General features: G+C 37.0%; 1 protein-coding gene across 1 annotated transcript; it reads left to right on the forward strand.

Annotated features, from left to right (window-relative positions):
- Positions 1–106,649: 106,649 nt before the first annotated feature.
- Positions 106,650–107,943, forward strand: LOC118902323 (zinc finger CCCH domain-containing protein 15-like). The gene is given in 2 exon segments (XM_036866507.1): positions 106,650–107,431; positions 107,434–107,943. Coding segments are annotated over 2 exon segments (1,281 nt in total). The 5' UTR covers positions 106,650–106,660.
- Positions 107,944–144,179: the final 36,236 nt, after the last annotated feature.

Below are 144,179 nucleotides of genomic sequence, written 5' to 3' on the forward strand. Positions count from 1 at the left end.
GATAGTATGCTTAGCAATTTGGTGGTTTGAATTGACCAGTACATTTAGCCAAATTAACCAAATATCCCCAATGGAGACACAGCAAAAGTGTAAGTGAAGACAGTTGTGAGGCCAAGTTCCAAGGTGGCCCTCTATGATCCTCGCCTCTTGGATGCCCTTATGGAGTACCACACTCAATAGGGCCAACCTGTATAACGAATAGAATAGTGAGGAAATGATGATGTGTGTAGGTCATTAAATGCATTCTGCCTTGCCTTGCTATCCTGGAGTGATCATCCTGGAGGAAGTCAGCCACCATACTGTGATAACATACAAGCAGTCTGTGGAGAGGACAATGTAGGGAGAAACTGAAGCCTTCTGCCAACTTCCAGGAGCATATGAGTGAGCCTTCGTGAAAACAGATCCTCCGGGCCCACGCAATCTTCAGATGATGCAGCCCCTTCACATGCTTTGTCTGCAATCTCGAGAGACCCTGAGGCAGCTAAGCCATGCTGGAATCTTGGCCCAAAGAAACTTTGAAAAAATAAATGCTATTGTCTTAAGCCACTAAGCTATGGGGTAATTGTCATGTGGCAGTAGAAGGAGGTTAGAATCAATGCCATTTAAATACACCAAGAACAACTTTGACAGGACATGCCTGGAGCAGGAAAGATTAGCGATAAGGGTGGACTTCTCTCTGCTGGTGATCTTTTGGTTGCTGCTATTTTGTCTCTTTGTTCTTTGTAGTCATCAAAATATCAGTTGTCCCTTCCTGGGAAAATTTTTCAGGAGTCACAAACTTGAAGTTTCTCCACTGAGAATTTGAGCAGAAAGAGTATAGATTTGAAATTAAAGATTCTGGCTTCTGCTTTGCCACTTCCAGACATATGGTTTGAGAGAATTTGAAATTCTTCTAAGTGTTTTCACTTGTAAAATGAAAGGGTAATGCAGATGCTGTTTCAACTTCCTGGAGCTTCCTAAGGTCTTGGAACTTTTTTTTTTTTTTTAACAAGGTAGAATCATTCTTTTATTTTTTAAATATTTAACATACATGTATATTAAAAGCATAATAATGCAATGAACACCCATGAATTTACCACCCAACTAAAAAATGTAGGAGATTATTAACACTGGTGAATTTCTTCTGAGATGGATTGTTTCCCGAATCAGTAGATTCATGCTTTTCATTAACATTTGTTCAATGACATTTGCATTTCCTCTGCTCTCTCTATTTTCTTTTTCTTTTTTTTCTCACTTTGGTTTCCACTTTTTTTTTTGTTAGTTTCTGCTTTATAACAAAGTGATCAGCTATACATATACATATGTCCCCATATCTCCTCCCTCTTGCCTCTCCCTCCCACACTCACTATCCCACCCCTCTAGGTGGTCACAAAGCACTGAGCTGATCTCCCTGTGCTATGTAGCTGCTTCCAACTAGCTATCTATTTTACATTTGGTAGTGTATGTATGTCCATGCCACTCTCACTTTGTCCCAGCTTACCCTTCCCCTCCCCGAGTCCTCAAGTCAATTTTCTCTGTCTGCGTCTTTATTCCTGTCCTACCCTAGATTCTTCAGAACCATTTTTTTTTTTTTAGATTCCTTATATATGTTAGCATATGGTATTTCTTTTTCTCTTTCTGACTTACTTCATTCTGTATGATAGACTCTAGGTCCATCACCTCACTACAAATAACTCAACTTCGTTTCTTTTTATGGCTGAGTAATATTCCATTGAAAATATGTGCCACATCTTCTCTATACATTCGTCTGTCGATGAACACTTAGGTTGCTTCCATGTCCCGGCTATGGTAAATAGAGCTGCAGTGAACATTGTGGTACATGACTCTTTTTGAATTATGGTTTTCTCAGGGTATATGCCCAGTAGTGGGATTGCTGGGTCGTATGGTAGTTCTATTTTTAGTTTTTTAAGGAACCTCCATACTGTTCTCCATAGTGGCTGTATCAGTTTGCATTCCCACTAACAGTGCAAGAGGTTCCCTTTTCTCCACACTCTCTCCAGCATTTATTGTTTGTAGATTTTTTGATGGTGACCATTCTGACCGGTGTGAGGTGATACCTCATTGTAGTTTTGATTTGCATTTCTCCAGTGATTAATGATGTTGAGCATCCTTTCATGTGTTTATTGGCAATCTATATCTTCTTTGGAGGAATGTCTCTTTAGGGCTTCTGCCCATTTTTGGATTGGGTTCTTTGTTATTTTGATATTGAGCTGCATGAGCTGCTTGTAAATTTTGGAGATTAATCCTTTGTCAGTTTCATTTGCAAATATTTTCTCCCATTCTGAGGGTTGTCTTTTCATCTGGTTTATGTTTTCCTTTGCTATGCATAAGCTTTTAAGTTTCATTAGGTCCCATTTGTTTATTTTTGTTTTTACTTCCATTTCTCTAGGAGGTGGGTCAAAGAGGATCTTGCTGTGGTTTATGTCATAGAGTGTTCTGCCTATGTTTTCCTCTAAAAGTGTTATAGTGTCTGGCCTTACATTTAGGTCTTTAATCCATTTTGAGTTTATTTTTGTGTATGGTGTTAAGGGGTGTTCTAATTTCATTCTTCTACTCGTAACTGTCCAGTTTTCCCAGCACCACTTACTGAAGAGGCTGTCTTTTCTCCATTGTATATTCTTGCCTCCTTTATCAGAAATAAGGTGACCATATGTGCGTGGGTTTATCTCTGGGCTTTCTATCCTGTTCCATTGATCTATATTTATGTTTTTGTGTCAGTACCATACTGTCTTGATTACTGTAGCTTTGTAGTATAGTCTGAAGTCTGGGAGACTGGTTCGTCAAGCTCCGTTTTTCTTTCTCAAATTGCTTTGGCTATTCAGGGTCTTTTGTGTTTCCATACACATTGTGAAGTTTTTTTGCTCTAGTTCTGTGAAAAATGCATTGGTAGTTTAATAGGGATTGCATTGAATCTGTAGATTGCTTTGGGTAGTATAGTCATTTTCACAATGTTAATTCTTCCAATCCAAGTACATGGTATATCTTTCCATCTGTTTGTATCATCTTTAATTTCTTTCATCAGTGTCTTACAGGTCTTTTATCTCTGTATTTAGGTTTATTCCTGGGTATTTTATTCTTTTTGTTGCAATGGTAAATGGGAGTGTTTCCTTAATTTCTCTTTCAGATTTTTCATCATTAGTGTATAGGAATGCAAGAGATATCTGTGCATTAATTTTGTATCCTTCTACTTTACCAAATTCATTGAGTAGCTCCAGTAGATTTCTGGTGGCATTTTTAGGATTCTCTATGTGTAGTATCATGTCATCTGCAAACAGTGACAGCTTTACTTCTTTTCCGATTTGGATTCCTTTTATTTCTTTTTCTTTCTGATTGCTGTGGCTAAAACTTCCAAAACTATGTTGAATAATAGTGGTGAGAGAGGACAACTGTGTCTTGTTCCTGATCTTAGTGGAAATAGTTTCAGTTTTTCACCATTGAGAATGATGCTGGCTGTGGGTTTGTCATATATGGCCTTTATTAGGTTTAGTTAAGTTCCCTCTATGCCTACTTTCTGGAGGGCTTTTATCATAAATAGGTGTTGAATTTTGTTGAAAGCTTTTTCTGCTTCTATTGAGATGATCATATGGTTTTTATTCTTCAGTTTGTTAATATGGTGCATCACATTGATTGATTTGCATATATTGAAGAATCCTTGCATTCCTGAGATAAACCACACTTGATCATGGTGTATGATCCTTTTAATGTGCTGTTGGATTCTGTTTGCTAGTGTTTTCTTGAGGATTTTTGCATCTATGTTCATCAGTGATATTAGCCTTTAGTTTTCTTTTTTTGTGACAGCTTTGTCTGGTTTTAGTATCAGGGTGATGGTGCTCTCATAGAATTAGTTTGCGAGTGTTCCTCCCTCTGCTATATTTTGGAAGAGTTTGAGACGGATAGTTGTTAGCTCTTCTGTAAATGTTTGATAGAATTCGCCTGTGAAGCCATCTGGTCCTGGGCTTTTGTTTGTTGGAAGATTTTTAATCACAGTCTGAATTTCAGTGCTTGTGATTGGTCTGTGTATATTTTCTATTTCTTCCTGGTTCAGCGTCAGAAGTTTTTGCTTTTCTAAGAATTTGTCCGTTTCTTCCAGGTTGTCCATTTTATTGGCATATAGTTGCTTGTAGTAATCTCTCATGATCCTTTGTATTTCTGCAGTGTCAAGTTGTTACTTCTCCTTTTTCATTTCTAAGTGTATTGACTTGAGTCTTCTCCCTTTTATTCTTGATGAGTCTGGCTAATGGTTTATAAATTTTGATTATCTTCTCAAAGAACCAGCTTTTAGTTTTATTGATCTTTGCTATTGTTTCCTTTATTTCTTTTTCATTTATTTCTGATCTGATCTTTATGATTTCTTTCCTTCTGCTAACTTTGGGGTTTTTTTGTTCTTCTGTCTCTAATTGCTTTAGGTGTAAGTTTAGGTTGTTTATTTGAGAAGTTTCTTGTTTCTTGAGGTAGGATTCCTCAGGGTAGACTTCCCTCTTAGAACTGCTTTTGCTGCATCCCATAGGCTTTGGGTTTTCGTGTTTTCATTGTCATTTTTTTCTAGGTATTTTTTAATTTCCTTTTGATTTCTTCAGTGATCTCTTAGTCATTTAGTAGTGTATTGTTTAGCCTCCATGTGTTTGTATTTTTTACAGACTTTTTCCTGTAATGGCTATCTAGTCTCATAGCGTTGTGGTTGGAAAAGATGCTTGATACAATTTTAATTTTCTTAAATTTACCAAGGATTGATTTGGTAAATTTCATAGATTGATCATACTCAATATATGATCTCTCCTGGAGAATGTTCCATGAGCACTTGAGAAGAAAGTGTATTCTGTTTTTTTGGGGTGGAATGTCCTATAAATGTCAGTTAAGTCCATCTTGTATAATGTGTCATTTAAAGCTTGTGTTTCCTTATTTATTTTCATTTTGGATGATCTGTTCATTGGTGAAGTGGGGTGTTAAAGTCCCCTACTATGATTGTGTTACTGTCGATTTCCCCTTTTATGGCTGTTAGCATTTGCCTTGTGTATTGAGGTGTTCCTATGTTGGGTGCATAAATATTTACAATTGTTATTTCTTCTTCTTGGATTGATCCCTTTATCATTATGTAATGTCCTTTTTTGTCTCTTGTTATAGTCTTTATTTTAAAGTCTATTTTGTCTGATATGAGAATTGCTACTCCAGCTTTCTTTTGATTTCCATTTGCTTGGAATATCTTTTTCCATCCCCTCACTTTCAGTCTGTATGTGTCCCTAGGTCTGAAGTAGGTCTCTTGTAGACAGCATATATACAGGTCTTGTTTTTGTATCCATTCAGCCAGTCTATATCTTTTGGTTGGAGTATTTAATCTGTTTACATTTAAGGTAGTTATCAATATGTATGTTCCTATTACCATTTTCTTAACTGTTTTGGGTTTGTTATTGCAGGTCTTTTCCTTCTCTTTTGTTTCCTGCCTAGAGAAGTTCCTTTAGCATTTGTTGTAAATCTGGTTTGGTGGTGCTGAATTCTCTTAGCTTTTGCTTGTCTGTAAAGGTTTTAATTTCTCTGTTGAATCTGAATGAGATCCTTGCTGGGTAGAATAATCTTGGTTGTAGGTTTTTCCCTTTCATCACTTTAAATATGTCCTGCCACTCCCTTCTGGCTTGCAGAGTTTCTGCTGAAAGATCAGGTGTTAGCCTTATGGGCATTCCCTTGTATGTTACTTGTTGTTTTCTCCTTGCTGCTCTCAATATTTTTTCTTTGTATTTAGTTTTTGATAGTTTGATTAATATGTATCTTGATGTGTTTCTCCTTGGATTTATCCTGTATGGGACTCTCTGTGCTTCCTGGATTTGATTAACTATTTCCTTTCCCATATTAGGGAAGTTTTCACTATAATCTCTTCAAATATTTTCTCAATCCCTTTCTTTTTCTCTTCTTCTTCTGGGACCCCTATAATTCGAATGTTGGTGCATTTAATGTTGTCCCAGAGGTCTCTGAGACTGTCCTCAATTCTTTTCATTCTTTTTTCTTTATTCTGCTCTGCAGTAGTTATTTCCACTATTTTATCTTCCAAGTCACTTATCAGTTCTTCTGCCTCAGTTATTCTGCTATTGATTCCTTCTAGAGAATTTTTAATTTCATGTATAGTGTTGTTCATCATTGTTTGTTTGCTCTTTCGTTCTTCTAGGTCCTTGTTAAATGTTGCTTGTATTTTCTCCATTCTATTTCCAAGATTTTGGATCATCTTTACTATCATTACCCTGAATCCTTTTTCAGGTAGACTGCCTATTTCCTCTTCATTTGTTTGTTCTGCTTGGTTTTTACCTTGCTACTTCATCTGCTGTGTGTTTCTCTGTCTTCTCATTTTGCTTAACTTACTGTGTTTGGGGTCTCTGTTTCGCAGGCTGCAGGTTCATAGTTCCCATTGTTTTGGGGGTCTGCCCCCAGTGGCTAAGGTTGGTTCAGTGGGTTGTGTAGGCTTCCTGGTGGAGCGGACTGGTGCCTGTGTTCTGGTGGATGAGGCAGGATCTTGTCTTTCTGGTGGGCATGACCGCGTCCAGTGGTGTGTTTTGGGGTGTCTGTGACCTTATTATGATTTTAGGCAGCCTCTCTGCTAATGGGTGGGATTGTGTTCCTCTCTTGCTGGTTTGGCATAGGGTGTCCAGCACTGTAGCTTGTTGGTCATTGAGTGGAGCTGGGTCTTAGCATTCAGACGGAGATCTCTGGGACAGCTTTCGCTGTTTGATATTACATGGAGCCGGGAGGTCTCTGGTGGACCAGTGTCCTGAACTCGGCCCTCCCACCTCAGAGGCACAGGCCTGACACCCAGCTGGAGCACGAAGACCGTGTCAGCCACATGACTCAGAAGAAAAGGGAGAAAAAGAAAGAAAGAAAGAGAGAGAGAGAGAGAGAGAGAAGGAGGGAGGGAGGGAGGAAGGAAAGAAATGAAAGTTATTAAAATAAAAAATTTAAAAAATTATTAAAAGTAAAAAAATTAAAAAGTAAAAAAAAAAGAAAATCGAAAAAAGAAAGAAAGGAGAGAGCATCCAAACCAAAAAACAAATCCACCAATGATAACAAGCACTAAAAACTATACAAAAAAAAAAAAAAAAAATGGACAGACAGAATCCTAGGACAAATGGTAAAAGCAAAGCTATACAGACAAAATCACACAGAGAAGCATACACATACACACTCACAAAAAGAGAAAAAGGAAAAAAATATATATATCTATATATATTTTTAAAAAAAGGGAGAGAGCAACCAAGTCAATACACAAATCTACCAATGATAATAAACTCTAAATACTAAATACTAAACTAAGGTAAATGTAAAACCAGAAACCAGTCAGTCGCATACAGCAAACTCCAAGTGTACAGTTGCTCCCAAAGTCCACCTCCTCAATTTGGTATGATTCGTTGTCTATTCATGTATTCCACAGATGCAGGTACATCAAGTTGATTGTGGAGATATAATCCACTGCTCCTGAGGCTGCTGGGAGTGATTTTCCTTTCTCTTCTTTGTTCGCACAGTTCCTGGGGTTCAGCTTTGGATTTGGCCCCGCCTCTGTGTGTAGGTCACCTGAGGGCGTCTGTTCTTTGCTCAGACAGGATGGGGTTAAAGGAGCAGCTGATTCAGGGGCTCTGGCTCACTCACGCCAGGGGGAGGGAGGGGTATAGAATGTGGGGTGAGCCTGCAGCGGCAGAGGCTGGCGTGACATTGCAGCAGCCTGAGGCGTGCCGTGCGTTCTCCCGGGGAAGTTGTCCCTGGACCACGGGACTCTGGCAGTGGCGGGCTGCACAGGCTCCTGGGAGGGGAGGTGTGGATAGTGACCTGTGCTCGCACACAGGCTTCTTGGTGACGGCAGCAGCAGCCTTAGCGTCTCATGCCCGTCTCTGGGGTCCGTGCTGATAGCAGCGGCTCGCGCCCGTCTCTGGAGCTCGTTTAGGCGGTGCTCTGAATCCCCTCTCCTTGAGCACCCCGAAACAATGGTCTCTTGCGTCTTTGGCAGCTCCAGAGTTTTTCCCGGACTCCCTCCCGGCTAGCTGTGGTGCACTAGCCCCCTTCAGGCTGTGTTCACGCCGCCAACCCCAGTCCTCTCCCTGCGATCCGACCGAAGCCCGAGCCTCAGCTCCCAGCCCCTGCCCGCCCCGGCGGGTGAGCAGAGGAGCCTCTCGGGCTGGTGAGTGCTGCTCGGCACCGCTTCTCTGTGCGGGAATCTCTCCGCTTTGCCCTCTGCACCCCTGTGGCTGCGCTCTCCTCCGTGGCTCCGAAGCTTCCCCCCTCCACCACCCGTAGTCTCCGCCCGCGAAGGGGCTTCCTAGTGTGTGGAAACCTTTCCTCCTTCACAGCTCCCTCCCACTGGTGCAGGTCCCGTCCCTATTCTTTTGTCTCTGTTTTTTCTTTTTTCTTTTGCCCTACCCAGGTACGTGGGGGGTTTCTTGCCTTTTGGGAGGTCTGAGGTCTTCTGCCAGCGTTCAGTAGGTGTTCTGTAGGAGTTGTTCCACATGTAGATGTGTTTCTGATGTATTTGTGGGGAGGAAGGTGATCTCCACGTCCTAGTCCTCCGCCATCTTGAAGGTCTCCTCAGAACTATTTTAGAAAATTAAAAGTGTCATGTATGTTGCTTCTTTCAAATGAGATATTAGGCTCACTAAATTCAGATAAAAAATGTGATTGTCCCAGAATATTCATTTATCAAACACAATTCTCAGGAAACAGGCGTAACCACAGAGCTACCAAATATGTAAATAGCATAAACCTATCTGTGGTGGCTGCAAAACCAAACCTTTGTCTCACTGAACTGCCTCCGTTTTGTGACACTGAGGTTCCATATTTTATCCTATGTAATTCTTCCTAGAATTGATATTTTAAAATTGGGAAGCAATTTAGCATGTTGCATTGTCCTGCTCTATTAGCCCAGGCCAACATTAATGACACATCTTAATAGCATAATGGGCAGTTGGGCATCTAAACTTTACCCTGCCACGGATCATTTTTGGCAGCTGTGCTTTTTATTCATCAGTCTGATTGAAACCGCTTTCCTGACAGAAGCAAAGATCGTCTTCTTTGTTCAGAATTCCCATAAAAGGCAAAATGGAAGTCTTTGCAGACAGACTGGCGTGCCTGAATAAATTTATTTTCCTAGGCTTCTAGCCACAACAGTAAGCAAACAAATGCCTTTACCTACATCTTTAAGTATAGCATAGGCTAGCACATTTATAGGATTAAATAATGCTCTTTGCTTTGACTTCTTCCTTGTCTGTTTTAAATCATTGCCCAAACTTGCATTTTTAAATCTTAACCTTATAATTCTTAACCTTTAGCCCTGGGCTGTTTGAGCAATCTGTGGCTGTGTGTGTGTTTGTCTGTGTCTATGTGTGTACACATACACTGTCTGTGATGTTGGGGGAGGAGGAGGACTGGACTTTCTTTTTAATCCTCTTTCTTTATAGGGAGCAGACCTCAAAGGGTTTCCTTTCCTAGCTTCTTAACTTCTCTTCCAAGCATAATGATTCTAGACAGACCAAACGAGTGACCAGTGATCCATCGTGTTTTTAATCATTTACAGTCTGATTCCTACACGGTGGTGCCTGATATTTGGTTTTGAAGAATGCTTTCCTGAAGAATACATTCAACCCAGAATTTCTGAGCAATAAATTACCTGTGCTGGGGGCTCTTGACAGCTTGTATTATTTTGCCCTCGTTGAAAATAATGGATGATTTGGAACAATGCTCCCTTTTGAATTCAAATATAAAAGGATAGAGTTTTAGAGCTCAAGATAATAAGTAGACCCTCAACAAACAGACTGGACCCAAATTTCCCCCAGAGAGCAAAGATTTGAGGGGTGAAAACATCGGGGAGAGGAGATATAAACATAAGCATTTGTACATGACTTGTTTTTTTGTCAGGGCTGGGAAAATCTTTTTGTATCCTGCACTGTCCCAGATGCTCAGTCAACTATATAGTTATAGTTATACTAACATGAGGCAGAGCAGAGCTTTGTGCAAATATTATGATCATCCCAGATTACCCAGGAGAAATCCGGTCTCCAGTTTGGCTAGTGAGCCAACCTCTTTCTATCCCCAGCTGGGAGGTGGGGGAGTGGAGGGCAGGGGTCTTGCAATTGTTGGCACTGTGGATAGATCACAAGGGAAACTGAATTTTAGCTGAATATGCATCTGTTTACACATTGGTGCCAATTAATCATCATATATTAAATTATAACACTATTGTTTAAATGCTTGTAGGAGAAAGGAACAAATGTTTTCATATGTAAGTGCATCTGTACCTCCTATAGGTAGTCCCCAGAGCAGAGAATAATCCCAAAGTAATGATGTGACTTAGAAATGGAACTATCTTTCTATATATATAAAATGTTGTAAGCAGTGGTCAGGTTTCCAGGCTAAACAAAAGTGATCTGAATTTCTAGTTTATTTAAACTAGAGTTTTAAAATTTAAGATAAGAGTTAAGATCACTGTCCAAGAGGCAATATACCACATGAGTTAAGAATCAGAGATACCCACTTTTGAGTCTGGGCTCGCCCACTCACTGGTAGTGTCACTTTGGGGGGTTTTTGTGACCTCTCTGAATGCAGTTTCCTAGTCTGTACATGACAGGGATCAGCAAGCTAGGACCTCTGGGACAAATGTAGCTTGCCATCTGTTTTGGCTCAACTTGCAAGCTAATTTTTTAAATCTTTAAGTATTAAAATCAAAGGAAGAAGAATGTTTCGTGACATACAAACATAGTATGAAATTTAAATTTCATGATCCATAGATAAAGCTTTATTGGAAGATAGCCACGCTCATTTGTTTACGTATGGTTTGCTTTCTATGCTGCTTTCTTGTGACCAGACAGAAAGTTACAGTAGGGACTGCATGGCCCACAGAGCCTAAGATAATTAATCTGTGGCCCTTTACAGAAAATATTTATCTAACCCTGCTGTAATATCTACCTTGTGGTGTTACCATTAGGATTGAATGTTATATAAAGTGTTTAGTGCAGGGAATTAGAGTGAGGAAGCCCTGGGCTTATGCTGCTTCTGAAAATGAATATGGGGCTGTGTGTGAAGACCTCTCAAGTACAGAAAAAAAGACAAACTGGGAAATAATCCCAACATACTATCACTTCCCTTCAATTTACAAGAATGCATGTTGGTGTCAGAAGATATTTGTAGAAAAATGGAAATGTCCCCATTTTGTCAATCTGGTCTAACCTAATAGCAACTGGATTATAAATTGCCAGTAACAATTCAGCATCCATTTTAATAAGAGGTAAAATTTTGCCATAGACAATACTTTATTAGTTATTATTTTTATTGTTACTCTATTATTGACTATTTCATGATGGGATGGGAATCTCTATTTAATATATAGAAGCAACTATATTCAATATCCTGTGATAAACCATAGTGGAAAAGAATATGAAAAGGAATGTATACATATGTATAACTGAATCACTTTGCTGTACAGTAGAAATTAACACAACATTGTAAATCAACTATACTTCAATAAAATAATTTTTTTAGAAAAAGGAAAGATGCAGATAACCCTCAAAAAATATATAGAAGCATGTCAAAGTGTCTAATAATGAAAAAATAGTTATTAAAACATATTTCATGATCAAATAATTTGTTACTGAAGTAAGGATGATGAATGAAATGTAAAGATTCACTCCAGGATGGAAATTCTTTCCCTCTCTTAACAATAATAAAAGCTACACTACATCGAGTGCTTCTTCTGTCAAGTGCTATGTAGGAATTTATTTTTAATTCTTCCAACAGCCCTGTGAGATAAGTAGGAAACTGGGAATAAGGATAGTTAATTCCATTGATGTGGAAATCTAATACAGATGTAGGCCAAGGGAGAGCGTGATGGCATCCTTTGGGGTGTATCCCCACTTTTGGTATAGCCACAAGGGCCCGATAATTAAGCCAAGATTCATTTTTAATGGAAACATGTGGCTTTCTCTCTAAATGCATTTCAACTGTAACTGTTATTATTAAATCAATAACCATAACAATAGTAGTACCAATACCACTATTATCAGTAATGCTTACTTATTGTTTCAGTCACAAATATTTATGACCCACTATGTAACAGACACTGGATTTGGCCCTGGGTACACTATGGAAAACAAAATGAAATTGTTTATCCCATGGATCCTACATTTTAATCAGCAGCGGCAGATAACAATCAAATGAAAAAATTTTTAAATAAACTAGAAAATATCAAGAAATATTAAGTTCTATGGTTGACTACACAGTAGGGGAAAGGGGAAGAACACTTTTGATTAGGTGGTCATATTAGAGTAGGCTACAAGACTCCTAGTTGTAACCTCAGAGAGATTTTGTAACCTCAGAGAGATTTAAGGTTATATCTCAGAGACCCTCTTAGCTAGATAAAGGCTTTAAGAATCTTAAAGGCCTTGTCCAAAAGACCCTTACGCTTGGCCCAAAGTAGAATGAAGTCCGTCTCAAAGAGACTTGTGGGAGTGGCTTTGTCTAATGGAGTCGACTACAATAAGATTTATAAGAAACTATAACTATGGAAGCACCTACAGCTTTGAATGAATTGAACAGAAATCATTTACACTTCTGGGAAGAGGCTTCTGGGCCCCCAAACTTTAATGAACAGGAAGCAGACTGAGAAATCTACTCAGCTACAAACACAGGCCATTTCTAAAGAAAAGGAAGATGACTCACTAAGAGATAGGAAGAGCCTCTTGCAGAAAGGAGAACTGAGCCCTAATCAAGGACTGGAAGCAGGTGCCCATTGGATTTCATAGTTGTTGTTGACTAGTGACTACTCCGGGCCTCCCTTTACCTTTTTGTTTTTTTTTTTTTACAATTATGTAATCAAAGGGTGTATGTATACAAAGGATGAAGGGAAGGGAAGGGCAGGTGTCAAATAACTCGTCTCTCAGTTCACTCGCCTTCAAATCAATATAAATTATTCTTTAAAAGCTGTGACTGAGGAACTTCCCCTGAGAAGCCTCCTCTTACCCCATTCTACTTCAAACTAATTTAAATGATGAAATATTCTGAACTTGAGCCTGAATAGTGGGATAAGACTTTTGGAGGTCTTGGGAAGGGGCAAGTTCATTCTCTATGTGGGATAATTGTCAGTCATTAGGGTCCAGAACTTTTTTTTTAATTCATCCATCCTCCCTTTCCCCAAACTTCTGGCAACCACTGATCTTTTACTGTCTCTATAAGTTTTGCCTTTTCCAGAATGTTATATAGTTGGAATCATACAGCGTGCAGCCTTTTCAGACTGACTTTTTCCACTAACAATATGTACTTAAGCTTCCTCCATGTCTTTCAATGGCTTGGCAGCTCATTTCTCTTTACTGTTGAATAATATTCTGTTGTATGAATGTATCACTTTATCCATTCATCTTTTGAAGAACATTTCGGTTGCTTCCAGTATTTTGGCAATTATGAATAAAGTCTCTTTAAGCATTCATATGCAGGTTTTTGTAAGGACAAAAGTTTTCAACTCATTTGGGTAAATACCTGGAAGCACAATTGCTGGATCATATAGTAAAACCAAATTTAGCTTTGTAAGGAACTGCTGTACTGTCTTCCAATGTGGCTGTAGCATGCTGCATTCCCACCAACAATGAATAAATAAGAGTTCCTATTTTTCTACATCCTCACCAGCATTTGGTAGTTTAATTTTGTTGTTTTCTTTGTTGTTAATTCTTTGGGAAATTTTTTAGGCAATCATCTCATCTGTGAACAAAGACAGTTTTGTTTTGTTTTGTTTTCCTTCCCTATTTGTATACCTTTTGTTTCCTTTTCTTATTGCAAAAGCTAGGACTTCTACTATGATGTTGAGTAGGAATGGTAAGAGGGACATCCTTGCCTTGTTCTTGATCTTAGGGGGGAAAAAATCTCATTTCTCACCATTAAGTATAATGTTAGCTGTAGGTTTTTTGTAAATGTTCTATATCAAGTTGAGAAATTTCTCTTCTATTCTTAGATTACTGAGTGTTTTGTTTTGGGTTTTTGGTTTTTTGTTTGTTTTTGTTTTTACTCATGAATGAGTGTTAGATATTGCCAAATGCTTTTTCTGCATCTATTGATAAGATCATATGATTTTCTTCTTTATCCTGTTGTTGTGATTTAGTGCATTACTTGATTTTCAAGTGTCGAACTAGCCTTGTATATCCAGAAAAAATATCCCACATAGTTATGTTGTATAATTTTTTAATATATTTTTGGATTTGAATTGCTAATATTTGATTGAGGATGTTGCATCTATACTCATGAACAATATTGGTCTCTAGTTTTTATTTCTTGTAATGGCCTCTTCTGGTTTTGGAGAATCCAGAAGTTTGTCCCCATTTTTTCCTTGATTCCTTGCCTTGAATATTTCTCTTGAGGAGTCCAATTTGATCCTAAATTTGTTTTCTTTCAAATGTGAACTTTTTAATTTTGCTGCTTGAATATTTTTGCATCTTCTCAGTATTGCCAGTACTTTGAAGTCTCACAGTGATGGGCCTTAGTGTGATCATTTTCTTAATAATTCTGCTAGACATTTTTTAGGCTCTGTTTATTTGGAAACTTCGTTGCTTTAGTTTTGGAACATTTTATTGTATTCTTCATTTACTAATTTCCTCCCTTCTGTTATCTTGTTTGGGGAACTCTTTTTGGTCAGCCTTTGGACTTCCTGGACTGATCTACTAATAATCTTATCTTTTTATGTCTATCATATTTTTCATTTAATTTTGTTCTGCTTTCTGTGATACCTTGGTTTTATTATCTAGCTCTTTGGATGAGTTTTTTATTTCTATATTCATATTTCTAGTCTTTAAGAGCTCTATCTAGCTAACTGACAGTTCCACTTTTATAGTGCCCTATTGGATGCAATGACTTATTTATCTGAGAACATAAATTATAGTTTTAACTATAGTCTTCATCTGTTCTCTGCATTCCTGTTTTCTATGAGTTCTTTTTTTCTCTTTGATGTCTTTATTTTTGGGTGGGGCTTTCCTCTATAGCCTGGGATTTTTGTTATCTGTTCATTTTTAAGATTGGGGCTTCAGAAGCTTGAATTGAAGGTCTGTGTGAGAACATGAAATCTTCCAGCTGAGAGACTTCTCCTTGAGAGTGATTTATTTGGAACTTTTTCATTTCATATTGGGAATCCCACCCCACAGTCCATCCCATTTTCCCCAAAACATAACCCTCCAACCTCCTGGTAGCAGTGTATGGTAAGCATTATGGGGGGCATCAGTTGCATAGTTCAGTGTCTAAACATTTATTTAATTTATCTGTTTTTAATTATCTGTTTGGCTCCTCTCTTCTGCCTTCTGCTCTACCTCCTGTCCCTGAGCTCAGTGCATCTTATTCTCTTTTTTTTTTTAATAGAGTATCTCTCCATTTACTTAAATTTTCTTTGATTTCTTTCATCAACATGTGGTAGTTTTTACCTCACAAGTCTTATAGATGTTTTGCTAGAATTATACCTAGGTAATTCATTTGCCTTGTTTTCCATGTGCCCACTGCTAGTATATAGAAATGCAATTGATTTTTTATTTAAAATTTTCCAGCTGACATATAATTGACAAATAACATTGTGTAAGTTTAAGGTGTATGATGTGATGATTTGATACCTGTGTGTATTGTGAAATTATTACCACAATAAAGTTAGTTAATACATCTGTCACCTCATATAATTACCTTTTTGTGTGTCGGTATGGCGAGAACATTTAAGATCTACTCTTTTAAAGGACTTTCAAGTATATAATATAATATTGTTAACTATAGTCACTATGCTGTACATTAGATTCCCAGAACGTATTCATCTTATAATTGGAAGTTTGTACCCTTTGACCAACATCTCATTTTTCCCACCCTCCAGTCCATTCTACTCTTCTTTCTATGATTTTTTTTTTTTTTTTTTTAGATTCCACATGTAAGTGATATCTTACAGTATTTGTTTTTCTCTGTCTGGCTATTTTACTTAGCATGATGCCCTCAAGGTCCATTCATGTCACAGAGGAGGGCCTCTTATTCCGATTCAGGATAAACCTGCAGTCTCCTGCCAGACTCAAGATGGGTGAATCTGTTGACTGCACACACCAGGGAAGAAGATTTTACCTGTCTCTAGGGAGACTTCCCACCACCTTCCTGATGGCAGCACCATACCTTCCCTGCTTTGTGTAATGCCCTTTCCCAGAGCCTGTGCAGAGATCTGGAGAAAGAACTAAGTGTCTTTCTCTCCAGCCAGTACTTTTATCCAGCTTTCTCAGCAATACTGACTCCTCCATTCACTTTCCATTTACTGCAAATAGTTGCCGTTTCAATCTATTATTGTCTCTTCTTGCATTCTTTTTCTTTTTGTGTTTTTACCATTTTTAATTCCTTTACTTTCACTTTAACGAGGTTTGGGGAGAGAACTAAAATGAAAACCATGTGTTTAATCTTTGTATAATCAGAAAGCTACTGGAATCATTACAAACATACAAAATAAAAATTTAAGGAATAGCGTACTACTTTATTCCAGATATACCAAGGGCATATGATCACTAACCGAGACATGCACTTAATTTAAGCAAAACCAAAATTTGGTCTAAGCATTCATGTTATTAAAGACCACATTTCCTAAACTGTATAATTTGTTTAATTCTCTCTCCCTAAAAATGCTATACTAAATAAGGGAAGAATGATTTCCTAGTTGTCTAACATTGACTATGTATCCTTTTCTTATAATATCACTTACATGTGATCTTGTAAAGTCTAAGGAGGCTGCATTTAGGGGTGTCGAAGCCCATACAAATCATAAAGAGGGGAAGTCCTTTCATCCTTGGCACTCCTCAGAGCCTATAAGTACTTTCATTCAAGGGGAAATGAAAATGAAATGATGTAACAAATGATGTCTTTAGATCCCTGGGCATGCAATGGGTCTTTCTCAATATTTTTCCAATATTTAAACTTCTTTTTATCTCTCCTCCTCCATTTTCCCTTTTGGTGGATTCTCCACCATATACAGTGCCCACCTCCCACTAAGAATATCAGGTGAATCAGATCCTTCTCTCCTTCCCTTCCTGTTTCAGTCAGGCACAGCCCAACGTCAGAGTCCTGGGAAAGATTATGCAGGTTGTGTCCTATTCATAAGAACACCCTTTCAAGATGGTCAATGGGGACTGAAAATCAGCTGGGGTCTGCTTGCCAAGCCTGGCATCTATGGGGCTGCGTCTCCCCAGATGGGATGCCATATTCTACAATAATTCATACAAAAATTCAGTTTGGACTAACAGTAGCTGTGGTCATTCAGATCTTCCTCCGAGGGCTTTGCATTCTAAAGACACCCTCATATGCACCTCAGCTGTAGCAGCTTGTGGATCAGACCGATTCTGCAGCATTACTTTTGATGTGATTTCTATTGTCCATCCCTCAGTTATTCTTGGGTCTTATCAGTTCTCTCCACTTACCTCCCATTAATATTGTGAGGCCCCATAACAGTTCAGTAAATTTCACTTTAGGTAAAGAAGGCCGAGTTGGTGATGATCGTTTAAAACCAAAACTGATACAGAGAATGTGTAAATACATGGATGGAATAGTATTGCCTGTTTCTTTTGGGAATGGGGGGCTTGATGGTGCAGTGTGAGAGAAAAGGAGGAGGGTAGGGATATGAAGCAGAAAGGGAGGTTGATAAATTATTGAAAAATGTGAGCTCTGGTTCTTTGTAGTATTCTCTATCAAGGACTTTCCTCCCACCATTTCCCTACCTTGCCTGCCCCCCACCGCAGCTCTCTGACTTGCAGCCTAGTGACAAAAGTGTGAGCTACCTAGTGTTTGGGGCATAAAGCCATTGCTCTGGTGGGCTTTATCCTGGGGATGGCTCTGTCCACACTAATAAGAGCTGACAATAGTAATAAGAGCATACAAAATGGTGGAGATGTGAGCATCAAAGCAAAGAACAATATTCGTCTTGAAACAAGGTCACTTGCTTTAGTGTGGGGCTGAGTAGGAAGGAGGATCTCAGACCACAGGTTTTTTAAATAATCGAGAAACCAGATAGCAGTGCTTTTTCAAAAAATTGCTTTATGGCAGAACTAGGTAAGATGAGAGTTTGAAAAGTGAAATAGAAGAAAATAATCAAAAGTCAAAGTTTTTTCCTTAAGTCTGAGACACCACAGGAACAGAAGAACCTGATTAAAATGAGCCATTTTACCAGATACATATGTTAGATTATTAATTCCAGTGCACAGTGTTCAAAAACGGAGAGAAAAAGATTTCAAAAGAACACTCTCAAAAGTAGTGTGAGCTTGGTGTCCTAGGTAGTGTTACCCATAAAGGGAAGAGCAGATAAGCAAATTCAATTTGGAAAATAATGACCCATACTATGAACTGGAACCTATGTGACAAGCTGTTGATACAAAATATAGCAGAAGCCTGTGTCATAAAGGCTTATGCAATTGGAACCTTTCAAAATGATAGAGTTCCTGCTGTTTTGTTTTGTTGGCTTGTTTCTTCTAGTCTGTAAGCCTCACTGGACAATAACATAAAACAAGGAATTTGTTAAGGAAAAAAATATTTTAAAGTAGATGTAACAGCTGTCTAGGCTAGATGTGAGAAGATGAAAGCATAATGACTGTGGAAGTAGTGAAGGGTGAGGTGTGTACAGAAATTGAGTATATACGGAGTCTCCCTGATTGGCACTTCATTAATTGCAGTAGGAAGATCCTCTGGTAATTCACACAGAGGCTAGACTAAAGGTTTCTTGACATTATTCAGTTCACTGTAAGCCATTTGTGGTCCTGATGATGAATACATATGAAGTTAGCTAAGTAAATCAATTCAGAAGATGCTTGGAAAATGCACAGGTGGACCAAGTGAGAATGAAACTGATGACCTATAATATACTGTGATGTGTTTTGCTGAGGCACAAATTTGAATCTTGGGATCTATAAAGCTGGAGAGCCCAGAGAGTTATTTGGCACATTTTTGTTGTTGTTTATATATCTTTAAATAAATAGTACCTCTTGCCTTTACATAAAATCAAGATTTTCTTTCACCCCAGGAAAACATCTGGATGGTAATTGCCTGCGTTTAGAGAAAAAATTTAGAATGATGGAATGTCACTTTGGGATCCTTTGGGGATAGTTCAAAGGGATAAGTTGTTATCCTCCAGATTAGTTAAAACTGAGGACAGATTTTGCACCAAATTATAAGAGTATGCTTGTGTTTGTCTGACTTAAAATGTTGGCTCTCTAGTCAACACGAAATGAATTTCATGGAACAAGAAGCACTAAAACATAGGTATCTGTCCTCCAGAGGAGCTGCAGTAGGAGCCCAACTGAAGGCATGGCGTATCTGCTGTGAGTCTCACGTTGAGAGTCACAAAGGCAGATGCAGGTTTAATTTGCTTGTTGCTTCTCACATGAGCAGGTTCTAGTAAGCGTGCTCCAATGTTGAGCAGCTGCAAGTGGTTCATTACCAAACAGGGATTAATAATTTGTGAAAGCAGTTGTAGGTAGGTTATCTTTGAGAGCTGGTAAAAATGCTTGGTCCTTTGTTAGAAATGGTTCAGAAAATAAAAGACAACATTTAGTTTTGCTGGTGGTTGTGAAAGAAGGTAAGATAAAGAGTGTACTATTGAATGCAGTAGTAGCTCACCTCAGGGATGTGATGAGTTGCATTAACAGTGATATTAGAAATAAGAAAATAAGAAAAAAAGGGTGTTATTTGTTAACTGAGAGAATTTTCTGTAGTCTTAAACTGTGATCATTTAGCACATCAAGGGGAATTCATAGTGTAAACAAGACTTGAAAGGGAAATTTTCAGCTACTTTTGGGATCTAATGGGTTTCAGGTACCCTGAGGCATCAGAGTTCACAGATTCGATCTTTGCCAGTTAGTCCCTCACCTGGCATTCCAGTCTGGAACCCTGAGCTAGCTATTTCATATCTCTGAGCCTCAATGCTTCATCAGAAATATAGGGTTCAAAACACATACACCTTATAAGGGTGCTCACAGTATTAAAAGGAAAATAATATCCAAGAAACTTTTTTGTGATCTCTATATTACCATAAAAAATAACAAACTATGATTATTTCATGATGAATCCATATGCTAATTTCTAACTCTTCCTATCTGTTCCCCCAAACAAATTTCTTAACAATGTCTACTAGGTCATTTTCAATTAGCTCAGTCCTAGTTATTCTTTGTTAGTCAATGCCAATGTACTGCTTTGATGAACAAAACTATATAATTCACACCACCATTTGGCTTTTCCCTCAATTAGTCCTAACAGAATTGATTATGTCCATTGAAAGAGAGTGTCACATTTCTTCATCACCTGTTCTTTGTCTATTTTCTGCCATCTCAGCTAATTCCTGAAAAATAAAATATGTTTTAGATTTCTTTTCATCTTCTTATACTTTGTGGTAGGTAAAAATAATAGCTTCCCAAACATGCCCCTGGCTTAATCCCTGGAAGCTGTGAATATGTTACTTTTCATGGCAAAAGGAGCTTTGTGGATGTGATTAAGAAACTTGAGGTGTGAGAATATCTTGGGTTATGCCAGTGAGTTCATTGTAACTACAGGGGCTTTGTAATAGGGGGCAGTAGAGTCAGAATCAGAGAAGCAAGGTGACAGCAGAAGCAGAGGTTTGAGTGATGTGGAGCCATGAGCCAAGGAATGTGGGCAGCCTCTAGAAGCTAGAAAAGGCAAGGAAATGGATTTGCCCCGGAGCCTCCAGAAGGAATGCATCTCTGCTGATACATTTTAGACTTGCGTCCTCCAGAACTCTAAGTGAATCAATTGGTGTACTTTAAGCCACTAAATTTGTGGTAGTTTATCACAGCAGCAATAGGAAACCAACACAGCTATTTTTATGAGTTATTTTTTATTTGTTGGTGGAGGGGTGTTAGTGTTGGTGATACAGGTTTTATAACTGAGTCAGGAAACCAAAAACAAAGAAAATGTCAGTCAGCCAAACCAAGAGCTGCTCTCAGGGCTTCTCTATGTCTCACATAGGTTATAACAATAACCAGGAACTTGGCAATTTAGAGACTCAAAGAACCTCAAAACTAATCAAAGCAATACTGAAATAGTTGCTAGAATATTTATCAGCTGAGAAATTTAGGGAAGGACATAAATGGTGTGTAAATATTGTGAACTCTAAGTTATTCAAATCTTCATTGTTTTTTTTTCCCACTCTATACAGCTTCCATTTATACCAGGCCAGCCATATCCCATTTAACTCTTCCAGCAACTCTGGAAGCCTATATGGTTAATATCCTCCATCCTAATGGGGAAATTGGGGCTGAGACAGAACAATTTACGTAACTCAGCCACTCAGCTCATAAGTATTAAGTCCCCACGGAGCCCTAATTACAACAAGTTGCAAATGTACTTTTTAAATGTCAGTCATTTCCTTGTCTTCACAAAAAAAAGATACTCTTTTTTATCTTTTGTATCCCCAGCACCTATCCCAGTGACTGCTACATATGATACACTTAATTTGCTGATGGTATAAATAGATGACACAGCTGTTCCGTGGCTAACTCTTAGGTTGAAGAGTGCACAGTTCATCAGGTTTGGACCCCCGCTACAGTATCTCATCTAGTAAGTTCAAACAACACTTTGCCCTGTGCTCCATGATACCTATGGCAATATAAAAAGACCTTTGTTGAGATTATTTTTTAAATAAATCACTTAATATATAGTAAAATGTGTAGCTATTTAGCTTAAAATGGGTTTCTGGATTAGTCAGAAGTCACTATTAGGTTAAATAATACAATAACAATGACTCCAAGAAGAAAACAAGGTAATAGAGTTTCTTTAACAATGTGGTAAGAAATTCACTGGAGTTAAATGTTTAATCAAAAACATTCAATAAAAGTAGAATTGCTCCTGAAAGCCAGGCTGCATTTTTGGTGAATTAACTAGACAGATTCTACAAACATTTGTCTAAGCCATTATCTGGAAAATCACTTTCAACTCTAATATGATGAAAATATATTATCCATGCTAATAACAACGTCCCATCTGTTTAAACACTTTACAACCTACTGAAAGCCATACCTGCAGAAGGCCTTATGGCTCTGAATTTAAAAACAGTTGCAAGTTGAATGCATGTGGCAGAATTACCTGGTAAACAGGCCCTGTGAGCTTTCTGTTAAAGGGCTTCTTTGGTACTGTGAACTAACCTTTCAAAATAAACTACCAGAACCAGCCATGGGCACATTTTACAGGGCCATGGATTCTCTCTAACCAGTGATAAGTGACTGCTCAGTTCTAAGATATTTTATTTTATTTTATTTCTGGCTGCACCATGTGGCGTGTGGGATCTTAGTCCCTAACCAGGGATCAAACCCATGCCCCCTGCAGTGGAAGCATGAACCCCTAACCAGTGGACTGCCAGGGAATTCCCTCTAAGATATTTTATTGTAATGGCTTCTTCTTCAAGACCAAAAGGTATCTGATATGAAAACCCAAAAGATAAGCAAAGAGTACAACCCCAAATAAAGTCTGTTTATAAGCCATGAGTGTTTAATGCTCAACAAATTTAGAACATTTATTACCCATCCGGTTATCAAGGAATATAAAAAATTTGAAGGTATAAAGGCCATTATTTCAGATTTAAATCACTTTAAGCAAGCAGGTAAGCATTTCTTCCCTCAATGAGTACAGAGTACAGTACAGTAATATTTTAGTTTGGTAGCAAACTGGGAGTAAACCAACCCAGAAATATCCAAGGGATACATTAACCAAATGATTAAGAACATTAATACAATTCAAAATAGTGAAATAGTCCTACAATACGAAAAACATTCCCTTTCATAGGGAAAATGTGGGTCAATGTGAATACTGGATACTAACATATGTAGTTGGATTTTCAAAATAAAGCTTTCAATTTACAAAGCATGTTGAATATGTTAATGATTTTTTATAACAACTCTGTGTGGTAGGTAAGTTTAGAACCAGCTTCATTTTCCAGATGAGAAAGCAAAGACTTATAGTGACTTAGTTATTGTCTGAAGTCACAAAAATTTTAAGAGCTAAAGTAGAAAATTTTGGTCTAAGGCTAGTGTACATTTCTCAGTCTTTGCCCCTTCTTCAACATCTCAACCAATCCTGCTATATTTATCAGTAGAGATTTTAAAGGGGTTACCTACATATGATATTCCAACAAAGAATAAAGGTCTTAATAGGCTGCAAATTCTAGAAACATTAAATATATCAAATTCAAAAATATTGTAGTACCCTTTGGATATACTAAAATGGTACTATGTTAGATGGCAGTGTTCCTCATTGTAGACTCAAACTGAGGCCTGAGTAATTCTTCAAAGCCAGCTGAAAGAAAGCAGTAGAAGGGTGATACACCAGACTGTTTAATCAGTGTCCAGTTCACTAAATACATTTATATAAATGCAATAACTTTTGATGATATGAATGTACAATCAAACACACCTGAGCAAAAATTCTGGTAAAATATTATCTCTCCAAAATACTGAAAAACAGGAAAAGTGAAAAATAAAAGGTATTTTAGAGTGAGGAAAGAATAATTTGATTGTAGCGAGAGGAATACTAGTGAATTCCTAGCGCTCAAGGGGAAGCTCTAAGCATTGATCCAAAAGCATCTAATTATGCCCAGAAAGGTGAGTTTTCTCCACAATATTGAAGGTGATGAATTAGACAGGAGAGAATTGTTGCAGGAAATAAAAGGCCCAACTCTAGTTTACCATCCAAAGACCTTTATAAGCCTACCTTGTATCAAATTTTCAGTAGAAATTTTGGGACAGATGATAATATCTCTAAATGCAGTTCTAAGAGCTGAAAAATCTCAGTGTTTAACCTAGGGAGATTCTGACTAATTTGGTGTGCTTAGCCCAACTTTACTGGATTCATACTTTAGGAAACTGCAGCTGATTTATCTCAGACAAAGCATTTCCCCAAGGAGAACATTTAAAATGTAATTCTTATTTTTTTTTATTGTTTGCTTGATTAATTTTTTATTTTGTCATCAATTGTTTGTATTTTCATGGAATGAAATATGTTTTTAGAAAAGGAATATCCAAAGTACAGCCTTCTGTCATTAGGAAATATGGCTAGCATATGACCTGGAAAAGCTGGGTCATTAGTTGGAGGATACCTGTATTTTTAAGGCCACAGTGAACGTTTCTTTCAGCATGAATTATAGGAGTACAGAGAAAGGAATAAAATGGTATGACCTGAGCCAAAATGTTAAGAAGAGTTTTATGGAAGAGATGAGAGTTAAGAAGAACTTTGAAGAATGAATAGGATTTGGCTACATGGAGAGGAATTAGGAAGTTTTTCCAGGCAGGGAGAAAATGAATAACGCCTTTTAGTCAGAAAGGAGCACAATCCAGAACTATGAGAAAACCAGTCAGTCTGAAATAATGAATTATTTTTTCTTTTCATTTATTCAATAAATATTTGTTGAGTAATTACTATGTTTCTAGCAGCATACTGGGTAAGAGAGAAACAAGATAAATAATGCATAGTTTTGCTCTCAATAATCTCATTGTCTAGCTAGAGAAACTCTATTAGTAAGAAATTATGTTCAGCTCCTTGAAAAAACAATATGACTGTTGTGGTTTAGTCAGAGATTCTCAACAGGCGTGCTACACAGTACATTACTGTTTTGCCGATGTGTTATAGGTGTGACAAGACAAGGTACTTCTACTTGAGAGCAAAAAGAGCATTCTGAATATTCAACTTTGTCTATGAGTTGCCTTTTCCTAGTAAGTATCAAATATTATCATTTTCTATATATTTTGTGATGTGAAAAAAATACTGGGAAACAGTGGCTTTACCAAACAGGTTGATATTTTATCATATTTTTTAAAAATCCATAGTACACAGCTAAGCATGGTACCGGAAGTTCCATTACATCATTATAGCTTCTTTTTATGTTTTTGTTTCATCATCCTTCACATATGGCTTTTATTTTCATGGTTGCCACAGACCTCCAAAATGGCTGCTCCATGTCTATCCTCTCATCTGTATTCCAGTTATAAAGAAGGAAGTTATACCTACATTAGGAAACCAAAACTTATTCAGAAATCACCAACAATGTTCCAGTTATTCTCTTAATCAGAACTGTGTCATGTGGGTAGCCTTGGCTGTAAAAGAGTCTGTGGAATATAGGTTTTTAGCTGGTTATAGGCTATTCAAAAGAAAAACTTCTTTTAGTCAAAACAAAGTGGGGATGGTAATTGGGTCTGTTGGGTCTGCTCCAGAGAAATACATAAGCAAATAATTTTACTGTAATGTATCAATTTAAGCAATATATAGAAAGTCTTGGGAAAAAAGTTAAAGGATACATTAATTCTTCCTGAAGAGGTAATCAGTGTTTTACAAATGGCAGGAAAATTAAACAGCCTTGAGTCTAAGGGATTAACTTAGTGTAAACCCAAATTAAGACAGAACAAAAATCCTGAGGAGGCAACGTATGTATCTGGAAATTTGAGTTTGATAGCCAAAAAGTCAAAGACGTCTGCTAATCTCTGCTTTTTTGAGGCCTAGAAACTTGCACCAGCACAAGGATCTGCTCTTTGTGGCTCTTTGTGTTTTTGGATCTGCTCTTTGTGGCTGGGGAGCCAGTGTTAGAAGAAAGATTCTACAAAGAGGATCAATGGAAGACCCCAAAAAGGGTAGTGAAGCATGCCCATTAGGCTGGATACTATAAAAACAAACAAACAAACATCAGGTGCTGGTGAGGATGTGGAGAAATTGGAACCCTCATTCAGCATTGGTGGAAATGTAACATGGTGTAGCTGCTGTGAAAACTATATGGTGTTTCTTCAAAAGATTAAAAATAAATTACTATGTGATATAGCAATTCCACTTCTGGTTATACACCCAAAGGAATTGAAAGTAGGGTCTCAAAGAGACATTTGTATACCCATGTTTTTAGCAACATTATTCACAATGGACAAAAGATGTAAAAAACCTAAGTTGAATAACAGATAAATAGATAAACAAAATGGAATGTTATTTAGCCTTAGAAAGGAAGGAAATTCAGATACATGCAACAACATGAATGAAACTTGAGGACACTATGCTAAATGGAATAAGTCAGTCACAAAAAGAGAAATATTGATTAATTCCACTTATCCAAGGTACCTGGAATAGTCAAATTTATAAGGACAGAAAATAGAATGGTGGTTGGCCAGGGGATGGGGGGAGAGTGAAATGGGAAATTGTTGTTTAATGGGTACAGAGATTTAGTTTTGCAAGGTGAAAAGAGTTTTGAAGGTTGGTTGCACAGCAATACGGATGTACTCAACACTGTTGAACTGTACACTTTAAAAATGATTAATATGGTAAAAATAAAAAAGTAATTTAGAGTTGAATGCTTCACATGGTAACAGACTTCCATTTTTCTGGAGTTTTGCTTTCCTAGGATTTTTGTAGTAGTGTACGTCTAGCCATGATTTTAAAATATCACTCTTTTCTAACAGCACTTTTCTATGTATTTTTCAAATATTAGCATTATAAAAAAATGTCCTAGAATGGTAGGGGCTCGGGGAGGAAGTAGTGGCAGATGTTGCCTAATGTTCTACCTTGCCTATCATTTTTAAAGCCATAGTGAAAATACTGCTCACACAGTGAGCTGTTGTTTTGGAATGGAGGTTATTATTCTAGAGGTTGATTCAAAACGTGCCTGGTGGTCAGAAGTGACAAGCACCAGAAGGAGAAGTGAATTGTCTTTACAGAGGTACATTTTTTTTATGGGAAGAATGTGGGCAGGAAGGAGGATGGAAGAACAATGTTCCTAGCAGAGGTGAGAGAAGATGGCATTTCAGAACATGAACACAGGGCAATATGAAGAGTTCTTAAGGTACATGACAAACGATTATTAAAAATAAGACTAGAAAGGTAGGCAGAGATGGTGAGTGCTCACTATTTGCCAACCAGTTATGTGTATCATCTCAATGAATCCTTACAACTCTCCCATGAAACAAGTGTTATTAATGGTCCCATTTTATAGATGAACAAAGTAAAATTTGGGGATGTAGAAGTAACAGTTACTATTATAAAAATGATTTGCCTCAGGCAGCATGGGATTGATCTGCCTGGTCCATGAAAGTACTGTCTTTTAGGAAAAAGACAATGTGTATTAGCCGACTGATAATACACATTTATTGGGTGCAAGATAGTCTAAATAATCCTTTACATTGTATATAGCAGTTACCATGCATGAAGAAATTTCCAGCACTAGAAGACAGGTAGGTGGAATTCTTCCCAACGTGGAGGGTCCCATTTAGAGAGTTTGAGTTATCACGGAACTATGAGTGCTGGAGGTATAACTTGAATCTAGGTCCTCTGTATCTTTCTACTAAACCTCACTGCCCCATTTCTCTATTTTTTTTTTCATGTTCATCACCTCTTTACACCAGCCAGAGGTTATGACACATCGTTTGGCCTATTAGCAGTCTTTTCAAAGGCTTTGGTGGTAGATCCTAACTTTAAGATAAAAACTAAAGCCCAAAATACTTTGCATGGTGATTTCTATTGTTAATTGCTAATTTTAGTCCAACTAAATGCTCATCCAAAGCAAATGTATGACTTCCATTTTATTTCAGAAATACCTTTAACTTTACCTTAAAATTCTTTTACGATTCCTGCTCTGTGAAACATATTTTTTTTAATTATAGAGGAAATTATCAAAAGGCTTTACTGGAACTCTGATGATATATATAAAGAACTATTGACCCAAGTTTAATAAAAGAAATGATTAATATAGAGGAATGAAGAAAGAAGTGACAGGATAATTCATGGATAATTTTAATTTGTTTATAAATTAAATTATTTTAAAGAGGAGGAAGCATTATTGAGAGTTAATGGCAAATGCAAATTATAAAAAATATTAAAATATTTATATTAAATCACTTAAATCCATCCATAATTATCTGGCTTTAATTAAGCACTTACTGTATACCAAGTAATGACATAAGCACTTTCTATCCCCAAGCCTGGCTACAAAATTGGAGTTGAAATGGTCACAGAGGGCATACCAGGCATGACAGAAAGCAAAGCAGAGGAGCCAATCAGTGTTAAGGGGGTGGGTGTGAGCCCTCCAGCCCCAGGTGCCATGTGACTCTGAGAACACCTACAACCAAGCATAAGCCTCCCTCACCTCTACTCCAAACAAGCATAGGCAAAGGAGTCCCTGGGGCAATCAGAAATGGAACAATCTGCATTTTAAAAAGTTAAAGCAAGGGAAAATGGGATTTTGGATGAGAAGGAAGAAGAAGAGGAAGGGAAAGGAAGATAGAACTGAAACGCCAAATGTCACAGAGATCATGTGGAGAGAGGCAGGAATACAGTGATTTCATTTACCAGTTAGAAAGTCCTCCTTGATTTTATTGGGAGCCTATTTTAATAGAACAGTGTGGCTAAAAGCTGAATTGCCATAGGTGAAGAACAAGCAGAGAATGAGGAAGTGGAATTGATATGAAGCCCTCTTCAAGAAGTTTTTGTTGAGAGAGAGAGAGGAGATAATTTGTGAGGATTTCTACTAATTATGGATGGCCTTTATCTTTTTCATACCATAGGGACGAAGTTATCTGTTGAGAGTAAGGATCATGGAAGTGGAGCATAGAAGTCAGAGAATGGCTGAGAACTGAAGGGAGGATGTGAGCTATGATTTAAAAGGTAAGTAAAATTTACATCAAGATGACAAGAGAATTACTCTGTGTTTATTTCCAATGAGGTATCACCTCACACCAGTCAGAATGGCCATCATCAAAAAATCTGCAAATGATAAATGCTGGAGAGGGTGTGGAGAAAAGGGAACCCTCTTGCACTGTTGGTGGGAATATAAATTGATACAGCCACTATGGAGAACAGTATGAAGGTTCCTTAAAAAACTAAAAATAGAACTAGCATACGACCCAGCAATCCCACTACTGGGCATATACCCTGAGAAAACCATAATTCAAAAAGAGACATGTACCACAACGTTCATTGCAGCACTATTTACAATAGCCAGGACATGGAAACAACCTAAGTGTCCATCGACAGATGAATGGATAAAGAAGATGTGGCACACATATACAATGGAATATTACTCAGCCATAAAAAGAAACGAAATTGAGTTATTTGTAGTAAGGTGGATGGACCTAGAGTCTGTCATACAGAGTGAAGTAAGTCAGAAAGAGAAAAACCAATGCTGTATGCTAACACATATATATGGAATATAAAAATAAATGGTTCTGAAGAACCTAGAGGCAGGACAGGAATAAAGGCACAGGCATAGAGAATGCACTTGAGGACATGGGGAAGGGGAAGGGTAAGCTGGGACGAAGTAAGAGAGTGGCATGGACATATATACACTACCAGATGTAAAATAGATAGCTAGTGGGAAGCAGCTGCATAGCACAGGGAGATCAGCTCGGTGCTTTGTGACCACCTAGAGGGGTGGGATAGGGAGGGTGGGAGGGAGATGCAAGAGGGAGGGGATACGGGGATATATGTATACATATAGCTGATTCACTTTGTTATACAGCAGAAACTAACACAACAATGTAAAGCAATTATACTCCAATAAAGATGTTAACAAATAAATAAATAAAATAAAATGTGTGGGACCAGGAGAAAAAAAAAACTGAATATGTGGACTCAATGCCTATGCTGCAGTGTATTTCGATGTACTATTAGTGCACTCTGCCTAGAAGCAGGGAGTTGTTTGTTCCATGTGGCACAGGATTCCAGTTCCATTAAAGCTGTATTATCTCCAGTGTTAATGCAAAAAGTATGTGATGCACAATTCCCAGACACTGAGAGCACACTGTGACAGACACACGTGTAATAGAGGGCAGCAACAACTCAAAAATAAATGTATATACTGATTATCAAAAATAAATGCATATACACATCTCCCTGGAAGGCCAAAAGGACCTTTCAATGTAAATTGATGGGGTTACAGACACTCTTTTTTAAGGTAAAGAAGGTAAAGAATCCATTTAAAACAATTTCATTAGCCCTGCTTGATATCAGAACCCTTCTATAGTAAATGCATTCACTCATTTGTATCAATTACCAGGTCCTAACTTGGGTAACTGTGATGCATTCCACAGCCCATGAATTGTCTTTAATCTGCCCTTGGAAATACACCAAAGTGCTCCAAAGACTCAAACTAGAATTAAATTGTCTTCAGTTTGCAGAGCAGACCAAAGTATGAGCTGAGAAATGCCATATTAATACAAGCCTATTTTTTAAAATACTAGCGTAGACTGAAATTGCATATTGTAGGTTTTCTCACCATTTACAACATGATCTCCAGCTATTTAAATGCAACTTTGATCCACAAATAAATACTTTTCTTCCCAGATAAGTATATCATGCCATCATTTGTGGGCTAAAAACCTCTGTCAATCAGTACCAGACAGTCTGCCCTTCCACTCTCCGTTGTAAAACTGCCATGGATGACGTCAAGTCGCAATTCCCCTTTGCCCACCAGATAATGAGCTGGCACATGTAGAAAAGATCGATGTCAAACAGAAGGGGGGAGATAGTTTTGAAGCTATCACTTTTGGTTGCCATCTGATTCCATTTGCAGAAATCAATCTCCTCCTCCTTGACAACTCTGAATGTGTTATCACTGCAGCTCCAGTTTATTAGATAACCAAGTGACCCCTTTCACTCTGGAGAACATTTTCCATTAGGGTCAAATGGAAATGGAATATTTTTGCAGCAGAGGAGAGAGAATGGGGAACAAACAAGTAATCTATTGTATGTATGAAAATGGAGTATGCATGAGTGTGTATGTACGTGCACATGTGTGACTACAGAGTGGCTACCTATGTATATGAAAATAGCTACAAAGCTGATACCATCAACAGTTATTCCTGAAAACTGTGTGTGCTTGGAGGCTGAAGGCGACTGCAAATGGGTCACAACTTACTGCGTCAGATGTTCGCAGACATACCCATGTGGGTAATAGATGTTAGTCAACTTTAATTCACAGTGCTAATCCAAGGAGCAGGAAAGAAACCCTAATAGCTATCGTTTGTGGTGGAGTTTTTACATTTTTGGAAGGAACATTGCCTGGTGATCTAAAACTGGATAATACTCCAAACAAAATAATGAGACCACATGCAAGCATCCTAACTACTGAACTTGGCAGGAGTTGATGAGCAAAGAATAGACTCCAATCAAAACCTGAAGGATCATAATTGTAGAAGTCAAGGGCCAAGAGAGGATGGAAAGGATTTGTTTTCACAGAACGCCTGCTTCTGAACACCCATTGTAGCACAGTGTGAGAAGGCTGTGTATCTTGGAAAGGCCCCCAGAAAAGAAAGTTTAATTAGAAAAGGGACTAATCTATGCCAAACTGAGAATTAAGATACTGGTGCAGGTAGAGGATCATATCAAAAGGCAAGGAGGCAGGAAGAAAGCAGAGCTGTGTATATATAACATCAAGTTTCAGAAAACAGGACAATTTACATTGGCAAAGAAGGCAAGTTATTTCTTTTGGTTACATTGGAAATTAGCTGCTATCAACCCACACTTCTTGGGGTGAAGGTGTACCCCTCCTGTTCTTAAAGTGTTCTGTTCCTGTCCAGGGCAAAAAGCTGTGTGTATTCTAGTACCAACCTGTTTCAACCACCCCCTAGTCACCCCATTCATGAAGAAGAGATCCCTGCCCTAATATTATGGGGATGGCCAAACGCACAACACCTGACATCAAACAGATGAGCTTGACAGCAGTTTATTAGTCACGTATACTCACAGCCCAGAGGAGTAAAACACTGCATTCAATGCAGGGCTACATGGGGGCTGCGCTCAGAAACAGAGTGAACAGCCAGGGGAGGTGGGCTTTGTAGTACCAAGAGGGTGGGATGACCCCTGGTTCTGTGGGAGGATATAATTGGCTTGTTTGCATAATCCCATAGACTGGGAGGGAACTGAAACTGACTTCTCAGGCATAACCGGAAACTTCAGTTGGTCCTCTTGATAAGAAGGGTTGCTTGGCCAGGAGACTTTATTCACAGAAGCAGAATTGGAAAGGGAGCTTGTGGTTAGGCTATCTGAGGTCCTCCTGGTTTCACCAGATGTCAAGACAGCACATAATATTGGGACTTAATTTTAGGCCTTACACTACACACCTGAAGAGGGACCTGAAAACTGACAGGAAAACTGCTTCCTCCATTTAGAGCATTCTTATTTCTTAACTCTGCTGGGAATACATAACCTGTCTAACTGAGGCAAATTATCTACCTAATCGCCCATCTCTTCCCCCACACTCACAGTTTCCAGGAGGATGCAAGAAGGAATTGAACTTTTGGTTTCAAGCAATTTACTTGCTGCTTTCAAGGCTGTATGTGAAGCAGAAACAGACAGAAGTAGGACAAGAAGTTCACAAAGTCCTTAATTAAATAGAGTAGGTGATAGCAGCAGCAAGCATTTGAAAATAAGATTTGGTATATATGTGTTGCCAGGAAACTGCCTGGAGGATGTGGGCACTTATTGCTATTTTTTAAATATACCTTGACAAATTCTCACTTGCCTAGACAATATTAAAGAAGATGAAAAGGAAATTGATGCCCATTGAATTACTCATTGGATAATACGTTATCCAAAAAAGGTGATAAAACTAATTGGACCAAATACAATACATGAGAAATGCTCTACTTTCAGTGCATGTGGTGCATTGATTCTTCTATTTGTCTGTACAATTTCTGAAAATACTCTTGTAAATGTGTATGAGATCTATGGTGTCTTTCTGAAGATATTCAGCTTAACTTTCAAAGATCTCATACACATTTACAAGATTATTTTCAGAAATTTTACTCTAGTAATTTGACATCATTTCTGCACTAAAACACTATCAACTTCGAAGTTTTAGCAGCTCCTTTACCAATTCCCTCAAGCAGAAATGATTTGCCATCAGCTGATATTTAACAGATCAGCTGATCTGTTCCTTCCTTTATCATATTACTTACCCCACTGTATAGTAATTATACGTTTATATGCCTGTCTCCCTCTCTAGAAGGTGAATTTTTTTGAAGTAAAAGATGACGTTACTTCTTCCTTATATTAACATCCCCATTGCTGTCACAGTTACCTCACATATAATAGTCTCTTGGTAAGTTTTTGTGTAATGAGTGAATGAGTAAGTGAGTGAGTGACATCACCCTAAACTCTGAATTTATATAATTCAAATGCCTATTTGACATTTCCACTGGAATATCCATTAGATACCTCAAACTTAAGATATCCCAAAAAACCTATTAATTTGCATTCCTTCAAATCTTCTTATTCAGTACCTTCTATCTCAGGAAATGATAACACCACATGCAGCCACTAAGGCCAAAAATGTGCAAGTCAGCTGGAGGGAAATATTCTCCAACTCCTTAATCCAGTCCAGCAGCATGTCGTGTCTATGTCCAAAGTGTAACACATATCTATTCACTTATTTCCATATCTGTTACCATCACCCTGGTTCAAGCCACCATAATTTTTCATCTGATCTCCTCATTTCTACTCTTGCCCCAGTCTATTCTCCACATAGCATCTGGACGATCTTTTTTTTTTTTTCTTTTAAACATCTTTATTGAAGTATAATTGCTTCACAATGGTGTGTTAGTTTCTGCTTTATAACAAAGTGAATCAGCTACACATATACACACGTTCCCATATCTCCTCCCTCCTGTATCTCCCTCCCTCCCACCCTCCCCATCCCACCCCCCCAGGCGGTCACAAAGCACTGAGCTGATCTCCCTGTGCTATGCGGCTGCTTCCCACTAGCTATCTATTTTACATTTGGTAGTGTATATATGTCCATGACACTCTCTCACCCTGTCACATCTCACTCCTCCCCCTCCCCACATCCTCAAGTCCATTCTTTAGTAGGTCTGTGTCTTTATTCCCATCTTGCCACTAGGTTCTTCATGACCTTTTTTTTTTTTTTTTCCTTAGATTCCATATATATGTGTTAGCATACAGCATTTGTTTTTCTCTTTCTGACTTACTTCACTCTGTATGACAGACTCTAACTCCATCCACCTCATTACAAATACCTCCATTTCATTTCTTTTTATGGCTGAGTAATATTCCATTGTATATATGTGCCACATCTTCTTTATCCATTCATCCGATGATGGACACTTAGGTTGCTTCCATGTCCTGGCTATTGTAAATAGGGCTGCAATGAACATTTTGGTACATGACTCTTTTTGACCTATGGTTTTCTCAGGGTATATGCCCAGTAGTGGGATTGCTGGGTCATATGGTAGTTCTATTTTTAGATTTTTAAGGAACCTCCATACTGTTCTCCATAGTGGCTGTATCAATTTACATTCCCACCAACAGTGCAAGAGTGTTCCCTTTCCTCCACACCCTCTCCAGCATTTATTGTTTGTAGATTTTTTGATGATGGCCATTCTGACCGGTGTGAGATGATACCTCACTGTAGTTTTGATTTGCATTTCTCTAATGATTAATGATGTTGAGCATTCTTTCATGTGTCTGTTGGCCATCTGTATATCTTCTTTGGAGAAATGTCTATTTAGGTCTTCTGCCCATTTTTGGATTGGGTTGTTTGTTTTTTTGTTATTGAGCTGCATGAGCTGCTTGTAAATCTTGGAGATTAATCCTTTGTCAGTTGCTTCATTTGCAAATATTTTCTCCCATTCTCAGGGTTGTCTTTTGGTCTTGTTTATGGTTTCCTTTGCTGTGCAAAAGCTTTTAAGTTTCATTAGGTCCCCTTTGTTTATTTGTGTTTTTATTTCCATTTCTCTAGGAGCTGGGTCAAAAAGGATCTTGCTGTGATTTATGTCATAGAGTGTTCTGCCTATGTTTTCCTCTAAGAGTTTGATAGTGTCTGGCCTTACACTTAGGTCTTTAATTCATTTTGAGTTTATTTTTGTGTATGGTGTCAGGGAGTGTTCTAATTTCATACTTTTATATGTACCTGTCCAATTTTCCCAGCACCACTTATTGAAGAGGCTGTCTTTTCTCCACTGTATATGCTTGCCTCCTTTATCAAAGATAAGGTGACCATATGTGCGTGGGTTTATCTCTGGGCTTTCTATCCTGTTCCATTGATCTATATTTCTGTTTTTGTGCCAGTACCAAACTGTCTTGATTACTGTAGCTTTGTAATATAGTCTGAAGTCAGGGAGCCTGATTCCTCCAGCTCCATTTTTTTTTTTTTTAATTATTAGCACCTTTAATTATTATTTATTTATTTATTTATTTATTTGGCTGTGTTGGGTCTTCGTTTCTGTGCGAGGGCTTTCTCTAGCTGCAGCAAGCGGGGGCCACTCTTCATCGCGGTGCGTGGGCCTCTCACTATCGTGGCCTCTCTTGTTGCGGAGCACAGGCTCCAGACGTGCAGGCTCAGTAGTTGTGGCTCACGGGCCTAGTTGCTCCGTGGCATGTGGGATCTTCCCAGACCAGGGCTTGAACCCGTGTCCCCTGCATTAGCAGGCAGATTCTCAACCACTGCGCCACCAGGGAAGCCCTCCAGCTCCATTTTTCGTTCTCAAGATTGCTTTGGCTATTCGGGGTCTTTTGTGTCTCCATACAAATTGTGAAATTTTTTGTTCTAGTTCTGTGAAAAATGCCAGTGGTAGTTTGATAGGGATTGCATTGAATCCGTAGATTGCTTTGGGTAGTAGAGTCATTTTCACAATGTTAATTCTTCCAATCCAAGAACATGGTATATCTCTCCATCTATTTGTATCATCTTTAATTTCTTTCATCAGTGTCCTATAATTTTCTGCATACAGGTCTTTTGTCTCCTTAGGTAGGTTTATTCCTAGATATTTTATTCTTTTTGTTGCAATGGTAAACGGGAGTGTTTTCTTAATTTCACTTTCAGATTTTTCATCATTAGTATATAGGAATGCAAGAGATTTCTGTGCATTAATTTTGTATCCTGCTACTTTACCAAATTCATTGATTAGCTCTAGTAGTTTTCTGGTGGCAGTTTTAGGATTCTCTATGTATAGTTATCATGTCATCTGCAAACAGTGACAGCTTTACTTCTTCTTTTCCGATTTGTATTCCTTTTATTTCTTTTTCTTCTCTGATTGCTGTGGCTAACACTTCCAAAACTATGTGGACGATCTTTTAAAAGTATAAGTCATATGTCACTTTTAGGCTTGTTGCTGTCCATGAAATTCCCATTTCTCCTAACTAAAGTACACTACACTTTGGCCTAAAGTGCCTTTTATGTAGATCCTCTCCACTTCTCTTTAGCTCCCACTGTCTGCATTTCCCTCAGTCTCCTCCAGCTTTACTGGCCTCAGAGATCCTCAGATAGGCCCAGCTCATTCCATCATGTTCTTTTATTCATGAGTTGTTTCCTTTGCATGAATTATTTGTCCTCTAAATACGTTCGTGACAAGTTCCTTTTTGTCATTGAGGGGTCAGCTTGAATTCCATCTCCTTATTAATACCCTTCTGATCCCTCAATCTAAAGCAGCCCCTAGATCATTCTCTTTTGCATCATTTGGCTTTATTTTTATTACAGTATTTATAGTCATCGGAAGTTTTCCTATTTGTTTTCTTATGCTGGTCTTTATTGTTCACAGCTAAATTTCCAGGGCCTCAAACAGTGTCTGGCACATAAAAGATCTTCAGTAATTGACATTTGGGAATAAATAAGTTCATGAATGTGTTAAGATACTGAATCAATGAATATATAAGTGAGTTTGTGAATAAATGCATGAATAAAGGAATTTTATTTCTTGACATTTACATTATCTTGATTATATCAGTACTAATATGAAATATTATGTATTACTAATCATGACCTAGCCATCTCCATAAACTTTATGTGGCATATATAAATTAATGATATCTGATAAGAACAAACCTTACAAACTTATATGTATTTAGATTAAGAAAACCCCTTGACATACTTCTTTTTCCACTGTCAAAATTCACATGAATTTTAAAAACTTCTTTTGCAATTGGTTTTATTCTATTTTTCTTACCTTTCTTACCTTCTTTACAAGTCACTAATGCTAGAGAATTCTCTTTTTTTTCCAATTTTCTTCAGAAGCAAGGCTATCAGTTAAACAGTATTAAAAAGTAATTTGGGTCTTCTCAGATAATCTGAATAGTCCTATATTTATTGAGGAAATTGAATATCAAGTTAAAAACTTCCAAAAATGTGTAGCTTCACTAAGTCCACCAAACATGTAAGAAAGAAAAAACACAAATCTATGCATATTCTGCCAGAAAATTGCAGAGGAAAATCTTTCCAACTCATTTATGGGGAAAGTATTGTTCTAATATCAAAATCAGGCAAAGTTATTATAGGAAAAGAAAACTACAGACTAATATCTCTCATGAAGAAGGATACAAAAATTCCTAATAAAATGTTAGCAAATCGAATCCAACAATGTATTAAGAGAATAATACATCATGACAAATTGGGATTTATCTTGAGTGTGAGGTTAGTTTAACACTTGAAAACAAACCAGTGCAATTCACTGTATTATCAGACTGAAGAAAATATATCATCATCTCACTAGACACAGAAAAATCATTTGACAAAATCCAACACCCATTACTTACTTAAAAAACTGTCAGCACACTAGCAACAGACACTTTTTAAAAAATTTAATAAAGGGGATCTATAATAAATTTACATCTAACATTATTCTTCATTGTGAAAGACTGAACTTACTTCCTAAGATCAAGAACAAGGCAAGGATATCCACTCACAACCACTTCTATTCAAAATCGTACTGGAGGTTCTAACCAGAGCAATAAGGCAAGAAAAAAAGTAAAAGCACCCCAAAATGAAAAACTTCAAAAGAGTATGGTGTTAATGTGAAGATAGGCAAATAAGTCAATGTGAAAAAAATAGAGTCCAGAAATAGACCCACATATGTATAGTCATTTAACAAAGGAGAGAAGAATATTCAGTAGAAAAAAAGGATTGTCTTTTCAGTAGATGATACTGGAATGATTGGATTTCCATATGCATAAGGGGAAAAAAAGAAAGACATTTGATCTATACCTCACACCACATACAAAAGTTAACTCAAAATATATCATAGACCTAGAAATGAAACTGAAAACTATAAAACCTCTAGAAGAAAATATAGGAAAATGTCTTTGTGACTTTAGGTTAAGTAAACAATAGGGAAAACATCTCTGCATCCATGGTTCTTACTTTTTAGTGAAGTTTAAAATGGGGCCAATAAGTTCTTTCCTAAGAGAATAAATTTATGGATTTTAATAACTCACAGAAATAAATCATTGGATATATTTGGGTTTAGAATTAATAAGAACTCTGAACCAAGGTTGAGTATTGTGTTTTCTAATTTTTTCAATTTTTTGTTAGCATCATTGGGCTACAGTCAGCTGTGTATACATTAAGTAAAGGAAAGAAGACGAACTAATTTATTGAGCAGAATAAAGTCTACTGTTTCCAAAGGACTGTACCTAGATCGTTGTTTTCACCTCTGCTGTTTTCATCCACTAAAAAACCCTGGCTCCTTCTCAACCTATATCCACGACTAGTCCCCTTTGGCTTATAGCTCCCCTCAGTGATAACCAGAACAACTAGGAAAACCACCATCTAACAATGTTCCATGAGAAAGCCCAGAGACACTTGGTTTTCCAAAGTTCTAAGGAATACACTATTGAGTGGGGCACCAGCATCACTGAGAAGCTTGCCATCTGGTGGTAGAAGATGCTGTTACAGACTGATAACAATGGGACATGATAAGATCTCAAAATAACAGAGACCAACTGGTGGTATTTATGAGAAGGCACGTGGCTGCAATTATAGAAATAAGCAAAAAGACCTCAATGGCAGCCAGAAAACAGGGGTGGTGCTGACCTACAGAAAGCTATGAAGGTGGTTATATACTGATAGAACACAGTACCCTAGAAGCAAGATGGATCAGCGACACAGAGGGTTATTACTCAGTCTATACAATCAAAATAATTCAAGGATGGATGATCAGGAAGCTGAGGATATCCAATCCAGTAAAGTCATGACTCCTTGCCACTTTCTAGCTCTGAGCCACACCTTAGACCAAGAACCCAATGACTGAAAGAAATACCAGGTCCTTAGGAGGAGAACTCTGTAGTAATTACACATATTTATTGTAATGATTCCCTCAGTCTTTCCCCAAATGTAACTATGATCATTGATGCAAGTAACTACACTGGGAAAAGGGGAATACTCAAACTGCACAGATATTTGAAAATGTTGGACACAAAATCTGAGTTGATACTGATATTTGGGAACTTGAAACATGATTATGGTGCCCCTGTTAGAATGAGGATATATGGAGATCAACTAAAGAACTCTGGTCTAGGTCCAGCTCACCAGTAGATTCACTGAGCTCAAGGGTTCACCCAGCGGTCACTTTCCCCAGCCACCAAATAAATAATTAGAATACATATACTTGCTAGTTAGCAGAACTGACACCTTAGTTCCTTGGTCTTTGGGATAAGAACTATCAGAGTGGGGGAAAGCCAAGAGGAAGACTCTGAAAACTCCCCTCATCAACCTAGCTAAAATAGTTAATGCAAACCAATATTTTATCTGGGTATTGGTGGAGATTGGTGCCTCCCTTAAAAAACTAAATTATGCAGAAATGATGGTTCTGATTATATATCACTAAGTCTGATCTAGGTACTGACACTGCAGAATGTCTACTTTTCCAGCAACTGAGCTTCTGATTTGGTACCATGCCTCAGTGAAACCAACCAGCACCTGGTGGCAAGTACTGGTGGCTAACATCACTGTCTGAAGGTTTATAAAGTTTGTTCCATCAACAAGGAATCCCACAAAGTATCACTTCAGTGCAAGGGATTCCTTTCACAGCAAAGGAGGTCCAGCAGTGATACATTACCCTGGAATCCACTGGTCCTACCACATACTGCACCACTCAAACTGAGGCATCAGTTTCTGATACCCAGAAAGAACAGGGTCTCATCTTCCAGTCATAGTATATACTATAAATCAACAATATATGTCGGGGTGCTGTGACCCCAACAAATAGAGTGCAAGAACCCAGGGATAGAACTAGAAGAGTTATTGTTGCGTTCACTGATCCACTTGGGAAATATTTGATTTCCATTCCTGCAACTCCAAGCACTATGGATATAGAGGTTCTGGATCCCAGATGGAAGCACTTTCACTTCCATGAAATTTTAAGCCATGGCTACCCCCTAGTCACTTCAGGCTCTTCATGTTGAAAACTCAGCAGACCAGGGAAGGAGACACCATCCTGTTGGAGCTATTTGACCCTGATTATCAAGAGAAGGTAGGGCTGCTATTACACTTGGAGGCAGAAAGAATGTATGTGACACTTAGTTATCCATGGTGGCTGCTTGGTGCTGCCTTAATCAATCTCAGTAGTAAATGAAAAGTGTAGTGGCCATATCCTGAACTAGGGGCTCAGACCTCATATAGATGTTAGTGTCACCAAGACTAGCAGAGATACCAGATGAAATTGAGGTGTGATTAGCATGAGTAGTAGTACAGGAAGATGATGAGTATCATTTGTGGTCCCAACACTAACTACAGGGGCAGGGACTATAGCTTGCCCCACTAATCTTTCTTGAAGTTTTCCCAGGAAGGGACCAGCTAGAGTTTTATAGAAGTAGTTCATAGATGGGTGAATATATTTCATGAAGCAAGTGAAGTTGAGTGACTCAAGGTGTGGACTGTAACTGTCCCCACCACCCGTCTCCGTTTCAGGACTGAGAAACGCATTCTCTCAGTCACTGGCATTATTACCCCTCTATGACTCACAGATGAGTCCTTGTCTAGGGGTTACCCTTGGCCAAAGGGAACTGCTTCACTCAAGGTTATGTCACCTCCTAGTGTTAGCCCACACCAAATATTTACCTGGTCAATGAGTTGGCGTAAAGTTCCAACCTCCTTTCCCCAGTTTTGGACATATCTGAAAGATCATTCCAGCTTTAGACCTCCCTGTGGAATCAGTTGTGTGTTTTGTTGAAACTCTATCACAGTTCAACTTCTTCCTCTGCTCAATCCTCCTTCCCTCACTCCCTACAACTATTGTTCTTAAGAACCCACCTCAATAAACCTCTTGCACACAAATCACTAAAAGTCTGTTTCTTGGTAAACTAAAATTATGAGAGTGACAAATCATTTTCATCCAATCTGAGATGCTATTTTGATCAATAAATTTAACTTATTTACATTTATTGCAATTACAGCTGTATTATGGCTGTTTTAGCGATCTTATTTCATGTTACGTATTTACCACATTCTCTACTTCTTTTTTCTCTGTTCATGCTTTTTGTTTATTTGAAAGTTTTGCATTATATTTTTATATCATTTAAAATTGGGCTTAATTTATTTGACTCATTTATGTTTAATATTTCATTTCAATTTTCTAAATGTATTATTATTTATATCTTCTTCATGGAAAAGATAAGTGCTTAGTAACATGTCCTACTCTTACTTCATGTTTGTGCCATAGGACTTTACTTCTGGATTGTCATTTATACACATTTTGGGGGCAGATTTTTTAAAGAAGATATTAAATTCTACTAAATTATTTACTCATCCTTAGTCCTCATATAACTTGTCGCATCCTACCAGAATACTTGCTCTTGTTTTTAATGAAATACTTCATCTGAGGTTCCTTTTAAAATTAGTAAACTAAATTGATGAAACTTCTGAGGTCTTATATGCCTGGGAATGATTGTGTATTACTCTCACATTTGTGTAAAGAGTTAGACAAATATAAAATTCTATGTTAGAGTTTCTTTTCTTTGAAAATATTATTTCATCCTTGTTTTTAAAGTTTTTGAGAAGTCTGACACCAATCCAAATTTTGTACCTATGGAAGTAATCTATTTCTTTCTCTATAAGTTTTTAGAGCCTCCCTTTCCCCTGTCTTTTATTGATATTCTTGAGATTCAGTTTATTGTTTCTAAGGGTTTTTTTTTTTTTGGTTAGTTTTACTTTGTTCTATTCATTATTTTTTGTTTGGCATTCTATGTGTTCCTTTAAAATGACAGTTTCTTTTCTTTTTTTATCTGAGAAATTTGGGTAATTTATTTCTTCAAGCATTTCCTTCTATTTATTCATTGTTTATTTTTCTCTGTCTTATGGAAAATCCATTATACATCTACTGAGAATTCCTCTAGCCTTCACATGTCTTAACTCTTAATTTTCCTTCTTTCTATCCCTTACTGATCTTTTCCTAAGATATATGAAAAGAGTTTCTAAATCTGATCTTTCAATTTACTAATTCATGCTTTGGTTGTTTTCTTTCTGCTCTTCATCCATTCATTAAGTTGTCTGTTCAAATTATTATACATTTCATACCCAGTATTTTGAATTAATTCTTTTTTATAACCACTTACTCCTATTATACCATTTTTTTTTTTATCTTTTGAAGATAATTTCTTTTCTTTTTTTAAAATCCTTTTTTCATCTGGTCGAGAAATTCTGCTTCTTCTCATACAAGAAGTTAAATATCTGCCTTCTGAAGCAATTGTCTTCCTCACATAAATTGCTATGCTTCCCTCCAGTCACCTTTCCCCTGGACATATCAACCACGTGGCTGATGATGAGTGTGGGGAGAAGTAGCTAAAGTAGCCCAGGCCCTACTTAGCAGCCACCCATAAATTTAGTACTTGGGAATAGAAGTGTCTCAAGGTAGAGAGTCTTTACAAACTGTTCCACACCAGGCAAATTTATTTACCAGGCAAATTTACCTCCACCAATATTATCTTACTGGGATATAATTTTCTCACCTTCAGTTTCATAAAAAGAGGTGGGGATAAGAAGTAATAAATGGCAATGGCCAACCAATCTACTTACATTTCTTGTTATCTATACCCCATCTCAGCTCGATGATATTCTAATACGATCCCACGCCCAAGCTAAAACAGCACTGCTGTTTTTCTATCTTGCATTAATTACTGGCTGGACGATGGTTTTCCAAAGCAATACCAGTGGAAGACAGGGAGCAGGGAGACATCGCAACTAAAGATTTGTCTTTGTACCTCTCTCCCTCTCATTGCACCTGGCTCTCTTCTACTTTGGAGGACTGTTTCCCCCTTACACTAGAATATAACCAACTCTGTTTCCCAAGATTTTTTACAGTAAATGAATACTCCTACCAAGAAATGGAAAGTATTAAACATTTAATAAGTGTGTAACGTAAATATTCTACTTAGATCCATCAACCTCCCTCCCGCTTCTGTGCATCTCTAGGACTGAGCTAGGGAGTGAGGCATAGCAGCTCATGTTAGTTTGTCACCCTGTCCATCATCAGTTGATCTGTGTCATTTAGACATATTTCTTAAAAATCAGGTTTCTGAAAGCTCTTTCAATTTCTCAAAATACATAAAAGCACCCATTACTCTATGTGAGTTTTCAGTTTTCTGCCTGAAAAATGATATAATATTAATCTGTGTACCTTATTTAATAGAAATAGGAACCAAAAAAGCAACCTGAGGCTAATTAAGCATAAACTACCTCAAGCTTTAATTCTGGCACTATTTCAATTCTCAGTTCTTTGTTTATGATTCATATAATAGTTCACTTTAGACAAATTAATTAGTTGTGTGTGTCAAGCTAGCTAAATGCATGCTAAATATTTTCCCAAGAGAACTAAGTTGAAACTGGGTGCTATTAAAACCTTCAAATGAACAAAATCTGTTTTTAACAAGTCACACATTATTAATTGGAACTGGATAGTGAGGCATATTTTTGGATGCTTGCCGAGAATAATTATGGAACTTCTTTTTTTATTGGAACGAGACAAGTTAATCAAGAAAAGCTAATCCATCTCATTATGGCCAAAGCTTGAAAGCATGGCCATAAACTATTCACCTTACCAGTTTGGGTTAGGGTTGAAAAAGTAAGTGGGATCCAGGGATCATGCTTATGCTATAGTTGATACCTTAGAGAGATCTTTGCCCAATTTATTCATTTTAAGTAGGCAAAACATTGGCTATCCAGAAAAATAATATTATTGACCCAAAGTCACACAGCTGGTTAGTGGCAAGGCCAGAATTATGAAATTAATGTTTATTCTGCCATGTCCAAAAATGGCTAAAAAACAATGTTTATTCAGTAAGTTTTATTATATATCTTTCTACATTAAATCCAGATAGTACTTTAAAAAAAAAACTTGTTATAAAATGTGTATAATTTTTTAAATAAAAATATGTTTCTAAATAATGGAGTCTGCCAGGAATGATTCATTTTCTGCCATAATATACTTTTTTTCTGATTTATGTTTGCTTAGCATCCACTCACTCTTCTTCTTTTAGTACTTTAAGGAATTATCTTGCCTCTATTATGCACAGTCATGGTAGGGCTCTTATTCAGTGTGTTACTGCTTACCCCCTAACCCAAGCAAGTTTAATCAGATTCTCTCTTTGAAGACTTTAAATCTTGAAAAGCATGATGCTGGTGCAGGAAAAATATCAGGTGAAGCATGTTCATTTGGAGTAGTTATTGTAATCTAAACCCACAGATCTTCTGAGTCTAGAAGTAGCTTGACTCTTTAGTCTTCTCGTCAGCCTTCTAATCACCTTCCCATTGCTCTTCTCATCATCCAGCTAACTGATGTCCATTTTTCTCTGTATGAGTTAGCTAGAATTAGTTTCTACTGCTTGCAGTCATTGGGGTCTAACTGATCACTTATTATCTCTGTGTCTGAATCAGGATGCAACCTGAACCACATTGTTGTTTGTAGCCAGGAATGATGTTGTTCCAAATAAGAATTGAGTTGGAACTATTCATATGTCCTACTGTTTCATTTGCTTGATCTTATATAAAAAGATCACAAAGAACATATGAGTTGACATAACTGTGAGCAAAACTTATTTATGATTACTAGACATATCTAGCCCTAATACTCACCTTAACTCAGTATCCAAATGAAAAGAAGCAACTGCTCTCATGCTTGAGGCTCAAGAGAAACACAAATGTATTACGGGGACTCTAAGGAAGGCTCATAAGAATAAAAGTCTTAGACATGGAGAGATTTCATACAATCTGCTTTTACTATTGAATTTTAAAATTTTGGTTGCCATGATGATACCTATTTTAAAGAAATGGCAAACTGAATATGTGTGTTATCAGAGACTCTTCCGAGTCATTCTGTTGAACCGAGAGTGAGATCTAATTCTTTATTTGAGGCAACACGTTTATTGGGCATGAAAAGATGGTAAACAGAATTAAAAATGTGAATGCATGGACTAGATTAAAATGAGAGGTAAAGTTTGCACTCATCTAATAGAAAAAGCATTGGAGTAAAATGCTTTTGCATGGATGAAATTTTACGTGAGTCTTTAAAAATTGTTCCAAACCTTTATCCACTCTCCACATCAGAAGATCTTAAAAGATAAAAGGACACACTAGCAATTTACAAGTACGCCTGGACTGGAGGGCCTTGATGATTCTATTAACACAGGCTTTGAAGTAGCTTAATATAAAGCACATATGCTATCTATAAATACAGCTTATGGTTGGCAAATATTCTAATAAAATTGATTTTGTTCATACCAAGGGAAATGGCCTTGCAATGGATGAAACGGCCTTTAAAAATACAATAAGGCATTTTAGTATCTCTGTCTGCTCTCAGAAATTTCAAAATGTCATCCAAAAGAAGTCTACGACTTTGTGTAACCAAATCCCTTTATCAAGTGTGGCAGTGTGTGTCAAGTCAAGTTGCTCAGGCAGCAAAATCAATGCCATCACAACATCAGTTTTCCAAGATTTTAAAACATCTACTTTTGACAAAAAGTCAAATAACAGAAAAGTGTCAATTACCATAGATTGGATAAAAGAACCACAATGACTTTTTCCAGGAAAAAAATATAGCAGTGTCTGGCAACTTTTTGCACTATGATAATAAACACCTAACAAATAAAAAAAGGAATTGTGATATCCAGATTACCTAGGGCGTGAGGAAACAGACACTCTCAAAAACCATTGGTGGAGAGTAAAAAGTGAAACTCTTTTTGGAAGAAACATCTTCAACGTGTCTACCCCCTGACATAGCAATTGCACTCCTGGGAATTTAGTTCTACAGGAGGCATTTGTGTAGTGATTCAGTATGTTCTCATGTGAGACTTCCTGAATTCAACCCTGGTTCTGTATCATACAAGTTAGGGGAAACCTCAGGGCAGGGAACTTCAGAGCCACTGCTGGTAAAAGATGTTCAAACTGGATGTCAGCCCCAACTTGCCACTTCAAACAGGTGTTCCTGTGCGAGGAACATCCTGCATCATCTGGAAAGAGTAGGCAAGGAGTATCAACTTTATAGGGTTATTGTGAGGTTCAAACGAGATTATCTGTATAAAGTGTAGTGCCTGGCACACAGTAAACACTCAATAAATGATAGTTGTTATTTTCTTATCATACTCTACAGAAAATCAGTGTTTGAAGAAAGTTATTGTGATATTTATTGAAGCACTGCTTATAAAAGTAAAGATTTTGAAGTAATCTATATATCATTCAAAATCTAGTACAGCCTTGGCATTCTATAGACTTTCTTTTTCTCCAGTGTTTTATTGAGGTAAAATGCACATAACACAGAATTTACTACTTAACCATTTTAAAGTGTACAGTTCAGTGGGATTAAGAACACGCGTGTTGCTGTGCAACCACCACCGCCATCCGTGCCAAGGACTCTTCATCTTGCAAAACTGAAACTCAATAAACTTAAAAAATGATGAGGTGGATCTATGGGTAATACCATAGAAAGATGTACATGACATATTACTAGAAGGAAAGTTGGAGAGTTGTAGTATAATCTGGATCTATTTTCCAATATGAGAGAGAGAGGGAGAGAGTGTATTTAAGGGATTATCCTGTCAGCACTAATTTTCTGGAAATTGCCTTTCCTCCCATTCAGTGGTTAGTAGAGAAGCTTCCCTGTTAGTACGATGTGACACAGTATAATGATCATCATTGCTATCTCATTATTATGCTGATTAAATGAATTAATACTTGTATAGCGGTTAGATAACTTCTGGGCACTTGGTAAATGTCACAGAAATGTTTCTATTCTTTTTTTTTTAAAAAACGCTTTTTATTTTATTTTTTTAAATTTGTTTATTTATTTATTTTTGGCTTCGTTGTGTCTTCGTTGCTGCGCACAGGCTTTCTCTAGTTGTGGTGAGTGGGAGCTACTCTTCGTTGTGGTGCTCAGGCTTCTCATTGCAGTGGCTTCTCTTGTTGCGGAGCATGGCTCTAGGCATGCGGGCTTCAATAGTTGTGGCATGCGGGCTCAGTAGTTGTGGCTCACGGGTTCTAGAGCGCAGGCTCAGTAGTTGTGGCACACAGGCTTAGTTGCTCCGCAGCATGTGGGAGCTTCCCGGACCAGGGATTGAACCCGTGTCCCCTGAATTGGCAGGCGGATTCTTAACCACTGTGCCACCAGGGAAGTCCCTCTATTCTTGATACAATGAAAGTTTGGAAAAGATCTTCTCAATATGTGTCCTCTAAGATAGATAGGAGAATAATAGTCACTGAGAAACTATTCTTTTAGTTACCTTGATTTTATAAAACTGCTGCTACTACTACTAAAAGTGACAAAAGCAACATGAAAGTAATAGCTAATATTTCTTGAAATCCCCTGTGTCAGGCACTGGGCCAGTGCTTAACTAGCACTATCTTATGTAATCTTAACAAGGCTATGGAATAGATACAAATATTCCTGTTTCACATGTGAAGAAATGAAAACTTAGAGGGTTTAAATAATTTTCCCGGTAAGTGTTAGAACCAGGTTATAGGGTCACAGATGTCCTATTTCTAGAGGAGCTTTCTTAATTATCACTAAGCATCATAAACCCATAATGCATATGCATATAAATGCACACACATGTATGTTTACTGCACACATGTGTGTGCATATGTACTATAATGTAACAAAGAACCAGATCCAGCTATGTGCCAAGTTTTAGAATGCTAAACCATTGACATTTTCTAGACCGTCATCTATACACCCTACTTCTCATTGTATTACACTCATTTATTTATGTGTCATCTCTCCTGGACAGGTACAATTTTTTTCATCTGTGTACACCTCTGGTTTAACAAGTAGTGCATACATAATAAATTTCACTAAATTTTATAATATTGAAATAGAATTTAGAAATGTTTTAAAATAACAAATCCTATAGTCTCCATTCTGCTTACATTTTTGGAGACCTTTGCCATTGGGATTTGACTCTCAAACCAAACCTCTTGTGTATACAACTTCCTCAGCATTACTTTCCTTGTATATTTTCTGCATTACTCACATATAAAGTGACCAGTCTGCCCCCTCCAGTTACAATGACTGAGTCCTGTGTAGATAATTCTTAAGACATTTTGACATACTCAAGTCACTAATTTGTTTTTCCCTAACTAAGATGTTAGGATTAACTCTTTACCATATCTATAAAAATATCTATTTTTAATTTTAGAGTTATACACCATTTAAAAATACCACTAGTCAAAACAGAACTTCTTCAAAGTAACATTATACAGTCATTCCTCCATTCACATCCCAGAGAAGCCCTCCATACCTTCATACTGTCAGCTTCATTTCCAAAGCCTCACTACAGTGTAAGGACAGGCCTTTAGAGACAACTTATGTGTTTCTTCACTCTTTCTCTAGAATGAGTTTCACAATCTGCTTCTGAAACTTAATCGAAAGAAATGCTTCATAGTATCTTGTAACTTCTCTGCTGTTTTATTTCCTCTAATCTACAGCACAAAGACGCAAAGAAGAAAAAAACCATGTACATAGGTGTGTGGTAAGCTGGATTTCTGTAAATCTTTGAATAACTATTTCCAATCTAGGAAGAAACCACAACTACCTTCAGAACTCTTTATACACTTGGGCCATCCCTCTGGGGAGGCTACTCTGTTTATATTCTGTTATTCCCCTCAGACAGCATATAAAATACACTTTGCTCAGAACTTGCCATTGTTTAAGATAAATATTTAAGCTTATATTTTATTCTAAAGCAAGAAAGAAAGTGATTTTATCTAACAGCCATAAGGGCAATAGTTGCCATAATAATAATAATAATATAATAATAATAATGACAATAACAGTAATAATAATCTGTTTATTGAGACCTTGCACATTATATGTATCATCTCAGTTAATTCTTACAACAACTTGATTATGTAAATATTTTTATTACCATTTTGTTGCTAAGGAAAACTAAGACTCAGATTAATTGCCAAAAGTCACACAGCTAACTACTTACCCATACATACTTACCAGTCCTCTTTGATTCTAACACCTACATTACGTCCTTATTATGATTCAAGATTTTTTTAAATAATATGGTAGAAATCAGGAATAAATGAATAATCTCCAGGATAAAGTGAATCATAAAGCCCATAGGGGATATACTATTACGTAACATATCAATTGGTATGGAATTTTAAAGGGTAAAAAGACTCTGATCTGAAGAGGCAAGCACTGATTCATGTAAGGCTAGTGTTTGCTGCTATTTGGTCTACTTCCAAAATGAAATACTAACAAGCTTACCAAGGTTTAAAGATCTCATTTGCCTTCCAACCTCACCTGTTCTATTTTTTCCTTCACTTACTTGTCTCTCCCCTCTTTAACACAAATGTCTTAATCTTTCCCTAGCACACCTGTCTCAGGAATTTGATACACTGTTCCCATCTCCCTCAGTATTTACACAGTTGACTCATTTTTTTTTTAAATCCTTCAAGTTTCAATATAATTGTCACTTCCTCTGAAATGCTATTATTGGTCTCTCTACCTAAGCAAGTCCCATCTTTCTTTGCACCCTGTTTGTTTCCCTCATAAGCTGTAATTTGCTATATTTTTACAGGGTGCTTACTTGTTTATTGTCTGCATGGAAGCTTACTGGTAAACCTAGTGTCTGTTTTTACACCATTGTACATCCAGAGTCTAACTAAAGCCTGCTCACTAGTTGTTGAATGAATAAATTATAGGTTAAACATAAACTTATAATGTGGAGTGAATAACATTAAATAACTAACATTTATATATAATGTTAAGGCAACCTCTGACATGTCAATTTATCATATCTCCACTTGCGACGTCTCATTTTTCCAACATTTCTTATCATAAACAAGCTCCCCTTACAGTAGTGACCAAAACTCATAGTTGTATAATCTCACCATGACAGTGAAGTCCAATTGACCTTGACATCACACTAAACCAGTAGTCACTGGGTCAAAGTAACCAGAGGTGATGAGAAAATGAGGAAGGATGATTCATACACTGGAGAAACTTTTGATTGCATAAACACAGGATAAGACCTATTGAATTCATGTGGATATAAGCCCATTAAAACATTTTACATATTGAAGAAAAGGACCAGTTGAAACAGATCAGGACACTGTGGGGCCTTCCCAGGGGAAGACCACCTCCCCCCTGCCTTGTTCCCACTTTTGTTTATAGAAAACTTTAGCCTCCTAGGCCTTCTCCGAGTTTCAAAGAGCAAATTTAATCAGAGAGGTGAGAAAATGCAGAAACAAAGAAAAGCAGTCAAACAAGACAAAATAATAATAGTTTAGCCATAAGACAAAGTCAAGGACCTTTGATTCCTCCTCAAGGGCTATAGATAATATCCTGAGCCATATCTTTGAGTTGTTTTGCAGATACTAAAACCCCCACCATGTGGAAGAAGTTAACTGCATGCTCACCACCAGCATGTAGACCCCAGACTGGTTGGAACCAGAAGGTTGATGATTGAGATTCCTGAAACATCACCCTGTTACCTCCCCATCAACCAATCAGAGAATTATGCATGAGTTGATCATACTCCCTGTGATCCTTTCCCTCCCACTGTCTTTAAATATCCTTCCCTGAAAGCCATCAGGGAGTTTTGAGTCTTTTGAGCATGAACTGCCTATTCTCCTTGCTTGACCCTGAAATAAATGCTGTACTTTCCTTCACCACAACCTGGTGTCAGTAGATTAGCTTTGCTCTGCATCAAGCAAGTAGGCCCAAGTTTGGTTCAGTAACACAGTGGGGCATACAAGGAAACTATTTTCAGGACAAAGATATTTTGTTTTCTTAAGAAAAGAAATGGATTGGCATAAGATAAGATTTCAACATAAGCTGCAAGCACCAAAAGAAGTGATGCCTTCACTCATCGAAGTTGGACTTGCATCCACTGTCCAGGAGCCATTTATGTTGTAAGTCCCAGGCCTTCTTATTTGACTTAATGTTTTCAAACACTCAGAGGACATTGGAAATATTGAATCTCAGTTCTGAGGGGGAAAAGTTCTTATCATTAATTAATTGATTCAGACTGTATACCCTCCATGTGCATGGTGCTCTGTAAAGACCTGATTGCTCCAACCCTGTCGTGTTATTAGCAAAAATCCATAATCCTGAGCCAAGGACCACCGGTGTTGTGAAGACTAAGAAGAAGATCTGAAAACAGCTTGATGCTTTGTGTCTGAGTGTTTGTGCTGATAAGGACATCATGCAATAAATCTTCAAGAGGATTAAGTTGTGTCCAACCTAAAATCCACCATGCCTGACAGATCTTCTGCTCTTGCTTTTGCTATACTTTCCTAATGGATCTGGTGTCTGGTAGGTGTATCTCGCTGTTCTCTTCTCTCCGTATACTTACATCTTCAATTTTTTTTTTATCTATAGTCCACTCCTCTGAACGTCACTCTCATCTGTACAACTGCCCATTCAACGTTACTCCCGGGAAACATCAAAATTAACATCTGTAAAATGAACTCTGAGTTTCAACATCCCCCAAACTTTACCCTCCTCAGGTGTTTTCTACCTCAGCAAATGACTCAAACCTAAGTGACATTCTTGATCTGTGCTTTCTGTCTCCATATTCAGTCTGCTATCAAATCATATCAGCTCTATCTTCATGTTGTATTAAAAAATACTCCCCATTCTTCACTATACATGGTACAAGCCACCGTCATGTCCCCTCTGCACACTGGAATAGCCTCCTAATGGTTTCCCAATTCTACTTCACATCATTTATCGTGCATTTGCCACATGATAGCCATAATTATCCTTTAAAACATGAATCATGTAAAGACATTCTGTTATTCACCATAGCCCGCATGGCTTTCTGTTTCATTCAAAACTCAGTCCAAAGATCTGACCATGACCTACAAAACTCTACTCGATGTAGCTCTCTGGGCGCCAACCACATCAACTTCCTGATATCCTTCAAACACACCAAACATGCTCTCCCTCCCTCACCACTCCCAGAATTGTGTTGTTCCCTCTACCTGGAGAGTTTTTTTCTGGATAGTCCCATGGACAATTCCACCACGTAATTTCCCTAGTCTCCTCTTCAGAGACACAATTTCTTTCCAAGTCGTAAAAAATGAAAAGAAAAATCACCCCTCCCTTTTGCTCTATCTCTGCTTTATTGTTTTCAGTCTAACCTTATAATAGTATGCAATGCTGATACTATGCAATGCTATATATTATTAATTGACTACCCATCACTCTGTAATATATGTTTCATAAGGAAAGGAATTTTTTGTTCACCTCAGTATCCCCAGCACCTGGAATAATGTCAGAAACATACTAGAAATTCAGAAAATATTTGTTGAATAAATACATTACTCCAGAAAGGCACCCTAAATCTGGTTATCTCAAGATTACCAGATGGCTTTTATAGCAACTAAATGGAGATTCCTGGGGAAATCCTCAGGCCACCACATAATTTTGACAAGACCATGCTTCTGGAATTTTATTCCAGCTCTGGCTTGTTATTTGCTCCCTACTTGCTACTCTAATATGCTACGTGACTAAGTGTGGGCACTAAGTAACCAATTACCTGCCTTTATGATTTTTACCCTCTATAACCTTATAATAAAGAAGAAGGCAGGGCAAACATACATTAGATACAATGTGGTACTATAGAATTAGATAACAATAAGACCTTCCAATGTATATTTTAAAATTTCTTAAGTGCTTTCTCACTTACTTCCTATTATTCAATTGTCTTTAATATATTTCTAGGTAAACTGAATATTTCCTGTTTTCCTTTTATGAGGATAGTACCAGTGTCTGATGGTACCGACTTCTGGGTGAAAATGCAACTCTATCCATTTTATTAACTTCAACTTAAAAATGCAGACTTTAATTGCTACACAAAGAATGTGCCATATTTTCACCAGAGCTACTGCATTTCTTGACTACTGAGCAAACTGCACTTGAAGCTACAACTAAATAATCTATGCTGAAATTCTGGTTCACATTGTGGCAATGATAACATTTCATGATGTTTTGTTTTGCCCACCAGCTGAGTAGGGTAGTCTTGGGGAGAATTTTTAAGCTAATTAGGCCTGCATATTTCTATGATACCTGCAAACTTACCCAACTAATTTTGCCTTCAGATTGTCCTAATTTCTCTCTAACATTCCCAATAGTCCTTTATTTAAGGAATGAATACAGGCTTTTTTCTGATGCAAATTGTCTTCAGACTGTGCCTATACAATTAAATAGAATAGATGTTTGAGATATTTATATAGATTGTTCAAGTTTAGGGCACATTTGTATAACTTGTTTTTATGTAACATATGTTACATACATATGTCACATATATGTTATTGACATGTGTGTATGTGTGTAACAAAATTCATTAATTCATCAATTCAATAAATACTTATGAGCACCTATAATATTATGGGCATTGTTATAGTCCTAAGGGTAGTGTGACAAAGAAAACAGACAAAAATACTTTTGGAACTTATTTTCCATGAAGGGGGGATGTAGATAAGACACAGACAAATAAGTAAAATATAAAGTACATTAGATGGTGATAACTGTCAAGGAGGAAATGTGGAGCAGGAAAAAGTAATATGAAACATAGGCATAGTGTAATTTTAGGGAGAATGACCAGAGCATGTTTCACAGAGGTGTATTTTGGTAAACACAAGAGTGAGGTGAAGGCTGTGTTCAGGTATCTGGGGGAAAGTACTCTAGGCAGAGGAAACAGTGATTGCCAAGGACCAAAAGAGGGTGCCTGGGGCTTCAAGGGGCAGCAAGGAGTTAGTGAGGCTGGAGCAGATTGAAACAAAAGAAGAGGAGGTTGGAGAGATTGGGGGAGGGTGCTGCAAATGATGAAGGTCATCTACATTGTTGTTAGGACTTTGATTTTTGTTTTAAGTGGAATGCGAAATCATTGGAAAGTTTCTAGCAAAGAAGTGATGTGCTCTGGCTTACATTTTAAGAGAATTGCTTTGGCAGCTGTGTCGAATAGACCACAGAATAGGGCAAGGGTAGAAGCAAGGACAGCAGGTAGGTTCTTGTCTAATCCAGATGCAAGGTGACAATAGTTTTGATGGCAACCCTGGAGTCTACAACGGGTCAAATTATGCAAGTAGAGTCAAATATGGTGATAGACCACATGTGGCATTTGAGGGTAAGAAATGGGTCAAGGATTATATGAAAGTTGTTGATCTGAGCAACAAAATAGATAACATTTTGTTAAGTTAAATGAGAGAAAGTTGAAGGACAAGTAAGAGTGAATGGTATTAATATCATTGGTTCAGGGTAGATCGTGTTAAATTTGAGATGTGTTTTTGACATCCAAGTGGAGATGTCAAGTAGGCTGCTGAGTATATGAGTTTGGAGCTCAGGGGTAAAGTTTGTGTTAAAAAAATAAATGTTCAAGATCTAAATGGCATTAAAAGTCATCAGAGTGGATGAGATCACCAAGGCAGTGAATGTAGATTGGGAAGGAAAGAAGTCCATATCCTAATCCCAAGGACACTACAACTTTAAGAGGGCAGGGAGATGATGAAGAATAGTGTCTATAAAGGTAGAAACTGGAGCAAATGTGTTTTCTGGCAGAGTTATCAGTGTGTCATAGTTCTGGATAGGTGAACTGAGACCATTGAACCTAGCAACACAGTTTGTCTTCTACATAAAAAATGTTATTGATCCAGATGACTCCACATGTTAGTATAAAAATGAATCTTCAAAAATACCATGATAAGAGCAATGTAATTATTCATGTGATTCTTTATTACATCTACTGCTGCCTCAAATTCACCTAAACTGGACTCTGAGCAGAGAGGCTGGTAGATTAACGTTGGCATCTGACAATTTCATGCAAATCACCACCTTTAAAATAAACTACTGATATATGTAGAACATTTAATATTTACAATGGCTTACAAGTGCATTATTGAAGGTGTAACATTCAACATATGGGAATGGTAATTATTATCATTATTAATGTCATTTTACAGATGTGGAACAAGAGCCTCTAAAGGAGGCAGTTTCACTTTGCATGTGTTGAAAATGGAATTTAAATACTGTCATTTGGCTCCACAAGCCAAGTTTTTCCTCTTATACCATTTTTTTGCAGAAGGATGAGTCCATTGACTCAAAAAAGTAGAATATGTATGTGTATGTGTGAATACAGGCATTTATTAGTTTGTATATATATTTATGTATATAGTGTGTATATGTGTATATATTCATGTGTAGTTGTTGTCATTGTTTATCTGCTTTTCTATTGCTCTGCTCACATTCCTTTAATCATCTTCCCCACAGCCATCAGCAAGCAAGCATTTGGGAAAGAGACAGGGATTGCAACCTCTGCTGTAGCAAATAGAGCAAGTGCTTTGGAACTAAGGGTTAAAACTTCAGCTGTCAAAATTTCTACCTGCATGATCTTGGTCTAGTCACTTATCATTTCTGGCCTCAATTTCTTTATCTGTATAATGCAGATTGTCATATCTACCTAAGATTTTAAACAATCAAAACTCTGTAAGGGGGGAGAGGGATAAATTGGGAGACTGGGATTGACATATACACACTAATATATATAAAATAGATAACTAATAACGACCTACTGTATAGCACAGGGAACTGTACTCAATACTCTGTAATGGCCTATATGGGAAAAGAATCTATAAAAGAGTGGATATATGTATGTGTGTAACTGATTCACTTTGCTGTACACCTGAAATTAGCACAGCATTGTAAATCAACTATACTCCAATAGGAATTTTTAAAAATACCACAAAAATAAACCACGCACAATGTGTAAATTTGTCCACTTAACCCTTCTAAGGCTAGGCTGGTTACCATTAGCACGTGCTTCCATACACTCCTTAGCATTTATCACATGCTCTTGTAACTATGAGCTTCCTGAATTAGCACTTCGAAGACAGTAACTTTGCTGTTTTTTTTCCATTTTCTCCCAAGAATATGGTGAAATGATGCCTATACAATGAAAGAATAAAGCCCATGACATATGTTAAGTGTACAATAAATAATAATATTATTAATGCCATTATTATATTATCCAGATCCACAAAAAGCAAAACCGTAAGTTTGGTCCCAATGGCAAGAAAGTTGATTAACAAAACTGCATTACCACAACAAGCTTTGCATCCAATCTGTACTTTTACTTACCATATGCCCATGTTAACAAATGATCTCCCAAAGTTAATTTAACAATGCTACTAGAAAAAAATCACTTTTTAGCTAATCCTACAGGTTGGCCAAACTCAAATTAAAGGTATTCAACTTCAGCTGATGTTTATCAGCTGGATAAGATATTCACTTATCCTTAATGTAAATCTCACAACTTCCAAGCTTCCAGAGCCACCTTTTCTTTTAATGTCTAATGAATCTGCACATTAGCTGATCTTGAAGTAGAGCTGAGTACATGGTAACTGCTAAACCAATGCTTGTTAAGAGAATTACAGAATCAATGAATAAACACATGTGACAGCGATAATTGTTAGCAAAAACAAAGATTAAAAAATACAAACATTTTTCTAGGTTATCAAATTCCAGAAAAATGACGTCCCTGCTTTTTTTTTCCTACAAAGATCATAATCTTTTTTTTACCCTGTGCATGCATGCTGTGAAATGTTTTTCTCTTATTAATTTCCTTTTTACACCCAGTTTTTAGACAGCTGAAAATTATGAGTTTACAGAACAAGATGTACTTTCAGTTCTTAGTTTATGGCCGAGTACTATGGCATGCACTATTATGAAAACAATTCTAAACTGTGCTTTATTATATTATATTGTGCAATTTATATTCTGAAGATACTATCAACACCAGAGAACAGACAAATTTAATAAAAGACACAGTGTTCCTGTTGTCATAATAGTTATTAAAATGAAACTCTTCCCAGAAGACATTTACAGTATCTTTTCAAAGATATTCTGCATACTTTGATGCATCAATTGGGGCTTCTAGATATGAATAGCAACATCATAGATCTTAGAAACATACTGTAGTAAGCTGGAAGGGGGGTGCCTTATAATTATCCAGGGTGGCTCCTTCATTTTACAGGAGAGGACATGGAGGCCAAGAGAGAACAACTGATGCAACCTAATTCATGTCTAAGTTGTGACTAGACCTGAGGTGTCATGACTCCCATCCAAGGATTCCTTCCACTTTTATTGTCATTAATGGTAATAATCTTGTAGGGGATAAGTAACTTAATTATTATCTATTATTATTTTGATTATTTATCTCTTTATATATTTTTTGTCTGTCTCTTGATAGAATATAAGTTTCATGAGAGCAGGAAATGTTCTCATTTGGGATACTGCAGAATTCCCTATGCTTAGAGCATTCTAACACATAGAATTCATTCAATAAATATTTGTTAATAAATAAATAAAAATTTAATAGATATAATAGGCACTACAAAAATTTATTAAAAGTGAGGACTGACCTCTAAGAAGTACGGTCTAGAACTACACACATACACACACACACACAAACACATATATACAACATAAAGCAGAATATACTAAATGCCACACAAATGGCATAAAGAAGTTGTAAGATAATTAAAATAGCCATGTGACTCTTGCAGCAAGGAGTATACAAAAATTTCTAAGTAGCGATGAAGCTTAGGTAAAGTTACAAACTAAGATAATCATACAGGATATACCAGAGTTCTGTGACACCCTCAGCTCTGCTGGTTAGCTCTGGGTGCTGGAAAATAAGGATTCACAGAGTTGATGTAGGGAAACTGAGCCTTAGGATGCCTGTAGGGTGAGTAGAAGCCAATATAAATGGTAAGAATATTTGGGAGACTAACAGGTTGCAGCCTGAGAATGGTTAAAAGATACTTGAGAAATAAACCAACATTTTTTAAAGATGTGGAGTAAAAATGGTAGACAAATGTTAAATAAGAGACTATTGATAGTAAGAGATTGGTTGTGATACATGGTCATGACTTTGTGAAGAGATGGTGCAAAGAAAGAAGGGGAAGGAGGGAGGCAGGGAGGAAGGAAGACAGTTTCTAATTTTAGCTACATGATTTCCTAGTTATCTTACCTTGAACAAATTCCTTTCTGTCTGTCTCTAAAACTCATTGTCTCACTGTAAAGCAAGGAAAATAATACTTTTCTCATAAGATGGTTTGACAACTAAAGGAGGTGATGCAAGTAAAGCTCTTAACACTATATGGAACCCAGATAGTGCTCAAAAATGTGTAGCTATAAATATTAATTATTATATATTTTTGCAATAATGATAACAGTAAAGACACTCTATTAGATAAATTAAAAGACGAATTGAGGCATAGTCCTTGACTACAAGAAACCTATGGTGTAGTGCCACCAGAATCCTGGTGGTTTTAAATCTTGGAAAAAATTAGGTAGGAGATTAACTAATTAGAGAACTTAAATATTAACCCAGCTTGCAAGTAATTGACAGCAAAATATAAGATTGCAAATGAATAGAAATAAAATATTTTGACATAAAAAGAGAGAAACAAACATATAGCAATATTCAAAATGTTAATTAAGACTTTTTTTAATTGGTTGATAATGGTAAAATGGAAATGGTAAAAACAAAATGTATTGTACATTAGATGTCATAACTCACTTGATTATGAAAGAACACATTCTTCATTAAAAATAAGTCATGTGCATTATCTGTCCACTGATGTGCAATGTCATTTAAGACATTCCATCATTCTCTGCTTGAGCACTCTTCTATAATCTGATGAGGTGTCCAGGGAAGAGACAATGATAGCCAAGGCATTAAAATGTAATCAAGATATGCAAATTTATATCTAAATGTGACTTGCTGGGAAAAAGAAATTAATCTAGGCATGGTCAAATAAACAATGTGTAATATGGATAATTAATCACCAAATTAGCAGCTACAGTCCCCTGAGGAAATTATGCAAATTGAAAAGGCCCCCATCCACTGACACAATTAGACCACTTAATGGCAAACTCTCAACAAAATAACCCTGGGGAACATCACAAAACAAATAGCCTAATCAACCTTAGTGTCCCAAACTCCATTGCAATGTTTAGTATTATTTAATATTGTTTCTTCCTGGTTTGAACTTATTTAGAAGGATTCCATCAAATTTTGCTAGAAAATATTCTAAGATTCCACACTATGGATAGTCTATTACGTAGTTCCCTCAAAGTCTAGTTTTCCTCTGTCAATCAAATATCTTATTAAAATCTGAAATCATGCAAATGATAAGGATTCCTGAATGAGCAAAGGCCAATTATACGTCTCCTATCAGTAACAGCAAAATCAAGGAAATATTAATGCACTATGAAAATGTATGTCCTCTGTGGCCTGATGTCACCTGCTTATTATACCAGCAACAAAGGAAGGATCTCTACACTTCCTTGATAATAAATGTTGTCACCTCAGGTAAGAGTATTTTGTCTCTAAGAATGTTAGGGTGCTGTCCCATACCTGTCCCTAAAGCATGTACCAAGTAATCATACCTCTGTTCCCTTTATTCCACTTACACAAAAATAGGTGACAAAGTGACTCCTGCAGAACCCTTTGAGATCAGGCCTAAGAGGACGCATGAGACTCTGCTGCTAAATCCCCCCCAAAATGTGACTCCACCTCTAGAAAGATCACAAAGCTGCCTGGATAGAAATAAAAGATGCTTTCCCCCCAGAAAAGGATTGATTGATTGATTGATTTTATTCATTTTATTTTTGGCTGCGTTGGGTCTTCGTTGCTGCGCATAGGCTTTCTCTAGTTGCGGCGAGTGGGGGCTACTCTTCGTTGTGGTGCGCGGGCTTCTCATTGTGGTGGCTTCTCTTGCTGTAGAGCATGGGCTCTAGGCGTGCGGGCTTCAGTAGTTGTGGCTCACAGGCTCAGTAGTTGTGGTGCATGGCCTTAGTTGCTCCGTGGCATATGGGATCTTCCCGGACCAGGGATCGAACCTGTGTCCCCTGTTTTGGCAAGTGGATTCTTAACCACTGCACCACTAGGGAAGCCCCCAGAAAAGGGTTTATTAGGTATTTTGTTATTATAATTTTGCTGCTGAAAAGACTAGTCACAGAGAAGAAATTATATTACCACTATGATTGCTGATGGGCTAGTTGTACCTATCATTTATAGATACTATTTATATTGCTTGGCTATATGGTTAGTACTGCCACTTAGCTCATTTACTCCTCCGAACACCCTAACGTGCCCAAGGTCAAAAAACTAAGGATTAGCAAACCAGGGCTACAGATTCTAGTCTCTTAACTCTCCAAGTGGCGTGCTAAATACCATGCTTACTGCTATGTCAGGTGATATACATCCGAAATCCCTAAGTCAAGAAATAGCCAAAATGGGAATAAAACGAAGCAGTACTGTCCACTCTACTCAGACTCAGCTTTTCCATGTTCAGAAAACCATATCTGATGTGACAGCAGATGCTACTTACGCTGCCAATGTCCAATCCCTCAGGCTGTCTGGAAGGACTGATTCCCCCCCGCCCAAGAAGGCAATGAATCCCTTGACCCTGGGAAGTGGGAATTATAACCTTGACATATATTTTTGCTTCTTTAATTCTCATTCTCTATCATATCCCCAAACTTAAGAGTCCTGTAAAAGTCAGATGGGGGCTAGGATCTTCTTCCCTGCAAGACTTATCCAAGAAGTCATAGACAAACATCATAAATTAGAGCAATGACACACCCCTTCTACCTTCATTAACAAATGTAAAAGCCTGCATCTAGAACCACAGCCACCTAGTATTTTTAGCAGTGAAAGTATTATTATAAATCATCTAATCTAATGATTTTTAAACATTGCTCTGTAGATCATGAGGGATTCGGAAGTGTACCTCAGGGGCTAACTATGGGGTGAGTGGGAGAGAGCAGGAGTCTGGGTCCCCCACCAACCTTCAACAACGTGTGCTTCTCTTACAGACTAGGTAATCATGCATTATATCCTTTGAAGAAAGGGCTTCACAGCTCAAAATATTTTATTAATGCCGTCCCTCCCTAGTCCAACATTCTCACTTGATCTGAGAATCACCCTGTGTAAGCCAACTCCCTAAGGCCACACCTGAGTGACCAGTGTTCCAGCACTCTGTCAATGCCTGTTGCCATGTTGGTATTAAATCTTGTCTATGATTCAGCAGTGCCTGTGACTCTTTCTATACAAATGCTAAATATACTAATTTTTATCTTTAAGAGTTTCAGAGTCAGTCTGGATCAAACATTGATTTGACTAGTGAATCTGATGACCAAGTTCTTTCTTTCACAGTCCAGAAATTCTATAGAGACAACATTGTCTCTTCTGATTCTGTGCTTTTATACCAACATGATGATTGACGTAGCACACTCCCAATTCATAGCCCCCCATCACTTTCCAATAATGACCTAGGAGTCTTCTGCCTGTTCAAACTACTCTAGTCTTATTACTCAATCACTCTGACCACTGGCTCCATTGCCTGCCTATGGTCTCACTCTAGTCTTTTGGATCTCATCATATATCTGATTTCTCCAGCTTTTGAATCTCAATTCTTACTCAAGAACTTTGGCTGGGAATACCAGAGTCCTAGTTTTACCCCTTACCAGCTGTGTAAACTTGGACTAGCATTGTTTGACATACACTAGATTAGATAGTTTCTAATCATTGTCCCACTGCTAAAATATTAGTTTTTAAAAATTCTTTGGCTCCTGATTTTATGGTTGGTAAAATTAAGATAATATCTGCTCCATCTTTCTTTAGAGTTGCTGTAAATAAGTATGAATATATTTATATATTTTATATGTATATATATAAATATATATGAATATATATGATATATATGAATGTTCTTTGTAAACTGTATTTTATACCAAAAAAATATGTATTGTGATTCCCAGACCTCATCTCAATTCTATCATCCCTATATGATAATATAAAGCTGCAAGGAACACCTGGCTATCAGAGTTGCATTACTCAGATGTTTCTTTTAAATCTTCCTAAACTTCATACCCTTGAATTTTCTGTACACTAAGATATGAAATCCCTGGGCTTTGCGACATTTCTTTGATCTGGGAGAAGAAAATAACACAAGAAATCCTATCTAAGGAAAGAGTCAGAAACATCAAAGCAGATAAGTACAGTATGAGAAAAAATGTTCATACTGCAAACATGTTGACTGAAAATCTGTATTGTCACAAAGTAGTGATAGTGACCACATTCTTTCAGAACAAAGTCTAAAGGTAAGGCTGTGAGTCAAAAAAAAAAGAAAAAGGCTGATCAGGAACACTACAAAACTGAATTGGAGATTTGATTGTGTCCCATCTCGAATTAATTTTAAATCTTGTTTTGCATCAGAATCCATACACACAAATACATATGCCAACACACAGACGTATACATACTCTGTACACCCTTCTACATGCTGAAGAAATCTTTATAATAAAGTGTATAACCCTGGGTTTGCTTAACTGAAGAATATTATTTAAATAAGAACCAGGTGACTTGCTTAATACCCCCCACTGAACACATCTATTGGAATAAGTTGTGATAAAGAGAACTTTATGTATATTAATTGGGTCAAGCCATGTGTCCTTGATTCCAAGAGAACTTAGTAGCAAAATGTTAATCCAGTGAATATTTGTTGTTTTAGTCACATGATGACAAACGTAAATTTAATATTCTCATTAGTTGACTAAATCTATCAAATTTTTAAGTATCATGTAAAGAGAGCCAAACTAGAAGGTAACTGCTGCAATCAAACTGCTGGAGAATAAAAAAGTAAATAAAGATCTAGGAAATCACTTGAGTAATTGGTAGTAAAATCATCTTGTTAATTTGTGTTCCTTTGGCAGCATGCTTCCTGATTGTTCTTCCTTTCTCCTTTCTTCTGGGTTTTCACCCATTTTCTCTCAACTGTGGCTTTTCAGTAAAATAAGAATTATTATTACTATAGTTATAATAATAATTTCTTATATAGTTGTGTTTTGGTTGAGAGGAAGATAAACAAGAAATCTTTAAGCATACCTGGTGTTTAGCTTAGTCTTGGATAGAGAGCAAGACTCATGGAAGGAAGAGTCTTTAAGGGTAGAAGTAGACCTGTTTCTTACAATTTTATTTCTGTATGATGGATGCTTTGGATGGGAAGATGACATAGCAGCACCATACTTTGTGGGTAAACAGAGGAATAAGTCCATGTGGTACAATTTTTTTGTTTTTTTAATCCCAAAAATGTACTTTTACGAGAAGAGGAATAGTTGGTGAAGAGGCTTGTCTACACCTCAAAAATGACTACAAGATGATAGAATCTACTGTGGACTTTCATTTCTTACTGAATAACCTGGATAACTTCATATTTGATTAATGCAGACTCTATAGTGAAAATGTCTGAGATTCCCTAAGGAAATAGCCAATGTGGCTCTATCATCAGTGTGGGAAGCAAAAAAATCAACAGAAGAGTCATCCAGAACTGAGGCATAAAAATCATTTTTTTTTTCACGTAGGCAAAGAACATAGAATTGATACTCAAATAAAACTGCTTCATATGGTCCAAAAGTACAAATGTCTGTTTGACTTTCAAGCTTTGGTACAAAGCTTGACTTGTGTATGTGCTTTTCACTTTTCAAACTTCAGCTATCATACTGGAGATGTTTAGGGCTCACCAAGGACTATAATTGTCGTAAGTATTTCCTCCTTATTTTGTTAAGACTATAACAGATAGTTTGTGTGTGTGTATAATTTTAAGCAAATGTCTCTGTTTTCTTCCCTTTCTTATTCCCTTATAACGTAAAATAAGATGTTGATTGTTTGATTTTATATCATAGTATTTAAGTATTGTTAACTGTACATCATAGTATTTAAATGCAGGATATCAAAAAGAGTAAACATTACTCAAGAGCTTCACCTCCTCTTCTGGGAAAGGAGTTAGTGAGTTTTCTATTATACACAGGATAGTTGTATCATTTTAGGTAGAGTGATGACCTTGGTATTATCTTTATTTGAAGGTTAAGTATGGCTTAAGGAGATTTGTATGGGTACCCAATTGCAAGGTGTAAACTTGAGGTTAATTTTATGTGACAACTTGACTAGGCCACAAGGTGCCCAGATATTTGGTCAAACATTGTTCTGGGTGTTTCTGTGAGGATGTTTTGGATGAGATTAACATTTAAATTGGTAGATAGACTGAGTAAAGCAAATTGCTCTCCCTAATGTGAGTGGACCTCATTTAATCAGTTGAAAGCTTGAATAGAACAAAAAGGCTGCCCTCTCCCAAGTGAGAGAGAATTCTTCCTGCCTAACTGCCTTCAAACTGTGACATCATTTTTTTTCCTGCCTTTGGACTGGAACTAAACTATTGGCTCTCCTGGTCCCAGCATGCTAATTTATCCTACAAATCTTTGGACCTGCTCACCTCCATAATCATGTGAGCCATTCCTTATGATAAATCTCTTGATGATAGATAGATAGATAGATAGATAGATAGATAGATAGATAGATAGATAGATAGATAGATAGACAGACAGACAGACATCTATCAATCCATCAATCTGTCTATGTCCTATTGATTCTGTTTCTCTGGAGAAGGCTGACTAATACAGATTTTGGTACCAGGAGTGGGGTGCCTCTTCTATCCCTCCCTCCCTCCCTCCCTCTGTTGCAGTGAACATGGTAATCATGGCCCCCACGGAGCATAACTCAAAATGGAAGACATCTGACCTGCATCAGATTTCCCCTGAGCGAGAAACAAACCTTTATATGACACATCATTGAGACAGCTAACACAAAGTATCCTAACACAGTATTTTGGGATCTAGGCTCTATTCTGACTTTAATCCAGAGCTTAAAACTAAGATAGGCTAAAATGTACAACCCCCAAATATTAAGCCACTTTATCTGATGAGTACAAATAAACCTACAATAAAATCAATAAACCAATATTCCTATAAAATGCCCTCACTTATTCACGCAGAACCACCAGGCTCTTTATGATTCCCACATGTTTTCTAGGACATTCCCCCAACATATAAGTGTGTTTGCAACCCAAGCTATCAGCTACAGTACATACATGATACCCATCATGTTCTGCTTCTGCTCTGGATCTTCCTTTTGAAGAATGATACACAACAAGTCACTTGAAGAGCCTTTTCATTGCTGCTACCCCTTACAAGAACATTTGCACAAAGAAGCCTACCTGTCAATGTTATCGAAGCCATAACATTGTAGAATGTTTGGTATAGGTGGTAAGAATTGCCTTCTCCAAAATTTTTTGCTAGCTTTTGTCATCTGGATCCCAAAACAAAATATGCTATCCAGGAATTTCCAAAATCTCTCATCAAAATAGCTTCTCTAACACTAAGTAATCAAAAACAATAACAAAAGCAGAGAGTTTGAAGGAACAAAAGCTATGCTGGTCCCCTCCATTCATTTTCCTCTCTATTCCTCTATAGAAACTGCTTCTATTTTCTTGATTTACAAAATAAAAGCCCACATTTAGTTTAGTGAATGCACACATGTACTGACGTATGGTACAGGTAAATATAAGAAAGAAAATAGATATTAAACATTCTCTTTTTCAATGTTAAAAAGTAAAGCTATTTTTAAAATTCATATGACTGGCACAAGACATAAATCTTTTCCCCAATTACTCTACATTTTATCTAATACTTCTTTATACCTGAATATCATCATGATGAGCCATATATTCTCATCTTTTCATCAGTTTTCTATGACATATAAGAAGAAGTACACTGTCACCTAGTCATATAAATTAAGCTACCTAAGTTTTGAAAGAAATACAAGTTACAAAAAACATCAAAAGAACCAGGGGTATTTAATGCCCCCAAACATCAGAAGGCAGCACAACTTTAATTATATCCCTCAATAATCATTTGTAATGGTTCACCTCAGAGTAATTCCAAAGGAAAGATAAAATCTGCAACAGAGGGAAATGATTGTATATGCAACTTGCAATAAATTTTTCCATGATACAATGATTGCATTTTTGTCTAATTATTATTGAAAAGATAATGTCACCAGCACTCAGGAACATTGAATTACTTGAAAGTGAATCCCTTCAGAAGAATATTTTAATTAAGATAAAATTGCTATGTTTTTCTCTAAATTTCTAAATGATGCCATTATACACTAATGATATATAGAGAGACATTTTCCAAAACCTATATCTATAAAAAAGACCACTATGTTAATCCTCATTAGCTGTCATGAATATGAAACTTAGAATGTTGATGTTTTATTTTATGTACTACTCACCAGTTAATACATCGCAGCGTGCCAAAGGGTATAGCAATGTGGAAATCAACATTTCTCAAGTAACGTTCTTGAAAGACTTACGAGATGACTTAATGCACAATGTGCATTTTTTCTTGGTTTGCTCTCACTTGCTATCAAAAAGCATCAGTACCTGCAGAAAGAGATTAGAAATAATAAAATATCTAGGAGCTAATATAACAGGAAAGTTCACAGTGACAATACAATAATTTATTTTTAATGGTGTTTGCTTAATTAGTTATGATTTCTTTGGATGACCTCCCCACGGTAACATGTTGTCATCCTTTCTGTTCATATCTTTTGTTTTTCAGGAAAGATGTGGGGCATGCGGGCTGATGCCTGATTTTGATTTTGACTGTGTATTTAATGTTGGAATCTGATATTTGACAAAAATCTGGTTATTCTGATTGGCTACCATCACCTCCAAGATTCTACAAGTCAGTAGCTGTTTCACAGAGGTAAGTCTTGAGTATTCAGATTTTTTAAAAATTCCTATACATGCTGTTTTGACATTCCTTTCACTTTTAGAAATTGTAAGGTCTCAGAGTGGGCTTTTAGGTTTTTTCTTATCACATCTTAAAAAAATATATTGCCTAGAATTTCTTTTCACTTAATTTTGATTGTTTTTTCATTCTTGCACTCACCAAGGCTTAAGACAACCTAGAGAACCTAGAGTATATTTCTATTTATACTCTAAACTGATGGTCTTGATTTTTATTCTGAACTATACTGAAAGGAATAATTATCTCCACCGGGAAAACTAGTTACTGTTTTGGGGTAAGCCATTCTCTGGTTTCACTTAAAATAGTTGCAGTGTGATTTGCTCAGGATGTGTTAAAACTTTCATGGCAGCAGAGTTCAGCATCTTTAAAATTAAGTGGCAGCAGTTTAAGCATGTAATAGAAAAGTCAATGACCATTTTTCAGAAGTAGAGTGTAAAAGCAGAAATTAGCAAAATGGGCAAATATGAAAATTCACAGAGTTTTCTTAAATCAGTCCTAAGAAAAGAAAGGAAAATCAATACATATTAATTTCCTTTTCTCAGTATGCCTTGGAAGAAAATGATACAAAAAGATTTGGTTTTGTTTCCCTTATCAAATGAAAATAGGATGGCCTTAGGTAATCAGTTGAAAAGCTTAATGAAAGAACTAAGATAGTGAAATTGCTAACTACTTTTTACTCAATTAAGGATTGAGTATCTATACAAAAGCCTGCCCAAAGTAGATATGCATTAAGCTTTCAAATACCACTAGCTTCTAGCACAACACTGAAAGATTTATGAACCTAAAGAGTAAAAGTCAGGATATAGAAATTAATTCTGAGAGAGTATCAGAAGTTTGATTTTATATACATGCATATATGTGGATATATATGCAAATACATATACATGGTTGAGAGTCGAGTAAATGCTTTAATCGGTGCTTACCCAGTTGTAATTGCTTAAATCTTGCTCCAGTTTATCTTTTTTTCTTAGACATTTCCTTTACAGTTTACTTTAGTCAGTATTTACACTGAATATTTTATTTAGAAGTTCTATGTTTATAGAAAAGCACACAATAGTGAGGTTAACTTACTATTCCAAATGGTAGTAATGATTGGTATTTCAAGCAGAGTTCTAAGAGATCACGGCTTGTTTGAAAGACTTAACATATTTTCAGACAAATATATCACAGAAACCACCCACTAAATCAGAGACTAACAAATGTACATTGGAATAGCTTACCATGCAGATGGGGTGAAATAAATAGAACCCCAGCAGCAAATCAACAGGATGGTCAATGGTGGGGAAGATACAGTAAAGGGATAGATCCTCAAGAGAAACAACCCATAAATGAGTGGTCAGAAGCCTAGAAGAGCAGCAAGATAAGCTAACAGCCTGGGGCAATGTCAAACTAAACTTCAATATTGGAAAGATAAAGTGAGGTAAGCACAAAGCAGTGTATGTGTAAAGTTACAACCTGCTTAGGTATTATATAGGAAGTTCTGTACCCGTTTGGCAATAGTATATTTCTCTCTTAATGTAATTAATACACAGCAATTGTAATTATTAAGATTATGCTACTGATAGTTTTGTTTTATACTGATACGGATGATGCTGTCTAGGGAAATGGGATTTGGGAGCTTATGAAGTCATGCCAATTCCACTCTGAGTTCTTGTGCTCTCTGAGGGAGCCCATTATACATTTGAGAGGAACTGTGCTGGCTAAAGACCCACAGTATCTTGAGAGACTGGCCTTAAATAAATTATATGTCTGCCCATTATGTTCTCACATGAGGTTCTTTTCAAGAACGACACCCCATTGCCTTAAGTCTTGTTCCCCTAGAGTCAGAGAGAGACAGCTAGGGTCAATCTCATGTTCTGGTTCCAGCCCTCCCTCAACTCTTCAAATGGCTCCCCAATACTGTAAAACACACTCACTTACATTTCAGGAGACATGAAACGGAAGTCTTCATCAAAACATAGTGTTCTGATATGGGTTCTCCCTGTGCAGAAAACCATCTGTAACCTGTTTCTCAAAGGCAAGCCAGCCTTTGAAATGAGAATAGGACAAAACATCAGCTATGAAAGATACATTCCCACAACTCTTGAGGGAACTCTAGCTTCCCTTCAAGTTTTCCCAGATGATTTTGGGAATTCCATCTGGGCTTATTCTTGCAATTATCACAACAAATTAAAATTATCCCTCTCTGTGATGCCACCGATTATATCATAAGCTTTTTGATGAAGAGGTATCATCCTTGATTTATGTTTTTTTAAATTTTTATTTATTTATTTATTTATGGCTGTGTTGGGTCTTCGTTTCTGTGTGAGGGCTTTCTCTAGTTGCGGCAAGTGGGGGCCACTCTTCATCGCGGTGTACGGGCCTCTCATTATTGCGCCCTCTCTTGTTGCGGAGCACAGGCTCCAGACGCGCAGGCTCAGTAGTTGTGGCTCACGGGCCTAGTTGCTCCGCGGCATGTGGGATCTTCCCAGACCAGGGCTCGAACCCGTGTCCCCTGCATTGGCAGGCAGATTCTCAACCACTGCGCCACCAGGGAAGCCCTGATTTATGTTTTTATTCAGACCCTGCATCTAATTCATGAGAAGGGTCCACCCTCTCTAGTTGTAAAATATATCTCTGTTCAAACTCTTTCTCACCAACTTCACTGCTACAACCCTACTCCAAGGTCCTCCCATCTTTTGTTTGGATTCATCTAGTAGCCACCTAAGTGGTCTTCCTGATTCTGTTCTTATCCCTCTATAGTCTACCCTACAGAATGCAGCCAGAGCTTTGTTTCTAAAACTTATATGTAAGATATTGTCCTTAATAAGCCCCTAGGTAACTTCCTATGAAAAGGATGATAAAAGCCAAACCCCTTACCCACTTACTTCTCTAACATGTTTCTTTTCATTTTTCCCTAGTTCATACACTTCAGAGAAATGGCTTTCCTTTTCTTTCTTGAGCATTCTACATTATTCCCAACCAGCGTCTTTACCCTTGGCTGCTCTTCTGCTTGGATTCTCTGCTCCAAGATCTTTGCATGGCCACTTTCTTCTAGTCACTCAGCTCTCAACTCAGACGTTACTCTCCCAGGGAGATCTTCCTTGACTCTTTAGATACAGTTGCCCACCCTTCCGCAGTCACTCTTCCTCATATTTTCCTACTTTAATTTTTTCATAACACATTTTGGTATCATAAATGATCATATTTGTTAATATGTTTATTGTCTATCTCATCTCACTTGAAGATGAACTCCTTAAGAATAGAGACTTAATCCTGTTAATTACTGTATTCTCTCTTCTTGGACCTGTGCCTGATAAATAATAGATGCTTAATAAATATTTTGACTGAATGGTAGAGAGTTTGCTTGTTAATCACTCTCCCTTCAGTGGCTAGCATGATACCAGACACATTCTAGGCACATAAGAAATATTCATTGGTTGAATTATTGTGTTCTCTGAGAATTAATCTTCTTGACAATTATGTGGTGTTATGGGTTGAATTGCATTCCCCAAAAAGATATGTTGAATTCAACCCCTGGTACCTGTGAATGTGATCTCATTTGGAAGCAATGCCTTTGCTGATGTAATTAAGATTAGGTCATACTTTATTACGGTGGCCTTAATTCATTTAGAGACAGACACAAAGGTAGAATACCATGTGATGATGGAGACAGAGACTGGAGTGGTATGTCTTCACACAAAGGATTGTTGGTAACATCAGAAGCTAAGAGCATGGAACAGACTTTCCCTCAGAACTCTCTAGAAAAAACCCAACTTTGCCAATACCTTGAATTTAGACTTCTGGCCTCCAGAAGAGTGAGAGAATAAATTTCTGTTGTTTTAAGCCACACAAGTTGTGCTACATTGTTAGGGAAGCCCGAGGAAACTAATGCATATGGCAAAGAGGAAAAGAAAAGGTTAGGAAAAAGAGTAAGGATTAAAATGTGAGATGCAAATTTCCTTTACTATCATTCCCTTTATGAGATGTAAGAGTGTTCTGGTTTTCATTATTTACTAGTCATGTGACTTTAGATATACATTTTAACTCTCTGAGCCTGTTTTCTCGTTTGTAAAATGTGGTTATAATGCCCATCCCATAGGGTTATTATGATATTAATATAGTTAACTTATGTAATGAACTTACAACAGTATCCAGTATGTAGTGAATATTCAAAAAGTATTAGGCATTATTCTTACTCAGGGGCTGAAAACTGTGACTGTGAGTAAAGATTGATGCTATAGCCATTAGCTACATAAATTCTCCATTTCACCCAACATTTTATTCCTCCAGCAAACATTTATGAACTCCAAATATTGTACTATTCTCACTTTGTTCCAATGCTAAGTCGAGCTCTTTAGTAGAGTTCCCTCAGAATCTTCTCTTTTCAAGGATTAAAGAATCTGGTGTCAGATTTCAGCTTAATATAAGGCTCAGCATAATATAATAAGAATTATTTTCTGTCTAAACTTAGGTAGAAATACTCATAAGGTAATGACTTACCTGAGTCTGCACGATAATTCACCAGGAGGATGTTGATGAGAATCATAAGTAGATCTGGTAAAGCGGGTACATTGCTATCTGTATTAGATACTGTAATATGCTACACAGGGTCCCTTTCAGAACTAAAGGGCATGATCCCCCAGCAGCTGCAAGTGCTCCTGGCTGTCAGTCTCTTCTGGGAATTGCTTTTGTCTGAAGAAAGCCAACTCACCTTAAGCCATGTCATCTTCCATGGGGAAGCCTTGCATCCAAGATTGGCTGTTGTGAGAGTACAAAGATTCAGTCCCTCCTCCCCAGTTCAGGGCAACTCTGAAGGATCATCCCATATTAGAGTTACCCACGGAGTCAGCTGAGACCTTTCCTGAGTTTGATTAAAGTAACCTTTTCCCTTTGCCCAATCCTATTTCCTTCTCTTTCACCCCAGGTTTTGAACCCAAGAGTGTTTCCTAATAGCCTTCTTATATTCAAATCTCTGTGTCAAAGTCTTCTTCAGGGGGGCCAACTTCTAACACCGTCTGAAACAAACCAACCAACCTCACACAGGTTGATTAGCTCACATGAGCTTTTATAGCCTAAATACTTTCCAGAAAGAAATTTGAATCTTTGGTCTAAATATCAACAGATGAGCTCATTTGCCACAAGGGGGGAAAAAAAGTAAAAGGGAAAAACAATTGTCCTTAATTTATTCACATAAAAATAAAATGTGAATGCATCCTCCTTTGATTGTATCATTCAACAGTTCAGTCTAACAGTAAAATTTGCAAGTCAAAAATTATTGCTTTTTATGTTGATAGACACATAAAAATGGATGAATGAAAGGGAAGCAGAAGATGTCATAACCCTTGCTAACACCCTTATATTTCTATGGCACATTGGCATTTATAAAGCCTTTCTTATGCTTGCTTTAATTTGAATTTTATTCTAGAGCTGACAGAGGCAAAGAACAGGTATCATTGTTCCCTTTTCAGAAATAAGAAAACTGAACTTAGATTTTTTTCCTCGAAGTCCAGTGGAAGAGCTAAGAATCCATGCTGATCTTCTAACCAAGAGCCTGTTGCTCCTTGACTCTCCCTACATAAAACAACAGAACTGTAGAGAAACATAGTCTTCATAAAATAATTAGGGAATAATGAAAACGTCTTGATTACATGAACAGATACCCATTAGATGGTACTGTCTCTGAATTCATTAGCACTGAAGAAAGGTGAGGGGAATGTTGGAAGGGGATTAGTAAAAAGATTACCTAAGAAGACTTTGTTGTTGCTGCTGTTGTATCCAGATGCTGAAGCTACCTTTTATTTTCAGGTATTTGTGCTATGTGTTTTACATGCATTAAATAAATTCATCCCAGAAACAACACTATGAGGTAGGTGCTAAGTAGCATACTGGAAATCAGTGCGATAATTAAGATCAAGCACTGAGGAGGGCTTGCTTTCAAATCTTTTCTCCATGCTTGTGCAATCTTGGTCAATACCTGACATCTCTAAGCATCAGTTGTCTCTTCTACAGAGGGATGAGTAAGTGTATAATCATGCCTACTTCATAATGTTATCATGAAGATTAAGAGAGATTAAGTATGAAAGTACATAGCACATAGTACAACCTCAATAAACAATAGTTGTATCCATTTTACAGATGAAAGAATATCAGCACAACAAGATTGGTAGCTCGCCCCAGAACATAAATGCTTGCTAGTGGCAGTGGATTTTCCAGACTATCAGATCCCCTTAGTCTAATATTTCTTTTCTGATGGAACTTACCATTAGGCCATTTTCCTGACATCTTTAAAAGAGACATTGTTAGGACACACAGGAAGGGGTCCCTGTGGCCACATTATAATTGGGACTCAGCTCAATGGGAAGTAACAGAGGGACCCTTATGCTGTGAATTTCTTCTCCAGTTCAACAAAAAGCCAACATTTTCTGGGCCCTCTCTCCCCAGTGGGTCTCCAGGACTCTAGCTGGCAGCCACTGTCTTAAGCTATTGATGTCACAGGTGTATGGAGAGGAAGGGGACGGCTGGGAGAGAGGAAAGGGAGGGGTCCTTTGTGGATTGACAGATGGAGTCAAACTTAGAAAATACAGAAATCCAATTTTTGAAGGATGATTTGTGAAGGACATATTTCATATCCAATATATTCATTTTCAAAGCACTGTAGCTTTCCAGTATGGAAATGTGGTGCTTGAATTAAACATTTTTTAATTCTCCAAAAACACCATTATTAAACTGATCTTAATTAGCACATTTTCTATTAACTAGAATGATCTGAAACTCCAAATCCATCATGCAAGACATGAATTGAATTGGACTGCACACTAAAAACATGCATACTTCAATGTTGTACATTTGCCTAGATCACCTTTAAAACAATTAAATAGTGAATGTGTAACTAAATCACCACACTGTGTTCTCTGTTTAATTTCAAGGTTGAAGTATCTTTCTATCACAAATGTGGGTAAAACCCTAGAAGGCTAGGGGACAGAATGGGAATTAATGGTTCTTTCTGTTTTGATTTTCACATGTTTGATGGCTTTGCGTAATTTGAATAATTGGAAGCTTCCAGCATGCTGATAAGGCTAACCTCCATTATTCATTTGCATGAAGTGCTTCTCTTGGAAAAAAAATATTCATCATCCCATTCTGCATCAACAAAACTTAGGTTCCTACTAGCTGTCTCTACTCTCTTTTACTAAGGAATCTCATCAGTAAATTCCTATGAATCTTTTCCTTTCTGTTCTTCTTATCCTGACCTAGTCTATGTTCTTTTGTTCTTTATTTCACTCTTCCAGTCTGATTACTATACTTTTAACATTTATTTCAGAAAAGCCTTTAATAAATATGACCATTATTGGAAGGAGATTGTTAATTCTATGGTTGCTGATTTACTGCAACACCAAAAATGTATACATGCAAATCCACCTGTGATGAAATACAGAACTACTTCTTAAAATGGAAAATGTTTCCTCCTTTGTCTTGTCCTATAAGAAAAGCATAGCATGATGGTTAATTTTAGGTACCAATCTGACTGGGCCATAGTGCCCAGATATGTAGCCAAATGTTATTCTGGCTGTTTCTCTGAGGATTTCTTGAATGAGATTAACATTTAAACTAGAGGACTTTGAATAAAGCAGACTGCCCTCCCGAATGTGGGTGGACTTCATTCAATCAGTTGATGACCTGAATAGAACAAAATACTGACCTCCCCCAAGTAAGAGGGAATTCTGCAGCAGATGGCCTTTGGACTTGAACTGTAGGTTAGGCTACTCTGGGGGTCTCCAGACTAACAGCCCACCCTGCAGATTTTAGACTTGTGAGCCTCCATAATAACCTGAGCCAATTCCTGAAAATAAATCTCTCTCTCTCTCCCCACACACACACATCCTGTTGGTTCTGTTTCTCTGGAGAACCCTAATACAAAAGACAATCATCAGAGAATGACTATGTCTATTTTACAACTGTAGAAAGAAGGACTAGGTTAGCTTAAATGTCTAGAATGCTTCTCTGAAGAGGTTCAGTCTCCCCAGAACCTGGATGGGGAGGCTACATCAGGGTCTTCCCTTGGGAACCCCCTCCAGTGGCTTCCATTCCACTTAGAATATACATCATACTCCTGGCTGTGGTCTAGAAAAGTCAGTAGAATCTTCCCTTTGCCTACCTCTCTAATCTCTCCTATTATTGCTCTATGGGGGCTTATTCTCTGTTCCCACCGGAGCTTCAAATTCATCCCCATCTCAGGGCCTTTGCACACCTCTCCCTTGTACACTCTTCTACCATTAAATGAACTTTTTCTCATTATTCAAGTCTTCCTCTCTCAAGAAGATCTTCCCTATCCATCCCACATAGAGAGTAAAAACCTTCTTGTCTCTCTTTCTCTCTCTAATACTTTACTCTGTTTTACTTTCTTCATAGAGGAAATCAGTATTGGTATTATATTTATTTGTTCATTTTTAATGCCTGTCATTTGGGCACTTAAAAGCCATCTAATTACTTAGTGGTCTGAAATCATTTATTAATTTATTTATTAATCAAACATTTTACTGACACCATGTCAATAAGGGGCATTATGATTGAAGACTATTCATAAAGATGGCCACATTCAATAGATGAAGAGGGAGGGGAGCTTGTTATGACCACTAGGCAGAGAGATCCAAATTCCATGGGTAAAGTTCAGCCAGAAATGAAAGCTGGAGGAGCAGCTCAGTGGCAAAATGCGGAGCGGGACAAGAAAAGATACTGAAGAGAGAGGGTGACCCAGGCTGTGCCACTGGGAAAGCAGTGCTGAACAAGCCGATCTGGTAAACATGATGATTTGAGATGATGCAGACATGAAAGACGGCAAGGCTCAGGAAGGCAATGGAAAGAGGCATCTGTCTGGAGCAGAAGATAAAATTGATAAATTCATTACATCCAAAGTTCTGTGTAGTACTGCTGGCAAGGTGATTTTAAATACTATACAGATAGAGTTTTAAAGAAGTTATTAGTTGAGTATTTGCTAATATGTACTAAAACACCTTAATTAATATATCAAATGATGGTTTTACAATATTATGAGTTAGAACCATGCTAAATTTTAAAAGCCATCAATTTAACAAAAGAGTAAGTTGAGTGTGTAACTTTACATCTAATATACAACCATGCCCCAAAATATTCATGAAAGATGCCAAAAAAAAAAGAGTTTAGAATATGAGGTTAAACAAAATAGAACATATTTTGCCTCCACACTGTTTTCCTGAAATTGTCCCTATCTCAACAGATAAATTTGAGACCTAGATCCAAGACATGTTGCTTTCTTCCCGTAACCTGCCATCCAAATTCTAACACTTTCCTAACCCTATTGACTTAGGTTTTGTACAAAGAAAGAGCCTTGGACTTAGAAGTATAAACTATGGCTCTGCCACTTATCAGGTGCATAACTTACAGGAAGACACTGAACTCCTCTGATTACCAGCCCCCCTTCTGTAAGGGCTGAATATGTGCCTGTTGAGTCTGCTCTCAGTTCCCACCCTCCCAGCCACCTTCTCCGGCCCGTCACCATCATGTCATTCCTTCTGCTTTCCACTGCCTCCTCCCCAGTTGCTCTCAACTCCAACGTCTATCAGAATCACCTAGGATCTTGGAAAGATGAAGTATCCTGGAACCATACCCAGCAATTCTGATTCCTATAGGACTGTGGTAGGGTCTGATAATCTGCTTTCTAGCAAGCACCCTCCTTTGTGTTTCTGAAGCAGAGATGACATATTAGGAAGTACTCCTCAGCTCACAATATGAGCATGAGAGCCACAACAAGAGGTACCATAGGTGTCAAGTTATTATCATTGTTGATAAATCATCTCTGAATCAGGGGCCCCTCCCTTCCCATCCTCTCTGTTTCCTAACTCTCTATTCCTACTGTTCATTGTCCCACTTTCTTTTTTCTTTCCATGGTGGTTTAGTCCAGCCACACATCTTGGCCTCTCCATTTCATCTATCACATCTTCAATCCTGATACTGTCTTTGCCATTCCGTCCAGATCAAAAGATCCACAAGAGAAAGAAAGGTCATTAGTATTGAAAAAGACACATAATGAGCTACACAGTCCACATTTGATCTTGGATGAAGAAATAGCAGACATCCTTGAACCCAAGAGCTTTGGTCTATAGACTCCTGTGTTTCCAGAGTCTGGAGCAAATCCGGCTAACCCTGGGTAATTGTTCAGCTGCCCCTCGCAGCTGCCTCAAAGCCTGTGTATAGATAATCAGTGATGCACTGCTCAAAAAAGCTAATAAGGTTAATATCTACTTCTGGGGGAAAATATAAGGAGAGGAAAGCGGAGAAGAGCCATAATTAGGAGCTTGAGGGTGGTCCTTTTTTCTTTCCCCATAACATAATCTAAAACTGATTAGGGAATCCTTGGCAAGTGCAGGCTGAGATGCTGGGTTTTGAACAGTGTTGTAACAGAACATAAAGAAAGACAGAGATAGCCTTCTCTTCCACCTCCCCTTTGTTGAAGCTTGTTCTCCTCCCCCAAGTCCTCCCAGAAGATCTGAGCACAAGCTCTTTTTATGCACATGCATCCTGCTGAGGCCGGCAGAGTCACAAAACAGCCCGGGAAAACAGTACCCAGCACACAATATGTACATTGTTTTGATTGAGACATTGCTGTTTGAAATGCATTTATTTCTGCCTCTCGTAAATACTCCTCCACAGTAGAAGAAAAAAAATAACAAATGCATTGTAAATAGAGGCCCAGACGTCTGTCTTACGCTTAAATTACAGTCACGTTATCCAAATCCTATCCGATCTTTCAATTACAGTCATTAATTGAGGATGTAACCCAGAAACAATTACATCCATGAAATTCTAATGAGTCTCCTGTAGTTAATATAAAAAGAAAACAATGGGAAATTCATGCTGATGCTGGAGTCTAATTCAATTCTGTCGATTAAAATAAAGAACAGCATTTTTGTAACATGTAAATCTGAATCTTTTTCCTCTACCCAGTTTTATTTCTCAGGGAGTAACAGACTCTCTGCATAGATTTGCTTACCTAATAAGTTTATCGAGCTGCACTCTCTCAATTATGTTCAGAGCACATCTTGAAAAGTCACCAGTGGGGAATATATTTTGCCCAGGAATCCGTCTTGTAGAGAATCTCATATTTCCACATGAAAAGTCCATTCTTTACCTGACTTAAGTGAGAATATCCTTCATATCTTCACCATGACAAAAATAATTATATTAATTATGATTCTGGAAGAGTATGGTGGCAGCCCAATTCTGAATCTTTCTGCTTCTCTTGGAAATAGAGCAACAAGACAATGAAAAGAAAAAGAACAAAAAAATCACAAGCTCCAGTTTCACTTAAAAATAGGAGATAGAGAAAGCCCATAAATTTCAAATTATGTGTGCATGCTGCCAAAAGCAACTGAGACCAGCAGAGCCAGGCAGGAAAGCCCCAGCGCAGCCATGATTCAGTAGTTGGGAAGATTGGAGAGTGCTGACACTGCAGAGGCCCATCCCAGAAACCAACAGCAAAATACATATCTATTCTCCAAAAGGTGAGGGTCCCAAACTGTACGCAAGTGCTCTGAACACAGCATTGAAAGACATTTGGACATGAGCACTGGGGACAGAAGGAAGACTTGAAATTGCCCAGAGATGAGTGCAGAGGAGAGAGTATTTAGAAAACATCAGTAATAATCTACTTTCTAAAAGTGAGTGGATTACAAAGGACAAGACCTGTGTCCCTCAGTAACAGCAGCTGAGAGAATAAGCTGAGGAGATACAGGGCTGGAGGAAGAAGCCCTCCAGAGCCAACTTAGATTCCAAGTGGCAAGGGAAGGATGCCGACATAGAAGTAGCACACTATGAGGAAAGATTTTTGAGGCCAGGGCTGATTTTCAATATAAACTCACTCCTGAACATTTTTTTTCTTTATTTTATAAAATGAAATGGTTGGCTGAGGTTTTTTTTTTTTTTTTTTGATCTTAGTTCCTTGACCAAGGATTGAACCCGGGCCCACAGCAGTGAAAGTGCTGTGTCCTAACCACTGGACTGCTAGGGAATTCCCCCTGAAATATCTATTCTTACTGATCAGTTTCCATATTATACCAGTGTCCATACCATTCTAGTGGGAGTTGTGAATCAGGGAAGCTATTCCTGCTCTCACCCCATTCTATTCCATACTCACATCCAGGAACATTTTGCTCTAATCTATATATGACAACCAAAAAACCAAAAAATAGGAAAATAGTGTAAGAAAAAACGTGAAAAATTATACAGAAATTTTCCAATACAAAGCAACATTCACTAAAATACTTCTGTACTATATAGCAAATAATTATAATCCAATATTCCAATAAGAATTTTTAAATAACAGTGAATTATTTGCACCTATAAGGAAAGATTACAAAGCAGAAGTACAAGAGTTCTGGAATAACAGTCAGACTATAAGAGGTAATGGCTAGAAAACCAGAAAAGGAAAAAAGGAATTGACAGAACTCAGGAAAAGAAAAGGACAAAGTTCTTTCAAAAATGAGAGAAAATGGTGACATGGAAAGTTTAGTAAAGGGTCTGACAAATAGAGGTAAGGAAAACAAACAAATGAAATGGACACAAATAAGTCTTAAATGATGGATATAGAAGACAGGTAAAGGAAATTTTGTATGTGCATAGCTGAAGCTTCCAAGGAAGAAAAACAATGAGAGAGAATTAATACTTTAAAACATATTTTAAAAAATTGTTTGAACTAAAAGATGTGAATCTATATATTGAACCTGTGTACCAAGAAAAACTGGCCTCAAGACACAGCCTAATAAATATATTGGGCTTTAAAGGCAAAGAAAATTTCATTGGATAGACAAAAATATCAACCCTCTTATAAAGGAAAAAAATAAGATTAGTATCTGCTCTGGGCTAAATGTTTGTGTCTCCCTGAAAACCCATATGTTAAATCCTAACGTCCAGTATACTATCATATTAGGAGGTGGGACCTTTGCGGTGATTAGGTCATGAGGACAGAGCCCTCACAGATGAAATTAATGACCTTATAAGAGCAGCTCTAGAGAGATTTCTAGCCTCTTCTGCATGGGAGGATACAACAAGGAAGTCTGCAGTCCAGTAGAGGGCCCTCACCCAACCATGCTGGCACCCTGATCTTAGATTTCCAGTCTTCAGAACTTTGAGAAATAAATTTCTGTTATTTACAGGCTACTCCAGTCTCTGGTGTTTTTTTTATAGCAGCCCAAATAGGCTAAGACAGTATCAGACTTTTCAAACTGTATCTTTTAATGCCAGAAGACAGTGGAGGAACACCTACAAGGTGTTTAAGGAAAGAAAGTATAAGCCATAAAAGAAAATCAGGGTTGATGATCTTAATATCAGATCAGGTAGAAATAAGACCAAAAAGTGAAGAAAGAGAGAGAGAGAGGAGAGAGAGAGGGAGAGAGACAGAAAGAAAGAAATAAAGAAAAGAAAAAAAGAAAAGAGGGAGGAAGGAAGGAAGGGAGGAAGAAAGAAAGAGACACTTTATAATAGTTAGGACTGTGATTCAAAATGAAAATGTGAAGTAATGATTACCTATATGTCAAATACCATAGCACAACTTTAAAAAAGGAGGAGATGGGCTTCCCTGGTGGCGCAGTGGTTGAGAATCCACCTGCCAATGCAGGGGACATGGGTTCGAGCCCTGGTCTGGGAAGATCCCACATGCCACGGAGCAACTAGGCCTGTGAGCCACAACTACTGAGCCTGCGCATCTGGAGCCTGTGCTCTGCAACAAGAGAGGCCGCGATAGTGAGAGGCCCGCGCACCATGATGAAGAGTGGTCCGCGCTTGCCACAACTAGAGAAAGCCCTCGCACAGAAACGAAGACCCAACACAGCCAAAAATAAATTAATTAATAAAAAGGACCTGAACCAGTAAATGATAATGGAGCATTATTTAAAAAAAAAAAAAAAAAAAGGAGACTGTGGAGAAAATATGGTCTTTTCAATTGTAGCATTTTAATTAATGGAAACAAAGAGACATTTCTTCTACAGTCAGGAAAAAGACAAGGATATCCACAGTCACCATTACATTTAACATTATACTGGCTCAAAGCCAACACAATTTGCAAGAGTAAAAGTTTAGAGTAAAAAAATCTCAAAAATTGGAACAGAAGTGACAAAACTGTTTTTGCTGATTATCTGACTGTATAACTAATTACCCAAAAGAATCAAGCACACAAAAAAGAAAGCGACAGAAATCAATAAGGTTGTAGGGTATAGAAGTCATATACAGAAATCAGTAACATTCATTAAATAATAAACACCCAGTTAGGGTATAAAATGAAAGAAAAGGCCCAATCTATAAAGGCAACAGAAAAAAATGTTAAAGAAAAATCCTCTGGCTCATTGTATTTTCAAAACATGACTTCAGCAATATCTTTCATCCCACATATTCTTAAAATATGACTTAGACACTCCTCTTATCAAAAGAGGTAGAATCCATGTCCCTCTGCCTGAAACTAGATGGGCTTGTGACTGTGGTAGAAGTGATATTATATGACTTCTAAAGATAGATTATCAAAGGTGATACAGTTTCCATCTGGTTCCCTTGAGACACTTGCCTTTGGAGCCCTGAGCACCATGTAAGATGTCCAAGGCCACCATGCCATGAGTCAGCCCAGATGACATAGGGAGGCCATATATAGGTTTCCAGGTGACAGCCCCAGCTGAGATTCCTGACAACAGTCAGACTCAACTACTAGATTTGTGAATGAAGATGCCTCCAGATGATTCTTGTCCCTAGCAATTGAGATACCTCAGCCTTTGATTCTTTTCAGTTGATGTCATGGAATATGGAGCAATCTGTCACCATTCTTTTTTTTCTGAATTCCTGATGCATAGAATCTATGAGCATAACAAAATGGTTGTTTTATACCACTAAGTTTCGGTGATTTTGCAGCATTAATAACTGTTTGAAGTACTTAATAGGAAATATTCAAATCCTTTGCAAGGAAAATTTTAAATCAGTTCTGAAAGACACAAAAATATACTTCATCAAGGGAGAGATAAGCCATGTTCTTCCTGTTCTAGGATTTTTTTTGGGGGGGGGAAGGGATGTTGTTTCTTGATTGTTGCTGTAGTTTGTTTTGTTTTGGAACTAAGAAAAGTGATTCAAAAATGCATAGGAAAAAATTAAAAAGTAAAAATATTTTGGAAAGTTATGAAAAAATGGTAGAGATATTATTGGTACTAACTCTACCAAGTATTAAATTGTATTACAAACTTATATAATAAAACAGTAGATTTACTAATAGAAAGATCAACAAAACAGAATATAAAGTCTACCAATAGATCCAAATATGTATGAAAATTTAGCATATGGTAAAGGTAGCATCTTCAAATAGAAGTATAAAAGTGCATGGTATTGAGGCAATTGGGCAGCCAGCTAGAAAAAAGACAAAATTGGATCTATACCTCTAATCAAACCATACCTCTAATCAAACCATACCTCTAATCAAACACCAGAATACTCTCTAAATGTTTAAAAATGAAATATCAGAAGTAAAACCATAGAAGTACTAGACTAAAACATAAATAAATTCCTTTATAACTTTAGGGGAAGAAAAGTCTATTTAATTGTAAATTTAAGAAAATCCAGAAATCTTAATAGAAAAAATAATAAATTTAAATATGTAGGAATAAAAAAATCTTCATGACAAAATTATCAGTGCAAAGACAAAAGTAAATAAAATGGAAAAAAATTGCAATTTATATCACAGTCTTAAGAGTAAACTCTTTAATTAAATGCTTTTAAAGAAGATACTTTTTAGAGACCACAATCTGGCATTGGAGTGTCCATAGCAGTTGTTGTCATTGCTTCCAGGTCTTTTTAGTGGACAGGGGTAAATATTAGGAAAAAATAAAAATTATTAATGATTTTATAGTGTTTTCCAGTTCACATATCAAATTACAGGTTTTAAATTAATGTTTGATTTTATAATTTTTTTCATATACTGAAAATATAGATTCCTAAAAAACTAACAATATTCAAAATAACAACAGAACTACTAGAAACAAGTCTACTTAATTCAGTGAAATATTTTTTTAAATAGAAGTTGGTCTTGAGGATACATCTTATTAGGGTTATATGGTAAAAATATTGCATTTTATTTTTTTTATTTTTTTTTTAATATACACTCTTTTACTCGTTGCTTTTTTTTTTTTTTTTTTTTTTTTTGGCTGTGTTGGGTCTTCGTTTCTGTGCGAGGGCTTTCTCTAGTTGCGGCAAACGGGGGCCACTCTTCATCGCGGTGCGCGAGCCTTTCACTGTCGTGGCCTCTCTTGTTGCGGAACACAGGCTCCAGGTGCGCAGGCTCAGTAGTTGTGGCTCACGGGCCTAGTTGCTCCACGGCATGTGGGATCTTCCCAGACCAGGGCTCGAACCCGTGTCCCCTGCATTGGCAGATGGATTCTCAACCACTGCGCCACCAGGGAAGCCCAAAAATATTGCATTTTAAATCACATGAAATAAACATTTTCCTGTTATACTCTACATTACATAAAATTAGGATCATATATTTAATCTTTATTCAATGTTTAGTGATTATTTTTATTTAATTTTATTTTTAAAATTTTATAAAACATTAAATGATTTCAAAATAAAAACATATTGCAATATATATCCAAAGAAGTCTTGCTTCCAACCTGGTCCTGCCACCTTTACCCCTGCATTTTCTGCATTTTTTGCACTTAACTAAACTCCCTGGAGTCACCTCATATCAGAATACAGAGATTTCCTCATCACATTTTACAGAGGATTGGTGCTGTATTATGTGGACATATTATAATTTATTGAACCAGTTCACTGGGAATGGACATATGTTATTTCTGGGCTTTTGCTATTTTAAATATTGTCAAAATCAATATCTTGTACATATATCATTTTGTATTTTTTGCAAGGGGATCTTCAAGTAGATTCCCAGAAGGAATATATACAGAATAAAGACATAGAGAGGGCAGACAGCAGAAGCAAGAAGAACTATAATCCTGAATCCTGTGGAATGAAAACCACATTCACAGAAAGACAGACAAAATGAAAAAGCAGAGGACTATGTACCAGATGTAGGAACAAGGTAAAACCCCAGAAAAACAACTAAATGAAGTAGAGATAGGCAACCTTCCAGAAAAATAACTCAGAATAATGATAGTGAAGATGATCTAGGGCCTCGGAAAAAGAATGGAAGCAAAGATCAAGAAGATGTAAGAAATGTTTAACAAAGACCTAGAAGAATTAAAAAACAAACACCTAGAAGAATTAAAGAACAAACAAACAGCAATGAACAATACAATAACTGAAATGAAAAGTACACTAGAAGGAATCAATAGCAGAATAACTGAGGGAGAAGAACGGATAAGTGACCTGGAAGACAGAATGGTGGAATTCACTGCTGTGGAACAGAGTAAAGAAAAAAGAATGAAAAGAAATGAAAACAGCCTAAGAGACCTCTGGGACAACATTAAACACACCAACATTCACATTATAGGGGTCCCAGAAGGAGAAGAGAGAGAGAAAGGACCCAAGAAAACATTTGAAGAGATTATAGTCAAAAACTTCCCTAACATGGGAAAGGAAATAGCCACCTAAGTCCAGGAAGCACAGAGAGTCCCAGGCAGGATAAACCAAAGGAGAAACATACCGAGACACATAGTAATCAAATTGACAAAAATTAAGGTCAAAGAAAAATTATTAAAAGCAACAAGGGAAAAATGACAAATAACATACAAGGGAACTCCCATAAGGTTAACAGCTCATTTCTCAGCAGAAACTCTGCAGGCCAGAAGGGAGTGGCAGGATATATTTAAATTGATGAAAGGGAAGAACCTACAACCAAGATTACTCTACCCGGCAAGGATCTCATTCACATTCCATGGAGAAATCAAAAGCTTTACAGACAAGCAAAAGCTAAGAGAATTCAGCACCACCAAACCAGCTCTACAACAAATGCTAAAGGAACTTCTCTAAGTGGGAAACACAAGAGAAGAAAGGGACCTACAAAAACAAACTCAAAACAATTAAGAAAATGGTAATAGGAGCATACATATTGATAATTACCTTAAATGTGAATGGAATAAATGCTCCAACCAAAAGACACAGGCTCACTGAATGGATGCAAAAACAAGATCCATATATATGCTGCCTACAGGAGGCCCACTTCAGACCTAGAACACATACAGACTGAAAGTGAGGGGATAGAGAAAGATATTCCATGCAAATGGAAATCAAAAGAAAGCTGGAGTAGCAAGTCTCATATCAGACAAAATAGACTTTAAAATAAAGACTATTACAAGAAACAAAGAAGGACACTACATAATGATGAAGGGATCAATCCAAGAAGAAGATATAACAATTACAAATATATATGCACCCAACATAGGAGCACGTCAATACATAAGACAACTGCTAACAGCTATAAAAGAGGAAATCGACAGTAACACAATAATAGTGAGGGACTTTAACACCTCACTTACACCAATGGAGAGATCATACAGACTGAAAATTAATAAGGAAACACAAGCGTTAAATGACACAATAGACCAGAGAGATTTAATTTATATTTATAGGACATTCCATCCGAAAACAGCAGACTACACTTCCTTCTCAAGTGCACATGGAACATTCTCCAGGATAGATCACATCTTGGGTCACAAATAAAGCCTCGGTAAATATAAGAAAATTGAAATCACATCAAGCCTTTTTTCTAAACACAATGCTGTGAGATTAGAAATCAATTACAGGGGAAAAAATGTAAAAAACACAAACACATGGAGGCTAAGCAATACATTACTAAATAACCAAGAGATCACTGAAGAAATCAAAGAGGAAATCAAAAAAAACCAAGAGACAAATGACAATGAAACACGAAAATCCAAAACCTATGGGATGCAGCAAAAGCAGTTCTAAGAGGGCAGTTTATAGCAAAAAAAAAAAAAAAGAAAAATCTCAAATAAACAATCTAACCTTACACCTAAAGGAACAAGAGAAAGAAGAACAAACAAAACCCAAAGTTAACAGAAGGAAAGAAATCATAAAGATCAGAGCAGAAATAAATGAAATAGAAACAAAGAAAACAATAGCAAAAATCAATAAAACTAAAAGGTGGTTCTTTGAGAAGATAAACAAGATTGATAAATCTATAGCCAGACTCATCAAGAAGAAAAGGGAGAAGACTCAAATCAGGAAAATTAGAAATGAAAAGGGAGAAATACCAAGCATCGTAAGAGACTACTACAAGCAACTCTATGCCAATAAAATGGACAACCTGGAAGAAATGGACAAATTCTTAGAAAGGTATAACCTTCCAAGAACTGAACCAGGAAGAAATAGAAAGTATGAACAGACCAATCACAGGTAATGAAATTGAAACTGTGATTAAAAATCTTCCAATAAACAGAAGTCCAGGACCAGATGGCTTCACAGGTGAATTCTATGAAACATTTAGAGAAGAGCTAACACCCATCCTTCTCAAACTCTTCCAAAAAATTGCAGAGGAAGGAAAACTCCCAAACTCATTCTATGAGGCCACCATCACCCTGATGCCAAAATCAGACAAAGATATTACAAAAAAAGAAAATTACAGACCAATATCACTGATAAATATAGATGTAAAAATCCTCAACAAAATACTAGCAAACAGAATCCAACAACACATTAAAAGGATCATACACCATGATCAAATGGGATTTATCCCAGGGCTGCAAGGATTCTTCAACATATGGAAATCAATCAATGTGATACACCATATTAACAAACTGAAGAATAAAAACCATATGATCATCTCAATAGATGCAGAAAAAGTTTTTGACAAAATTCACCACCCATTTATGATAAAAACTCTCCAGAAAGTGGGCATAGAGGGAACCTACCTCAACATAATAAAGGCCATATACGACAAACCCACAGCAAACATCATTCTCAATGGGGAAAAACTGAAAGCATTTCCTCTAAGATCAGGAACAAGACAAGGATGTCCACTCTCACCACTATTATTCAACGTAGTTTTGGAAGCCCTAGCCACGTCAATAAGAGAAAAAAAAGAAATTAAAGGAATACAAATTGGAAAAGACGTAAAACCGTCACTATTTGCAGATGACATGATACTATATGTAGACAATCCTAAGGGTGCTACCAGAAAAGTACTAGAGCTAATCAGTGAATTTGGTAAAGTTGCAGGATACAAAATTAATGCACAGAAATCTCTTGCATTCCTATACACTAACAACAAAAGATCAGAAACAGAAATTAAGGAAACAATCCCATTCACCATTGCAACAAAAAGAATAAAATACCTAGGAATAAACCTACCTAAGGAGGTAAAATACCTGTACTCAGAAAACTATAACACACTGATGAAAGAACTCAAAGATGACACAAACAGATGGAGAGATATACCATGTTCTTAGATTGGAAGAATCAATATTGTGAAAATGAATATACTACCCAAAGCAATCTACAGATTCAATGCAATCCCTATCAAATCACCAATGGCATTTTTTACAGAACTAGAACAAAAAATCTTAAAATTTGTTTGGAGACACAAGAGACCCCAAATAGCCAAAGCAATCTTGAGGGAAAAAAACGGAGCTGGTGGAATCAGACCCCCTGACTTCAGACTATACTACAAAGCTTCAGTAGTCAAGACAATATGGTACGGGCACAAAAACAGAAACTAGATCAATGGAACAGGATAGAAAGCCCAGAGATAAACCCACGCACTTGTGGTCAACTAATCTATGACAAAGGAAGCAAGGATATACAATGGAGAAAAGACAGTCTCTTCAATAAATGGTGCTGGGAAAACTGGACAGCTACATGTAAAAGAATGAAATTAGAACACTCCCTAACAGCATACACAAAAATAAACTCAAAATGGATTAAAGACCTGAATGTAAGACCGACACTATAAAACCCTTAGAGGAAAACATAGGAAGAACACTCTGACATAAATCACAGCAAGATCTTTTTTGACCCACCTCCTAGAGTAAAGGAAATAAAAACAAAAATAAACAAAGAAGACCTAATGAAACTTAAAAGCTTTTGCACAGCAAAGGAAACTATAAACAAGACAAAAAGGCAACCCTCAGAATGGGAGAAAATATTTGCAAACGAATCAATGGACAAAGGATTAATCTCCAAAATATATAAACAGCTCATGCAGCTCAATATAAAAAAACAAACAACCCAATCCAAAAATGGGCAGAAGACCTAAATAAACATTTCTCCAAAGAAGACATACCAATGGCACATGAAAAGCTACTCAACATCACTAATTATTAGAGAAATGCAAATCAAAACTGCAATGAGGTATCACCTCACACCAGTCAGAACGGCCATCATCAAAAAATCTACAAACAATAAATGCTGGAGAGGGTGTTGAGAAAAGGGAACCCTCTTACACTGTTGGTGGGAATGTAAATTGATACAGCTGCTATGGAGAACAGTATGGAGGTTCCTTACAAAACTAAAAATAGAATTAGCATATGACCCAACAATGCCACTACTGGGCAGTATACCCAGAGAAAACCATTATTCAAAAAGACACATGCACCCCAATGTTCATTGCAGCACTATTTACAATAGCCAGGTCATGGAAGCAACCTAAATGCCCATCAACAGACGAATGGATAAAGAAGACATGGTACATATATACAATGGAATACTACTCAGCCATAAAAAGGAACAAAATTGGGTCATTTGTAGAGTCTCTAGGATGGACCTAGAGACTGTCATACAGAGTGAAGTAGTCAGAAAGAGAAAAACAAATATCGTATATTAATGCATATGTGTGGAATCTAGAAAAATGGTACAAATGATCCGGTTTGCAAGGCAGAAATAGAGACACAGATATAGAGAACAAGCGTATAGACACCAAGGGGAGAAAGCGGTGGCTGGGGGGGAATGAATTGGGAGATTAGGATTGACATATATACACTAATATGTATAAAATAGATAACTAATAATAACCTGCTGTATAAAAAAATAAAATTAAAAAAAAATGAATAAAGACATATATTTTGCTGGATATTTCCAAACTCCCTTAGAATGGCATTTTGCATATGCACCAGCAGTAAATGAAAGTGCCTGTTTCCCCAGAGTCTTGCCAAAAGTTAATGGTTTAAGTCCTTGATGTTTGATATGCTGGTGAGTGAAAAATATTATCTCACTGTGGTTTTCATTTGTAAATCTGTCATTGTGAGAGTTTAAGCATCTCATATGTTTTGGGGCTATTTGCATTATTTTTATTGAGTTGCCCATTATTAGGCATTTTTTTCCTCATTTTAAAGAAATTTTGTAAGGAATTTTAATATTTGTTTTATAAATTGAAAAATATTTTCCTGATTTGTCATTAATTATTGCATTTTATTTATTTGGTTTTTTAATGCAGAAAGTTTTTAGACTATTTTAGGTATACATTTTCAATTTCTCAAAGAGAACATGGCAATTAGAGAATATGAGAGAAATAAAATTCTCTTTAATATATTAGATAATCCAAACAAAACCCCGAGTCCACAAAATTTATACCCCCTAGAGTGTTATCTTCATCACAGCAGGAACTTTGCCAAGCTTCCCCATGGATATGTCCTTACTATGTGGAAGTATTTTTGGAAAAATCAATAATTGTTAATCAGCCCATAACATATTGCCAGTGTTTTATTTATGTGCAAAGAACACTAGGAAGTTATCTTTTGCAAATTCTTTCTATCTTAATTAAAAAAAAAAAACCTTTAATTTTATTCTTACTTTTACTCTATTAGTGAAAGTATAAACTAGAACTATTTTACTAGAGGAAAATGTGAAGTATCAGTTAAACTTTCATTGTGCATATATTTGATTATAAACATTGACTCTAGAGTACCACTCACCTATATGCACAAAGAGGCACGCCCAGTATGTTGGTTACATAGCTGTTAATAATAGCAATAAAACTGAGAATGCTCTAAGTTTCATCAAGAGGGTATTATATAAAATATCATGCAACAATTAAAGGAATTCTATATAACATATGGAACTCTCTGAGACATACTTTCAAGTGAAAAATTATGTGGGAGAACAATATGTACAGTAAAAACCATTTATGCTTAAATACCACATATATATATATTTTCATTTCCCTCCTTCAGCTTTTCCAAATAGTTAATGGTAACTTTATCTTTCCAGTAGCTCCAGATCTTTAAAAAATGGCTCTCTGTCCTTTCCTTTCTCACATCTAATTTGCCAATAAGTCTTCTTGGCTTTAACTTCAAACTAGCTTCTGAATTTGTCCACTTTGTACAATCTTCATATTATAACATCCTGGTCCAAAAGCACATCATCTCCTACTATGATTTTTGGAAGTCTCCTTGACTCTGTTTCCACCCTTACCTTCCCTATTGTATATTCTCAATACAGTAATTAAAATAATCCTGTTAAAATGCTGATCAGATAATTTCATCCTCCTGCTAAAAACCTTCAAATTCACAAGTGAAATTTCAAATTATTCCTTTGACATACAAGGCCCTACAGAGTCCAGCCCACTCCCACCTACCTCTCTGACTTCATCTCCTACTACTCTCTTCCTTATGGAACTTCATTGCAAAAAGTCCAGCCTCCTTGATGTTTCTGGAATGTACTAGCTAGGCTTCTTCCTCTTCAGGGTCTTTCCCACTGCTTCTCAGTCGGCCTGGCTTTCTTTTCCAAAGACACCAGCATGATTCACTCCCTCACCTCTGTTAGATCTTTATTCTAAATCCACGATGTAAATGAAGATTCCCCTGTCTACTCTGGGAAAATTATGCTGCCAAAACTCCAAATTCTCTCTCTCTGAGCTATTTTCTCCTTAACATGAATTACCTACGTGAATTTAACCTACTTTAGCACTAGATAAAATATGTATTTACTTATTTTGCCTACTGTTGTTTCCTACACACACACACACACACACACACACCTCACAACACATACATGTTCCTAAGTACTGTCGAAGGCTGTGATTTCTGTTTATTTGCTAACTATATTTACTAACTTAGAGTAGTGCCTTCCATAGAGCCAAGGCTCAATACATTTGTTGAATAAATAATTGATTGAATGAATAAATGAATTAGGTGAATAGATGGATAGCAAAAAACAAGTTAATCTTTTTCTGTAAAGCCCTATTACATTGAAGCGTTATTTTTCCATCACCACTCCTAGCCCTGAAGCCCTTTTATCTCACATTTGCAACTTGATTGATGAATTCATATTTACAGCTCTTAAATTACAATTACTGATTTTTTTTCCTTTAAACTAATCACAGTGAGAAACAAAGAAACAAAAAACGCTTATTTGGTTCAAGAAAGAAAAAAATAGTATCATACAATGAAAATAACTAACATTTATTTTAAGTGTTTACTAAGCCCTAGGTGCTGTAGCTTTATAAGTATCAACTTACCAAATTCTCATAAAAACCTTGAGCAAAGACACATAGCTATTACATGTAGGACATAGATTCAAGTACAGAAAATCTATACCCAGAACCAATGTGCTTAGGACCATCACAATACTGTCTCTATATTCTTACGTTGTAGAAAGTATTACTACTTCTATTTTAAAGACAGGGAAATTACACTAGATTTTAAGAACCTTCCACTTTTATAAAGCTGATAAGTATAACCAGAGCTAAAGCCAGGCTTTTACCCATAGTGTATACTAACTCTCACTGTGTAATTCTTTAAAAAAAAAAAAAAAAAGACGAAAGTTGTAATATGCTTTAGCTAGATAAATCCATCCATCCATTTATCTATCTATTTATTCATCTGGATAGTCATATATATATTGAGTAGCAATTATGGCAGCAGATTCTATGCTTGTCAATGGGTATACAAAAGTGAACAGGACAGACATAATCCCCATCTTCAGGGAGTTTATAATCTAGGAAGGTAATATTTGGGAGTATTTAAGAAGCTGGGAACATGACAACCATTCCACACATCCAAGATAAGCTATTTATTATGATAGCATATTTTGGTGCCCAAAAGACTTACTTAAATTATAACTACCTACAAATTTTAAAATTTTTACACAAGCAGCTACATTAGTAACACATTTTGTGCAATATTAATGGCCTTTTTGATATTTACAGATCGAGGATTAACATCACAGAGAACCAAACAGTAATTAGAAAAAACAATATATGATTTTATTTCTAGTTCAAAAATTCCTAACTGGAAACAACAACAGACTTCTGAGAAATTGCATTTTCAAGCCCTGAGTACATCTATTTTCAGAGCTTTTTCTCTCATGAAAAATTAGTTGCCTTTCTTTGGTAAGCTCTGAAAATGGGCATTATAAATATAGTAGAATGACACATGATTCCTATGAAAAGAAAAGCAAATAAATAATTCCCCTTCAGCTAAGGGGATCCGTAAGTAAACAGTTCACATAAAACCATGTTCAATTATAGTTATTCTGGTACTTTGGAACTCTTCTAAATGTTTATGTTCTTGCAGGGGTCAAGAGTTGAGCAGGAATTACATATGCTGTCTTCCTACATAATCATACAGAGGCAATCTTATTTCTAATACTGTCCCACGGTTTGGTGAAATGTGGAGGCTAAGCATCTGTCATCAATAATGCTGTCGAGAAGATTTGGAAAGCGCTTGATCGGGTTTTGGCAGTGTGTTATCTGTTAAAATATTGTTGGAGGCAAACCTGGGAAGTTTTGATGCATTTAAAGGAGACACAAATGTCTCAGCACATGGGCGGCCTGATACTGGGATAGCGAAGTGTTTTATTTAGTAGAGGCACAGATTTCAGTGCAAGTCAATAAAGAAAAGAAGTATTGCTGTGTTTGTATATTCAAGCATATCCGCTAGGCTCCACAATAGAGCACTTTTCAGCGCTCTGAAAAGATGGCATTGGGAAGGAGCATCTGTTGAATGCATTAAGGAAAACTCCTTTTGCACTGAAGGAGAAACTGAAGCATAGGAGAGATTAGAGGAAAGGCCTGATTGGAAATTAGGCATTAAAAGACATAGAAGTAAGGTTCTGCTTATCAGTCAAAGGAAAATGGGTTTGATAATATTATGCTGTTTCAGCTCCCACGGTGTTAACATTAGGTTGGAAGAAAAGAGAGAAAAGTTGGGGTCGGGTCCAGTTGGGGAAAAAAGGAAGGGGTATGAAGGATGAAGAGTCTAATTAAAGATATGACACAGGTCATTTATAAGAAGGGCTTGATGAAACTATCAGGGAACATTTCTCATTCCAGGCTCTGGAAATCAGCCAAACTAAGCTGACCATGGATATCAAACAACTACCTTGGGATCTAGTGGGCTGTCTTTCAAAGGGTTTCTGGGTTTGTTTCTCAAGTCCTTTCAAAGCTGAGAAAATTCACCAGATGCATCTGTGTTAGTCAGCAAGTCTAATAAACACCCAAACACAAAGATTTCAAACCAAACTGATTTTTACATACAGGAATACTGACAATAAGGGACTAGTTTAATCTGTATCTACCATAGTATACCAATGGAGTGTGCTTCTAAGCGGTTTTTATTTAAACATGAAAGAAAATTTTGGGTGGGAAAGGTAAGGTGTGAGAGAGAAAAATTATGCCAACTGAGGATTTCCCTCCATTCATAATACTTTTGTGAGAAATGGTTTAGACTTTTTTAAAAGATGACTTGGACTGAACAAAGAACCCTAGTATTAAAATTTTTTAAAAAAGCAAAACACTTTTTAAAAAAATTAATTATCTGTGGAATGAAGGAAAGTCTGTGCCTCATTTTTTTCTTTCTACAAACAAGATAACAATTCTGATTTCATAAGACTATAGTGAGGTTGTCCTATCAGAATTCAAAAAGAAGCAAATACTTAATGCAAGGTTACAAATTAAAACTTAATTTGAATTTTTAAAAATAGCATATGATATATATATATGCATGTATGTACATATATAGGTAATAATTACTCCTTAAATGAGGCATCTTTCTTCCTGGAAATTTACAAGAAAGAGATAAACACTCATCAATCTGTATTGATTTAATGAAGCCTGATTGGGAGATGAGAAATGACTTAAGTGACTTCAGGAATATGGGCCCTTTTATATTTATATTTTTATTTTATATTGCTTTATGCTCAGTTTATCATTTGCTTGTAGGTCTTTTATATAGTTATTAATATATTTCAATGAAATGTCTTTCTGTTTCTTGATCCACTTGTAAATCAGAAATTCTTTTGCCACTGATAAAAAGAATGAAGATTATTTCATCTACGTCTTTCAAGTGCATTTGATTGCCAAATTATTAGTAATGATCTAAAGAGAGAACTGCATGAGAGAAGATAGGAAGTGTCTTCATCATCAATCTTTCACATACTCAAAGGGGGAAAAGAAAAAAAAGAAGGTTTTCTTTCAGCATTTATTATATACCTAGGGACATGATGCTTTATCAAGAAAGGGCAAGAGGAATTCAGTGCCATCAGTGGAAAACAGAAAGTACTGAGGAAAAACCAATGTCTTATGGAAATGATGTGTGAAACACACACACACACACACACTCTCATTCCTTTCTTCCTGATTGACTCTCCTATCTTATTAACACAATTCTGAGACAAATTCTTAAATAATAAGCAGGACTGTGCTAAGAAATAGATTGATTTTTGTCTTGTTTTAGATTAAGGCTTAAAACATACATACATATTCCAAAATAAATCCACTAATTCCCCCTAAATCATGTGGTCCAGTTCCAGGCCAAACAAAATTTCTTTTGAGATCTTTTTGAACCACTATTTTCTTTCATAAGCAAGGAAAACCCAGAGTTGGCTCTAACTACGTATATATTTGCATATGTTATAGCTCAAGACAGAATGCTAGCAACTCTTCTGCAGGGAAGAATAGTTAGCAAACTCAAAAACAACATTTTTATTCTCTTAAGTAATTAATTAATGGCCTCTGCCTTGATTACAGCTTTAGTAAATGAAGATACCTTTTATTTTTACCTATATATTTGAACTTTTCACATTTCCTATATCCTAGAATCAAAGTAGATATGTTTGTTTAAACAATAAGCAAACAAAAAATACCCTAGGAATACACATATAATATCATTACATCAAGAAATATAAGCCATCTAAAAAAATTTAATAGTTGAATTTTATAATAATGAATACATTATTGTACATTAATTTTTAAACTGTCGGAGCTGCAGAGAAACATAATTCCTTTTTTTTTTTCCAGTGGTAAATTAACAAGGGGAAGTGAATAAACTGAAGCAATTAGGCAGACAGAGCAGGCTTTATTAACATGACAGTTAATGTTCATTGAGCACTTACTATGTGCCAGGCACTGTGTTAAGCACTTTACATGTTTTCATTGTAAATCATGTAATCCTCACAACAGCAATCCTATAAGGTAGGTAGTTTGACCTCATTCTAAAATAAAGTCACAGAAAACCAAGAGACCAAGTAACTTGACCATGGTCACCCAGCTGCCAGAGCCAGGATTCAAACTCACACTTAGAGTGACTTCGGGACTACTGGGTCACAAACACACCTTCACAAACAAATATTTCCAAATCTAAACTCATGAGGTTTATTTATAAATATTTGTGTGTTCCTGTGTTTTAGAAACTTTTGTGTGGAGAGAGAACCAATGAAATGTTTCATGTGATAAGAAGAACGTGTTGACTGTTGTACTCATCAGGGTTCTCCAGAGAAACAGAACCAATGGGATGTGCACATAGAGAGAGATTTATTTTAGGAATTGGCTCCTGAGATTGTGGAGACTGCCAAGTCCAAAATCTTCAGAGTAGGTCAGCAGACTGGGGATCCAGGGAAGAGTTATAGCTCGTGTCCAAAGGTTATCTTCTGGCAGAATTTTCTCTTCCTCAGGCAGCATGAATCTTTTTCCTATTAAGACCTCTGCTGATTGGATGTGGCCCACCCTCATTATGAAGAATAATCTTCTTTATTCAAAGCCTACCGATTTAAATGTTAATCTCATCTTTAAATATCTTCACAGACATCTATCTGGGTACAGTGGCCCAGCCAAGTTGACATATAAAATTAACCATCGCAATTGTACACTTGTATGTGTTCATATATTTATATGTTATGGTTGAAAACAAATTAGCAAAATCCTTAATAGAGAAGAAGAATTAGCCAACTCTGAAACAATACTTACTGAGCACCTACTCTTTGCTGGATATCGAACTACAACGAAGGTCCCAAGTTTAGAAATTTCCATAATCTGGGTGGGACAGTTCAGGGAGACAGAGACAGATATGTAATGTATTCAAACAACTATGCTACACTGTGCTGAGTTTTAATGAAGAGGTTGTGACAGCGTTCTGCAAGAAGATGGGAGAAAGAGTAATGGATTCCTTGATGCCCACCCCAGGATCTGAGAAGAATCTCAAAGAGGAGACACTTGAGCCCCACTGAGGAGGAAGAAGACTCCACCAGGAGGAGAAAGCTGAAGAAGAAAGATATGAAAACACAAACATAGAGATAGGGTTTAAGGATTTGTAGGAAATCTAGTGAAATTGGAGCATGGCATTCATGATGGAGAGAGATTGGAACAACTTTATAAGTCATCGTATAAAATTAGGGCTTTATCTTTAAGATAATGGGAAACTGTTGAAGTTTCCAGCTGAGGGAATGATCCCAGATGTGCTTCAGAAAGATCCTATTAACGGTGGAAGAAGAAACAAAGTGGAGAACAGGGCTATGGAGGCAGGAAAACCGTTTAAGAGAGAGAGTTGAACTTTTGAACCAAGAGAACAAGATTGGGGAGCAAACTGGGAGGAAAGACTCAAAACTGACCTTTTGAATTAAAATTGATATACATTTAGTTATGTGTAATTTATAAGGGAGAAGGAATTCTTTCATTCAACAAATATATGTTGAGTACCTACTATGTATTGGACTATAAAGATGAATAAGAGGATATAAACAAACAATTACAGTGTGTGATAAATATAATAATAGAAGAAAATGTAAAACATGAACATGAAATGAACTTGAGAGAGAAGAGTTAAGAGGGACCATACAGAGAAGATTATACCCAGGCTGGGTTGTGATAGATGGCTAATAGCATGAGAAGAAAGGCTGGTAAAGAATTCCAAACAAAGGGGTAGAATCCAGAAATGCACTTAGGTGTGAATGAAACTTGTGCCCAGGAGTCACAGAGGGTCAGAAGTATAAAGAATGCAGGAAGAGAATAAGAAAAGGAAGATAAGCCAGGTTGGTAAGAGCTTTGTTTGTATTGTATTGAAAGACATTAATCAGAGAAATAGTGTGGTCTCATATTTCTGGCAGAAGCACAGAGGGTGGATTTGTGGGGAAAACTAGTTGAGAGTTGTATTAGTTTCTTAGAGCTGCCATAACAAATTACCCCAAATTTTGTGGCTTAAGGAATTTAATTTAGGTATCAACAGGGCTACGCTCCCTCTGAAAGCTCTAGGGGAGAATCTTCCTTGCCTCTTCCAGCTTTTGCTGGCTCCTGGCATTCCTTGGCTTGTGGCAGCATCACTCTGATCTCTGCCTCCATCTTCACATGGTCTGCTTCCCTGTATGGATCTCTGTGTATCTTTTTCTGTCTCTTATAAGACATTCACACCCAAATCCAGAATTACTTCATCTTGATTCTTACTTCAAGTACATTTGCAAAGACCCCATTTCCAAATAAAGGCAAATTCTGAGGTTCCAGGGGGACATGCATTTTTGTGAAACGCTATTCAAACTACCACGAGAGGCGATTGCAATAACACAGGCAGAGGAGTGTGAGGATCCCAGATAAAGGAGAACAGAGGAAATAAAGAGGTCGGTGGGAAGGAGGTCACAGTGACAGGAAGTCATGTTTGGAGGAAGCGGAAGAAGAAGTGAAGTTAGAAGTTGAGGACAACTCCAATATTTCTGGCTGGGGAAACCAGGTGGAGTTTGGTACCAGTGGTTGAGATAGGAACTATATGAGTAAGAACAGATTTGAAAGACGAGTTCTGAGGTGTGGAGAACTTATAAAAGTTCAGTTTCACACAAGGTAAAGTGCTTTGAGTGAGGCTATCCTCAAGGGGAAAGCAAAAGTTTTACAGTGACTTAGATGGCTGGATGCATGGTGGTAATGCAATTAACTGTAGTTGGATGAACAATGAAATAAAGTTTTTTTTTTAAGAAAATCGGGTTAGTTTTGAAAATCTTAAGTTTGAAAAGTAGGTGATGTATATATGCAAGGCAAGAAGTAGAGCACAAAGCAGGAAATAGGCATTTGGTGCTCTGGAAAAGAACTGACAATGTTTAGCAGTTTAACAGCAGAAGGCAAATGTCTCACAGGAGACCAAGACACGTGGAAAACAACGATGAGAGAACAGTGTCAGTGAAGTTAAGAAAGGAGTTTCAGAAAGGGAAGGTCAGTAGTATTAAAACTTCAACAAGATTGGGAATTAGGGATGAGCTCTTCACATGTTGTTAGAGATCACGGTTTATCTCTGAACAAGTGGCTGAATTGCTGCACAGGTGCCCACGCCATGCTGCCATCACATGAAGAGTAAATAAAGACTTAGGGAGTGGAGATGCACGATACTGTTACGTAAGAAATCAAGTTGTTAATTTGGATTGCAAGATCCCAAGTAAAAATCTATTTAAGTATACGTGCAAAGAAAAGACTAGAAATATACATATCAACTATAAAAAAGTACTAACGTATTTACTGCTTTATTTACTAGTGCCAGTTATTATAAGGGTTTTACATGCGCTTACATTAACCTGTTTAATTTTCACAAAAATCCCCTGAAGGGCTGCTGTTATACACTTTGCACAAGGGGAAACGAACAGAGGTAAGGTCACTTGGCCAAAGTCACACGCCTGATGTGTGACTGAGCCAGGACTCAAACCTTGAGTCTATTTCTGGAAGCTGCTCACTTAAGCCAACAGTATCCTGCCTTCCATCATCTTAGCATTTTTCTCTACCTGGTGGGATTACAAGGGGTGTTTATTTCTCTTCTTATAACTCTTAAGCATTTTTTCCAAATTTTCTACATCCATTTTATAATTTAAAAGATCCAAGTCAAATCTTTTTAAAGAAAGTAGAGCTAATGAATGTCCTTCTTGTGGGATATGGAGGGAAGAGAAGATTGTAGTAATTTGATGAGTAACATTTAAGAAAAGCATTGATTTTTCTCAATTTTTCTTTAGGATGACTTACACCCCTTTGAAGGCTAAGGGGATATAGATTCAGTGGAGAAAGAGAGGTCAAAAATATAAGAAAGAAAAGATAAGGGAGCACGCAGAGTGTAAAAGGGAGTGGCGGAAGATGAGTTGTAAGAGCTGAGTGATGGCATTCCTGCAGGGCAATTGTGGAAGAATGTTCTAGGCTGAGTGGAAGAGTTCAGAGAGGCACTGGGGTATGAAACAGCCAGCCGTGTCCATGGATTACGAGGAGCTAACAGCGGCAGCATGATAGAGGATATTTAGAAAATGAGTAATAGCCTTGCAAGGGATAAAGATAGCATCACAGGAAAAGAACTGGGGACAGTTAGTCCAAGATATATATTTTGAGGTAGAGGGGACAGGAGTCGAGGAAATCCGTGATTTTGCATGTCTCTTTTTCTACTGGATAAAATAAGTTGCTAGATCTCCTGATAGAATCAAGAAGGCAGTGGTTTGGTTGAAGGTGAATATGTGAAAACTTTGGAAAACCTTCAGATGGAAAGGGGAAGTGAGGTGCCTGGGGATGGACAAATGTGAATGGCTGAGTAGAAAGAGGGTCCATTCTTCCCACTCTAGCAGTGGTTTGTTCACTTTGGAGCAAACTTCCTGAAAGTAGGAATTCTGTCGTTTTCACTTTGTGGCCCAATGCTTACAACACAATCCAGGACAAGGTAGCTGCTATTAATGTAAATGATTAGAGTGGAGTTTCTCTAACCATTGTCAGCTTATGGATAAAATGGGGCACAGAACTGGCAGGGACTCAGTTCACCAGTGTTTGCTCCTACCTGCTGAATAGAACTTTCCAGCCACTAAATTTTCAAGTTGTGAGAGTCGTGAAGTGCCCCAAGAAACTAGCCACAATTCTTATAAAAGATTCAAGTTAAACATGTGTGAGGTAGAATGAGCCCTGTCACTGTTCTCAGGGCAGAAGTCTGAGCTAACATTTCTTGGTCCTTTGACAACCAAATATTATGGAAGTCCACTAAGCAGGCTGACTGGCCTAATTTGATTTTCTACTTCTTTTCCACTGCATGTAATATCAGTTTCAAGGAAACTTGTCCACCTCTACCTGATTCCACTGCCACCAGCATGTTTAGAAATTATTGAGAGGGCCAAAATAATGTTTTGATGGCAAGGCTGGTTTGAGGTGAAGTCAAAACAGATGACTCAATATATTTCTACTGTTTTCTCCACACGATGTCAATCAATTCACCTGACTGGGGTAGGAACTGCGTGAGTGAGTGTGTGTGTGTGTGTGTGTGTGTGTGTGTGTGTGAGAGAGAGAGCAGGGGTGGTGTATCAGGCAAACAGTTTTGTTGTCCTTCTCTTTAACTAAATTGGTGAAATTGATGATCAAGTCACTGTGGGGTGTTAGCCCCAAAAGCCAGGCTAAGTGGGGAAGTGGAATTCTGTGACTCCTGGACGATGTAGCTTAGTTTCTTTAAAAGGCAATTGTGAGGTTAATAACTACCTGAACTTTGTAGGACAGTTTTCTGAGCAATATTGAATGCTACATATAGATTAAGGTTCTTCTATTAACAGATGGCCATAAAAGCCTTCTGCTAATAAATATTTATTAAATTTGACTTATTTGGATTTGCAGCCAGGGCCCTGGTCCTAAATTGTAAGCCTTCAAGGAAGACACTGGAAGAGACATTCCAATTAAACATGCCACTCGAAGAAATCATCACATCATGCCTCGAGGAAAGTATGCTTCTGGTGCTTATGAGGTCCCAGAGATAACGGGAGCTTCCTGAGCATGCCATGCCTCTAGATCAGCGGCACTGATTCAGTCTCCAAAAAACAATGAACTTTTAAAAAGTTACAATCTCCCTTAGAAAAGAAGATAAATGTTTTCCATAACAAGGTACAGAGACCTTGGGCATTGATTTATGCCTTTTCCTTCTCAAAAAGCCAGAGGTGGGTGGGGCTGAGTATAGAGGGTTTTACTTTGGAAATGGACCCAATTCCGATGTGTCCCATTTGTTTCCTTCCCAGTGTGATTTCTGTGACCAGTCATAAAAGGTACAGTCAACCTTTCCTAAATAACTAATGCTAGGAACATTTATTATACCTAGCTCCTTAAATTATGAAAATGACAAGTACATAAAATTTTTCATTCAAGCACTCTGTGACTTACTTAGCAAGCATACTGAGCCAAGTAGGAGTTTAATGAGTTCTACTGCTGGGTTATACGCACCAAAATTTAATTAAGTTTCTGATCTAATGCCCCCCTTGTTTCACTGATTAGGGAAGTCATGGGTGGACCATGCCATTCTCAGAAGGACAGTGCAATTGTGAAATCTGAGCAGTCTATATGTTTTTTTCTTTGCCCAAATGTTCCTTTCAAGTCTCATTAGATTATTATGAGTGTTACAGCTGTGCTAATCTTTTTTTCTTAGAAATGAACTTTTAAAACTGCACATTTAAAAAGTGACTTCTAGAGTTACCATGGCAGCTTCATTATAATGCACAGAGATGAGCATTATCACAGCTCGGCCTGATCTATCCAGGGCTGTCAGGAAATGAGAATTCCACATAAAGTGCATGCTCCAGTAGGGCTCATAAAACTTGCCAGATCAAGTGCCTAGACTTTCAGTTTAACAATTTTAAATGAAAAGCTTTCTGTCATATACTGCACACATCTCTGTTTCCTTCAATATATTCTTGATGACTCAGGATCTCTGTTATCAATAGCTTATTGTACTTAGAGCTACAAACAGTGCTGTTTGAATTTTTAGTCTCCTTTTTCATCTCAGTTTGCCAGCTGCTTATGAAGACCAGGGACACTAAGAGTCATTTCAGACCCTGAGAGGGTTTTTGCCCCCCACCTCCCAGCAAGGATAGATTTATAAAGATATGTCATGTCACCTAGAGAGTCTAGGTCCTTTGCTGGGGCCTTGATGGGCAAAAATGTCAGATTTGTACTAATATGCAGTGTAGTTGGTTCCTGAACCTTCTTCCTAGAGGCATGATTTGTGTTTTGTCCTGACTTCCTGCCCATAGTCCAAGATAATTACTCCTTACCCACCCCTAGATTTACCATGTTCTGATGGGCTATTTCTTACCCCTGCACTGAGTACCTTAAGCAGTTCCTTACATAGAAGTTTCTAGAGCTCCAAATATGGAGCTAAGACTCACCATTCATCATGAAACTTAAGGACACAAGCCTGCTTAACCTTCCTGGGCCTGTTTTCTCATCTATAAAATAATGTCATTTAGATAAAATGCAATTATATATTTGGAATACATGGTATAGTCTCCAACTCATAGGAAGAATTCAGTCAATGAAAAAAACTATATGTGTGGAAAATGATAGTGGTTGTAGATAAAAAAGACTGATAAATGGTTGTATTATAAAGACTATTTTAGGGCCTTGAAATTCTATTTTGGTTTAAGTATTGAGCTGCCATCAAACACTTATTTACTTGTCTGTGTGGACTCTTTTTGTGTCCATTACTACTGTATGAAGTCTGTAGTAAGAAGTTGGTGTAGTCCATCCCATAAGTAAACTTGTAACAAAATTAGAGATTAGAGGTGTCTAACATAATGCATTGAGCTCAAATTGTGGGTGTGGCTTAGTAAAAAAAAATGTGACTTTGGTTTTTGAGAGGAGCCATCTCATTATCTCGGACCCTGTGTTTTCTTATCTCTAAAATAAGGATAAAAGTATCTTCTTCCAAGATGTGGTACATATATACAATGGGATATTACTCAGCCATAAAAAGGAATGAAACTGGGTCATTTGTAGAGATGTGGATGGATCTAGAGACTGTCATACAGAGTGAAATAAGTTAGAAGAGAAAACAAATATCGTATATTAACACATATATGTGAAACCTAGAAAAATGGTACAGATGAACTGGTTTGCAGGGCAGAAATAGAGACACAGATGTAGAGAACAAACGTATGGACACCAAGGGCGAAAAGTGGTGGGGGGCAGGGGTGGTGGTGTGATGGATTGGGAGATTGGGATTGACATATATACACTAATATGTATAAAATGGATAACTAATAAGAACCTGCTGTATAAAAACATAAATAAAATTAAATTAAAAAATTTTTAAAAATATATCGTCTTCCAAGATTAGAAAAAGATAAAATTTGTACATAGTAAGCACATAATAAAGTTATTGTCAGTTATTTAATTTCTAGACGTAATTACATATAAAATAAGGGCTACTGAAAAATAAAATCTGAGTTCACTCTTGGCTGAATGTATGGCTCACCAGAAAGGATGATATATAAAATTATAGAGTGGGGTTGTACACTATCACTAAAGCAGTGGATCAGCAATCATACTACAAGTTAGGAGAACACTTCCCTCCCTTGCTCTTCCTTAAGTGTAGGAAACAATTCATTTACAATTGCATCAAAAAGAATAAAATACCTAAGAATAAATCTAACTACAGAGGTAAAACACCTGTACTAGGAAAACTATAAGACACCAATGAAAGAAATTGAAGGCCACGCAAACAAACGAAAAGATATACCATGCTCATGGATTGTAATAATAAATATTGTTAAAATGACCATACTACCTAAGGTGGTCTACAGATTCAGTGCAATCCCTGTCAAAATACTAATGGCATTTTTCACAGAACTAGAACAAATAATTCTAAACTTTGTGTGGAAACACAAAACACCCTGAATAACCAAAATAATCTTGAGAAGGAAGAACAAAGCTGAAGTATCATATTCCCTGATTTCAAGCTATACTACAAAGTTGCTATGATCAAAACAGTATGGTAATGACACAAAAACAGACACATAGATCAACGGAACAGAATAGAGAATCCAGAAGTAAACCCACATTTACATGATTAATAAATCCACAACAAAGGAGGCAAGAATATACAATGAAGAAAGACAGCCTCTTCAGCAAATGTTGCTAGGAAAACTGAACAGCTCCATGCAAAAGAGTCAAACTGGACTACTTTCTCACACCATGTATAAAAATAAACTCAAAATGAGTTAAAGACTTATGTAAGACCTGAAACCATAAAACTCCTAGAAGAAAACATAGGCAGTACACTCTTTGTCTTAGCAATACTTTTTTTTTTTTTAGATATGTCTCCTCAGGCAATGGAAACAAAAGCAAAATAAACAAATGGGATTACATCAAACTAAAAAGCTTTTGCACAATGAAGGAGACTATCAATAAAATGAAAAGGCCACCTAGTGAATGGAAGAAGATATTTGCAAATGATATATCTCATAAGAGGTTAATATCCAAAATATACAAAGAACTCATACATCTCAACATCAAAACACACACACACACACACACACACACACCATGATTAAAAATGGGCAGAGAACTTGTATAGACCTTTTTCCAAAGAAGACATACAGATAGCCAACAGACACATGAAAAGATGCTCAACATCATTAATCATCAGGGAAAAGCTAATTAAAACCACAATGAAATATCACTTCACACCTGTCAGAATGGCTATTAAGCAAAAGACAACACATAACAAGTGTTGGAAAGGATTTGTAGAAAAGGGAATCCTCATGCACTGTTAATCAAAATGTAAATTGCTGCAGCCACTTTGGAAAACAGTATGGAGTTTCCTCAAAAATATTAAAAATAAAGCTACCATACAATTCAGCAATTCCAAAGAAAACAAAAACACTAATTTGAAAAGATATATGCACACTGCAGTATTTACAATAGCACAAGATATAGAAGCAACCGAAGTGTCCATCAATAGATAATGGATAAAGAACATGTGGTATATATATAACAGAATATTACTCAGTCATAAAAAAGAATGAGATCTTGCCATTTGTGACAACATAGATGGACCTAGAGGGTATTATGCTAAGTGAAATAAGTCAGACAAAGACAAATACCATATGATTTCACTCATATGTGTAATCTAAAAAACAATAAATGAACAAACAAAACACAAATGGAGTCATAGATACAGAGAACAAACAGGTGATTGTCAGAGGGGAGGAGAGTCAGGAGATGTGTGAAATAAATGAGGGAAATTAAGACGTACAAACTTCCAGTTACAAAATAAATGAGTCAGGGGTATGAAATGTACAGCATGGGAAATATAGTCAGTAGTAATGTAATACCTTTGTATGGTGACAGATGGAAACTAGACTTATGGTGATGATCATTTTATAATACAGAGAAATATCGAATCATTATGGTGTGTTCCAGGAACTAACATAGTGTTGTAGGTCAATTATACTTCAAAAACAAATAAACTCATAGAAAAAAAGATCAGATTTGTGGTTATCAGAGGCAGTGGGTAAACGGAAGAGGGACTGGTTGAAGATGTGTCAAAAGGCACAAACTTCCGATTATAAGATAAATAAGTACTAGGAATGTAATGCACAACATGATTAATATAATTAATACTGCTGTATGTTATTTATGAAAGTTATTAAGAGAGTAAATCCTAAGAGTTCTCATCATAAGGAAAAAAAATTTTTTTAATTTCTATTTTGTACCTCTATGAGATGATGGAGGTTCACTAATCTTATTGTGGTAATCATTTCATGATGAATGTAAATCAAATCATTATGCTCTACACTATAAACTTATACAGTGCTATATGTCAATTATATATCAATGAAACTGGAAGAAAAAAGAAAAATAGTAAATACATGGAAGAGATTTACATGCATCATTCACTGGCCAAAACAATTAGGCTTTCCTCTACTTTCTCCTGCCTTTCTCACTTCCTTCAAGTTTTGCCCAAATGGTACCTCCACAACTTATAGTCCTGTTTAAAATGGCAACCTTCTCCCCACTCCCAACACTGCTCTTTATGGCATTTATCACTTCCAACCTACTATGCAATTTACTTCTTGTTGGTGTTTATTGCTGATGTTTCCACACAAGAATGTAAGCATCACCAAAGTGGACAATTTTTTTTTCTTTACTGATTGTATCTTAAATACCTAAAGCAGTACCTGGCATTGAATGATATTTTTGACTATATGAGCAAAGTTTTAGTATTGCTTCTCAGACCCTCTATTTATAATGAAAAAAAAGAACAACAAAAAAATTTAGCATTACTATTTGGGGACTGAAGTTATTAAGTTATTAAATACTAATTTTAATTAATAATAAATTAGCAATATAAATATATAAGGTAAAAGAAAGTGAGGCTGTTTTTATTCATTATTTTGAGCCCTTAATTTTCTTTTTTGCAACTAAAACTGGTAGTTTTAGTTGAATCATACGCTTGTCTTTATTTGGTCATTCTGCAGTAATGTTTTTTGCACAAGAATCTTTACAGAGCCATGAAGAACTTGAGTATCTTTTTGACTTTCTGTTTTTGATTAGATTTCTTCAAGGACATGTTCTTCCATACCTGTCCAGCTCAGAGAATTTACGTGGAGTGCTGTAATCTTGAGGACAGTAAATACCCGTGGTAGCTGGCGTTAGTCACAGGATGGTTCATTTTAAGGGATGAAACATTTTGTGTCTCTAGATAGCTTCACAAAGGTGGCTTAGATCAGTGTTCCTTAAACTTTATTGTAGGTGTCTTCCTCCTTCTTCAACCGCAGGGCCAGAGTCCCTGAGGGAGTCCAGCTGTGTTTAAGTCTGGCGGGTGCCACCTGTCTCCGCCATGCCCCCCAAGAAACAGGCTCAGGCTGGGGGCAGCAAAAAGGCGGAGCAGAAAAAGAAGGAGAAGATTATCGAAGACAAAACTTCTGGTCTAAAGAATAAGAAAGGAGCAAAGCAACAGAAGTTTATCAAGGCTGTCACTCATCAAGTTAAATTTGGTCAACAAAATCCACTTCAGGTAGCACAAAGTGAAGCTGAAAAGAAGTTGAAGAAAGATGACAAGAAGAAGGAATTGCAAGAGCTAAATGAGTTGTTCAAACCTGTAGTTGCCGCTCAAAAAATAAGTAAAGGTGCAGATCCCAAATCCATGGTATGTGCATTCTTCAAGCAAGGACAGTGTACTAAAGGAGATAAGTGTAAGTTCTCTCATGACTTGACTCTGGAGACAAAATGTGAAAGGCGAAGTGTTTACATTGATGCAAGAGATGAAGAGCTTGATAAAGATACTATGGATAATTGGAATGAGAAAAAACTGGAAGAAGTAGTAAACAAGAAGCACGGTGAGGTGGAAAAGAGAAAACCAAAAACTCAAATAGTGTGCAAGCATTTCCTTGAAGCTATTGAAAACAACAAATATGGCTGGTTTTGGGTATGCCCTAGAGGGGGTAATATTTGCATGTATCGTCATGCACTTTCTCCTGGGTTTGTCTTTAAAAAAGATAAAAAGAAAGAAGAAAAAGAAGATGAAATTTCATTAGAAGATCTAATTGAAAGAGAGCATTCTGCCGTAGATCCAAATGTTACCAAAGTCACGTTAGAATCTTTTCTTGCACATGGAAGAAAAGAAAAAGACAAGAAAAGATTGATAAACTTGAGCAAGATATAGAAAGAAGGAAAGCAGACTTCAAAGCAGGGAAAGCATTAGTGATTAGTGGTTGTGAGGTGTTTGAATTTCATCCTGAACTGGTTGATGATGAGGAGGAGGAAGCAGATGATACCTGTTCTACCCAGGGAACAGGTGGTGATGAGGTTGATGATTCAGTGAGCATAAATGACATAGATTTAAGCCTGTACATCCCAAGAGATGTAGATGAGACAGGTATTACTGTAGCCAGTCTTGAAAGATTCAGCACATATACTTCAGAAAAGGATGAAAACAAATTAAGTGAAGCTTCCGGAGGTAGGGCTGAAAATGGTGAAAGAAGTGATTTGGAAGAGGACAACGAAAGGGAGGGACAGGGAAATGGAGCCATTGATTCTGTTCCTGTTGACGAAAATCTTCTTACTGGGGAAGATTTGGATGAACTAGAAGAAGAATTAAACACACTTGATTTAGAAGAATGACACCAAACAAGTCAATGAAAAAATTAAGCCAGCTCAGCATGAGTTGAAATTGACTACATTAATTTTTTTCCACCTAGAATTCAACAGGATGTTTGTTTCCTGTGCTGATTTTGGAGGGCTTACTCTCCTCCAAAAAAGGAATATTCTCCCTACATCTTGTCTTCTGACTTTGGCTACATCTCATAGTAAGTTCAGAGTAGTTCATGATAAATTAAAAATATAATGGTCATTGCAGAAAATGATTGATTGTTTTAACTGTCCACTCAAGTAGGAAGTGTAACTGCTTTTCCAGCTTCTGATTTTCACTGGGTATGTGTTATTCCAAGGACAACATAAATTTAAATTACCCTTCATTTAATGCAGTTTTTAATGAGTGATTTTCTTTCCTTTGTATTTATATGTTCAAAAGACTGCCTAAGATATGAGCCTGTACTTCATAAAGGAAACTGCGTATGCAGATTCAGTATTGTATATCTTTGGACAATTAGATGGACATTTAAAATGAAATTTCATTAATCTGCCAGGATCAGCTGCAATGCCCTGTGTTAAACTGTTTTAAACTATTCCTTTTCTTTTTTGCCAATAAAGTTGTAAATAAAGACCGTGATACATTAAAATCAAAAAACAAAATAAAACTTTATTGTATATGCAAATTACCTGGGAATCTTAAAAAAATGCATATCAAGAGTAAGTAGATCTCCAGTAGGGCTCTAGATTCTGCATTTCTAATCAACACCCAGGTGATATTGACACTGTTGATGCAATAAACACCCTTTGCATAACAAGGGTCTAGATTAAACTTTTTTATTGTCATTAACCTGTTTCCTACCTGAATTAAACTTCAATTTGATTTCTTAAAAGGCAATGAGGAGAAAACTTACACACTTTTTCTTTCATAGTTTAAAACCGTCTGGTAACAATTTTATTCAATAATATTAATTATGAATTTCAAGTTTGTGTACAATAGCATTTACCAAAAACTAGGAGAGTGTTAGTTTTTAGGAATGATCTAAAGACAGGTGTAGATTTTATTCTCTAATGAGGTTCAAATTTAGGACTGTAATGAGCCTCGCTGAAAAAGTGAAGCTAAATGGCAGATTTGTTTTGATAGAAACCGAGAAATTTAAGTGCGTGTTGGCTTTAAAAGTCTTTGAAACTCTGTGCTATAAAAACACAGGAGCCAGGAAATGAGCCCAGCCAAGTGATTCCACTCTCTAAAGATGTCAGAGTCAGTTCTCTGTGATGTCCAAATATTCCTCCTTCAGAAGTGAAGGAGGAAAGTCCTCAATCATCTGTAGCTGAGTAAACCAAGAGCACTTTTTCTCATGTAAATCAGTCACAGTTCCTTAAAGAAAAGCATCCTTCCTCCTGAAGACAGCTGAAACATACATCTCTTATTCTAGTTCCGGCAGTGTTTTCTCTGAAATTGGAGAGGAGGACTATTGAAATTTTGTCTTTGTTCTTTTAAGAAAAATGAACTAGCTTAGAGAACAGAAGAATTGGGGTGTGTGTGTGATAGAGAGACACTCAATGCTAGTGTCCCAAGTACCTCAAGTTTCTTGTTTTGACTCAGAATTATAAAACAGTAATTTCTTTGACCCAATTGCCCCTGTTAGGGCTGGTCCGAGTCCCCCCATTGGTCACTGGGAGATCAGGTTCTGCATGTCTGCTCACCAAGCATTCTCCTAGCTATTAGTAACTGTCTTCACTTGGAGTTCTCTTTTATGACTCAGTGCAACTCTTATGTTTGGGCTGGGCAACCTTCAAGTTCTTACTTAATCCAACCTGATGCAATCTGAGTGGAAACAGACTGTGCCCCCCTTTTTCTTAAGAAAATAATTGGTAATATCACTGTGGCTGGAACAGTTAGGGAAACTTCGAGAAGAAAATAAGAAAATCATGGCTTAACTGGGGATTTTAATGTGACAAATTGTGGGAGTTCTTACGGTCATACGATTGTACTGACACGGAAGTATTTGCCTTTGAAATTGGGTAAACTGAGCTTAAAATTTGTATGCAGGCAAATTAGCATGTGGTATCTCAAGATCTCATAATTCTCCTTTCAGAGAACATCTGCTTTCTGAAGGAAAGCTGGCAGACCATGCTGCAGCTAAAAGTTGAGATCACTTGTGACAAAATCAACCTCAGTAGTTAATGTAACACTCTAAAGCAAGGGTTCTTAACTAAGTGTTGTACCCAGAAGCTTCAGTGATTACGTAGAGCATTTGTACAGTTTACTGGGAGAGGGTATATTAGTTTTTATCAGATTGTCCAATGATTCTGTGATTCTCCCAAAAAAGGTGAAGAACCATATCACTTGTGTCTCTCAAAATTTAAAACATTTGCAACTTTGAGCTAAACATTCCATCTTCAGGAATCTATCTGACATAAATAATCATCCTAATGAACAATTTCTGAATTGTTTGTAATAGTCAAAGAATAGAAAAAACCTTACATATCCATCAATAGAAAATAGTTTAAAATATTATAGCACATTTATATTATGGAATACTATACTGCCATTAAAAATAATAAGGCTCATATTGAAAACTGTCTCAGATGTCTTGTTAACTTAAGGGTCTTCTGTTCATCAGATGATCAATTAAGCATCCATGATGTGCTAGACACTTTGGTACCAGGGATAAAAATAAGGAAATACTGACCCTTCTCTAGTTTCATTTTACTTAAGATCTAGATGAGATCAATATGTATTTATAATATGTGGATAAAAATATAAGTGCTAGTGTTTGCTTGCATATGTGTATTTTCATATACATATCAAAAGTTTGGAACAATATAAATCAAGAAACAAGATTTTAACACCAGGGATTTGAAAAGGAGGAAGTAAGAGATGTTCAATTTTTCTTTTGTTTGAATTTATTTTAAAATGTCTATTACTTTGGTAACACTTAAATATTTTTAACTATTTACTTAAAACTCTGGGGGAAAGCATTGCTTTTTTTTTTTTTTTTAAATAAAGGCTACTAATTTTTTTTTTATAACTTTAATTAATTAATTAATTTTTTTTTTTTTTATTTTATTTTTGGCTGTGTTGGGTCTTCGTTTCTGTGCGAGGGCTTTCTCTAGTTGTGGCAAGCGGGGGCCACTCTTCATTGCGGTGCGCGGGCCTCTCACCATCGCGGCCTCTCTCGTTGCGGAGCACAGGCTCCAGACGCGCAGGCTCAGTAGCTGTGGTTCACGGGCCCAGCTGCTCCGCGGCATGTGGGATCCTCCCAGACCAGGGCTCGAACCCGTGTCCCCTGCATTAGCAGGGAGATTCTCAACCACTGCGCCACCAGGGAAGCCCGAAAGCATTGCTTTTGAGCTGAGTGTATAACTGGTTATCATAATCTTCATAGTAACAAAAAACTTTGTAGGTTTCATTTTTAAAAAATATTTTTTGATACTAACAGCCAGTTTGACTATCTTTTTGTATTTAAGACAATTTTTAAAACTGTCCACTGGGTCTCTATTCTACTCCCGTGTAATAGTGATTACACATGAAACCCTCTTCTTATCCCTTTTCTTTGGGTATATTGCAGACATATCACATAGCTTCCCAATCCACAGTGTTATTTGGCATACAAAATACTGACACCAACCCTGGAAGAACTAACAGTTATTTGGGTTAAATTCAAAAGTGTTTTGTTCAGTATCTAAGCATCAACCACATGCTCTTGGAGACCTTTTCGGCTATGTATTCAATTCTCCAAGTACATTTTTTAGTTCTCTAAAACTCAGGGCTCAACATTTGAGTATGATTTATACCATGTTTTACCAAGTCTTTGTGGGAATGTCTACAAAAGATATTGTGCCTATTTCAATGACTGTACAATGACTGATCTTGTCATTCATCAATTCTTCCATGAAAAGAGTATGTATGTATTGGTTGAGCTGCACTGGAGGACCATGACAGGAGTCCAGCTGGTGTAGAGGAGTCCATAAATGGTATTTGAGCACTACCTAAAACATCGTAAAGAAGCATATGAAAAAATGACTCATATGTTAACCTCAGAGATAAAGAGCCCTAATGTTCATCACTATCAGTTCTCTCCTTCTGAGGACACAGGAGTGTCACACATTCCAGCCACCTTGCAGTTTGGTGGGGCCACACACTAGTTCTGGCCAAAGGACTGGGAATAAACTAATGTACATTAATCCCAAGCTAACATGCTTAATTGATAGAGAAAACCCTTCCAACATGCCTTTTCCCTTCCATGGTGATTTCAAAAGCCACCACAGCTGGAGTATGCAGCTGCAAGGTGAAGCTGCATCATGGTAACATCTTTGTCAGCCTGGATCCCTGAGTGGCTTCCTGGACACTAGCTGCCCGTGGAGAGTGGCCAGGACCATGACACGAGCAATAGGCCTATGTTATGTTAACAACCGAGGCTTAAGGGTGTTTCTTCCTGCTGCATAATCCAACCTGTTTTGACAAACACAGCCATACTTATGTCCAATGAAATTTCAGTTTCTTTTAATTTAGTTTTGTTTAAAAGATTCATTTTTAAGAGTCTGATATGTACCAGGCACTGGTTTGGGTACCAGAAGTACAAAGATGAAAACTCTCTAAACTGAAGGAGCACTTGCATTAGAACCACCTGGAGTGCTGCTAAAAATAAAAAATCCCTAGAACTGAATTCAGACTTATTGGAAGAGAATGTCTAGGCATGAGGACCTAGAACAAGCTAGTCAAATAAGTCTTTGCATCTTTATGTTTGGGACTGATCTAATGGTAGATAAGGACACACAGGTTATTTTGACTTATTCCTGTAGATATAAAAGTAGGCTGTTGTACCTGACTTGTGAGAACTATGAGACCCCCGGTGGAGTTCTGCTTAACAGACTGGACCATAATGGCACCACTCAGCCATATGTTTTGGGCAGGACTATTTCAATGACTGTACAAAGACAAATTTGCTTGAAACAAAAGTCAGATCTTCATTTCCAAAATGAACGGAAGAATTGAAGAGATTTTCACTGTCATGGAACTTTTGCTAATTTAAACTAAAAAAAAAAAAAAAAAAACACACTGATTTGTAAGTGACTATGAATTTCCATTCTTAATTTATAAGTGTATACATTTTAAACACCAATAATAGGGTTGTGATGCAGTGGCTGGGATGGTAATAAATATTTTTAAAGGAGTTTCTTAACTCAGAATTTGGGTATAGAAACAGAAACCACTAATTTATTTATTTATTTTGGGCTGGGTTGGGTCTTCGTTGCTGCACGCGGGGTTTCTCTAGTTGTGGCAAGCGAGGGCTACTCTTTGTTGCGGTGCGCGGGCTTCTCATTGCAGTGGCTTCTCTTGTTGCGGAGCATGGGCCGTAGGCGCGCGGGCTTCAGTAGTTGTGGGTCACAGGCTCTAGAGCACAAGCTCAGTAGTTGTGGCGCATGGGCTTAGTTGCTCTGCGGCATGTGGGAGCCTCCCGGATCAGGGCTTGAACCCGTGTCCCCTGCATTGTCAGGTGGATGCTTAACCACTGTGCCACCAGGGAAGTCCCGGGAAACAACTAACTTTTAAACACTCATTGGTTAAAAGAAATTGAAATAGAAGGAAGTCTTATTCTTCTAGCAGGAACATTTCTGCTCTGTCCATGCTAGGAAGATGTTCTTGTCCATATTCTCAGTATGATTATATGAGCTTTCAGCACATCTATGCCTTTGTTCTAGTACTGATCCAAATCAAAAGCACTTTGCAGATCAATATATAATTATCATATACAGAATTTATGTGTACCATTCCCATCACTTAGCTGTCTTCATTCTGTTAACTGCATTTGGGCAGAATTTAGAATTTGAATGAACGTAATTGCAAATAGCTTGTCATGATCCATAAAGGGTTTTATGAAATGGGAATGCAGGAAAGCTCTCTTTTTACCATCCTGATGACAGCAGAAACTGGAATTATCTGGAAAGTAAACAAAAATTTAGCTCAACAGTCTCAATTTCCAGACCCACTGTATATTGATTTCCTGTCAAGAAGATGTACAGCTCTTGGAACATGTTGCCTGTATTCTTATTTATTTATATATTTATTTACTCATTCATTCATTTTGCAGTGGAGTAGCTATGGCTGCCAAATAAAATAAGCTTCTGGAGTAGTAGAATATATCAATGCCTTTAAAATGTGCACCTAATATAGGAAAACACTCCTTTAGGAGTAAGGAAAAAATCATTATGGGGAGTAGATGATTCCTGTCTACTGTGAACTTTGCATGGAGGTGAATATGCATATCTATAACTCACTAAAAAAAATGAATTTTTTGGAATTAGGATTACACAGTAGATGAGACACTTTGTAGGTACAGGGCAGTGGAAATATACCAAGAAATAATACACTGCTACCTAAATCCCATTTGATCTCATTTTCTTATACCATTTTTTTCTCCAGGTTAAAGTGAAATAGGGAGGTGGTAACAGCTTCAACTTCCTGCAGACAGCTAAAAGAGCACAATAATAGCAAGACAGTAATTTAAGTCAGAAGCTCTAAACATTGGAGATTTGTGGTGGATATTAACATAGTAAAGGCTCTGAGAAGTCCTGTGGGAATGACCCACATTTTCTAAATGTATTCAACTATTTTTTATACCTCCTATTAACTTCCCACAGAATACACGGAAAATAAGGCCTGATTAGCTCCCCAGTCTCATCTGTTGCCATTCCACACCTTAAAATATGAATCACAGACTCACATCTCTCAATCTCCAGTTTTTACACATGCTGTTCTTTTTACCTTATTTTTTTTTAATTTTCTTTAATTTTTTTTTGTTCCCCTTTCTCATTATTGCTGTTCCAGCTTTAATGAGCTAAACGTTACCTGTAGTCTAGGTCATAGCTTAGCAGTCATTTTGCCTGGGAAGTTTTTCCTAACACCCCAATTACAGACACCGTGCTGTTTCTTCACCTAATCCAGTACTTCTTCATAGCTACAAACACCTTTAGTTATAATCGTATGTTTAATGATCTTGCTTCCTTTTTGGATGATAAGCTCCACAGACCTGCATGCTCTGTTGTCTTACTCAATATTTTAGCTTCAGCATCTTGTATGGTTATTGGCACATCTTAAATACTAAATAGATATTTATTAAAGTGAAATGAATATCTTGAACCACTGGTTTAGAGAAATGTTCTTGAGGCTTTTAGACTAAGATACCCACAGATTCTCAGTAATTTATTGTGCTTTTGACCTGAGAGAATTACATTAGGCTATATAAATTGCTTCATTTTTTTGAATTTTACTTTATTTTATTTTTATTTTTTGTTTTATCTTTTTACTTTATTTTTATTTACTTTTATTTTATTTACTTTTATTTTATTTTATTTTATTTATTTTATTTTAATCTGTGCCTATCTTGAGGTCACAGTATAGTTTACCAGCTAAAGCCAGAGGTTTCTAGACTTTGGGAATTGCAACACCTTGCTCTACTTGGTGTGATTTCATAATATGCTCATTTCTCCCTAAAAAAAACCCACCACATAATATTTATTTCACATTTACATTTACATTTAGATAAATTTATATGGACATGTTTATGCACTATAGCTGCCCTCAAACTACTGAGATGTCCAATGGAATGCTTCCAAGCATCAAGTAGACTTGAGGCTGGTTCCTGATTCTTACTCTGGCTCTAATATCCAGAGAACGTAGGTTTTGACTCTCTGAAGACATAGCCAGCAAGAAACATAACTAGATAACTGATGTTTCTTAAATGTTTTAATGGCACTACTCTGGAGTGAGACTATGACTAATGTCCTGACCAGTCTTTGTTCTTGGAATAATTTGATAACTCTGGCATCTTTGAACAGTCTGTCACAGTGCTTCAGTTTCTCTGGACGCTGTTTGATACTGAACCTCTGTGATGGTTAATTTTATGTGTCACCTTGACCAGGCTAAGAGATACCCAGATAGCTGGTGAGACATTGTTTCTGGGTATGACTGCAAGGGGGTTTCCAGAAAAGATTAGCATTTGGATTGGTAGATTGAGGGCCTGGATAGAACATAAAAGTGGAAGAAGGACAAATTTGGTCTCTGTCAAATTTGGGATATCCACCTTCTCCTGTCCTCAGACATTGGCTCTCCTGGTTCCTGAGTCTTCAGATTCAGACTAGGACTTAGCACATTGGATCCCTGGTTCTCAACCCTTTGGCCTTGGACTAGAACCATACCTCTGTTTATCTTGGGCCTCCAGCTTGCAGAGTGCAGATCATGGGACTTTTTAGCCTCCCTGAGTGAGCCAACCCCTCATAATAAGTCTTTTTCTTTCTATCTATCTATCTATCTATCTATCTATCTATCTATCTATCTATCTATCTATCTATCTATCTATCTATCTATCTCCTATTGGTTCTGTTTCTCTGTAGAACTCTAATACACCCTCCTCATAGATAAACTTTTTTATTCGGTCAGTAAGTAGTTTGACTGATTGTGGTGCTAGGTATTGCACCTATAGAGTAAACGTTGATGATTTCTGAGAAATATGGATATAGATATTGTGAAAAAAGAAACGCTATAGCTATAAGTGAAAATGACATAGATGAGAAGAGAGATTACATTTGGCAGCAGGAGTTGTTACACTGAATTATAAAACAATACTGATCATTTAGTAAAGAACAAAGCAGAGCATGTACTCGGGAGTCAGTAGAAACCTTCCATCTTTGGAACTGTCTCTTTAATGCTTTCCAGTGGTTATATCTACATGTTTGCCTCTGCATAGTGAGCGGCATTTTCTGGAATATTTTTATATGATTTAGAAAAAGATATGGCATTTTCTGTGAGCTATCTGGAGACCCAGTCTCATAATTGGATGTGAAAATCAATAGACATAAGGGGAAAATAAACAAAAACAACAACAAAACAGGATTTAGAACAATTATATCATAAAATTTAGAAAAAAATGAATAAAATAATTGAAAATAAAATGCATTAAATTATTCAGAGTGGTTATCTATGATAGGTCATTTCTTCTTACTGCTATTATAAATTTTCAAAATTATAGTGGCAAGGACTTACAAAATTTAATGACGTTTATTTTAGTCATTTTCAATTGTACAATTAAACTGTGCATTAATTCATAATTGTACAAAATGTACAGTGCTTTTTTTAAAAAAACATTAAGATGAATTGTTTAGACTAAATATGAGCGCTGTATGCATAATGTGAGAACTTACCTCTGCACTATCCCTGTAACACGTACTTATACATGAAAGAGTGTTAAGAGTCTACAGATCCCAGCATAAATGTCCTGAGAGCATTCTGTAACTACTTACCCATCCCCACCCACCCTGGCCCTATCCCCACGCTCCCCTACCACATACTTACCCTCTGTCTGTGCCCTGTTGTATCATAAAAACCTCTCTCCCTCAGTTAGCCTCTCTAGCATCTCCATAGCCATACCCATAAAACTACTTTCCTCATCTTTTGAACCTCTCTTCTCGGCATATAATTTTCACCCATTATAATAAAGCACACTGCTGTTGGTAGCAGTACACGTATATGCATGTATGTTATACTCTCTCACTATGAAACATTTAGACTAAATAATAATGGGAAATGATTGACCTGGTTTATTCCCAATATTCATATTTTATTTATTATTGTAATTCGCTTGATGCATATCAGAAAGATGGAGTGCCATGTGCATTTTCTATGGGTAGGTTTCTGTTCTTATTTTTTTCCCTTTCAACTACCCATTAATAAGTTTTAGTAAATAATAAGAGGAGGGCTGGGTGAAAGGCAGACTCTCTGTACTATCCATACAACTCTTCTGTAAACCTAAAATTATTCCAAAATAAAATGTTTTTACAAATAAGAGGAGAAGGAAAACCAGAATATGAGGAAGGAAAGAGCAAGGGAGAAGGTGAAAAAAAGCGAAGTTTGTGGTTTTAGGGACCAAGAGACAGAGGATCTTCATACATTAACAGTACAATCATGCCTGCATTTGTGTTTGGCTGACGATTTGTGGCAATCAGTTTTTAGTATTGAGGTATATTAATAAGGGCTTAGGCACCTCCAAATCAATTAAATTTGGTTTATTAATGCATAATTCAACATTGTTGCGTAGAGCAGAATGCTTAAAAGGATTTTAAAATTCTATCTTCTGATGTGGCCTGAAATATTTCAAGGAAACACCCACTGTCAAGTGAGTGAAAATGAATAATTATGGGAGCCCTAAAACCCCACAGTTGAGCAGACAAGACAGCTGCTATTATTAAGCACTCCAAATTGAAAGTATGGATTCTATCATTATAAGAACAAAGACAGTGCTGTGATAATTATGGAAACGCCATAGCTTCCATTTTTGCTAATGTTTTTAGTGGAACATTTAAAGCCACAAAAGGTTAAGATAGAGAGCTCAATTTCTGTATCTTGTTACTCACTTAGATGAATGCAATTTTTTTACCAATTGTAGTCATAACAGAGCTTGCAATCCCTGAAACATCATGATAAGAAAGCGCCAACTTGGGCAAGAAATTAAATGATAATAAACATAGTGTAGACTCAGTGGGGGTGGTATTGTTTAATGTCAGTGGTGATTGAAACTACCTTTTAGATGACTGAAGCTTTGTTGGCCCCATCTGCTTATATTAATTTCTCCTTTTCAAAGGCCATTATTTTAAATTGCATGTTGTATAACTTGTGCCACCTCCCTCCATCCCGCAGCACCACTGCTAAAGCAACCTGATGAAGCATACTGTAGGAAAAAAATCTTCCCTTGGCTTAGCATCCAAGGAGATTACAATCTTGAGACTGTAATAGGAATGTATTAAACTTTGTACAATTTCCTTTTGTCACGTGAATTGAATCCCGTTGTGCTATTTTCTATACTCCTTTCAATCTTTGTCACAAAAATGATCTCCGAAAGCGTTAGCATTGCTTTAGCAACACTGGCCTGGTTTTAAACCAGTCAGGATCTTACAGTTTTATTGGCTCTGAATTTCTTTCCCTGAGAAAACAAAGCAAGAAGACTGGGACAAACCTACCCAACAGATGACAGAACACGGAAAAGGTCTTTGTCCTTTGGCTCAGGCAGGTTTAATAAGGACAATCAATGATCTTCATGTTGGTCATATACAAAAAAATTGAAAGGTAAGGGGAAATGTCGCAACATAAATCCAATCTGGTGACAGTGACTGCACTTCTCTGCAAGAGGGAGACTGAAACAGTACAAAGGTCTCGGCTCCAGGTTTTCAGATTCCAATCACAGGCTCTTCCTCAGGTGTCAGACTTTCCACATTTTCATTAACTACCACTCTTACCTCTGAGGTTAAGATGGAGTCACTCAAAGGCTGATGGCGTCTACAGACTTTGATATTGCCTTGAAATGGCCAACACCAACAAAGAAAACAAAATCGCTCTTATTAAGAAGGAGAATAAGAGAATCGCTCCTCTGAACTTGATATTGTTTTGATCTCTAGAGTGTCTTTGATGTCAGGCAAAGCTGCTGCATGCAATGCACAGTCTTTGGAATTTTGGTTGCATGCAAATTAAACTCATTTTGTTCAAGTTTAAAAGTAAAATCGTTTTTGCTGCTTATTCTTATATCGACTTCAAATAATTCCATATCACCAATAAATAATTTCTCCAAATAAAATCCATAAAATTCACACCATTAAAGTACGAAGTGATAAAGAACTACATGCTTTAACTTAGCTGAAACTTAAAATTGTTCATCTTTTATTATGAACTGGTAAGCTAAGTGAACTGGTCTATGAGATCTCCGCCTTGTTTCAGAATAATTAATTTGGAGGCACATGTTTTTCAAGTAGTACATGTTTTCCAAGTAGCTACGTGGAACATAGGATTAGAGATAAGGAAACCAAGGTTATAGGTAATAAAATCTTGGGTGGGTGAGCTATTTTCACCACATGATATCAGAGATCAGCATTACCTAATGGACCATAGATTTAGTCTCTGTCCCTTTCTTAGGACCAACTCAGAAGTAATCCCATTAGACTTTAGTCCTATCAAAAATCACCAGAGGAACCACTGAATCTTTCTGAAAAAAGATTTACCAACAGACCACTTGTCAGATCCACTTTACTCTGTTTTACACTTACATGCCATGTTGATCCAAATCTGAAATAGACACAGGTTATACAATCATATGGTACTCCAACCAGAGTGGTCACAAAATGACCTAAACGGTATTCCATTCAGATCTTATCCCTTTTTTCTCTCAGGATTTTACCTAAAAATAAAAACTGGTGGAACTGAAGAGCCAACCAATAATATCAGTAATATTTACTGAGTGCTTGTCCTGTGTTAGGCACCATCTGAACTCTTTACAAGTGAATCTCCTCAGAGTTCTAAGTCATTTATAATGGAGATACTATTATTACATTTTACCAAAAAAATGAAGCTCAAACTAGATACATAATTTACCCATATTAGCACAGCTAAGAGACAGGCAATCTAGGGCTAAAATTAATGCTTAATCAATAATTTTTCTGCCTTTCTCTGCTACCCTCATTCTTTATATTGGGCTATCTTATTAATTGACTAATGGAAAGAATTGTCCAGGGCCTTCTAAAACTTTAGTTGACTTTGACTAAATTTTCATTTTAAAAATTATATATATATATACACATCCAGATTCTTCATAATTTTTTTTTCCAGAACACAAATTTATTTGGCATTCGGATGAAACGGTTCTCACAGCATCTTAAGAAAAGAATTAGTGCCAACCCAACCAAAATAAACCCAAACTGAAAACCCTTAGTGAAAGGAAAACATAAACAGGCCTTGAGACAATGGAGTATAGACACCCACCCCCAGGCAAGTCAGCAGCTCTCACAGGAGCACGAGACTCTCAGCCAGGGCTGGTCGGGGTTCATCTGACCACGGAGCACAACCAGATCTCACGATGGTGGGCCTGGGCGGAAGGCCGACCCCACCTCTCCCCTTGCTCCCCCATCCCCTCCCCCAGTGGAGCTCAGCCCCTGGGGCACCAGCTCCTGGGGACACTGCGGGCAGCAGGCAGGGCCTGGAGCAGTGCCGCACGTGCGCAGAGCAACCCCGGACAGAGCCCTGGCCTGTCCAGAAGCAGGCCCCCCTCTGTGGTCCCCACGGCCTGCTTCAGGCCACCCCCTCAGTGCCTCCCACACGCCCAACTGGCCCAGCAGTCCTTCGGTCCCCAAGGAAGTCCCCAGTCCCACACATCTGGTGCCAGCCACCCTGCCCTGTACACACGGGTCTGCGGCCTGGGCCAGAGACATGGGGGCTGGGAGGCACCCTGAGCTGTTGGGGCCAGGCCCCTCGGGGGCTCCACGGGGGAGCCCACTCCAAAGCAGGAGTGCTCAGGACCCTCACCTGGCACCAACGAGGCCTGCGACCCCTGCTCTGTGCCCAGAACAAGCAACAATACTTTCAGGGACTGTTAAGGCAGCATGATTGAAGTCAGATGCTATAACTCTTCTGATGGTTGGGTCTTTTTGTTTACTCCAGGCATCAAAATATCCCCTGTGCTGCCACAAAAAAAAAAAAAAAAAAAAAAAGATAGCTATAAATATAGGTGGAGATACTGATATAAACACAGACATTAGGACAACCATCTAAACGAGAAGATGGGAAACTGCTTTTTTGCAATCATAACCAAATCAGAGTCTGAAAGCTGTCCGAATGCACACCTCTCAAACTTAAGTTAAAACTGCTCATTATACTCCATTATTTCAGGTTATAATGCAAAGCAACTGCTTGGACACCTAGAACAAGGCTGCTTTAAGTAATCTTCAGATCCTAGAATCTATCAGGATTATTTTTCTCCGTGTGTTGACTCCCCTGGTGCTCTTACCATCAAGATTACCTGGAAACAAGACTAGACCAATGCATGGAAGCTCTCAGTGTAAACCAATTAAACCTGTTTAATCATAGTTCTTGCCCTTTAAAAACCTACATAACTTGTAGCGGTATGTCAAGACTTTCGTAATCTCTCAAAGTCTTGCAACAAAGTTTAAGCATTTCCTAAAAAAACAGTAACTATATTACATTGTGTCTGTGCCTGAAACCAGTGTCAATTTTTCAGATAAAAAATTACAAATGAACAACTCTTTAGATAAAACTGTCTCTGCATTTTGGAGTGCTGGGAATTAAGATTTTAAAAGATAGCAACATGATGTTAGTAAACAATATACACAATAAATATTGATAAGTAGTATTGTTTGATTGGGGACTAACTGTGGTCATTGGAATTATGGTTTAATTTCCTTTTAGAATGGAAATGATAATGGTTAGTAATGAGGTAGCACTGCTACTAGGGAGAGTTTTAAAATTTTACGGAGAACGTTTTTTGGTTATATCAATGATGAATGTGCTAAGGCATTTAGTGAGTGGAAACAATGAATGCTAAGTATCCCGCAAATGCACAGAGTTGTCTTATTCAAATTTTAAATATATTCCCAGACAGTCAAGTACAGACATCAGATGGAATCATTTATGTTCTACTCTAGTTATGCATATTATTTTAATATAATTATACTTTCTTTTTATTTCTTAAAATTGTTAAAGCTAGGATATTACATTGACTTTTAAAATTACATTATTGGTAGCTTTGTCATCTATTAATTTCATTTCAGAAAAGTAAAAATATTTGTTATAAAAAGATTTTTTATCTGATAGACTGAGATTTACAGGATAAGAAATGAAGAAGGCATTAATTAGGGTAGAAAAGCATAAGACCGAATCTTGGAAACTTCTAAACTAGAAAATGTCCAAAGAAATGTTATGATGGCAACTTATGAGGGATAAAAGTTGTTGATATCATGTTATAGTGCCCAGGCTTGGTTTAATAGCTTGACCTTCTCAGCTCTCTTAGTGACCCACAGAGGCAAATGTTGATTTCAGTGATATTTTCAATAGTTTCTAGGAGTACATTTTCAAACTGTTCAGAGAAAAGATTTTTTTCAATATTTGTCCGTGCCAACTTTTTGTTGTGTGTTAGTGGTGGTGGTGGCTTCATGTTCACTTTAACCCCTCTTGAGAATTACTCATAACATTTCCAAATGGAACTCTCCAAAGTTAGAGCAACATCTAAGAAATCAGTCCAGAAGTCCTTGTATTAACAGCTCAAACTTTGAGGTACTTACATTCCTTTGTATTTTAGCCCATCTGGACTATATGACTGAAGTCTTGCCCAAAAATGTGACCTTTTGAATAAGATTCAAATACTCAGTGGGCCTGTTGGAACAAATGTTCATGGGCATCAAAGAACACTCTTTTTAGGCAACAATCAGGATGAAGGCATATGTAACCATCCCTCGTATGATTCTGTCCATCCTCTTAATAATTCAATTACCTGAGTAATCATAAAGCTTAAAATATGCTCACCTTTGTGTCTCTTTTGCTTATTAAACAAACATTCACATCTAGCGATATATTACAGAATTATCTTCAAAGAACATCATTTCTTTTTTTCTCTGAAGGCAAAAAATGATTAATGCAGATAAGACATAACTCGAGAGAAAGCATCTCATTAATTAAAATCCTAAATTGAACAACATAATAGGATTGTTTCTAAATAGTAGCTTAATAGTAATTTTTATACAAACAGAAATATACATGAACATATGAAGTGTCCAATAACTTGTTGCTTGAGTGAATGAGTACAGTAATTAATCAACGAATATATCTGTGGAGTATTTGTAAGTACTAGTTAAAACTCCATTTTGGAGATATGAGTTAAGCTAAAACATAAAGAACATTCCAAATATTTTTATTATAGAAAGATCATGAAAAGATCCTAGTTAATCATATTAATGTAAATAATTATAGAATTATAAAATTTAAATATACTTGGTGCTTTCTATGTGTCCCTGGTAGTATTATTCAGATTTCATATCCATATTAAATCAATTCATCCTCACAACAACTCTATGATGTATCGTACATCATTTTACAAACTAAGAATCTTATTAAGTGATTTGCCCTGGGATACAGATAACTTTGGAATTCATTAAAATAAAGAGTCTATTAACTGAACTAATGAGTAAAAAGATCAGGTGTATTGATGAAAATTCACAATTATAGACTTGTGATAGTTAAGACTTTTGCATTAAGTACTGGAAACATAAATTAACTTAAGCAAAAAAAAAAAGAAAAGGCAGTGAGTCTCCTTGACTGTTTTGTAAACCCCAAGGGTAGGGTGATGTCCAGACATGTTGGAAGGACCAGAATCTGTCAGGAGCATAGCAGAATTTTTTTCTGTTCCTCATATTTGCCTCTCTGCTTAACTGCGGCATTTTTCTTTCTCTCTCTGATCTCCTGTACACATGACCATCCATGGCTTTCAAACTAATGTGTTTAATTTCCAGCCACAAGGGAAAATTAAAATTCAGTCCAAATTTCAGATTCCTGGAGGAGGACCTTTAATTGTCCAGAGTGAGTCAAATGATAAGTCCTGTTCCAATCAACAGTGTGCAGCTATGTAATTCTGTCCACCTTCTATCCTCAGCCATTCATTTACTACATGGTGCGAGCCATGCAGAACCAAGATGGTTGCTGGGAGCTACGCCTGTGACCATGTAGAGTGATAGCTTCCCCAATTTCAGATAAGTACCTTAATAGGCATCTATTTAAAGAGTGAGGCATTCAGATGTCAAATATTCAAGAGAGAGTCTTGCTAGTTGCTCTAGACAGGTCTCCTAGGCTGGTCTATAGTGTTGTGGGATCATGCAGGTGTATCTGGGTCAGATTGTCAGGTTTTCTGAACAGAAACTACACTCGACCAACTTATCTATATATAGTATTTCAGATCCTAGGGAATTAACGTTAAACTAACTCATAGGAGACAGCTTTAAAAAAATTTTAGCCCCAGTTTAATACAGTGAAAAATAGGCCTGAGTCAAGAATCATGACTGATCTTGGATGTAAGACCTCTCAGGAGACTAAGTTACAGATTAGCTGCTTGTTAAAAACTGGCACAATCACATCAGATAATCATTGGCAGGTGAATCGTCCTTTCTCTAAGGAAAGAACACTTCTATCTAAATAAGTAGGGCACACCTCTGGGATAAGGGAGCAGTTTCCACTAGTTAGTATAAGATAAACACTAAAATTTCTTGTGTTTCTCCCTTTTGTATGCAGTCTGCCTTCTCAGAATAACAGTTGCTTTAGTTATATTCCAGACCTAAGGATGCCATTGTGATCCTATTGGAGTATTTCCTAGTCTTCTTCAACAAAATATTTGTGAACAACTCTCAATGTATATAATTTTTCAGGGGGATCGCCTTTATTCTGATTTTTACCAGCTTTACATCAGAAAGTGGCCTTTTATGTGTGTGTATGTGTGTGTGCATGTCACATATGAAATACAGCTTGATTACTATCATGGACATTCTGTAAACAAAGAACCTAAATAAGAAGTGTAGTTAAGAGTCAGGAAGTGGATGGGATCAGAACCAAAGTGCAAATATAAAAATAAGTGAAAATGGCCAAGGATGTGTGCCGCAAATACTACTAGTGTAAGAGTAGCCATCTAATGTGCAAGCTAGTGTGTCTGGAGATGTCAGGCTGGATCAAAATACAAGGTCAAGATATACCTAGGTGAATACAGCATAGTGTGGGAAGGCCAAGAACCAATGGATTGGAATTATGGGGAAGCATTCATATACAACCTACCAAAATAGTTGCATTCGGTTGTGCAAGTGGTATACTGCTGGGGGGCACTTCACATGTTAGTCGTAATATATTTGTATAATTATTACAAATTTATGGCAGATAATAAGAACATATCTTGAAGAAGGGGAGCCTTTTTCAAATTCACATGAAGCTTTTATATAGGCTAAAGTGGTGCCAACTATCGTATTTGTACAGATAGAATGCAAATGAGACTAAAGGTTATAAAGGAAACCTAGTTGTCTTAACTTCAGATCAGTGCTAACTATACTTTTCAAGAGTGGACAACACATTATGTGCTAGTCATGAAATCAGACATTTCATCTTTGTCCACTATCAATGCAGACCACCAGGTTATCCACCTCGCTATAGTAACCAGCACTCGGTAGCTTATGATTTTGGTTAAGTAGATTCTGAACCTATGATCACAATAGCTGAAATTTCTATTCTCATAGTTTAAAAATGTTTCTGTTTCAGAATTTTATTCAAATTTCTAAAGAAATCCTTCACATTTCTTTCATTTTCTCTCTCTCTCTCTCTTTCTCTTTGCCTCCCTCTCCCTCTGCCTCTCCCTTTGCTTGAGGTATACTGTGAGTTTTTAGAACTTTGAATTTTCTTAAAATATGTGATTTGTGTGGTAGAGAGACACCAAAGAGAGAAAGAGATCGCAAGAGAGCAAGCTTTAGTAATGGGGCTCGAGATGTTGAGCAAATGAAGCACAGGATGCTTCCATTAGCAGTGCTTTGACAGCATCGTTCCTATCACCCCAGCTGTGGGATTGACTAACCAATGGTTTATTTTATAATTCGAAAGTCAAACTAAGGGTGAAAGAAAACTCCTTCTGTCTTGCCAATAATTCCACGCTTGGAGATGCACATATTCCCACGGGAGGCATGCAGCAGGTGTGAGAGCGTGGAGCTATTGCTGTTGGCTGTTGATTACTCTCTGTGTAATTTGAAAAGCTTTCTATTCCCACAGCTTTATGTAATATATCAACAGTAATACATTCATAATCATTAATCCAGCCTACTGGAGGTTTGGCCACTGTGACAGATGTCTGCTCAATTTCATATTGTGGGTTCTCATTTATTTCCCCCTCCCCCTGGAAAATCTTTTATATAAAAATCTAACATTAATGTATCTGATATGATGCTTCCATCCAATAGTGACATTAGTTATCAACCTATAACTTCAAATGAATAGTTAATTAATGATGAGCCAAACACACCAGTACCAATTTGGCACACTTTATCTGCACTAGAGTTTATGGCAAAGATTACTAGATGATAAACTCTGAGGTATACTTTTGTTTTTAATAATTGGAATGATCCACTCTTTTGGTTATACACTTAAAAGCTCTATTTTGTCTTAGAGTCTTAAAGACTTTGTCTTTTACTTTTTTGTGTGTCTTAGACTTGTGTCTTAGAGATACTCCATCACTGGATGAGAAACGTGGAGTAATCCTCAAACATCTCCACCAGGTTCAACAGTAATCCCAAGGCAGAAAATGTTGCCTGTACCACCTAAATTGACAACTCTTTGCAAGGGAAATTCCATGCATACTGAACACACTCTATACTTTTATCTCTTATCTGGCGGACTTCTGGTAAATGTGTAAGAAAGGAACAACTCTATTTCCCTCTATTGTTTAGTTTCTTAAGAAACTCTTGAGTTTAAGGCATACATGTATTTACTGTAAATATTCATAACAGTAATTGGGCTTAAAGAAATACCTTCAGGGTTCTGATGTTACTTCTATCATTGTAATCCTTTAGCTTTTAATAAAATTGTTGTTGCTATTGTTTTTAAGATTTACCACTTGATTTGATTTGTTTTATCCAGTGGGTGCCTCTGTTTTCATTTTCCTTGTATTTTTAATACATTGTACTAATTCCTTCTTTTAAATAATTTTCAGAATCTTAGAAGCAGGCATGGGTGATAATAATGAGTAATATACAAGAGCAGGAGGGAGGGAAGAAGAGAGAGAGAGAAAGAAAGAGGGAGAGAGAGAGAGAGAAAGCAGTAGCTCTCCACAGAAAGCAAGTAGGTCCTTTGCATACAAAGTTTATTTTGGTCTTTTTAGTATATCATCAGATCACCCAGGAAGCACAGGTTAACGCTTTTAAAAAAATCTGTCTCCCTCAGTTGTATTTGAATGCTTTTAGAAGAGCTTACAACAGTTCTTCTCCATTTGCATGTTTTCTTATTGCTCTGACAGTAAGTGGGAGGCAAGCTGGAAAGAACTGTGAAAAATATATGCTTGGTATGGATGAATCTGAGATTTCCATAAGGAATTCCATTTTCTAGCATCTGAGATCAATTTCTTATAATGACATTGAATAAACACCTGTTAACGTACCGCTTGTAAACCCTAAAGCTGCCTATTCTACAAAGTATATCTTCCATTGACTTTCATTTATCCTTTACCCCCCATTAAAGAGTGTATTTAGTTGTATTAGTTAATTTATTGAATGACACTAAGAAATATACCTAAATATTAAGATTGCTTTTTATATGCATCAAAGGTCCTGGGTCTAATTGGAGAACCAATTAGAAGAATAGAAATATCCGGAGGATAGAGAGGACACAGAAAAGCATTTTCCATCAGTAGATCAAAGGTCATTTGCCCAGTGGTTAAGGCCATGGACTCTGGCCATAAGACTACCTGGTCGCACATACCAGCTCTTTTGTTTAAATCCCATGTGACCTTGGGTGATATACTTAATACTTCTATACCTTGGTTTCCTCATCTGTAAAATGGGTATAATAATAGTACCTAGCATTACTGCAAGGGTTTAGTGCACAGTTCTTGAACAGTAAGTAGTGAGGAGCATTAGCTACTATATAGGATAAGTATACAGAGCATTTTAAAAAGTTAGACTTAATCCATTAGGGGCTTGGATTAACTCCACTTTCTCAGAGCTGGTGGGAGGGGTTTTCATTTGAAAGAATGCTCCAACAATAAAACCGTGGGAAAAATGGAACGCAGCCAGAGCTCCATCACTGAAATCTCCATCACTTTCCATTATTGAAGGGCTTCAATGAAGCCTTTGTCATGGATAATGAAGAGATCCATGACCAGGGAACCCTTCTAACTGGAAGATGTGATTGTTTTCCCCCAGGTTTTGAGACTGTTGAAGGGGGAAGTCAGAGGACTCCTAGAATAAATTGGCATATGGGGGAATTATTTGATAGCAAATCTTAAAGAAAAACTCCAGTTGTTATGTTCTTTTTTCCACTGGGAATCCTAGCCAAACAGAAAGTGTTGGCTCCGTGACAGCAGGCTTACAAATGTGTCTAGTATGATTTTGAATTCTACCATATTTGTTAAAATCCAGCCATTTTGCCCCCCAATGATGGGAGGGGTGGTCAAATTCTGTCCATTGCCTGAAAGAAATCAATCATGATCCTCTACATGACCACGCAGGGTCTTTCAGGCCACAGAGAGTCCATCTTTAGTTGTATGCCTGGAGCCCCCAGATCTCCTTCACTTTTTTCTTTTCTGTTTTTTCCTCCAGTGTCCAGATTCCATCCTGTTTCAATACTTTGTGATCAAACTTCCATCCTAAAAAGAATATATTGCATCCTTATACTCTTCAGAAGGGATCAGCTGCAAAATAAACAAAACCTCATTGCTAATATTAAGTGCCCCTTCTAGCAAAATCCTAATGCTTGCCTCTCTCCATTGCAACAGTGAGGGCATAAGGAGCATAGGCTAGACAGAAACACATCTCACCACAATTTGACAGAGACACAGAAGGAGAGTGTCTCTAAGATCATGTTCAATTCCACAATTCTTTACTTTCATCTCTACAAAGAAATGCAGCCTTGTTTCTGCTAAAGGCGGGAACCTCTATAATCAGACACAATTTGCCCAGCAATCAGTTGGTAATAAGGGATCAGTGTTCCAGTCAATTTTAAGGAGACTTTTGGATGATCTAAGAGTCTAGATTATAAAAGAGTTGTGGTAACGAGAAGAGCAGAGAGGGGGAAAGGAAAAGAATTAATAAAAGGAAAGGGAAACTGAAATAAAATCTATGGCCTGAATAAACATAGCCTATTCAAAGTGCAGAGAACTAACCTTGCTATTTTTTAAGGTAATTTCTATGTTTCACATGACTTAGGTATACTATTTGACACTATTCCCTTTTCTCTAAATTGTATTTCAGTGATTTTTTTAAAGAGGGAAGAAAAACTTTATTTTTTCCATTAAGATTAAATAATTCAGTGTAATGCCTCAAAAAGTGAAATCTAATCTCACATGACCTCTAAGGTCTTTTTGATCTCTACTCTTCAAGATGCTAGTAGTCTATGAAATGCTAAACACGCAACCCAAATCTGCCATGACCAAGTCGATTTCAGATTTCCATTGTTACCAGGCTTGTGGGCTAGATGGATATGAGCTTCGTAGAGTGGTTTATAATTTATCTGGTTGTCTTTCTATGCTTAATCCATCTGTGGGAGTGACAGCTTGACATAATCACTAGCTTCAAATAAGTAATTCCATTTACTATCAGTTTTTAATTTTATTTCCTCATTCCTTTATTGATGCAGTAAAATGCTGGTTAATCTGCAGAGCCCAGGCCAGCCCAGTGTTGTCAGTATTAATTTCACACTACTGCATCTTCGTGTTTGGTCCCATACAGTAATTAAAGGAAATCATTATAAAGTTGAAATTAAGCTGGATGTATAATCCTTGGTTTAGTTTGCATGAGACCAATAGATGATTCATAGCAATCTTTATTGTTTTCTTCACATAGCCAAGGTTTTCCTTCTCTAGTAAAATATTTAGTCACATGTATTTCTTTGTTAAAGTCTCTTTTATTTTATAATGTGCAACCTCCCCCCCAAAAAAACCTATCCTTTAGGAAGATGGGAGTTATTCTTTTAACTCTGGTAAAATTTAAATTTGCTAAGAGCAGTGGTTCTCAAAGTGTGGTAGCCAGAGGAGCAGCATTATAATGACATGGACTCTTAGTCAGGTGCTATAAAAAATTACCATAGACTGGGTGGCTTATAAACAACAGAACTTTATTTCTCACAGTTCTGGTGACTGGAAGACCAAGATCAGGGTATCAGCATGGTCAGGTGAGGGTCTTCCTCCACGTAGAGACTAACAACCTCTCTTCTCCTTGTATCCTCAACATGGTAGAAAGAGGGTGAGAGAGCTCTCAAGGGTCTCTTTCATAAAGGCACTAATCTCATTCATGAGGGTGCCACCCTCATGAACTAATTACCTCCCAAAGGTCCCACATCCTAATATCATCACATTGGGGGTTAGAATTTCAACATATGAATTTTAGGGGGACACAAACATTCAGTCCATAACACAGGCAGTCTTGCTAAAATACAGATTCTACCAAATCAGAAATTCTGGGGGATGGGGCCCAGCAACACGTGTCTTAATAAGCCTTCTAAGTAATTCTAATGTATGCCAAAGTTCGAGAACCACTGATTTAGTTTTTAAAGCATTTCACACACTACATCTACTTTGCTCCTCATGACAGCCTGCACAGTGGCTTCACTAACCCCATTTTATAAATGAAGAAAGGGAGGCTCAGAAAATCTCAAGGATTTGCTTAACTTCACAGAACTGATAAATTGTAGAGCCAGGATTTAAATCTGAAATTTCACAATGCTCTTTCCACCGCACTCATGGATTTCAAATAGATCTCAAAGGAAATATGTGGATGCCCAATGTATAAATTAGGTAAAAATCAATTATTGATTATTTTATATTTATTTTTATATAGAAATTATTTTATATTTATTCTTATGTGGGAGTATAACTTCCATAAAACCACAATCATTTACTCCACCCCCTACTCCCTCATATACACACACACACATCGCCTTTTCTCACCAGCCATCCATTAGTGAATTCTTCAAATCATAATACACAGACTCCACTTTAAATTCTGTCCAGTTGGGACCTTCAGTGTCATGCTGAAGAATTTAAGCTTTGCCTACAAATCAGTAAGTCTGCCCTTCTGGGCCACGGATGGATACTTTGTTATGGAGGGAGGGCTGGAATTTTGCAAGAGATCCACCAATCTAGAAGCACAGCAAGTGGTGACTTTAAATGGAATGAATAATAATATCTCATTCAAATAAGTAATACAAATCTTCAAATATCTATAACTAATAAAATACCTATATATCTAACAGTACACTAAATTCCAAGTAATTTTATGTCATCGTGGATTTTCTCAAGTAACAGATACCAAAAGTTCAACTACTAGAACATAGGCATTTCCAGAATTTATGGATGTTAAGAAGGAAATTCAGACTCAAAGTTTGATAAGTCTTGCCAGTTATCCAGCTTCTTTGTTCTGTGTTCACCATACCTCCTGTCCTCATTCAAATTCAGGGCTTAATTTGCCTTGATGATCAAAGTAACTTGGGTGACCATACAATTAGTCATTCAAACTAGGATATTTTTGAGACTGAGAGAGGGCACTATTAATAATTACACTGGGATAGGTGTTGTAAACCAGGACAGCCCTAAGCAAAGAGGGGGCTGTGGTGGTCCCAGCAGAAACCACTTCCTTCCCTGACTCTCCTCTCTCTTTCTACCCAACATACATACGGTTTTCATGGCTAATACATAACCCTGGTCATGTCACTTGTCTCCTCATTCCCAGGCACAATAAAATTTGGGTTCTTTATGCTGACATTTCAAATCCTGCAGGATTTCAGGATTTTTATTTCAACCATTTTCTCCAGTCAAGACCAGCTACATAATTTTTTTGGAAGTTTGTTCCTCTTAATCTCCCTCACCAATTTCTCTCCTCCCCTGACACCCCCTCCCCTCTGGCAACTGCCTGTTTGCTCTGTGTCTATGACTCTGCTTCTATTGAGTTATGTTTGTTTATTTGTTTTTTAGATTTCACACATAAGTGAAATCATACAGTATTTGTGTTTCTCTTTCTGACATATTTCACTTAGCATAATACCTTCTAGGTCCACCCATATTGTTGCAAATGGCAAGATTTCATTCTTTATATATATATATTTATATATATATTAATATACACACACCTATATATTTATGTGTGTGTGTGTATATATATATATATATGTAGGTATTTATGTATTATGTATCATCTTCTTTATTGATGGGCACTTAGGTTGCTTTCATATCTTGGCTATTGTAAATAGTGCTGCAGTGAACATAGGGGTGCATGTATCTTTTCAAATTAGTGTTTTCTTTTTTTTAAATAAATACCCAGGAGTGAAATTACTGGACTTATGGTAGTTCTATTTTTAATTTTTAAAAATAGGAGTATAGGAGTCTCCATACTGTTTTCCATAGTAGCTGCACCAATTTACAATCCCACCACCAGTGTCTGAAGGTTTCCCTTTTTCCACATCCTTGTCAACACTAGTTATTTCTTGTCTTTTGGGTAATAGCCATTCTGACAGTTTTGAGGTGATAGCTCATTGTGGTTTTGATTTGTATTTCCCTGATGATTAGCGATGTTGAACATCTTTTCTTGTGCCTATTAGCCATCTGTATGTCTTCTTTGGAAAAATGTCTATTCAGATCCTCTGCCCATTTTTTAGTCAGGTTGTTTTTTTTGTTTTTTGGGGGTTTTTTTTGATGTTGAGTTGAATGAGTTCTTGGTACATTTTGGATATTAACCCTTTATCAGAGATACCATTTGCAAATATCTTCTCTTATTCAGTAGGGAGCTACATAATTTTTGAGGCCCAGTGCACGATGAAAATGTAGGTTCCTTGTTCAAAATTTGTTAAGAATATCAAGATGACAACAACAGAGCAATAAACCAAGTGTGCAGCCCTGTAGAACTACACAAGTCACACATCCATGGAAACTGGCTGAGCCTCCAATAAAACCAGACCATCTACTAGCCTCTTGAACATCTGATGCTTGCCCCTCTTTCTCAGGTCCTCCTCTGAATGCATTATCCCTAATTTCTGTCCTTTGAAACTAGGTGTAAGGCATTCTGTTTTTTTCCTCCATAAAGTTTATCTTAATTCTACTAATTTCTTCTTTCTTAAAATCCCCAATTCTCTTTTGTTTGCATGTCTCTTAGGTCATGTTGTATTACTTTAATCATCTTATTTTACCTTAATCATCCTCACCATCTAGTTTCCACTTCAGTTTAGTTACATAAACATAATAAGAATTTCAAGAATGTTTGCAGAATGTACACATTAGTAATTTTTTAATTCGCTTTCTTTCCAAATACGTAGAATATTATTATTTGCTGACAACAATCCAAATTCCATCATATATTTTTCAACATTGCCTAAATATGTATTGATTTATCCTCATTTGGGGGAAATTCTTTAACATATACTTCAACACAACATATTCTATCTAAAATTTCCTTTGTTCTTGTACCTTATGGAGAAGGGAAGTGCTGTTCACTAGGCATGTATCAAGTGCCAATTAATACAATAAGAACATTTACAAAATGCATCTCATTTACTGCTTGCAAAACCCATGTACTAATATGCCCACATTACAAATGAAACTAAGACTCCAGGGGTAAAGTCACCTGCCCCAAATCACACAGCCTGTGACACAGTCAGGATTCAGAACAATACCTGCCTGTCTCCTGTCTGTACCTCACGCCTTCAACACTACTTTCCTAAGAGCAGCTCATTAATAATAGAAGGTGACAATCTGTCAATTTTACGTTCATTTTATTAAAAGGTGACAACAAACCATCAAGGGCAATGACTGGACATTTTCACAGGGGTGTCCACCTGGCTGCATCTTTCCCCTGATTTTCTGATAAGGAGATGAGCCATCTTCAGGACAGGGTCAGTTCTGAGGCCACTCTAGGAGATTGGGTGGCCCGGCAGGGGGTCCAGAAGCAGCCCCACAGTCCTCATCTCCTCTCCCTTCTGAATATGACTCAATGAATTACAACTTTATGATGTCCCTAATAATGCTCTGCAGCCTCTAAATATTTGTTGGCTAAAAATGAATAAATGGAGACATTATAAAACTCTTGGATTCCCACAGTTGACTCCAATGAGAAACACACTTCAACTAACAACTCCAGATGGAAATAAACACTGAGGATGCCACAAGGGTCCACAGAGCCCCTCCACCACCCAAGACCAGCCTCCCTTAGGCAAGGACATTTTCTTTGCAGAGCTTCAAATCTTGATTACAACATATCCTTAGTTGTTGGGTCCTTGGTGATGTTAAAGATCTTGCCTTTGAACCGTAGTTCATAATCCTGATTTGCCTAATAGCTGTGCTGTCCCCAAAATTGCCCTCAGAATCAACAAATTACCATTTGCATTTAACGATTAGGAAATAGCTGCTGCTCAAGAGAGGAAAAAAAAAATCATAGCTGTGAGAAGCTCACTTTAGGGCAATTACTCTGGATGGAAGTAAGGGTCTGAGGTCCCTAGGAAATGGGAAGAGTTCAGAACAATCAGAGGAAGGGTTATGCTTAACTGACTAATTAGAAACCTCAGTCTCTAAAATGAGGAGGCCCTTGCAAGCTAAACAGTGCTCCTGGGGTGAATAGGGCTTTTAATGCATACTTCAGAATCTCGCCCCCTTCACCCCCTTTCTCTTCAGGGAGAAAGGAGTTATCTTGGAGCTTATCACTTCATTTCTAAGGCAGATCACAGAGACAGCAGAAGAATCAGTGAAACTGTTTTTTCTCTAATTTTGACACTGATCCATTCTTTAAGTTTCAGCTCCAGAGTCAAATTTCTCTGTAATTTCCCTCAATTCCCAAAGAAAAGGATACAAAATGTTACAGTAGGAAAGATTATGGATTTGGGATTCAGTTCAAATGTTGACTGTTTGATCTACTTGCTGGTAACCTTGGACACATGACTTAAGCTCTTTGAGCCTCAGATAGCTCTGATGATGATCCTTACACACCAAATAAGATTTGTATGTAATGGTACTGGATTAATAAATGTTAGCTCCCTTCCCCTCACAGCACCCCCACTGAAACCAGTACCGTTATTAACACATTTCAGACCTTGCTTTATAGTAGGATTTGAATATACATGACTTGCTTCTCTTCCATTGATGCAAACTGCCTTTCAAGAAGGGGTGATGTGCATCCTTGTAGGCTCAGTATACCTTCTGCAACATGTGTTCAGTGCATGCTCTTTGCAGGGAATTAAAATATTTTATTCATGGAAGAGGAATGAACTTTGCTTCAAAAGGCAAAGTAGATAATCATTAGTATAGACATTTCTCCAAAGAAGACATACAAATGGCCACTTTTTATAGTTGTATAAAAAGACAGTCAGCATCACTAATTATCAGGGAAATGCAAATCAAAACCACAGTGAAATCACCTCACACCTGTTAGGATGGCTATTATTTTCTTTTAAAGAAAAGAAAAGGAAGAAAATAACAAGTGTTGGCAAGTATATAGAAAAATTGGAACCCTTGTGCACTGTTTGTTGGAATGTAAAATGGTGCAGCCACTATGGAAAACAGTATGGAGTTTCCTTAAAAATTAAAAATAGAACCACTATATGATCTGGGTATTCATCCAAAAGAATTGGAAACAAGATCTCCAAAAGATATTTGCATTCCAATGTTCATTGCAGCATTCTTTACAATAGCCAAGATTGGAGACAATCTAAATGTCTGTTGACAGATGAAAGGATACAGAAAATGTAGCATATACATACAATGGAATATTACTCAGCCTTAAAGAAAAAAAAAAGGAAATCCTGTCATATGCTGCAACATGATGAACCTTGAGGATATTATAAGTGAAATAAGCCACTCACATCAGGACAAATACTACATGATTCCATTTATTTGGTATATCTAACGTAATCAAACTCATAGAAGCAGAAAGTAGATTGATGATTGCCAGGGGCCGGGGAGCAGAAAATAGGGAGTTGCTCCTCAAATGGGTATGGAGTTTCAGTCATGGGAGATGAAAAAGTTCTAGAGATCTGCTGTACAATGATGTATGCATAGTTAACACTACTGCACTGTACACTGAAAAAATTGTTAACAAGGTAGATTTCATGTTATGTGTTTTTTACCACAATAAAAAATAATAATAATCTGTTGCTAGTCCTGATTGCTTGTAAATCTTCTTACATTTAGTACTTTCTTTAAAAAATCTTGAAGGAATAGAAATATTTTTAGTGCCTTGCTACTTTAGTACCCTAGGATTAAAGAAAATCAAAATGTATTCTTCTCTGACCAACACTCGCTTTTAGAACAGTGGTTTTTGACCTGAGTGTCACAACAGTTCAACCAGGAGGGGCGCCAAAAGTAAAAACATATATGGTTGAATGGTTAAGAGCTCACGCTAAGGAGACAAATCCCAGTCTCATGGCTTACTGGCTTTGTCTTTTGAGGGAATTACCTGGGCTTTGGGTGCTTCATTTACTCAGATGTAAAATGAAAATAATAATAATGCTTCTCTTGCAGCATTATTATAATAATTAAATGAGATAATACATCTAAAGCACCCAACTCAGTCAATATAACTATTACTTTTAATTTGTACTCACAATAGATAAAGAAATCAGGTTGCAAATGATTATGTGTGTATGTGCGTATGCATGTATTGGGTTGGCCAAAAAGTTTCTTCGGGTTTTTCCATAAGATGGTACAGAAAAACCGAACGAACTTTTTGGCCAACCCAATAATTGGCTTGTTTTATACAGGTTAACCCTACGAAAGCATGACCTTCAACATTTCTGTTATGGTTCAAATAACTATTTCATGATATATTTATTTTGTCACGTTCAAATTTTTCTCAAAGTGGGTCACTTTAATCTTTTCATCTACAAACTACAGACTTTTTTATGACAGATTATGTGTGTTTTTTCTCTTCTTACCTCCTCTCCTCATCTCCACCCCAATATCTAGCAGAGTAGATTGTCTACTGTAGGCTCAGTAACATTTTTAACAATGAATTAATTAACATTTTTAAATTTAACTTTTGGAAAAAAAATACTGCAAATACAACATTAGAAGAGAATAGAACTTGCTCACTTCTTCTCCAAGCACTTTATATTCAGAATGCTTTAACTGGAATATTTATGTAAACATTTGCCTTCAAATTCAGAATACTTTAACTGGAATATTTATGTAAACATTTGCTACTGATGGGAGAGTTTATTTTATAGAACTATACAGTCAGGAGGATTATAAGGGACCTAAACAGTTCATTTATTATGATTTCTAGGTTTATAAAATAGAAAATTAAAACCTGAATTGACCTAGAGGCTTGACTATCGAGGGCTCAGGCTATGGTCTTCTGGTTTCTGCAACCCAGCTGCATTGAATCAAGATCCCTGGCTTCACTACAGCTGAAACCATAGCTGATAGAACAGCCTTCAGTGGACTTCAGAGTATTTCTGTCTATGGGGAAAGAAATACACAATCATTTATTCCATTGTACCCTCTGAAAGTCATTCCCATCCTCTCCTCTCAAAATTACACACACACACACACACACACTTTTTAAAACACTCAGCCAAGAAACACATGCAAAGTCCATCTGACCACCAGGGGGCCACCACGAGAATGGACAAGGCTATAAGAGACTCCTGTCTTAAGATACTCCCCTTGTTCTATCAATGTAAAACAGTTGTGTGAATTACTAAAACATGAAAAATATTCCCTTCCAGAAACTGCAATCTTTGTTCAAAGGACAGTGCTTTAGCTGCATAAAATCACTCTGTCGGTAAAATACAGTGTAGCCCAAGATTTAGATTCAATACATTTTAATTCACTAACTGAATTCAAACAGTTATTTCCCTTCAGTAGTGACAGGATATTTTATAATTTAAAAAAATTATTATTAATTTTTGATGAGATAAATGGCATTGTGGATAGTTTTCTTTTTAAGTCCTTGGCCTTCAAAAATACATTTTAACTATTTATTTCAAGAAGAGAGAAGAATTATATGGGAAAATAGATTAAAGAAACATGGCCATGTGCATTATATAATGATCCAAACTATTTTATATACTATATGTATATTTATGTGATATAGCTTTATATTTAAATGGCATAGGTAGATGATAGAGAGAGAGATGAAAATCTTATGATAAACCTCAAATGTAAATAATAGCTAGATCTGTAGGACATGATCACAGCTCTCTGTATCTTCTTTGAGTTCTTTTTGCCTTTTACATAACAAATATGTATGAGTAATAAAGCCAGAACACTATATACACATAGTGTTCAAAAATTATGCATATTTGAAGACATTAAAAATTATGTAAAGATGAATATATGTTTACATAGCTACATGATTTCTCTCTGGTATGTTAGAGAATGTGGTCATGTCAAGCCATTGCTAGAATTTAATGATGGGTTAGATGTTTTATGTGCAAACTACAGGCAAATTCCTTCTTTCCTCCAAGTGTATTTATGTCTTAAGAACTTCTTAGAATAGTGCTTCTAACCAAGGAAGATCCCTCCCACCCAGAGATATTTGGCCATGTTTAGCAACATATTTATAAAACTGTGAAGAAATGAAAGAGATTATCATACAGGAGAGCAATTTCCTTTAGGAAGAAGGAAGAGTGTTATGACTGAGACAGGATACCTGAAGGATCTCTTGGGTAACTATCCAAAGTCTGTTTCTTAATCTGAGTTAGATGCATCATAATAATCCATTAAGCTCTCCACGTGTTTTATGCAGTTTCCTATTTTATAATAAATTATTTTTTAAATGTTATAATAAATATTCTGTTAAAAGTTTTATTCTGTAATAAAAAATCATTTTATAAAAGCAAACCACTTATTGTCCAACATTTGCTTGGATATCTCAGGTGATCTCACACACAGAATTGAGGGAATGACATACAAAAGTTGTATGTGGTGCCCATGGTACTATAGAGTAGACATCTCCCATCCAGGTGACACCATGCAAGCAGAGTTTGAGTTGAATGTTCTTAAATCATACTTTCAATACACATCCTTTGCCTCACATTTACAGTCTCTTAACGATTTTAACTGACACAAACTGGAAAAAAATGACTTTCTAATATAAAAGGTAGGTGTTCCCATAATTGTAGTGCTTAATCACGATTTCTATGACAGTTTACTACCATTGGAAACTCATATTTCCAATCCGTCACATGTAATGATAAGTACTGCATGTTTAGCAAAATTACATTAGCATTTCATTAAATATACACAGTAAAATGGGTGACATTTCAAAGACCCTGAAGACTTGTCATTTGCTGGAATTGTTTAGGTCAGTAACTCTAATCACATTGCTCATTTGTAACCAAGTCTCAATTATCCATGTGTAGACTATCCACAAGAGACTTGCATGATAATTCATATCAACAGTCATTGCTTCCTGTCTATAGATGTGAGTCCGGGAGGCCGGGGGAGGGGATGCTTTAGAAAGCATTTGCTCTGGCATCTAATTTCACAGATAAGGAAAACGAAACTGAAAGAGGTTAAATGACTTGTCCAAGGTCAATCATCTGATAAATGGTAAAAACATGGAACTAGAATCCAGGTTTGTTTGATGCTAGGGCCAGAGTTCTTGCTATCAGCACCTTCTGAATAATTTATACACTGTGTTCTTTTTTGGGTTTTTCAGGATTTAACCTGTTTTTAGTAATGTTTACATCACATGTGTTCTTTGTGGCCCAAAAATATTACCACTGCCACCACTATGTAGAGAAAATTGTCCTTTGATGGAAAAGTACACATTGTCTATAGCACATCCCTCTCCATTTTAAAATGTTGGTTCTATGGAAACTCTTTTAAACTCTGTAAGCTGTAGATAGCTGAGAGTAATGCAAAAATAAACCTGGTCTATAGACATGTAAGTTCTATCCAGTGGGCATCCAACTGGTCTCCCTCCTCACTATAGAAGAGGTCAATTTTGCCTCCATTTTCACATTCCTTTTGATATTCCTCATTGATAAATGTGTCTATTCTTTGGATCATCTTTTGAACAGGTTAGAGCATCTGCTTGATCCCCTCACTGATTAATGAGTTAAATAAAATTTAATACATGTTCATTTTTACATCTGTATGAAAGTCATGAGTTACCTGTGTTTTGAAATTATTTTTTAATTACAACAACTACTACTACTACTATTATGATTTCTACTACCAGAGATACTAATACTACTGAATTTACCAGAGGTCTACCAGAGGTTTTGTGTTATCAGAAGTTCACTATAGTCTTCAAATGGGGCTAATGTTTTATTTGCACTACGTCATGTAATCTTCACAAAAATCCTAAAGGTAGGTGAATCTTATTATTAACCCTCCTTTACAGATGAAGAACCTGAGGCTCAGTGAGGTTAATTGACTTGCACATGGTAACACAGGTGAAGTCATCCCTAGATCTTGATGCCCAGTTGCATCTGACTCCAGAACTCATGCTCTTAATCATAACACTATATTGATTGTCAGCAACACCACTTAAGCCAAAATATTCTATGTGCTGGAGAATGGAAGCAGAAATACTGACTATATAGAAAGAGGGAAAACTCAAGTTAAGCTGATGTTTTGTATCAGTTTATTACATGACTGTCTTTATATTATGCCTGAAATAAGAATCTGAATCTTGGCAGGGCAAGGGGAAAATCAGTACAAGGTCAAGGCAATAATATTGAATCCATTTAACTCTTACAAATTTTATTAATTGTTTCAATCATTGTATTAAAAATATTTTGAATACATAAGGTATTACAACTCTGAACAATAAGGTGAAAATATGCAAGAAAAATATTCTCCATGTGGCAATAGAAAAATGTGTTAGAATTTTGCTATCAGGGGTTGTTTCCTTCTTTATTATTAAAAATAATGATGAGACAATATCACCAAGTCCAATAAAATATAACTGGATTGTATACAGATGCACCTTTATTTATCCAACAAGGATACTTTCAAAAGGGCAATTGTAAATATTTTCATGCTATAAAATAATAAGTAGCTCTCTGATATTGTTATTTGTTCTTATTAACCTTTATGCATTGCCATCTTTGGGCCTTTCATCTTTGCATTTCTGAATCTTATCAAATTTCTCCATCTTCTAGATCTCCATGGCATTCTTTTATATTTTTCTCTTTTGGAACTAATCACAGTCCACCTTTATTTATTGTCAGGGTCATTTTTCCCTGAATTTTTACCTGCAGGGCCACTAGCATGAGGATTGCAAAGTGATGTGGTAGCTTCAAGTCATAACTTCAAGTTCAGTCCACTAATGGATCACTTATATGTCCACTAATGCAAACATTCCCCCACTAAGAATTTGGACCTCTAATTTGGCAGAACCAACGGTGATGGGAAACAGAAATCCACAGAAGGGTTGGTCATTAAGAATGATGATGAGAGAGACTAATGTTACTTCTTCCCTTTGGTTTCCAGACTCATGTGTTCTTGCTACTGGTTCAACATAGATCAGTCACAGGTTCCATCTATATCCCACACTCTGCAAGGTGTTGTCCCTAAGCAGCATTTTCTACATCTGTCTTCCCAGCCTCATATTTATTCCATTGTTTATCAAGTCTGATGCATTTTGCTTCCTAAACTTTTCTCACACTTTAACCCAGTACTATTGCCTTATTTCAAGTCCTTATCATCTACTTGAATTTTGCAATGCTTCCTACCTGGTGCTTTTCCTTCTTGTCTCTTATCCATTTTCAGTGGTGCCAATCATAATCCAAATGAAATGCCCTCCCTTCCAACTTATTTCTATATCTGCATTTGACATACTTCCAATCCCTATTGACTTGTTGTTACTGCATTACTCATTATCCCACCCACAGCTTCAGCTGGCTCTTCAAACTTGACCACTGGCATTGCTTTCTGCTTACTTTGGATGTATTCTTTTACTGTGTTTCAAAACCTCCCTCTGACTACACCGTCTCAAGTTATCCTGGTCTGGTCTACCCTGGACAAGGACCACTAGGTCTGGACTAGAGTACAGTGGCTGTTCTCTTGCCATATGTACCCTTGCCTGCCAAGAAGGATCTGGACATTTCTTGCCACTGAACTGGTTGTTTCTTTATGCCAGGAATGTTTTATACATGCCATTCCCTCTGTCTGAATGTCCTTCCCTTCTTCCTACTGGCAGGATCAGTATTCAAGAATCAGTTCGTATATTGCTTTATCTAGTAAGCCTCCCATAGGCATAATAAAAATATTCAGCCAGTCCTATAATTAACACATAGCAGTAACGTAATACTTGTCACATTAATAATAATAACACAACACAATAATAACACAAAAGCACAAGATTTATCAAATGCCTACTACATGTTGGTCTCTGTGTTAACCACAGGTATTACACTGGCCAATGTGAATCAGTCAACATCCAAACTATGGGATTCCTAAGAAGAAGAATCAGTTCTGTTCTCGTTCAGTGTCTAACATATAGTCTAATTCAAGGCTTCATGATTGGTCTTTGTAAATAATTTCTGAACTGAATTAAATTGTTTGGGACATGCTCAGTTTACCATCTTTCTTTCTACACGGTTCACAAAACAGTAATTCTTTCATATTATGTCACTTAACACATTAAAATTTCAAACTTAATTCTTGCCTGAGATTCATTCTTCCAAACAACTGGCTTCAGTCTTGCATAACAATTCAATTCATCCTGACTGTAGTTTTTTCTCAACAATAACAGCTTCCAGGACAGCAGAAAGGACTTTAAACTCATTATTCCTGTAGGGATTGGTGAAGGTGACGACAGAGGAGAGCAAGCAAAAGCCCCATCATGTTTGGCACATGGAGTGTTTGCTGTACTTTCTGCAGTGTGTGCCACGGCCTCTGCTTAACTGAGTCGAGGATTAACATATTCAACAAGCAAAGAATGGCTCAACTCCCTGGGTAGGTGGGTCTCATTCGCTGTATGACAGGTAACCCTGTTATTTGAGTATGAGCTCTTCTTGTTGGGAAATCTCGGTATGGCCTGTGCACAAAGACTTTGCTGCCTACCCAGGTTGAAAACATTTAGTAGTCTGCTCATGGGAAACTGAGAGTTTGCCTTGACTCCAAGCATTGAAGCCTGAAACAAATTAAGTTTCCATCTCTCCCCTGACTATTTGGGTTTGAACAATCTTGAAAGCAGCCTAGTAAACAGGCAGACAAAACTTCACTTGAATTGCAACCCTATTTATAATCTAAACCCTATTTAAAATCTATAACCCTGGTGGAATCCCAGACCAGGCTGGGACATATTAGATCTATAATAAAGAATCAAAGAATTGCAGTTTAGAGGTAGGGGTAGGGCAAGGCAGTGCCACTGAATGAAAATGGATGCAATTGTCAACGTGTCTCTATGTGAGAAGGAGGTCAGAAAACTGTGGAGTGTTCAGAAAGTGATCTGTGTCAGCGCAGAGTGGCAGTGGGCCTATGTCAATTAACGAGCTAAGCCAATGTGGAAAGCACGTTTTCAACAAGTAAATAATGCCATTTAAGGAGACTGATTGCTAAAGCAGCCTCATTGCATAATGGGGGCTAGTCAATCATTCAGCATATATTTGCTGCCTGGCCTTGGAGCTGACACTGTAATACATGCGATGCAGTGGTGAGTAATAACCCCTGTCCTGGTGCTCCAGTATTTTTATATAGGACACTAACAAGAAAGGAATGTAAAGAGAGTTTTTTAAACCCTACGATTCGTGATAAAGGCCTGAAGGA

This window comes from Balaenoptera musculus, chromosome 10, assembly GCF_009873245.2.
Source record: "Balaenoptera musculus isolate JJ_BM4_2016_0621 chromosome 10, mBalMus1.pri.v3, whole genome shotgun sequence".
NCBI lineage: Eukaryota > Metazoa > Chordata > Mammalia > Artiodactyla > Balaenopteridae > Balaenoptera > Balaenoptera musculus.